At 44.2% G+C, this 144179-nt stretch overlaps 2 protein-coding genes and 1 pseudogene across 2 annotated transcripts; 1 reads left to right on the top strand and 2 right to left on the bottom strand.

Annotated features, from left to right (window-relative positions):
* Positions 1 to 23566: 23566 nt before the first annotated feature.
* Positions 23567 to 135471, bottom strand: FAM124A (family with sequence similarity 124 member A). Its single transcript, XM_043892353.1, has 4 exons — positions 135196 to 135471; positions 124160 to 124191; positions 95480 to 96213; positions 23567 to 27271 (listed from the first exon to the last, which is right to left on the bottom strand). Exons 1-4 carry the CDS (start codon positions 135258 to 135260, stop codon positions 26471 to 26473), a joined length of 1632 nt encoding a protein of 543 aa, XP_043748288.1. The 5' UTR covers positions 135261 to 135471; the 3' UTR covers positions 23567 to 26470.
* On the bottom strand, positions 39471 to 40230 carry LOC122686971 (annotated as a pseudogene).
* On the top strand, positions 73356 to 79742 carry LOC122686972 (thymosin beta-4-like). The gene is made up of 2 exons (XM_043892354.1): positions 73356 to 73842; positions 79731 to 79742. The coding sequence occupies exon 1, from the start codon at positions 73356 to 73358 to the stop codon at positions 73488 to 73490; it is 135 nt and encodes a 44-aa protein (XP_043748289.1). The 3' UTR covers positions 73491 to 73842; positions 79731 to 79742.
* Positions 135472 to 144179: the final 8708 nt, after the last annotated feature.

The raw sequence follows: 144179 nt of genomic DNA, 5'->3' as shown, positions 1-144179 counted from the left end.
ATGAAAGCTCTCTATGTGAAGGTAGCAGTAGTAAGGCCTAGAGATTGTGACTGGTCCCCTGCTTTCGTTCTCTCCTTTCTCCAAGTCATTCTCTAAATGACTGTCAAAGACAGGCAACTCTACTGCTAAAAATCCTAAAATCTTCTGCTGGCTCCCAAGGTACCTAAAACCCCAAACCCTTAGCATAGAGTAGAGATGACAGAATTTGGGTTGAAAAACATTCCTGAACAAAAATAATGTAAACATCAAAGCTTTGTTCTTCTAATAGAGAATCTGGAGGAGAGTGTTTCCAGGATTGGTTTAGAAGCTCAATAACGTCAGGTCTCTGCTTGAATCTGCTTCAGTTCTTATAGATTTTACCTCATAGTTTTATGATGGCTGCAGCAGCTCCAGGCTTCACATCCTCTTACGTATCTAAATGCAGGAAGGGAAAAGGAAGGAAACTATTTTCCAGAACCCCCTGGCAAACTTTTCCTCATCTCTCTTTGGCCAGACTGATTCATATGCCTATGCCTTAGCTGGAAGTTGGCTGGGAAAATGAGAGTCTCTTGTGGAAGGGAAATTCTATGTGTGATACACAGGGGAGCAGGCATGGCTGTAGGGTAGGTAGCTGAGCATGTACCCCAAGAGCCTCATGTACTTCCCTGAAGCAAAAACTATGACTGTAAGTTGAAATACAAAAAATGTATTTCCTGTAACCATAAGGCCCATCAGAAACATTTCTTTTGAATTGTTATTGTTATGATTTATTGGTCAGAACACAACTGACCAAAACAACATGAGGTGCACATTTTGGTAAATAATGAAACAAATCAGATTTTATTGGAAATATATTTCTTAATGCTACTAAAGCACATGTAAAGTGGAAGAATGTTATTGCTGAATGGGGATAGAGTCTCGCTTCAGCTGCATTCTAATTTCATGTGTGTGGATTGAGGTGTTGAGTAACCTCACTCACAAAAATAAGCTGATGGAAATGGAAGGCATTTTATAAACTGCAAAATTAATCGTGTCTTTGGACTCTGAGTTATATACTGAGACGCACATGGTGATCTATTGTTGTTCAGTCACTCAGTTCAGTTCAGTTGCTCAGTTGTGTCCAACTCTTTGTGACCCCATGGACTGCAGCACGCCAGGCCTCCCTGTCCGTCACCAACTCCCGGAGTTTACTCAGACTCATGTCCATCGAGTTGGTACTGCCATCCAACCATCTCATCCTCTGTCGTCCCCTTCTCTTCCCACCTTCAATCTTTCCCAGCATCAGGGTCTTTTCAAATAAGTCAGCTCTTCACATCAGGTGGCCAAAGTATTGGAGCCTCAGCTTCAGTCCTTTCAATGAATATTCAAGATTGATTTTCTTTAGGATTGACTGATTTGATCTCTTTGCAGTCCAGGAGACTCTGAAGAGTCTTTTCCAGTGCCACAGTTAAAAAGCATTAATACTTCAGTGTTCTGCCGCCTTTTATGGTCCAACTCTCACATCGGTACATGACTACTGGTCAAACCATAGCTTTGACTATACAGACCTTTGTTGGCAAAGTGATGTCTCTGCTGATTATTATGCTATGTTTGTCGAAGCTTTTCGTCCAAGGAGCAAGCGTCTTTTAATTTCATAGATAGTGATCTATAATAAAAACTAAATATAAGGTTTGGGATGAGTGAGAGGCATTTCTTTCTCTTGTAGAGGAGGAGGAGGAGGAGACATGGGAAAGGGGACCTGCATAATAGCTCTGTCAAAGGGTGTATTCAGCAGATCAGTTGTAGGGAGAGGGGAGAGGAAAGCTGAGAGCTGAAAATTGATTCCCTTAAACCCTTTCATGCTCAGTGTTCCTCTTGGAGACTCTGTGGAGACCCGCATTGATACCTGTACCCCAGTTTAAAGACCCTGGTTTTGAGGATCAAGTGAGATAATGTACATGAAAGCCTTTTGTGTGATGTGAAGAATGTTACAGGTGACGTTAATGATAACTTTATGTTTTGTTTTTCCAAAATTGTGACGACAGCCCACAAGGCTCTAAGGATTTCATATTATAAGTCCTGAAAGCTGTCCACTAACAGGCAAGGCAGGTCGTGCTCGGCTTGCTGAGAACATTCCCCCGGGATGAAGGAAGAAGACTGAAGGGAGAGAGTGAGAAGTGACCCTTTTTCTGGGGCTGGAGCAGGCGGGGATGGTTGGGGTGGGTGTGTCGGAGAGGGTGTCCTCCTGTTCCCTGGGTGGGTGTCTGCCCTTCCACAGTATGTGCTGAGCAGGTCTGGTCTGTGTGAACGAAGGGAGGAACCCTGGAGAGACACTTTTGAGGTCCCCAGTTTAGGACAAACAGAAGGTGTAATCCATCCAGGTGCTCAGGCCCAGGAGGCCAGACAGTTCTGGGGTCTGTAGGGACAGGCCTGATGGTATGAAGTCGCCAGCTTGGGGCAGCCAGGCCACAGGGTCACCCTCAGTGGTTGGAGAAGCTGCCTGGGAATGTGTTCTCTGCCAGCAGGGCTTGGGGACCACAGGTTAGATTGGTGATAATGACCAATAAAAGAGGGGAGCACCTTCTGGGTAGTTGCGTGTGCTTGTGTGTGTGCTAAGTAGTTTTAATTGTGTCCGACTCTTTGCGACCCCATGGACTGTAGCCTGCCAAGCTCCTCTGTCCATGGGGATTCTCCAGGCAAGAATACTGGAGTGGGTTGCTGTGCCCACCTCCAGGGCATCTTCCCAGCCCAGGGATGGAAGTACACAATGCCTCCTGCACTGTGTAGTTGCTGAAGGTGGAGAGGTCTCTTGGCTTTCTTATGTTTCTCTTGCTCTGATGCCAGAAGAGCAGGCCCAGGAGAGGGAAGGGAAAGTGGGCCAGGCTCACCCCTCCGTCCACTCCACGCAGTGCTGCTCGGGGCCTGATCAGCAGGCAAACACCTCCACGTTCACTGATGCCACCTTAGTCGCTTCAAGTCCACCTGGTGGGGCTATTGACAGCACAAGGGCCAGCAGACTGCAAATCCCTGCGTCCCCCTCCTTTCTGAGTTGAGAAGGGCCAGGGTGCTTCAGCTTTCCCAGCAGGCCCCTGACTCCTGGTCCCTGGAACCGGGAGCTGAGCACGTGGTGCTGGGGAAGGAATTGAGTCAAGTGTGAGACTGAGATTTCAGGACAAGTCTTACAGGTGACGATGTGAACAATTAAATGATTGAAAAGCTGTTAAATGGGATTAAAATATCTTTTATTTTTTATTTAAAAATTTTATTTATGTATTGTTGGCTGTGCTGGTCTTGGTTGCTATGTGGGCTTTTCTCTAGTTGCGGCGAGCGGAGGCTACTCCTCATTGTGGTGCACGGGCTTCTGATCGCGGTGGCCTCTCTTATTGAGGAGCTTGGGCTCTAGGCACGTGGGTGTCAGTAGCTGTGGTGCTTGGACTTTGTTGCCTTGTGATATGTGGGATCTTCCCAGCCCAGGGATCGTACCTGTGTTCCCTGCATTGGCAGGCGGATTCTTAACCACTGGACCCACCAGGGAAGTCCCAAAACGTTCTTTAAGGGAGCCTGTGACCCATCAGAAGAGTTGAATTTGGCAGAGCATAACAGTATGTGAGAAAAATAACCTGTCTTATGTCTATATTTTGTAAATGGAACCTCCCCAGTCAAACTGCCCACCTTCGCACAACTGAAGATATTGGAGAGGGGTCCATTTTAATCCAGAGTTGCTGAACATGATAAAAGTGTTGGGGTTTTTAAGAGTTGTTCCCTGACATGAGCCAGCTGGTCTCAAGCCTTTTCCTCCCCTTGGATTTCGCCCCTGGGACCCCTGGACCACAGAGTAGTGTTGATGGGGTTGGAGGTCTGGTCTTGCCTCCAGCGGGGGTGGACCCCTGCCTCAGCCAGGCTGGTTCTGGCTCCAGTAGCAGATTCTACAGAAGTGTCAGTTGCCCGCCCTCCAGAACTCCAGGCCGGTTCTAAGGATGAACAGCTGTGCAGAGTGGGTTCTTTTGCAAAACAGAATCCTCTAACGAGACTAATTGTTTGGTAATAGGACTTTCACAGGCAAAGAAAAAACCCTCTCACATAAAAGCAAATGGATTCTCTCCTCAGAATGCACATCCTCTGCCCAGCAGGTACTGAATTGCAGATGGTGTTGTTCCGCTCCCAGCTGGGTGTTTAATGAAGAAGGAAAGGGGGCCCACTCCCCTTGCCTCTCCCCACCCCCAACACTGATGATGCCCTTTTCTCTGTTCACTGAGATTTACTCTGAGTGGAGGGAAATCTATTTTAAACAAAGGTAGGAGATTTGAGGTTTCAGTTCAGTTCAGTTCAGTCGCTCAGTCATGTCCGACTCTTTGCCACCCCATGAACCGCAGCACGCCAGGCCTCCCTGTCCATCACCAACTCCCGGAGTCCACCCAAACTCATGTCCATTGAGTCGGTGATGCCATCCAACCATCTCATCCTCTGTTGTCCCCTTCTCCTCCTCCCTTCAATCTTTCCCAGCATCAGGGTCTTTTCAAATGAGTCAGTTCTTCACATCAGGTGACCAAATTATTGGAGTTTTAGCTTCAGCATCAGTCCGTCAGGTATGACCTAAATCAAAACCCTTAAGATTATACAGTGGAAGTGAGAAATAGATTCAGGGAATTAGATTTGAGATTTAGGTGGAATTTAAATCAAGGGGGAAAAAAGGGACCTGTACAGTTATTTCCGGGCTGATAATACTTTATGGACCAAGTCTGTTGTCCATCAACTTCCCATTCCAGGTGGTTTCAGGAACATGGAGAAGCCTTCTGTACCAATTCAGACTGTGTTTGGCTGAACAGTAGTTTCAGTAAAACAGGATCTTTAAAAAAAATTTTTTTTTTCTCTCATGTAACGAAAGAGTCATGTGGATTATCCAGGGCTGGTACGGCTACTCGATAGAGCTACTGTGGATCCTGGCCCCCTCTAGCTTCCAGATCCTTCCTTCGCCTGGGGCGCCTCTGTCCCTAGTGGCAGGATGGCCGCCCTTCCTCCCAGCAACGCCCCTCTGGTTCAGGCAGGAGGACGGGCGCTAGACACAAGTGCAGAGGTGATGGGCCATGAGATAGGGTTTCCGCTCCTTGCTTTTTACCCACATGAGTTGAAAACTTTTACCCACACAAAAACCTGCACACAGAATTTTATGGGAGCTGTATTCATAATTGCCAATCAGGCACAACCAAGATGCCCTTCCGTAAGTGAATGGATAAATAAACCGAAATATATCCAGTCAACAGAATATTATTTGGCTCTAAAAGGAAATGAACTATCATGCCATGAAATGGCAGGGAGGGAACGTATTGCTAAGTGAACGAAGCCAATCTGAAAAGGCTACATGCTGTATGATTCCAACTATAAGACATCCTGGAAAAGACAAAGCTATGAAGACAGTAGAAATGTCAGTGGTTTCCAGGAACAGAGGGAAGGATAGATGGAACACAGGGGATTTCTATGGCAGTGAAACTACTATGTATGAATCTCTAATGGTGGATCCATGTCGTTATATATTTGTCAAAACCCATAGGATGTACAATACCAAGAATGAACTCTGAACTGTAGACTTTGGGTGACAAGGATGTGTCAGTACATGTTCATCAGCTGTAACAAATGTACCCCTCTAGGGTGGAGTGTTGAAAAGTGGGAGCATGTCCATGTGTGGGTGGGGGGGAGGCTGTTCCTGTGTAGGGTCAGGAGGCTTCTGACAACTCTCTACTTTCTGCTCAACTTTGCTGTGAACCTCAAATTTCTCTTTCTCTCCAAAAATATTAAAAAAAATGATGGGCCAACTGAGTCTGTCCATTTTCAGCAACAAAATAGTAGCTTCCATAGAAGGTCCACACAGTAGACTTCTGCTTATACCTCATTGGCCAAAAGTGGGTCCTGACTACCCCAGGCTGCACAGGAGTGACTATTTTTATTTTTTATTTATTTTTTGGAGGTACTTTCCCTCAGTTTTGTTGAGATATAATTGATATATGTATAAGTTCAAGGTATACAGCATAATGACTTGACACATATATATTGTGAGATGATTAGCATGGTAGGTTTAGTTAACATCCATCTCTCACACAGTTACCAAAAAAAAAAAAAAATCAATTTTTTTCCCCTTGTGGTTAAGAACTTTAAGAATTTACTCTTGGTAACTTTTAAATGTACTGTTTTACATTGTTAACTATACTCATCATGTTGTACATTATATACTCTGTAGAGATTTGTCTTATAACTAGGAGTTTGTACCTTTGGACCAGCTTCATCCAATTTCTCCATCTTTCACTTCACACTTCTGGTAACCACAAATCCGATCTCTTTGTGATTAAAATTTTTTTACATTTCACATATGAGTGAGATCATACAGTATTTGTCTTTCTCTGTTTGACTTCCTTCACTTAGCACAATGTGCTCAAATTCCATTCATATTGTTATAAATGGCTGAATAGTTTTCCATTGTATATATTCAGACACCACATTTTCTTTCTTTTTTTTTTTTTTTTTGGCCACAGTACATAGGATGCAGGATCTTAGTTCCCTAATCAGGGATCAAACCCATGCCCCCTGCAGTATAACGGACCCCTTAGGTACTGGATTGCCAGAATTTTCCACATCACTTTTTTTTTTTCAAATCCATACATCTGTTGATGGACATTTAGGTTATTTCCATGTCTTAGCTGTTGTAAATAATGCTGCCGTGAACTTGGGGGTTTAGGTATCTCTGTGACATAGTGATTTCATTTCCTTTGGATATATGGGGTTTCCATGGTGGCTCAGATGGGAAAGAATCTGCCTGCAATGCAAGAGACCTGGGTTCGATCCCTGGGGTGGGAAGATCCCCTGGAGAAAGGAATGACTACCCGCTCCAGTATTCTTGCCTGGGAAATCCCGTGGACAGAGGAGCCTGGCAGGCTACAGTCTGTGGGGCTGCAGAGAGTCCGGTGTGACTGAGCAACTAACGCTTCACTTTGGGTGTATACCTAGAAGTGGGATTGCGGGATCAAGTGGCAGTTCTAGTTTTAGTTTTTTGAGGAACCTCCCTACTGTTTTATATAATGTCTGTATCAAGTTACATTCCTACCAACAGTGCACTAGGGTTCCCTTTTCTCTATGTCCTCACCAGCATTTATTAGTGCTTGTCTTTTTGCTAATGGCCATTCTGACAGTCACGCTGTGATAGCTCATTGTTTCGTTGTGTGTTTACCTAATGATTAGTGATACTGAACATCTTTTCGTATACCTGTTGGCCATTTATATATCCTTTTTGACAAAATGTCTGTTCAGCTCCTTTGGGCATTTTTAATGGAATTGTTTATTTTAATTGAGTTGCATGAATTCTTTATATATTTTGGATATTAATTGCTTAGCAGATATATTGGGTCTTCCCTGGTGGCTCATACAGTGAAGCATCCGCCTGCAATGCAGGAAACCCGCGTTGATATGGTTTGCAAATACTTTTTTGCGTTTTGTCGGTTGTCACTGGACATTGGCTCTGTCACTGGCTCTAATTAGGTTAATGCTACAGTGACCCTGAAAATAGTAATTTGATGGGACAGGGGTGGAAGAATAAAAAAATTAATATCAAGTGTGATTTTAGCAAGACTTTCTCCAGCGATATCACCTTTTCCCCATGCAATATAAAAATGGGCTCTACTTAATTCATCTCTCTTTGTTCTTTTATCATACATTTTTTCTTATGTTTAAATCTTTCACCCTGGCCTCCCACTCCATTTGGTCTAAATATCCTCTTCGGTTATTTCTGGTTCAACTGTTTAGAACATGCTGATTTATGGTGCTCTGCTAGCGATGTGTGGTGGGGGAGTGAGCTGCCAAATGCAGTGGAAGACATTTGCAGTTCAGCAAGATGGTCTTAACTATGGTGCCATCTCTGTGCTGTCTCGAGTTGATATGACACAGGAAGGAATCTCAGACAGTGTAATTAAGTGAACAGACAAAAATCCAGACAGGCAGGGTGCTTGTTTAAGAACCCATATTTGCTGTATAAAAATCAAACACATTCCCAAATTGATTGTACTTAGCTGGAAAGAAAAGCTGGACAAACTCTGATGACTCGAGGGACCTCTGTGACAAGCATTGATGATGCAAAGGCCCTCATCTGAGTGTGAAATCCACCCATGGGGCCCGGGGACCCATTTGCCTGCATGCTCCAGACACTTCATCCTTTTTGCTTCATTTGTTCTGATGACCCCTGGGCTCAACTACATCCTCCCAGCCTCTACCCCACTCCTTCTTTTCTAGAGGTAACATTATCTTTTCCCAAAGAGAGCAAATTAACTTTGTACATCTCATGACATTCTTTGATCTCATTGAAAATGTTACAATTCTAACTTTTGTCAGCTGTCTGATGTTCATACCTTATTATTCCTGCCTGTGCCTGGTTGTCCTTATTTTTATTAGAATTTTAAAACTCCTTGATGTCCTCCATGGGGAACTGTGGACACGTAAATCCTTCTTCTTAAACCAAAGAGGGTGCCGAGTGCTTTAATGATGCTGAAGGCACAGGATTGAGTCAGGGTCTCCCAGGAGCACTGGGTTCTCCACCAAGGCTTTCCCCCAGCTCTCTGGGGACCACAACAGCCAGGAGCTCTTGGGGGGGGGGTGGCACTTATGATTTCTTCCATCTTTCTTGCTGCTCTTCTTACCCTCTAGATATTTTCCTTTCTTTTCTTTTGCTCCAAACATCAAAGTGGTGGGAAGAATCTGGCTCTTGGTTGGAGGTGGAGGCAGAGGTTCATCCCCTTGCCCAGCTCTCTCTGGTTGCAGAGAGAAGAAGTTGCTCCCCCTGTCAAATTACAGGTGCAACAAGGATACTTCAAGTGGGCCTCATGGCCCTCGGTGTGCTGACTGGCCGTGGTTGGGCCTGCGGTTTTGTATGTTTGACTTTCAGACAACCAGGTCTTTCCCATGTCATCTATGGATACTCCCGACTGCCTTCCAAAGACAGAGTCAGACTCTTAACCAGGCAACCTCCTGCTTCCATCTGATGTAAGCAGGACCCTCCTGTTTTTAAAAAAATAATATTTGTTTATTTGACTGTGCTGGGTCTTAGTGGCAGCATGTGGGATCTTTGATCTTTAGTTGTGGCATGTGAACTCTTAATATTTGCAGCATGTGGAATCTAGCTCCCTGAAGGGGAATTGAATCTGGGCTCCTTGCATCGGGAGTGTGGAGTCTCAGCCACTGGACCACCAGGGAAGTCCTGGGACCTTCCTATTTAAAAGGAGACAGTTTTCACTATCGGTAGTCTTAATGAAGACCATAATTAAGTCATAGGGATAGAATTTTAATAGAATCTGCTGATAACTTCTGGAACCTGGATTTAATCTCAAACAGCTATGTGCTACGCCTACCAGATTTTGACGGTCAGATTTACTAGGGTGTTGTGTCTGAGAACAACAGTCTTGTGAATTGTGCTGACAATTACATATGCAAATAAGTAAATATACTACATTAACATTAACAAAACTATGAATGATAATAATGAAATGGATTGTACTGGATGTTGCTGGTTTAATTATTCCTGTTTTGGGGGAGCTCAACTTGAATGTTTCTGCTTAGAAGGACATTATCACATTTTATTCTTAAGACTTGACTGCTCTTCAGAGCCTAGCACATTTGTTACTTGCTTTCACAGGGCTGATTCCTCACTTCTCTGTAAGAAAACAGTGCTCACAACACTAGTCACACGCCTCACTCCTCCTTTTAGACATTTGTGTGTTGTTTTACCATACCCGCTGCATCAGAAACTCCTTAGGGAAATGTTACTGCAGGTACAACTTTACATGTTCTGATACAACTTATTAATACTCAGTATATTTATTTAAAGAAAGAACAAATGAATGATGAGCATCTACTCTTTCTAGTTGTGTGATCATGGCCATTTCTTATCATGTTTGTTTCCTCCTGTGTATAATGGTGATAACGACAACCTCATTCATTTAAGATGAAATGAGATCATGCATATAAAATACTTAACATAAGGCCGGGCACACTGAATTCTCAATAAATGTCAGCTCTTTATTTCTTCATTATTAACATGTGATGTCATTTTCAGTAGGTCCTTTGAAGCAGGGTGGTTTCTTTGCTGACCAAGGGCATAGTGGTAAATGAAGGGGTGATAGAAGCGATGGTATTTCATAAAAGCAAAGTAACAGCAATAAAGTGAGAGTGGTTTCAACTGGGAAAATGATGTTCAGCTCCATATGCAGTAATGGGCAGGTTTCCAGAAGGACCTGATGTACTCTCAAGCGTGCGTTCAGCACATAAAACTACAATCCTCATCATAAATTTGATCTACAGCCAAGGAATTATGTCCATTATCAAGTGAATGCATATTGTGCTGGTCTCCCTCCAATGCAGGTGGTACTTTGGGTAGCCTGCTCTTTTAAAAGGACTCTCCAAGGAGGGTTAAATTCATGCCTTATTTCTCTCTGCATTTATTTTCCTAGAGTTACAGAGGCCAAAGGTCAACAGCTTTGGTAGGTCTGGCCAGTATCTATTGACAGTGATGTTGAGGCAGTTGTTTTCACCAGAGATTCTTTTTTCTTCCTTTTTGTTTCATAAAGCAGTATTTATTTTTGGCTGTGCTGTGTCTTTATGGCTATGTGGGCTTTCTCTGGCTGTGGTGAGCTGGGGCCACTCTCTAGTTGCGGCGTGGGGGCTTCTCTTGTGAAGCTCAGGCTCCAGAGCACGTGGTCCTCGGCAGTCGCGATGCAGGGCAGAGCAGGGGCTCCGGGGCCAGGGCTCAGTGGCTGTGGCGCGTGGGTTTAGTTGCTCTGCGGCATGTGGAATCTTCCTGGACCAGGGATCGAAACCTGCCTACCCTGCATGGACAGGCAGATTCTTAACCACTGGACCACCGGGGAAGTCCTGGAGATTCTTTTCTTTAAAGTGAGAGCTGGGTCTAGCGTTTCTTCCCTTCGTGTTCTCCAACATCTCCAGTTTCACCAGAGCTGCTCTATGTCCCTTTTCTCTGGCATCACTCAGCTTCCCAGACCTGCAGAAGCACTTACCTCCTCCACGGTGCTTTTTCTGACTCCCCAGGAGAGTGCACTGTCTCTCTTCAGCCCTCCCTGCCTCTGGGTAACGCAGGATGGTTCTTATTTGTATCACTACCATGACCGGAAGTGTAGGGCAAATGTATATGTAAAGGCTTGTTTCTGTTGGTTGGTTATGAGCCACTCAAGGTTTGGATCTATTTTTGATCATTTTTATGTCTTGAGGTTGTAACAGGAAGGTTTGGGGGCAGCAGGGTGGGCGGCTATGAGGCCTTCTGTGAGCCTGCCTGGGACACAGTGCCTGTCACCCTGGGGGACCAGAGTGCAGCTCCCCGTCATGGAGCAGCCCCGAGGAGTGTGGTGGGGTGGAAGCATAGTGAGCAGGCGGGGAGATGAGGCTGGGTAGAGATGGAGGGCTGGATCACGTAGGGCTTTGTGACCGGGGGACCAGCAATTGGATTTTTAGTCCAAAGGCAAAGGGAAGCCGCTTTGAGCTTTAGGAGGGATGGTCCAGTGCACAGGTTCCATCTCCTGCACCTCTTCCTTTCCTTCCCTACTGGATTGTGAATGCACAGTTTGCCTTGTTGCAAGGAGCGTGTTCACTGCATGCTTTCTTGAATGGCCTCAAAGCCACGGATGTGTTGAGAAGAAACAGCAGAGCTTTCAGCAGACTTAGTGGCAGCAGCATCCTTGAAACGGGTGAGCTGCCTTTCCTACTCCCATTATCCTCGACCTCTGACCTGTGGATTATGGCCCCACATTTACTTGCCAACTGACATTGGAGAGTCTGCTGGTTTTCCATTTGATTTTAAAAATGAGTAAATAATTGCAGGCAACAGGCAGACGTGGCAAAAATGCAAAGGAAGCGACAGAATTTGGTCATCGCAGCTCCAGGGAGCGACTGCGACTCTGAGGGATTTTTGGAGGGCATGCCCCCATGTCTGAGGCCACACGTGGCTGTTTTATGTCATATGTGTGACTTTGGAGGTTCAGGAGGCCAACCCTGAGGGACATTTTGAAAAGTGGTGATGGAAATGATTTTCAGTCCAAGGGAAAGAAGCTGGTCAGGTACTTAAGCTCCCGGGCCTACCGTCAAAGGCTCTAATTCTGTCCTGACAAACAGTAAAGAGAGCAAGTAAGTCCACTCATGTCACTTCAGTGTTCTTTTCCAAACATGTGGATTAAAGCCAGTTGGGTTTGGAATCCATTCAGTTTGTGATTTTGCCAGGAGTTTCGTGGGTGTAAAGTTTAAAAATAGCTATGTACACATAGGATGTCTGTGGGGAAATGTGGGTAAATTCTAGGCTGGAAAAAGGTTCTGTGAGCAAGTGCCCTCAATGTTTAGCCCCAAATGTTTGCAAAGACAAACATTTTGGGGATCAGAGTAACAATTGTGTTTTACCCTTAGTCCAAACCAGAATGCCTCTGGATCCAAATGTGGGAGTGAATAGAGTGACTCAGAAATATGTGGTGGGGGTGGGGGAGCGAAATTAAAGGCCCAGAATAAAGAATTAAAATTTAAAAAGAGGTGCAGGGGGGAAACAGGGAGAAAAACTTCCATATAGATAGGCTAGAGAAGTTAGGATTTTTCAGTCTGGAAGCATGAAGGCAGATGGAATTAAAACTGAAAAGTGCAGTAAGTGGCTGAGGTTTGGGTAAATACGGTAAAGGCTGAGGTTCCAGTAAATACAGCCTTGCTCATCCAGGGCCTCGTGAATTTTCCTCCCTGTCCACAATTTCCCCCTCTCAGCCCCCCAGGACATTTGGATTGAATTAATTATGAAGTAAGCAGCCTGATCAGGGTCAGGGGCCTTGACTCGAGAATGTGAAGATGGGGATTTATCATGAGAGAAGCTCTGGCCAGGTCAGCCACACACAAATACATCACTCATATGTTCACTCCTTCCAATCTTATTTATTGCGGTACTGCTTGGACTAGTTTATACTTTGGACTAGTTTGTACTAGTTTTTACTTTGTGGATAAAACTTGTGTCTAAACAACTACAGGGTTGAATATCCTGTGATCTGTCCTGAGTCCGGGACAACCTAGCACCCGCACATGACGGCAGGGGGAAGGGCGCCCTGGCTTCCTGGAGGTGGTGTTTGCGCTGGGCTCTGGTGGGTGGTGGGGTTCTGAAGGGCGGGGAGTCGCAGAGGAATAAGTGGATGTTGGCACGTGGGTGGGAACTAGGTGTGTTTAGTGGAGAGTTAAGAGCCTATTCGTCTGGAGTGAAGAATGGTAAGTGCGAAGGTGGAGGAGGTGACGGGACGGTGGTGAAGCCCTTGAGAGTGTGTCTTAGGAGAGGGCTCTTTTGCATGGTTGGCAGGAGGGACCCACGGGAGCAGGAGGGTGAGCAGAGCCTGTTAAAGATGAGCAGTGTGTGTGGATGGACAGGAGTGGACAGATGTCGGGCCGTGGAGACCAGTGGGGAGTGTATGGCTATAGCCTGGGTGAGGCTTGCACAAAGACACCGGATAGTGGGCATGACTCTCAGGCAACCAAATCAGAGGTGCAAAAATGCTTCTTCATTTTCTTTTTCCTTTTTAAATATTTATTTATTTATTTGGCTGTGTTGGGTCTTAATTGTGGCACATGGGATATTTTAGTTGCAGAATGCGGGATCGTTTTTAGTCGCAGCAGGTGAACTCTTAGTTCCAGCATGTGGGATCTAGATCCCTGGCCAGGGATCAAACTTGGGCCCCCTGCATTGGGTGTGTGGAGTCTTAGCCACTGGACCACCAGGGAAGCTCCTTCATTTTTTTTTTTTTAATCAAACTAATTTTGACTCAAAAGCATCATCCTATGTGTCACAGGGAAATCCCACTGAGTGACAATTGAGGGCTGGAATAGGGACGCATCAGAGTCTTGGAGGACGACATGACAGGCGAAGGGGAAGGGGCCTTGGGTCTCTCGTGGTCCTGCTGCCATCCTCGCTCTTCAGTCCCACAGTGGTCCATGAATCCAGCTTCTGTACCATGAAGACAAACACCCCGAGGTGAGGTATTTGGATGCCCTCACTTTACAGATGGGCCTTCCCAGGTGGCTCAATGGTAAAGACTCCGCCTGGCAATGCAGGAGACCTTGGTTCGATCCCTGGGCTGGGAAGATCCCCTAGAGGAGGCCATGGCAACCCACTCCAGTATTCTTGCCTGGAGAACCCCATGGACAAAGGAGCCTGGTGGGCTACAGTCCATGGGGTCGCAAAGAGTCGGACACGACTGAGCAACTGAGCAGACGCACTTTGCAGATGAGGAACCTGAATCACAGAAGGTTATGGGGCTTGTTCAGTTTCACAGCTAGTAAGGAAGGGGCCAGGTTAGAAGACCTGTCTCTGTCGCTCGTCTGCAGCCCTTATGTAGTTTGGGCTGGAGGGAAAGGAAAGGGCAGAAGCACATAACACCTGGGCAGGATGAGTAAGCTGGAAGGGGGCAGTTAGATGTGCAGGTTGGGAATAATCAGAGGTGGTGTGTTTTCATAGTTTTAGTATCTCTATTTTTTTAATTATAAAATTAATAAATACCATAGAAAACATACCGTGTACAAAAAGGAAAATTAAAAAATATCACCCATGATTTTACCACTCAGAAACAAAAGCTATTATGCCTTGGCACACTTTATTTTTTGTTATATTCACTAGTTTATTTTTTAGATCCCACACATGAGTGATATCATACAGTATTTGTCTTGCTCTGTCTAACTTATCTTACTTAGCATAATACCCTCTATGGCTATCCACATTGTTGCAAATGGCAAAATTTCACTCTTTTTTTATGGTTGAGTAGTATTCTGTTGTGGGTATATACCACATCTTTTTTTTTTTTTTGTAACTTTAATAAACTTTTAATTTTGTATTGGGGTATAGCCAATTAATAATGTTGTGGTCATTTCAGGTGAACATGAACAGCAGAGGACCTCAGCCATACATGTATATATTCTCCCCAACCCTCCTCCCATCCAGGCTGTCACATAACACTGACTGAGTTCCATTATATAATAATAGGTCTTTGCTGGTTATACATTTTAAATATAGCAGCGTGTACACGACCTTCTGTACATGACCAGAGTCCCTAACTATTCCCTTCCTCTTTGGCAACCATAAGTTCATTTTCTGTCTGTGAGTCTCTGTTTTATAAATAAGTTAATCTGTATCATTTCTTTTTAGATTCCACATATAAGGGATGTCATGATATTTCTCCTTCTCTAGCTTATTTCACTCAGTATGACACTCCCTAGGTCCATGCATGTTGCTGCAATGGCATTATTTCATTCTTTTTAATGGATGAATAATATTCCATTGTATGTGTGTACCACATCGTCTTTGTCCATTCACCTGTTGATGGACACTTAGGTTGCTGCCATACCTTGGCAATTGTAAATAATGCTGTGATGAACATTGGAGTGCATGTATCTTGTCAAGTTAGTGTTTTTGTTTTCCTCAAATATATACCCAGGAGTGAAATTGCTGAGTCATGTGGAAGTTCTAGTTTTAGTTTTTTGAGAAAGCTCCACACTGTTTTCCACAGTGGCTGAACCAATTTACTTTTCCACCAGCAGTGTATTTTCTACTTTTCCACCAACGCCCTTTCTCTACATCCTGGCCAACATTTGTTATTTGTGGTCTTTCTGATGGTAGCTATTCTGACATGTGTGAGGTGATATCTTCTTGTGGTTTTGATTTGCATTTCTCTGATGATTAGCAACATTGAGCATCTTTTCTTTTTTTTTTAAATTAATTTTAATTGGAGGGTAATTACCTTACAATATTGTGATGGTTTTTGCTATAGATCAACTTGAATCAGCTACTTCATGTGCCTGCTGGCCACCTGCATTTCCTCTTTGGAAAAATGTTTGACATGCTTCTTTACAATCTGTTTTTCTCTATACTGTTTTACATGATCAAGAACAATGTATATATATCTATATATGTACTTATATTTATGTATTATATTTGTATATATGTGTGTGTATATAAATACACATTCAGGTTGTTCCCCAGTGGTTTGCTGTTACAAATTCTACATGATAAACAGATGCATGTTTTTACCTCTGTTTTAGATAATTTTCTTGAGTGAGTCCCGGAAAGTGAATTACAATCCTTGAGCATTTTTGCAGCTACTGACATATCTATTGCCATACTTCTTTCCAAAAATATTGTACCAATTACTGCTAAAAGCTATGTATAAACATAAGTTGTGTATTAATTTCAAAACTTTGGCTGATTTGAAAAATGACCTCTTGTTGTGCCAGGCTTTGCCTCTTGATTTCTCTGATTGCTCAGAATGACCCTAGACAAAGGCCTTTTAAAAAAAAATATTAAAAAAAAAAGTCCTGCTGGGTGAGTCTTTTGGCACCCTCTTAAATTTTGCCTCTCAGGTGAGTGGCTCCCTTGCCTACCCTGGACCAGCTCTGATTCACGCCACTTTGCAAAGGAGGAAACCAGGGGTGAGAAATGAAATTCCTTTGATTTGGGTCACACAGGCAGTAAGCATGTGTGCTAAGTCACCTCAGTCATGTCTGACTCTTTGCGACCCCATGCCAAGCTCCTCTGTCCATGGGATTCTCAGGCAAGAATACGAGAGTGAGTTGTTGCCATGCTCTCCTCCAGGAGATCTCCCCCACCCAGGGATGGAACCTGTGTCTCTTCTGTCTCCTGCATTGGCAGGTGAGTTCCTTACCACTTGCACCACCTGGGGTCCTCAGGCAGTAAGTGATGACATTCAGTAGGTTGATTCCAAAATCCCGTTTCTTTCTACTAATCTGTTTGGGTGCTTTGCTCTGGGGTTTTGAATGTGAATGACGAGGAGAGAGACGAAACCATTACACAGAGCTGAGGAGTCCTGGAGAAGAAGGAGCTGGTCCTTTCAGGCGTGTGAAGGTGTAGCAGTAGTTTAACGTGGGTCTTGTTGATTTGGGGCCATGGAGGAACCAGACACGTCCGCCAGAGGCTTAGACAGCAGGTAGCTGAAAGCTCAGGTCCGACCAGCAGGACGGGCTGTGCCCGAGTAGGTAGGGTCTAGCGCTTACCTAATCTGGTGCAAAGGCTGGGTTAGAGCTGGAACAGAGCTGTGACCAGGCGGAGTCCCTGGGATGGTCCCAGTTACACGTGGTTGGGTTACAGGCACCCGGAAGTACTTCCCCTACACAGTGGCAGCAGTTCAGGGCATCCCAATGGGGTATAGCCGTGCCTGGGGACACTCCTGGAAGCCTGGGCATGGCTGTGAGCTCTGACACCCACCAAAGGAGCAAAGAGGCCACTGTGGGTCTGCAGAACCAGCTTGGGGTGAACACAGGCCCAGACTGCCTTGAGCTTTCTGGCCAAGGAGAGTGGCAGAGCCGCTGGCTTGGGCTGGTTGACTTGCATTGGGCACGGGAGGCTCGTTTTGCAGGAACCAGGACTAACTCTTGGCATGGCCAGAGGACGCGTGGTCTCCTTGCTACGCACACCCGTTTTTCCTCCATTGCCCCCGTTGCATTTTCAGTCTTCAGACCACTTCCGAGGGCAGAGGACCAGGCGGTAGGTCTCTTCTACGCATCAGTCTCTTATTGCTTCTGACCTCGTTGGAGTCACTCCCATCTTATGGGGTCAGGTGGGGGCCTGCAGGGGTGATGGATGGTTCTGGGCCAAGGTTAGTCTGGGAGTCATGCAGGCAGAGTTTAGAGAGCATTCAGGAAGTTGGAACAGGTTGGAACAACTGAGGCCTGTGAGTGTGCAGTGAAAGTTGCCCAAGCAGCCGTGGGCGGGTGGACTGCCTGTGGTCTGGCAGTCTCGGAGTGGAAACACAGAGCAAAAGTGCAGGACGGCTAGACTTGGGGGCCCGGCAGGTGAGGCAAGAGGGTGGGGTGCGGGGTTGCAAATGCTGCGGAGGCCACAGTGAGCCAGTCAGCCGTGGGCTCCAGGAGGGGTGGGTGGGCCTGGACACCCCAAGAGAGCAGGGGAATGTAGAGATGGGGAACTGGCCAAGAGAAGGGAGCATGGGTTTTGTAGGCTTGGGGGATCGGGTGGGGAGCTGTGGGGAGAGAGTGTGTTTAGGGAAGGGCAGCTTGGAACTGGGGATCTGGGAGAAAAAACAGCTTTCTTACTGAGTGGTAACAAGCACCAGGGTCTGATTTTGCTGGCAGTGGCTTGAGATGCAGAAGAGAGACAAGCCAGGGAGGTGGATGGAGGGTGTGATGATGGAAAGATGACTTCTGATCCAGTGGAATCTGTCCAGAGAGATGGTGGAGAGGTGATGGTGGAATCACGGATTGTAAAGAGCATGTTGAAACCAAACCCTGTCTGTCCTCCTGGCACTGGGCAGTCTGTGAAGTAGGCAGGTGTCAGCTGAGCAGAGCGTGGGGCCACTAGGAAGCCGGAGGGAAGGGAAAGAGCATCTACCTTTACAAAATGCCCGCTGTGTTGCAGGCAGTACAGTGACTTCCTCACAAACTCTGCTTAGTCACTCAGTCATGTCCGACTGTTCGCAAACGCATGGACTGTAGCCCACCAGGCTCCTCTGTCCATGGGATTCTCCAGGCAAGAATACTGGAGTGGGTTGCCATGTCCTCCTCCAGGGGATCTTCCCAACCCAGGGATTGAACCCACGTCTCTGGCATTGCAGGCAGACTCTTTACCATCTGAGCCACCAAGGAAGCCCAAGAATACTGGAGTGGGTAGCCTCTCCCTTCTCCAGGGGAACTTCCCCACTGAAGAATAAACCAGGGTCTCCTGCATTGCAGGCAGATCCTTTATCAGCTGAGCTACCAGGGAAGCCCTCCACACAAATTACATAACTTAATTTTCATAGCGATCCTCCAGGGTAGGTGTTGTCATCCATATTTTACAAATGATAAAACTGAGGCTCAGAGAAGTTAATTAACTTTTGCCCTGGGTTTCCAAAGTGAGTGGTGGGGTCAGAATGGGAAGCCAGGTTAACCTGAAGGCAAAACCTGAGGCTCTGTATATGTAACTGTATTAGATCCTTTAGGAGGACTGTAAAATCTATGAAGTGAAGTGTTAGTCATTCAGTTGTGTCTGACTTTTTGCGACCCCATGGATTGTAGCCCACCAGGCTTCTCTGTCCTTGGAATTTTCCAGGCAAGAATACTGGAGTGGGTTGCCATTCCTTTCTCCAGGGAATTTTCCTGACCCATGGATTGAACCCGAGTGGATCTCCTGCATTGTAGGCTGATTCTCTACTGTCTAAGCCACCAGGGAAGTCCTATAAAATCTACAGGGAAGAATAACTAATAATGATGGGGTTAATAGGAGATGATGTCTCTCCCATTCAATCCCAGGTCCCCTGGGCTGATACAAAACTGTTCTGTGTGGTGTGTTTGTCCCCTGATTTGATTTAGTGATCAAACTGTGCAGTACCTTGTGCATCTTGGATCTTAAAAGGTTTTTTTTTTTGTTTTACTGACTTTACCAGCATATGAGTGGAAATTAAGAGTCTATGTAGTTTTTATATGTTGTAATATTTCTTCAAATAAATCTCTCCTAGAAATTATTGGATTGGCCAAAAGTTCATTTGGGTTTCATAAGCTCCTAAAGAAAAACCTGAACCAACTTTTTGGCCACTCCAATGTTTTAAAAAAAGGCACAAATAGTCCACTGCCTGACACATAGGGTGCCTGTGTGTGCGCTCAGTTGTGTCCAGTTCTTTCCGACCCAGTGGACTGTGGCCCACCAGGTCCTCTGTCCATGCAGTTTTCCAGGCAAGAATACTGGAGTTGGTTGCCATTTCCAACTCCAGGGGATCTTCTTGACCCAGGGATGGAACCCCCGTCTCTTGCATCTCCTGCATTGGCGGGCAGATTCTTTACCACTGCACCACCTGGGAAGCCTCAACACATAGTGGGACTTAGTAAATACTTGTTGAATGAATAAGTAAATCCACTCAGACCAATGAAGAAAGAGGTGCAGGGAACTGAATTCTTATCACTTTTCAGGAATCTCAGTGGAGGGTGGGTTGAGGGGATTTATGAAAGGGCTTCAAAGGGCTTCCCCAGGTGGCTCAGATGGTCAAGAATCTGCCTGCAATGCAGGAAACTCATTAGTCCCTGTATCAGGAAGATTCCCTGGAGAAGGGCATGGCAACCCACTCCAGTATTCTTGCCTCGAGAATTCCATGGCAGAGGAGACTGGCGGGCTACAGTCCACAGGGTCTCAAAGAGTCATAGAGGACTCAGCAACTCCCACTTTTTCAAAGTGCTAGAAGGCCTTTTAACCACGAGGGGGCGCAGTTAGAGCCTTGGTGGTGACTTTGGAAGGGCAGAATGTGGATGAGGGTGCAGGGGGCTGGACAAGGGCTCTTTAGCCACACAGACCAGACCCACGGGTAGAGCCTGCACTCTCCCAGGGGGATGTCAGTCTCACCAGTGGCTCTCCATTTGCCAAAGAGATCTGGTCTCAAGAGACCGGAGGAGGCCAGCTTCCAGGCTTCCTGCCCAGGGCCAGTGACTGGAGATGTCCAGGGAGGCTCACCCAAAGCATGAGGTTGTGTCCACTCCTCCAGCCTTTGTAAACTCCATCCTTCAGCCAAGGAAACCTCCCAACTTGGACCAAAGTCATCACCCTACAGAGAAAATCCCTCATGAAAACCCCCTTCTGAGAACGTGATTTTATTTTTATTTTATATTGGAGTATAGCTGATTGAAAATGTTGTATTCATTTCAGATGTACAGCAGAGTGATTCAGTTATGTATATACATGGTATCTGTTCTTTTTCAAATTCTTTTTTCATTTAGGTTATTACAGAATATTAAGCAGAGCTCACCTGTGCTAGGTCCTTGTTGTTCTTTTTTTTTCTTTAAAATATTCATTTATTTTTGGCTGTTGTGGGTCTTCGTTGCTGCAGGAGGGTTTTCTCTAGTTGCAGCAAGCAGGGGCTATTGTCTGGTTGTGCTGCACGAGCTTCTCCTTACAGCGGCTTCTCTTGTCACAGAGCGTGGAGTCTAGGGCTCACAGCCTCACAGACTTAAGCTCTAGAGCACCAGCTTAATAACTGTGGCACACAGGTTTAGTTGCTCTGAGGCATCTTCTGGGACCAGAGATCGAACCGATGTCCCTTGGGTTGCAAGCTGGATTCTTAACCCCTGGACCACCAGGGAAGCCCGGTTATTCATTTTACATACATCAGTGTGTACATGTCAACCCCCAAATCCCAATCTATCCCTCCACCCCACCCCTTCTGCCCTGGTAACCATAAATTCATTCTCAGTTTGTGAGGAGAAAGTGATAGCATACCTCTTTGCTAAGAAAAACTTGGTTTCTGTTGAGACATAGCATCGAGGCAACTTAAATTACAATGAAATAAGGCAGTGTCACTGGAGTTTCTAATTATATTAATAAACATGAACCACGTGCTCACGTTTCCCTTTTTGCTTTGGCTTCTAGGAAATTCATCTGCAGCAGTTTTCTTTACCGTTGGCATATTTCTACTCTTTTCTTTCCCTTAGCCCCGATTTCCTATTTCTCTTTTCATCGTCTTATGTCACTGTAATTTCAGTGGCTTCAGTACCTTGTGGAAACAAAATAATTAAATGCAGAATAATAAATGGAAGTGAAGCGCCTCCGGTGTTCATCAGGGCGGAGTCTTCTGCAAAGCAAAGGGCAGTCGCTGGCCCTCCTGGGCAAGGCGGCCACTAGGTGGCACCAAAGCTTTCCTGCAGCCATCCCTAGCCAGGCGATCTGGCCTACAAGTGTTTCTGTATAACGGGGTACTTCTTGGACTGTGCTAACCACGTTTCGAGTTGCTCCTCTCCACAATGCTCTGGGTGTAGTTCCAGGGCCTGGGCAAAGCTAACCTAAGGGAGCCTGGTTGGCTTCTTTCAGGTGTTCAACATATAAAATCAATGTTTCCAATAACGTGAGGCGAGTCTGAACCAGATCAGGTCAACTGGGGGCCATGTGTCCCCCATGGAAGCAGCTCCATTAGTGACACCATCCGGGAGAGCAGGAGGTGGGACCCTCCTCACAAATGGAGAGTTTAGGGGGTGTGTTATGGGGGCACGGGGAAGGGGCTTTTTCGGCTTCCCCGGTGCCTGGTGACTTTGAAATGAACATGCTGCCCTAATGTTGGGCACATAACTGGACAATAGTTATCACACTTGTGAAATAGAAACTGACTTTTAAAAGACCCAAGGGTGCCAGCATTAATTACAATGTTTGCTTCCATTATTCACTCAGAGAAATTATGTCATTCAAAGCCATTTTGTAAAAAAGCCTTCTGTGGAAGCTGGAAGAATGTAATTCTATAAAAAACCTTTAAATTCAGGTTCTTGACTCTTCTTGAATCCATGTGTTATAACTGTGACAAAAGATGTTTCCTTTGAGAAGCCATTTTTATTCATGTCAATTTCTTGTTTCTTCAAGCGTCTAATAGTATCTGATCAGTTGTGTTTCCAGAGAATTAAAGAGGAGTGGAATACTGCAGATCATTGAGGGGCGTATTTATGTCCAGACCAGGAATGTGGAGCAATGTGACCCTGGGCATGGGGGGGTCGGGAAGGTTGGGGGGTGCGGGGAGGCAGCCCGTCCAGCTTTCCACTGTTCTCCTGAAATTTGGACTTGGGATCACTGGCCAGAAGTGGCTCTGATTAGTGTTCTGAGGCCTTGTGAGGGAGAAGCTCTCAACGGTTTTATTTGCTGTAAAAAAAAAAAATCTCTTCTAGAAATTCTATGAGTCTACTCAGGTGCCTTTTACCTGGTGGACTGGAGAATTCATTCATCTACAGAAGGCCCAGTAGGGGAACAGGAAGTACTTGGATTTCTCCTGTTTGACGAGGGGCTAGAGAGATCAGCCATGGGCTCAAGGGCCTTCCCGATACAAGGAAACACTTGGCCTCACCCGGAAGGCGCTGGATGGTGCAGCTCAGCAGGCTTCCACATGACTGCACCCCTGTCCTTGGGTCTCAGGGATCAAGCAGTCCCCAGTGCTACCACCCCTCTGTTGACCACACATCAACCCCTCCACCATCGCAAAAGTCTCTTCAGGGGCTCACCACACTCCTCCATGGGAGACCCAACTGGGGTGACCCAGGGTGGTTTCTGTAGGGTTTGGGCTTGGTCCGTTAGGGACCCCCAAGAAACATTTGATCTTTAAAGCAGATACTAAGTAGTGATACTAGTGGATACTAGGTGGATCTTCCTGGTGGCTCAGATGGTAAAGAATCCGCCTGCAATGCAGGAGACCCGGGTTCAATCCCTGGGTTGGGAAGATCCCCTGGAGAAGGGAATGGCAGCCCACTCCAGTATTCTTGCCTGGAGAATTCCATGGACAGAGGAGCCTGGTCCATGGGGTCGCAGAGAATCGGACACGACTGAGCAACTAACACTACTACATTACATGTGGGAGACCACAGTGGAACCATGAGCAGCAGTGTGGGGAGCCTTATTTGGAAAAGGGGCAAGTAAGGGATGGCCTGTGAGCTAGACCGGGGCACTTATTAACATGACCCCTGGGGCAATGCTGGGGAGAGAAATGCAAGGTCGAGGAGACATGTTACCCATTAAACAACAAGAAACTACAGCTAAAATACAGATCTTCCATCGAGAATTGTCTTTTCCAGGAGAAAAATAATTTATGAGATGACCTCAGCTTTTAAAAATTGAACAAATTTATTGAGCACCTACTGTATGCCAGCCAGCATCTATCACAATAATAATCTGAAAGGGAGAGGATTCCCCAGGGAGTATCAGGAACCCTCCTGGATGAAGACAGCACTGGAGGTGGGTCAGCAAAGGGAGCTGAGCCCCAGGAGTGCCTCTGGAGCTCCTCCTCGCCAGAGAGACTGCTGTCTGCAGGGAGGGGCGCGTCTGAGTGAGGATGTGCTGGTCCTCTCTCCCTTCTCATGTTGTGGGGGCATCTTGCATTTCCTGTTATGGAAGAGGTTTGCTGACATCCTTTGCTGTCACTCAGTTCGGGAGACTGCACTGTTCTGCCGCGGGGGAGTCAGTGAGAAAGGGTGAAGGCAGACTGCATCTGAATTGGCTCTGAAGCATCCGAAGGGTGTGGGTGTGAATGTTCTGAGCTAAGGGTGCTGCTGAAGGGTGAAGCCTGGAGGAGCCATCACCTGGCTGACAGTCCACTCATGGATGCCCCGGTGACTTTACTGGCCTGAGCTTGCCTCCTGGTCCTTGGGGGCTACGTCAGCACCTGAATGGTTAGCATGTTGCTTTGCATCCTCAGCTACAGGCTGTGAGTAGCAGCAGGTAGAAAGCCAGTGACTTTCTAGGCATCATCTCTGCAGAAAGAAGCCTTGCACTGCTCTGAGCCCTGTGGTTCTATAGTCATCAGCGTGGTCCCAGGAGCGTGTTTTCTTGGTCTTGGGCATCACAGCTGCAAAGGGATGCAGACCTCCGTTCTTCATCGTTGACTGTGGCTGAGATCTCAAGTCTCAAGTCAACCTCAGTCGAACACAAGGGCTGGCCAACTATGACTCTCAGGCCAAATCTGACCCTCCACCTGTTCTTATAAAATAAATTTTCTTGGAACTCAGCCACTTCCATTCATTTACATATCCTTGGCTGCTTTCACACTATCATAACAGTTCAGTAGTTTCGACAGAGACTGTATGACTGGCAAAGACTAAAATATTTATTATTTAGCCCTTTATAAAAAGTTTGCTCACTCCTGGTGTAGAATTATAAAAGATCATAATTTTATGTACTTAAATCAGAGTACAGTACTGTCATCTGTAGTCCTGAAAGGGCTTCCCTGGTGGCTCAGTGGTAAAGAATCCACCTGCCAATGCAGAAGAGAGAAGACACAGGTTTGATCCCTGGATTGGGAAGATCCCCTGGAGGGGGCATGGCAGTCTGCTCCAGTATTCTTGCCTGGAGAATCCCATGGACAGAGGAACCTGGTGGGCTGTAGTCCATGGGGTCACACAACTTAGTGACTAAACAACAACAATCCTGGAGTGTCCGGGCTGTTTGGGGTAGGAGAGAAGTTTCTCATTACAGGGACGGCAAAGACTTTGGCTCGAGTGTGATGACTAGTGAGGGCTGCTGGGAGGATTGTGTTGAGGAGGATTCTGAAGGCCCATCTGGGCTGGTGTGGGCGCTTCCAGGGAGGTGTAAACTGGGCCATGAGTCATCCAGGCAGGAGCACCAGGGTGGGACGGGAACTCGGCAAGTCCACACTCTTCTTCTCCAAAGGTGCACGGCAACCAGGGACAGCTTGGTGTGGCTCCCGATGCCAGCACTTGGCACTGCTGAGGGTGGGATTGTAAACATTCCCTTGCTGGAGTGGGAGAGACGTGAGATTTGAATACCATTCACGCTGCGACAGAGGCAGGCGACCACAGGCAAGACCAAGGTCAGGTCAGAGCTCCAGCTTTAACTCAGGCTCCTCTGCACATGGGCAGCAGTGTTGGTTCAGGACGGCATCTTGTGTAAAGCTTCCCACTTGGAGAACAGGGGAGGGCATTTATTACTCAGTGCCTGATGAAAACGCCAGTTAAAATTGTTACAAATTGTTTAAAAATGAAAAAATGACAATGCCTGTTTACTGGAGAAAGCAGTATAAAAAGTGGCCCATTTACATATATCTGTCTAGATAGCCCTTAAATTGTGGATTTAAACATGGAAGCATCTTACGAATACCTACCCACTAAGTCTAATATCCTACTATCCCGTAACCCCCATGAAGGATTTTTCCTCAGTGGTCCAAATAAATCCAGGTAGTGGTCTTCTGTAGACTCCGACTTGTTAGAGTGTATGTGTTTGAAAAGTGCATTCAAATCTAGTTCTTGGAGCTCAGATCGTATTTTAAATGCACCAAGAGTCTGTTATTTGGGCTCAATCTGTATAAAGCTTATTAGCCACTTTTGCGTAAATGCTGATTTTTGGATGGTGCGTGGCATCACTGTAGTGATATGAGTGCTGAAGTGAGGTCTTACTGTAGTCTGATATATATCTACTGTTTTACTAAGGTGACTCTTTTCACTGCAGCAGTTCCTAGAAATCCTCAGGGCCACTGCTCCCTGGTAGGGTAAACGGAAACGGAGAATCCACTAAGTGGACATCACAAGCACTGACCTCTCCTCCAAGTTGCTTGCTATCTTTCTCACATTGAGCATTTTGGCTTTAGTTGTTTTTCCTTCATGTCATGAAAAATTGTGCAATCAGCTCCAGCTGACTAGGTTTTCTTTTCAAATAATTATAGGAAGCATTTAAATTATGTAAGTGCATTAAACCATATCCCAAATGGAATTGAGTATTTAAAAAATATATTTTATGACCTAAAAGTTCGTTGAGAATTTATTTGCATAAAAATCCCAGTATCTTTATTGACTCTTAAAATGCCACTGAGCGTCTAGAAATACACCTCACGGGTGAGAAAGGCTGGCCTGCAAGGGTGTTAGTGATCCATGAGACAGATCATCAGACTCCAGACGGGCCTGGGGGAGCTGGGCTGAGAACACGATGGCACCAGACCCCAGGAGGGCAAGGTGGGACCTGAGCCTGTGGCTCTGAAAGACACGAGTGGGGGGGTGCTCAGATGTAGAATTCCTCCGTGTCATTGTCCCCGCATCCGGCCAGCACCAAGGGTGCTGGGACGTCTCTGCCAGTCTGCCGGGCCTGGGTGGCATCGGAAGGGAGTTCTGGGGGTGACTCTGTGAGCGAGGAGGTGTCCGAAGCAGGGGGAGCAGCGACGGCTGTTGCCGAGGAGCCCGAAGGCCCTTTGAAGAGAGGGAGGGTGGCCCAGGGGGCCCCCGCGGTCTCGCCGCCCCCAGTGGGCAGGGGTCCTTCTCTGAAGCCCCTGCGCTCTGACCAGAGGCCGCTGCCTCGTTCCGGGGGGCGCGGCGCTTCCTCGGGACTGCAGAACCTGCTGGGTGCCGAGTAGGCAGAGACCACGGACAGGTCGGAGGAGGAGAGCCGCAGCCCGGTGTCCACGTCCGTCTCCTGGGCCCCCTCCAGGTCATCGATGGAGAGGAGGTGGCTATGCCCCCGCTCCGGCGCCCTCTGCCCCCCGCCGCCGGAGCTTGCAGACCGCTGCGCTTCCGCCGCGGAGGCCGGGGAGGGGTCTCCGGTGGGCAGACAAAACAAGGACTTGCTTCGCTGGAAAGACCAGGGGAGGCATGGAGGGCAGGTGGCTCGTCCGGCAACTTCCTGCGGGTGCCTGGTAGACGGACCTGCCTGGCCGAGCCCCGGGTGTGATGTGTCCAGTGGCGGCTGCGGGCGGCCTGGGGTCCGGCTCTGCGCGGTGGCGCGCGGGGAAGACGTGGAGCCAGGTTTCTGCTCTGAGGCCTGGTGAGCCCTGCCGGGTTTAGGGCGCTTCCTGTGCCCCTTCTGTGCCTGCAGGGGCAAGAGGGGACACCGTTATCAGTGTTGGCCTGGGGGTCCACCTGGCAACGGGGATTCATTGTTAAACAGAACAAGAAACGCACTTTCTGATGGTTGGAAACTTCCAGAACTGTCTCGGCAATAAAGCAACGCCAGAAATGTCACTGGGGCTTCCCAGTGCCCTGGTGGTAAAGAACCCGTCTGCCAGTGCAGGAGACATAAGAGACAGGGGTTCGATCCCTGCATGGGGAAGATCCCCTGGAAGAGGAAATGGCAGCCCACTCCAGTATTATTGCCTGGAGAATCCCATGGACAGAGGAGCCTGGTGGGGCCCAGTCTGTGGGGTCACAAAGAGTCGGACACGTCTGAGCACATACACATACATACAGAAATTTCATTCTCCAAATTCTGAAATGAAGACAGAGATTGCAGAGCTTGGGGGAAGACAGATGGGATTTCTTAGTCTGAGCAGATGTCCCCGAACCCAGGAGGAGAGGCAGTCCCTTGTCAGGACAGGGAATAGGACCTCTTCCAGCGCACACACAAGGATACTCCATGGATTAGCGACAAGCCTGAGGCCTGGCTGAGCGGGACAGAGGACACTGGGATTACCATTCCATGTACAGAGGATGCTCGAAGGGTCTGCTCCCCTCTGGCCGAAGCCCCAGCATTTGGACATGCTCCCAACCAACGACAGGGTGGAAACGTCAGGATGGGGCTTGATCCTAGTGCATGTGTGACCATCGGGACACATCCCAGGGGCGGCCCTTGGTTCAGGGCGGTAAACCTTCGTTGAGTGAGGGGCTATCAGGAAATCTGCATGTATTGACTTGCTTTAGGAAACACTGACTCCTCTGGGTCCCCTTTCAGAAACTGTAAGGGGAAGGGAACAGCTGACTACTGACCAATCCCGTGGATGCCGCCTAGGGGCAAAGGCAAGCCCCCAGGGGTCAGTCAGTTTCATCCTTGAGCAGCTCAGCCTTGACCTCCTGTTCTCTCCCCCACCTTCCCTGCAGCTCTGCAGGAGTTTCTGTTGCACAGAATTAATTGGGAACCTCTCTTCCAATGGATGTTCCCACCTGGGGCTGCTGCTCTCAGGCTCCCCCCACCCAGGTCTGCTCCCCAGGCCTCCGGGCCAAACTTACTATGCAAAATTTCAGTGAAATAATGGATGTGGGGACAGTGATTCTGGTTCTGTCTAGTACAGGATCATTTCATTTATTGTTCAGTTGCTCTTTTGTGTCTGACTCTTTGAAACCCCATGGACTACAGCAGGTCAGGCTCCCCTGCCCTTCACCATCTCCTGGAGCTTGCTCAAAATCATGTCCATCAAGTCGGTGATGCCATCCAACCATCTCGTCCTCTGTCACCCCCCTCTCCTCCTGCCCTCAATAAATTTCATTTATGAATTTCCAAATAAAGAATTTTTTTTTTTAAACACTCAAGTACAGTTTACTCCAAGGGATATTTCCCAGCTCTCTGCAAGATTCTGAGACCCTGGCCCTACCCTGGACAGCACACACCCCCGTCCCCCTGTTACACAGGAACCTGGTCTTCCCACAGCCACTTGGGAAGTTTGGTTCAACGTCCTGTACACCTGTTTGTACCTATTACAGGTAAAGGAGGGGAAACTAGAGTGAGGAGGACTGTTTTCAACCACAGGAAGTACATTTCATTGAAAGGACAGGAGACAAAGAGAACTCAGACAGGAGCCTGTGATGACAGGCACAGTGGTAGGGTGGAGGGGAGAGGCCGTGCCTGTCCGTGGGGCGGAGGAGTGTCTGTGGAGGCGGGCGTGGACGTGGGCAGCTGTCGTGCTAGTGGGAGGCACAGGTAGAGAGGAGGCTGGGCGGGAGAGAGAGGCCAAGACAGACAGAGGCTGACACTTGGCAGGTAAGCGAGGGAGCTGTGAAGGGCAGAGAGCCAGCAGTCTGAATGATTAGAGACCCGGTGCATGGAAGGTAGTGCTGTGGGTCAGCCTGGGGCTGGAGTCTAATAGTGGTCAAGGAGACCCTGACCACCTGGGTAAGAAATCCACAATCTTATCCTTTTGCTGGGGTCATATTCAGTCTTGATTATGTTTTTTTTCCCCCCCATAGGATCGTTCCTTTCATTCATGAGATCTTTGCTTAACTTCAGATATTTCTTAATCCTATAAATAGACTTATTGACTCTTTTTTTTTCCCCCAATCAATATTAAATGAGGGTCTTTCCTGCAGAGCTTCTCATCTAGACTGCTTAAACTTTGACTGGGTTATTAAAGGTGTGCCGACATATGGGTCTCTTTCAGTGGCAGCCTCTTGCCATGTAAATATTATCATTTTTTATGTGCTCTGATTTGGAAAAGGTCTGGAGGACCAGGCAGAGATAATTTTGAATAAGACAAGATATTGAACCCCCACAAGTAACAATGCAACATTGAAATGTATTGAAGTAAGGCACGATGATAAGTTCAGTTCAGTGGCTCAGTTGTGTCTGACTCTCTGCAACACCATGGACTGCAGCACGTCAGGCCTCCCTGTCCATCACCAGCTCCTGGAGTTTACTCAAACTCATGTCCTTCGAGTCAGTGATGCCATCCAACCATCTCATCCTCTGTTGTCCCCTTCTCCTCCTGCCCTCAATCTTTCCCAGCATCAGGGTCTTTTCACATGATTCAATTCTTCACATCAGGTGGCCAACGTATTGGAGTTTCAGCTTCAGCATCAGTCCTTCCAATGAATATTCAGGACTGATCTCCTTTAGGATGGACTGATTGGATCTCCTTGCAGTCCAAGAGACTCTCAAGAGTCTTCTCCAACACCACAGTTCAAAAGCATCAATTCTTCGGTGCTCAGCTTTCTTTATAGTCCAACTCTCACATCCATACATGACCACTGGAAAAACCATAGCTTTGTCTAGATGGATCTTTGTTGGTAAAGTAATGTCTCTGCTTTTTAATATGCTGTCTAGGTTGGTCATAGCTTTTCTTCCAAGGAGCAAGTGAGTTTTAATTTCATGGCTGCAATCACCATCTGCAGTGATTTTGGAGCCCAAGAAAATAAAATCTTTCATTGTTTCCGCTGTTTCCCCATCTATGTGCCATGAAGTGATGGGACTCGATGTCATGATCTTAGTTTTCTGAATGTTGAGTTTTAAGCCAACTTTTTCACTCTCCTCTTTCACTTTCATCAAGAGGCTCTCTAGTTCTTCTTCACTTTCTGCCATAAGGGTGGTGTCATCTGCATATCTGAGGTTATCGACATTTCTCCCAGCAATCTTGATTCCAGATTGTGCTTCATCCAGCCTGGTATTTTGCATGATGATAAAGAGTGGCAATGTGTGAGCTCTATTGGAATGCAAAGGAGGGGGGGTTGATTTTATAGAGGGGTGAGGCAGCATGGGGAGAGGGTAGAAAAAGCTTGCCTTAAGAAGTCACGCTTGGACAAAACCTTGGAAAGTGGAGGAGGGTTTTGCCAACTGGAAGGCAGCGGGCATGGCATGGAAGGGCACATAGGCACAGAAGCAGCCTGCGCGGAGGCTGGCTCACTGAAGCAGAGGTGAGCCCTGAGGACTGAGAGGAGCCTCGCCAGGGGATGCGTATATATATCCTTTTTCAGGTTCTTTTCCATTTTTGTTATTATAAGATAACTGAATATAATTCACCATGCTATACAGTAAACCTTTGTTATTTTATGGGGCTTCCCTGATGGCTCAGATGGTAAAGAATCTGCCTGCAATGCAGGAGACCCAGGTTTGATCCCTGGGTCAGGAGGATCCCCTGGAGAAGGAAATGGCAACCCACTCAAGTATTCTTGCCTGGAGAATTCCATGGACAGAGGATCTGGTGGGCTAAAGTCCATGGGTCACAAAGAGTTGGACATGACTGAGCGACTAACACTTTGTTATTTTATAGATGATAGGGTGCATCTGCTAGTCCCAGACTCCTAATTTATCCCTCTGTCATGCCTTCCCCTTTGATAACTGTTAAGTTTGTTTTCTATGTCAAGGAGTCTGTTTCTGTTTTATAAATAAGTTCATTTTTATATCATATTTTAGATTCCACATATAAGTGATATCATACAATAGTTCTCTTTCTCCGACTTACTTCACTTAGTATGATAATCTCTAGGTCAATACATGTTGCTGCAAATGGCATTATTTAAAAATTTCTTTTTTTGTGACTGATATTCCATTGTATGTATGTACCACATGTTCTTTATCCATTCATCTGTTGATGGACATTTACGTTGCTTCCATGACTTGGCTATTGTAAATAGTGCAGCAGTGAACACTGGGATAAATGTATCTTTTTGAATTAGAGTTTTCATCTTTTCCACATATAAGATTGCCCAGGAGAAAGATCGAGGGATCATAGGTAAGTTGATTTTTATTTTTGTAAGGAACCTCCATAATGTTTTCCATAGTAGCTGTACCAACTTACATTCCCACCAACATTGTAGGAGGGTTCCTTTTCCTCCATGCCCTCTCTAGCATTTGTTATTTGTAGACTTTTTGTTGATGGCTGTTCTGACTGGTGTGAGGTGATACCTCATTATAGTTTTGACTTGCATTTCTCTAATAACTAGCAATGTCGAGCATCTTTTCATGTGCTTTTTGGCCATCTGTATGTTGTCTTTGGAGAAATGTCTATGTACGTCTTTTGCCCATTTTTGATTGGATTGGTTTTGTAAACAATTTTATTTATTTATTTTTGGCTGTGCTGGGTCTTGCTGCATGGGTTTTTTTCTCTAGTTGCGGAGACCAGAGGCTACTCTCTAATTGCAGTGCCCAAGGTTCTTATTGGGGTGGCTTCTCTTGTGGATCATGGGCTTCCGTGGCTGCGGCTCCTGGGCTCTAGAACACAGGGTCAGTAGTTGTGGCACATGGGTTTAGTTGCGCCGTGGCATGTGGGATCTTCCCAGATCAGGGATTGAACTCGTGTCTCCTGCATTGGCAGGCAGATTCTTTTCCATGGAGCCACCAGGGAAGGCTTTGATTGTTTTTTATTTTTTTTATATTGAACTGTATGAGCTGTTTGTATATTTTGGAAATTAAGCACTTGTCGGTCACATTGTTTGCAAATATTTTCTCCCACTCTATAGGTTGTGTTTTCGTTTTGTTTATAGTTTCCTTTGCTCTGCAAAATCTTGTAAGTTTGATTAGGTCCTGTTTGTTTATCTTTATTTCTTCTGCCTTGGGAGACTGGCCTAAGAAAATATCACTTTGATTTATGGTAGAGAATGTTTTGCCTATGTTCTCTTCTAGGAGTTTTATGGTGTCATGTCTTATATTTATTGATAAGTCTTTAAGCCATTTTGGGGTTTCCCTGGTAGCTCAGTTGGTAAAGAATCCGCCTGCAATGCAGGAGACCCCAGTTTGATTCCTGGGTTGGAAAGATCCCCTGGAGAAGGGGTAGGCCACCCACTCCAGTATTCTTTGGCTTCCCTGGTGGCTCAGCTGGTCAACAATCTGCCTGCAGTGCGGGAGACCTGGGTTTGATCCCTGGGTTGGGAAGATCCCCTGGAGAAGGGAAAAACTACCCACTCCAGTATTCTGGCCCGGAGAATTCCATGGACTGTAGAGTCCATGGGGTTGCAAAGAGTGGGACACGACTGAGCGACTTTCACTTTAAGCCATTTTGAATTTGGGTTTTCTTTTTTTTTTTTGTATGATGTGAGTGAGTGTCCAAACTTCACTGGTTTACAAGCAACTGTCTAGCTTTCCCAGTACCACTTTCCTCCATTGTATATTCTTGCCTCCTATGTCGAAGATTAATTGACTCTAGGTGTGTGGGTTTAATCTGGGCTTTCTATTCTATTCCATCGATTATATATCTGTTTTTGTGCCAGTCCCGCGGTGTTTTGATTATTGTAGCTTTGTAGTATTGTCTGAAATCTGGGAGGGTTACTGAGCCTCTTCATCCTCAGTCTCTAATTCTGTGAGTGTGTTGGGGGGACAGGGTGTGTTTGAACCCATGAGCTGCTGGTTCTCTTCCTGCCCATCAGGCTCTGTATTGAAATTCTTAAGCTGTTCTGCTGAGGATGGCCTAGGGAGCTGAAGGTCAAGAGCAACAATTGTAGAGATTTCTGATGGTCCACATTACAGATTTTTAAAGAATACAATGCAAAACACTTTTAGTACAGGTTGTAAGGTATGGTTCTCCTAAAGATCACACTCCCCTAGACCATTCTATGTGTGTTTTTTCAAAAATAATTTTATTTATTTTTGGCCATGCTGGGTCTTCATTGCTGCATGGGCTTTTCTGTAGTTGTGGTGAGCAGGGGGCTGCGCCTCTAGTTGGGCTGAGTGGGCTTCTCATCGTGGTGGCTTCTCTCGCGGAGCACGGTCTGTAGGGCGCACAGGGGCTCGGCAGTGTAGCCCCCCTGGACTCTAGAGCACAGGCGCAATAGTTGCAGCGCAGGGGCTTCGCTGCTCCACAGCATGCAGGGTCTTCCCAGATCAGGGATCAAACCCGTGGCCCCTCTGCCCTGGCAGGAGGATTCTTCATCACTGAGCCACCGGGGATGCCCTCTATGTGCATTTTCTGTGCACGGGGACCTTGCTGAATTCGGTGAGGAAGGTGCTGAGCCGAGCTGGTTCCTCCTGGGGGTGTGATCCACTCCGCAGGGCTTGCTGCTCTGCGCTCAGCATCCCCGGGACCCCCAGCCCAGCCATTCTCTATGCTGGGCTGCTCTGGTTAGTGACCCATTTCTCTGCAATGCTCTGTGCCTCACGCGGGAGAGCCTGCTCAGCACACGCCCTACCCCAGTACCCGGCACGTAACAGGAGCTTAAGCGTGAGGGGAGAGTCCCAGCCTGGGGAGCGGGTAAGGAATGGCCCCCGAAGGCCCACTTGTATCAGAGGTGTCACAGCTGAGTAGCTGTTGAAGAGAGAAACCGATTTTCTCAATCATTTGAGTTTGGCTAAATAAGAGTGAAAATAAGTCGTGAGGTTCTTTAGACAAGGAAGTCCTCAGATATGGAGGCTGCTTTCAATGGAGAGACAGTGTTTATTAAGATGTTGAGGGATTTTCCTGGCTGTCCAGTGGTTAAAACTCCATGTTTCCAATGCAGGAGACAATGGGTTCAATCTCTGGTTGGGGAACTAAGGTTCCCACATGCTGTGTGGTGAGGCCAAAAATTTTCTTAAAAAATAAAAGTAAGGTTATTTATTTTAAAAAAGACATCTATCTTATTTTCCCCAAGGGCTGATTCCTCTAATAAGTACGTACTACCCTGTAACTTGCATCTTCAGGGTCTTATTCAAGGGGCATGTTCTGGGTGAGGCTGTCTGCAATCTAAATTTGCCTGAAAAAAGGAAGCCTCTGCGAACATTGCTATATGAGAAGCAAAAGGCCAAGGTTCCCATGTGAGGAACTGCTTGGGGACGTCTGAACTCTCCACTACCAGAGACAGAGTGGGGTTAAATTTGACTTTAAGTCAGGAGCAGCTGGCAGAGGGTGAAAGCTCGATGGGTTTTGCAGAGGTTTTCGTCACTGTGCTTATTGAATGGAAACCTGTGTGTGCTCTTATTTTCCCTGCATCAGGAAGGCTGGAGTCCAGATCAACCCTGATTTCTGCCTTGAGGAGAGGTGGCATCCAGTGTTTTCCACTGGAGGGGTGCTCACGTGCACCGTGGAGATGCCTGCTGGGTGGGTGGGATTCCAGTTGGCTGGGGGCCTGCAGGACCCTGGGGTGGGGAGCTGCAGGAGGGTGGCTGCAGGGCTCCCACCCCCCGGCTGGGTCCAGGAGATGTGGTGGTTTCCTCCAGCTCCGCCTGGGGGCAGAGACGGCAGCATCTAAGAGCAGGGTCTTGTCTGTCTAATGATAACTCACTCGTGCAAAGGATGCCTTTCTTTCTGTGTCCCTCCCCTGGCAAGGACTCTATTTCCGGCCGCTCTTGTCTGCCTGTCTGACTTGACCAGAAGCACTAGGAGCTGAGAATGAAGCATCACAGATGCTTCAAGAAGCTCTTCCCCAGTGGAATTTTCTTTCTATTTTAACTTATTTTCTTATTGAAGGATAATTGCTTTACAGAATTTTGCTGTTTTCTGTCAAACCTCAACATGAATCAGCCATAGGTATACATATATTCCCTCCTTTTTGAACCTCCCTCCCATCTCCCTCCCCACCCCTCCAGGTTGATCCAGAGCCCCTGTTTGAGCTTCCTGAGCCATTCAGCAGATTCCTGTTGGCTGTCTATTTTACATATGGTAATGTAAGTTTCCATGTTACTCTTTCCACACATCTCGCCCTCTCCCCCCACTCCCCCCATGTCCATAAGTCTGTTCTCTATGTCCCTTTCTCCCAGTGGACTTTCTCAAGGTGAAAGGAAACCCTGTGCCTTCTGTCCAGGGAAGCTTCCCCACTCCCCCGCACTCCCCAGCCCCCAGCTTTCAGCTCTGAGGGCTGCCCTCTGGAGCTTCTCCAAGAGACTGTAGAACGGTCCCTGCAGAATAGTTTCCTTTGCTTTTCTTTGAGGCAGTGCAGGCTCGCTGACTCACTGGGATCCAGCATTTCCCTCTTTGCTATTTATGGAACTTTCTCTAAGGTACTCAGTAGCATTACATCAATGACTGCCTGAGGCAACCAGCCAGGGAGATCTCTTGTGTCCCTGAAATCACCAAAAAGCTGACATGCGCTAAGTGACCCACGAGCTTTGCGTGGAACCTGGGCAGTTTGCAATGCAAGAAGTGTAAAGAGGTCTTCTTCAAGGGATCTTGTGTCAATAGACCCAAGGACAGAATCCCTAGGAAGGGTGATTCTGCCCCTGACCCAGTAAGCTTGGGTGGTGTCTCACGGATCCATCACAGTCAGGAAATTCTTTCTCACCCTCAAACCATCTCGTTCTGAGAAAGGTCCTTTCCTCTTGTTCTGTCCCTGCCAGGAGCACAATCAGTGTGGCACTGTCTGTTATGTAATAAGCCAAAGACCTTTTAACCTAGGGACTAATGAAAATTAGGGGCAGTCTCAAAAATATTGGGCAGTGGGTTCACATGAGAAATCAGATTTTGGATCTAAATAAAAACATCATATTTTGCTTCTCCTTTCACTGTCCTCTGGGTAGTGTTCATATATCCACTAAGAGTACTACTCCTGGAAAAGGCTATGTTGTCTTTAAAAATTATTTTAAATTTGATTAAAATTTTTATTGAAATTGACATATAACATATTAGTCTCAGGTGTGCAACGTATTGATTCATTATTTGTGTATGTTGTGAAATGATCACAGTAAGTCTAGTTAATCCACTACCACACACATTTGTTTTTTTCTCATAATGATAACTTTAAATCTACTTTTCTAGCAAGTTTCAATATACAATGCAGTATTGTTAACTAGTCACCAAACTGTACATTCCATCACCAGACTTACTAATTCTATAATTGGAAGTTTGTACCTTTTGGTCACCTACCTGTAACAACTACCAATCTGTATTTATGAGTTAAATACTCTGTATTTATGAGTTAGGTGTTTTTTTTTTAATTCCACATATAAGTGAGATCATATGGTATTTGTCTTCTCTGATTTATTTTGCTTAATGCCCTCAAGGTACATCCGTATTGTTACAAATAAACAGGATTTCATTCATTTTTTTTAATGACTGAATAATATTCTACTCTGTGTATGTATATATATGTGTACACACACACACACATTTTCTCCATTCATCCACTGATGGACACTCAGGCTGCTTCCATGGGTAGACTACTGTAAATAATGCTGTTGTCAATGTGTGTGTGCATGTGCTCAGTCGCATCCGACTCTTTGAGACCCACCAGGTTCTTCTGTCCATAGAATTTTCCAGGCAAGAATACTGCAGTGGGTTGCCATTTCCTACTTCAGGGCATCTTCTTGACCCAGGGATCGAACCCATGTCTCGTGTGTCTCCCACACTGACAGACGGATTCTTTACCACTGTGCCACCTGGAATACAAATACCTTTTTTTTTTTTAAGATTTTTTTTTTAATGTGGACTATTTTTACAGTCTTTATTGAATGTGTTACAATATTGTTTCTGTTTTACATTTTGGTTTTTTGGCCAGGAGACATGTGTGATCTTAGCTACCCACCTAATCAGGGATTGAACCCACACCTCCTGCATTGGTAGGTGAAGTCTTAACCATTAGTCTGCCAGTGTGTGTGTGCTCAGGAAAGTCCCCAAATATCTTTTCAAGTTAGTGTTTTCATTCCATTCAGATAAACACACAGAATTAAAACTGCTGGATCACAGGGTAGTTCTATTTGTATTTTCAGAGGAGCCTCCATACCATTTTCCATAGTGGCTACATCAATTTACGTTCCCACCAACAGCGAATGGGTTTCCCTGGTGGCTCAGATGGTAAAGAATCCACCTACAATGCGGGAGACCTGGATTTAATTTCTGGGTTGTGAAAATCCCTTGGAGGAGAGCATGGCAACCCACTCCAGTATCCTTGCCTGGAGAATCCCACGGACGGGGAGCCTGGCGGGCTACAGTCCACAGGGTCACAGAGTCTGACCGATATCTTGCCTGGAGAATCCCCCGGACGGGGAGCCTGGCGGGCTGCAGTCCCCGGGGTCGCGCAGAGTCGGGCACGACTGAGTGACGGCACAGCTACAGCAGTGCGGGAGGACCCCCTTTCTCCACATTCTCAACACTTCGCATTTCCTGTTTGCTAACAGCCATTCCAGTGGTTAGGAGGCGGTATCACTTTGTGGTTTAGGTTTGCATTTCCCTGATTATTGGTGATGTTGAATATCCTTTCATACCTGTTGGCTATCTGTATGTATTCCGTGGAAAAACATCTCTTCGGACTCTCAGCCCAATTTTTAATTGAACTGTTTGCTTTTTTACTTTGAGTTGTATGAATTCTTCATATTTTTTAAAGATATTAACCCCTTATCAGATATATGATTTGCAAATATTTTCTTCCATTTGGAAAGTGACCTTTTCATTTTGTTGATGGTTCCTATACAGAAGATTTTTAGCTTGATGTAACCCCATTTGTTTATTTTTTGCTTTTGTTGCCTTTCTTTTTGGCGTCAAATCCAAATTATCATCACCAAGATCAATCTGAAGGCGCTTACTGCCTATGTTTACTTCTAGGAGTTTTATGGTTTCAGGTCTTAGGTTCAATTCTTATATCCATTTTGAGTTCATTTTTGTGTATGGTGTAAGATAGTGGTCCAGTTAAATTAGTTTGCAAGTGGCTGTCCAATTTCCCCAGAATCTTTTATTGAAGAGACTGTCCTTTCCCCGTTGTATATGATTGGATCCTTTGTCATGAATTAATTGACCATATATGCATGGGTTTATTTCTGGGAACTCTAGGCTACTCCATTGATCGATATGTCTGTTTTTATGCCAATATCATGCTGTTTCAATTTGTGTAGTTTTGTAGTAATAGTTTGAAATCAGGAGGCATGATGTCTCCAGCTTTGTTCTTATTTATCAAGATTGCCTTGGCTATTCGAGGTCTTTCATGGTGCCATACAAATTTTAGGATTGTTTATTCTGTTTCTGTGAAAAATACCATTGAGATTTTGATAGGATTACATTGACTCTGTGGATTGCTTTGGGTAGTATGGACCTTTTTTTTTTTTTTTAACAATATTGATTCTTCCAATTTATGAGCATGCAATATACAGTATCTTTCCACTCATTTGTGTCTTTAATTTCCTTCATCAATATCTTATAGTTTCCTATTTTTTCTTTAATTTTTATTTTATACTGAAGTAGAGTTGATTTACAATGTTGTGTTAGTTTAAGATGTACAGCAAAGTGATTCAGTTATACATATATTCATTCTTTTTCAGATTCTGTTCCCACATAGGTTATTACAGAATATTAAGTAGAGTTCTCTGTGCTATACAGTAGGTCCTTGCTGGTTATGTTTTATAGTAATATATAGTAGTGTGTATATGTTAATCCCAAACTCCTATTTTATTCTTCCTCCCAACGTCCTCCTCTCAACCCTCCCCCTGGCAACCATGAGGCTGCTTTCAAAGTCTGTGCCTCTGTTTCTGTTTTATAGTTTCATTTGTATCTTTTTGTTTTTTAGATTCCATATATAAGTGTTATCATATGATATTTGTCTTTCTCTGACTTCATTTAGTATGATGCTGCACATGGAATTATGTCATTTTTTTCTTATGGCTGAATAATATTCCATTGTATGTATGTACCATAACTTTTTTTTCCAATTGCTTATTAACTGACCATATTACAAAAATGATCCTGGTAGATATCTTAGTTCATCCTTCTAATAAGCCTGTTGCTCTGGTCTTCCCTGTTGCCAGCATCTCCACCTTCTATAAAATGGATGGTCTTTTTCTTCATTCCACTTTGTGGAGAAGACAATTTAAAGGGCCACAGGAAGTTGTTTGCGTCTTTGAAACGCAAACAGTATAGACTTTCCAACAGTATAGATCTCATGAATCTGATCCTCCATGCAGATGATGCCATATTTCCCAAGAGATCAAGCAATCAATGCGTTATCTCTCAGGGCAATTCGCTTCTTGTTGATTTTGCCATAACCACGCTTGTAGATCAGTTCATTTACGGACTTCAGATTTGGGTACCCCCATGCAATGTGTGGCTCCACAATTCTCAGCATGTTAATTGAAGCCTTGTTGAGCTTCACAACGGTGCCACTGAAGATCTGCTGGAGGTGAAGGAGCCGTAGCACCTTTAGAACCTCCGGGCTCACACCTTTGATACCTCTGATCCTGATGACAAACGCCAGTTTGGGTTCTGCAGGTACATAAAAGTTGCCGGCTTTTCGTGCCATCCCAGCCATTTGAATTTCAGTTCTGGACACCTGCCTGTGTTCCTTGTGGTGATGCTTAGCTTTTTCATAGATAAGCTTCCTCCCTGCCTTTCAAAGCATCTTTCAGGCAAACTTCTTTCTCAGGCACTTGATCTTAAGCTCTGCAAAATTCTTTCACTTTTTCTTAAGGCTTTCTGGCATAGCAGGAACCTTCTTTTTCTTCTCTTTGGCACCCTTCATGGTTCCAGCCAGGGAAGAGGATACCATAACTTCTTTATTCATCTGTTGATGGACATTTAGGTTGCTTCCATGTCTTGGATATTGTAAATAGTGCTGCAATGAACATTAGGGTGTATGTATCTTTTTGAACTATGGTATTCTCTGGGTATATGCTCAAGAGTGGGTTTGCTGGATCAAACGGTAGTCCTATTTCAGTTTTTTTTTAAGGAAACTCCATACTGTTCTATAATGATTGGACCAACTGATTAATACATACTCACCAACAACGTAGAAGGGTTTCCTTTTCTCCCCACTTTCTCCAGCGTTTATTGTTTGCAGACATTTTGATGATGGCTATTCTGACCAGTGTCAAGTGATACCTCAGTGTAGTTTTGATTTGCATTTCTCTGAAAATTAGTGATATTGAGCATCTTTTCATGTGCTTTTTGGCCATCTGTATGTCTTCTTTGGAGAAATGTCTATTTAGACCTTCTGCCCATTGTTTTGTTTTTTGATATTGAGTTGCATGTGCTCCCTCTATATTGTGAAGACTAATCTCTTGTTGGTTGCTCATTAGCAGATATTTTTTCCCATTCTGAGGGTTGTCTTTTCATTTTGTTTATGGTTTCCTTTTCTGTGCAAGGTTTTTAAGTTTAATTAGGTCCCATTTGTTTATGTTTGCTTTTATTTTCATTGTTCTAGGATGTGGATAAAAAAAGATCTTGCTGCAATTTATGTCAAAGAGTGTTCTGCCTATGCTTTCCTCGAAGAGTTTAATAGTATCTGGCCTTACATTTAGGTCTTTAATCCATTCTGAGTTGAGTTTTGTGTGTGATATTAGGGAGTGTTCTAATTTAATTCTTTTACATAGAGTGGTCCAGTTTTTCCAGAAACACTTATTGAAGAGACTGTTTTCCTCCACTGTATAGTCTTCCCTTTTGTCCTAGTTGGGGGCATGGGTTTATTTCTGCACCTTCTATCCTGTCTCATTGATCTAGATTTCTGTTTTTGTGCCAGCACAAACCCATACTGGATTATTGTAGCTTTGTAATATAGGAAGTCAGGGAGCCTGATTCCTCCAGTTCCCTTTTTCTTTCTCGAGATAGCTTAGGCTATTCAGGGTCATTTGTGTTTCCATTTGTTGTTGCTGTTCAGTCACTCAGCTGTGTCAACTCCTTGTGACCCCATGGACTGCAGCATGCCAGGCTTCCCTGTCCTTCACTGTCTCCCAGAGTTTGTTCAAACCTATGTCCATGGAGTTGGTGATGCCATCCAACCACCTCATCCTCTGTTGCTCCCTTCTCCTCCTGCCTTCCATCTTTCCCAGCATCAGGGTCTTGTCTTTTCCAATGAGTCGAAGCACTGGAGCTTCAGCTTGTGTTTCCACACATATTGTACATTTTTTTGGTCCCAATTCTGTGAAAAAATGCCATTGATAATTTGATAGAATTTGCATCAGATCTCTGGATTGCTTTGGGTAGTATAGCCATTTTCACAATATTGCTTCTTCCAATCCAAGAACATGGGAATCTCTCTCTCCATCTATTTGTTTCACCTTCGATTTCTTTCATAGTATCTTATAGTTCTCTGAATGCAGGTCTCTTGCCTCCTTGAAAGTGAACGTGTTAGTAGCTCAATTGTGTCTTTTCGTGACCCCAGAGACTGTAGCCTGCCAGGCTCCTCTGTCCATGGGACTCTCTAGGCAAGAATACTGGCATGGTTGCCATTTCCTTCTCCAGGGGATCTTCCTGACCCAGGGAGGTTTATTCCTAGATATTTTATTCTTTTTGTTGCAATGGTAAATGGGATTGGTTCCTTAATTTCTTTTTCCAATCTTTTGTTGTTAGTGTATAGGAGTGTAAGAGATTTCTGGGTATTAATTTTTAATACTGCAGCTTTACTAAATTCACTGATGAGCTCTAGTATTTTTCAGGGCTTCCCTAGTGGCTCAGACGATAAAGAAACTGCCAAAAATGCAGAGACCCAGCTTCAGTCCCTGAATTGGAAAGATCCCCTGGAGAAGGGAATGGCTACCCACTCCAGTATTCTTGCCTGGAGAATTCCCTGGACAGAGGAGCCTTCTGAATAGTTTTTCTGTTGGCATCTTTAGGATTTTCTATGTATAGTATCATGTTATCTGTGAACAGTGACAGCTTTTATTTCTTTACCAATATAGAGTTCTTTTATTTCTTCTCTGAATGCCATGGCTCTGATTCCCAAAACTATGTTGAATAATCGTGGTGAGAGTGGACATCCTTGTCTTGTTCCTGGTCTTAGAGGAAACGCTTTCAGGTTTTTACCTTGAGAGTAATGTTTGCTATGAGTTTGTTGTATATGCCCTGTTTGGTTCCAAGCCCACTTTGTGAAGAATTTTTTAATCATAAATGGGTGTTGAATTTTGTCAGAAGCTTTTTATGAATCTAATGAGATGATCATGTGGTTTTTATTCTTCAATTTGTAATGTGGTGTGTCCCATTAATTGATTTTGCATATATTGAGGATTTCTTTCATCCCTGGGGTAAATCCCACTTGATCATGGTGTATGATCCTTTTAATGTGTTGCTGGATTCTGCTTACTAGTATTTTGTTAAAGATTTCTGTGTCTATAGTCATTATAATATTGGTCTGTAATTTTCTTTTATGGTTGTATCTTTGTCTGGTTTTGGCATCAGGGTGATGGTGGCCCTGTAGAATGAGCTTGGGAGTATTCCTCCCTCTGCAGTTTTTTGAAAGAGATTCAGAAAGATGGGTGTTAGTGCGTCTCTAAATGTTTGATAGGATTCACCTGTGAAGCCATCTGGTTTGGACTTGCATTTGTTGGAAGAATTTTTTAAAACCACAGTTTCAGTACTTGTGATTGGTATTCATATTTTCTATTTCTTCCTGGTGGCCCCCCTGTCCTGCCCGTCACAAACCTGTTGCTGGGCCCTCCTTTGAGCCCCTAAAGCTCCCCTTCTGTCCCAGCTTGTTTCCCTGCCTGGGATGGAGCTTCCCCAGATGTGAGAACCTCGCCTCACCTTCAGCTCCCTGCCAAGAATTCAGGTCCTATCCTGCTTTCTTTCCTTCTCCTGTTCCCTTCTTCTTTCTTTTGTCTTATCTGGGGGGATCTTTCTTGTCTTTTTAGGTGTCTGAGGTCCTCTGCTAGCATTCAGCAAGTGGTCCGTGAGAACTGTTGTAGGGAGAGATGATTCTACATCCTACTACTTCCTTGCCTCCTTCCTCTTTTTTCTTTTGCCCTGCCTGGTTATGTGGAGGTTATCTTGGCCTTCCAGAAGTCTGAGGTCTTCTACCAGTGTTCAGTACATATTCTGTGTGAATCGTTCCACTTGTAGATGTGTTTTTGATGAATCTGTGGAAAGAGATAAGCTCCATGTCCTCCGTCTCCATCATCTTGAATCTTCCCTCCAAAATCTTAGTTTTCAATGTACATATGTCATTGGCCTTCTTGTATAAATTTACTCTTAGTTATCTTATTTTTTGATGCAATTGTCGACTGCTTTTTAATTTCTTTGTCTGATAGTTTGCTATTAGTGTGTAAAAACAAAACAGCTATTTAATATTTTTGTATCCTGCAACTTTAGTGAAGTTTTTAGTTCAAATAGTTTTCTGGCGCAGGCTTTTGGATTTTTCTCTATAAAGTAGCATTGCATCTGCAAGTAGTGACAGTTTTGCTTCCTTTTCTTAAAAACACAACATGATTATATTTTAATACAAAATCACAATACAAAACACCATAGTAAATTGATGGCAACAAAATATGGTATTTCACTGACATTGCATGACAAATGTTAACATCCTTTGGCCATAAATGAGTTCCTGGAATATTTCCTTCTTTCTGAATTGGATGGCTTTTAAATCTTTTTCTTGCCTAATTGCCCTGTCTAGAACTTGCAATACTACATTGAATGAAAGTGATGAGAGCTGGAATCCTTATTTTGTTTCTGATCACAGAGGTAAAGCTTTCAGCTTTTCACCACTGAGTGTGATGTTAGCTGTTGGTTTGTCATGTGTGGCTTTTTTATGTGGAGATATGTTCCTTGTATACCCCATATGTTGAAAATTTTCCATAAATGTTGAATTTTATCAAATGCTTTTTCTGTATCTATTGAGATAAGATTATGGTTTTATCTTTCATTTTGATAATGTGGTATATCACACCAGTTGATTTGCATCAGATGTTAAACCACCCTTGCGCCTCTGGAATAAACTCCACTTGAATATGTTGTACAATTCCTTTAATGTATTGTTGAATTAGTTTTGTTGAAGATTCTTGCATCTCTGTTCATCAGGGATATTGACCTGTAATTTTCTTATGGTATTCTTATCTAGATTGGTATCAGGGTAATGATGGCCTTATAAAACGATTTTGGAAGTGTCTCCTCCTCTCTTTTTGGGGGGAAGAGCTTGGGAAGGACTGGCATTATTTATTTTGTTGAATTTACCAGTGAAACAGTCTGACCCTGGACTTCTTTTTGTTTGGAGATTTTTGGTTACCAATTCAATCTCCTTACTAGTAATCAGTTAAAGATTTTGTTTTGTGATTCAGTCTTGGTAGGTTGAATGTGCCTTGGAATATATCCATTTCTTCTAGGCTAATTGTTGGCATCTAATTATTCATAGCTGTCTTTCATGAAGCTTTGTATTTCTGTGTTATCAATTTTAACCTTTCTTCTTTCATTTCTGATTTGAGTCCTGTCCTTTTCTTGGTGAGTCTAGCAAAGGTTTGTCAGTTTTGTTATCTTTTCAATGAACTGGCTCTTAGATTTATTGATCTTTTCTATTTTTGTTTTTTTATTTATATCCATTGTGACCTCTCCTTCCTGCCATTAAATTTGAGCTTCTTTGTTCTTTTACTAATTACTTGAGGTATAAAGAGTTTTTTTTAAAGATCTTTTTTTGTTAGGACTTCTTTTACTATATCCCATAAGTCTGGCATGTTGTATTTCCATTTTTATTTATATTAAGGTATTTATTTCTCTTTTGCTTACTTCTTTGACCCATTGGTTGTTCAGCAGCATGTTGCTTAGTCTTCACATACTTGTGAATTTTCTGGTTTTCTTCTTAAAATTCTAGTTTCATAATATTGTGGATGGAAAAGATACATTTTAAATCATCTTAAATTTACGTCGACCTTTTTTTTGACCTAACATATGATCTATCTTGGAGAATAATTCCATGTGTGCTTGAGAAGAATGTATGTTCTGTTTTCTGTCTGATCTGCCCATTGATGAATGTGGAGTATTAAAGTCCCCTATTAATACTGTAATGTTACTCATTTCTTTATGTTTGTTAATGTTTGCTTTATATATTTAGGTGCTCCTATGTTGGGTTGTGGGCTTCCCTGGCGGCTCAGTGGTAAAGATCCAGCCTGCTAATGTCGGAGGCGCGAGTTCAATCCCTGGGTCATGAAGATCCCCTGGAGGAAATGGCAACCCACTCCAGTATTCTTGCCTGGAGAATCCCACGGACAGAGGAGCCTGGTGGGCTATAGTCCACGGGATAGCAAAGACATGACTTAGTGACTAAACAATGTTGGGTTTGTCTGTCTCATCAAATGTTATATCCTTTGTTGGATTAATCCCTTTATCATCATAAAATAACCTTGTCTCTAATGAGTCTATCTTTTACCATCCCTTCACTTTCAATCTGTGTGTATCCTTACATCTGAAGTAAGTATCTTATAGGCAACATATAGGTGTATCTTGTCTTTTTATATCTATTCTGCTACTCTGTCTTTTGATTGGAGCATTCAGTCCATTTATATTTAAAGTGATTATCGATAGGTATGTCTTACTGTCATTCTGGTCATTGTTTTCTGGCTGTTTTGTAACTCCTCTTCTTTTCTTGCTCCTCCTTTGAAATTTGATGATATCTTGCATTAGCATGCTTAGATTTTCTTCTCTTTACATTTTGTGTATGTACTATGGGTTTTTGCATTAAGGTACCATGAGGCTTACAAAAAACAACTTATCAATTTAAAATAGACTTAAGTTTGAAAGCATTCTAAAGTTCGTGTTGTTTAGTTGCTTCAGTTGTGTCTGACTCTGTCACACGATGGACTGTAGACCACCAGGCTCCTCTGTCCAGGGGTTTCTCCAGGCAATAATACTGGAATGGATTGCTGTGCCCTCCTCCAGGGGATCTTCCCAACCCAGGGATTGAACCTGCATCTCTTACGTCTCCTGCATTGGCAGGCAGGCTCTGTACCACTAGCACCTTGCTAAACCCCTCTAGTATATTTTTCTCATCAGTTATTATATTTTTCAGCTCTATGACTTTTATTGCTTCTTTCTTATATTTTCTTTCTTTTGTTGCAGGTCTCACTTTGTGCATGTTCCCATGTTCTCTTGAACTCATGAGCATCTTTATGACCGTTGTTTTGAACTCATCATGAGGTAAATAACTTCTTCCATTTGGAGCATATTTTTCTGTTTATTTTCTTTGACTTTCTGTGTTGGTGTGTATGCACTAGAGAAAACAGCCACTGCTCCCAGTCTGAAGTAGCAACCTCATGTAATAGATGAAATTATTGTTCAACCCTGCCGTAGTTGGTTGTGTTTAAGGAGCCTATTTTATTCTTAATGGTTCCAGGAAGGGAGGGTGTTCCTAGACCTGTCAGTGTCCCAGAGGGGAGAATCTGTCTGCTCCCTCTGTGTACTGAGCCTTGGGGTGATAGCTAGTTAAGTCCTTATTGACCAGGGGATATTTGCAGAAACTAATGCCTCTGGCCAGCAATTTTTATTCTGGCCTCCTTAAAACTAATTCTGTTACTTAACTAACACTTCGGGGGTTATTACATTCACTAGTTACACCTGACATACCTGTAAATTCTTCTAATTTTTGTGAAATGTAGTCTTCAACGCAGTCTTCTGTAGAAGCAAATGAATATTCTCCAGCATGGGGAGTTTCATTTTCACTTTCCATATCAGAATCAGTCACTAAGGTTTTTTTCGTCTTTTTGTGGGTCTAGTATTCATATAGTTAGAACTATATTCTGTAGAACTACCATCTTCTAGGACACTAGTATATGTGTTCCTCGGACAATTAGAGAAAGTATCTGCCTGAAACTCACTGATTAAATTCATGTTTATAACATACACATGGTTGGAACAATGACCTAACAGAGCACAATGTGAATAATAACAGCAGTCGTAAGTTGTAAATGAACTGGACCCTTGATCAGTTTTAAGCTCCAGAAACTTTACATGGTGACATTAATTGTATCACCCTCTGAAAATGTATTGCTACATCTCCATTTGATGATGTTTGGGTAACAAAAGACATATGTGTCAATAATGTGTTAGGAACTATTTGTCTGCTACTGTCCCATTGAATCTGTTAACACAAGCCTCACTGACCACAACAGCCAGGCTATCAAAGGATGTATCCTCAGGGTGGTAGCCACAAAAGCTGGGTCACCAGATGTCTATAAGAGCTCCTTTCTCAGAGACTGTGGCGATTTGGAGCTGGGAAGACAGAAAGCATGAAGATGACAGTTACCAGCTTCCCCGGTCTTTGCAGAGGACTTCAGTCATCCTCTATGTGTGTGTGAGTGAGAGAGAAGCCTGGCTTATAGGCCACAGCCATGAAAGTAAGTTAAGAGGCTTCCTGTATAGGAGGATTGGGGCTTTTGATTCTCTTGCTTCTTTGCTGTTCCCTGAGGTTAGATAATTAAGAAGTCTTTGCTTGTTACAGTCCTGTGGGACCTGTAGGTGTAAGCTCTGCTGTCCACCACAGCCAGGCAACCAAGGGATTCCTCTGGATGGCAACTGCAAAGAGCAGGGCATAAGATGAGGGCTCAAGCTCTTTTCTAGGAGTTACCAGTGACTTGGAGTGAGGGACAGTGTAAAGATAGCACCTTCCCGCCTCTCTTTTGGAGAGTAAGCCCCTGCACATGTGTTAAATTAGATGCCTGCCTCTTGGGCTGAAGCTTTAAGATAAACAAATTGACGTGTTTCACAGAAAGCGTTGGTGTGTTTTAGTTGGCTGCCTCTGCTCTGGGCCCTAGAATGGGTGATTCTGCCTAAGGCCTTTAAGAATTCCAGCACTTCTGGTTTCTTGGACACAAGCCCCAGTGGCTTTCAAAGCTAGATGTTCTCAGCGTTAGGGATAACTTGTCTCTCAGGTGGGAGCCTTAAAAGCTGGGCCTCAAACCCTTTGCTCCTCGGGGACAGGCTGGGAGCCGTACGAGCCCCTCTGATTGTGGGTCCTGGTGATGTTGTGTCTCAGCCTCCTACCTGCTTTGCAGGAGTTGATCTGCTAGTTTTAAAAGTTGTCCCACCTGTAGCTGGAGGTTTGCTGTGTCCATGGCGGGAGGTTAGTTGAGGCTCCTTCTGTGTCACCATCTTGAACCAGAACCCTGGGCTGTCTTTTCTGAATGGTTAGTAGAAGGAGAGGGGGAGGACTCAGGCAAGGTTCACTCTCAAAGTAACCTGTGTAGGTTAGTCGCTGAGTCGTGTCCAACTCTTGTGACCCCATGGACTGTAGCCCTCCAGGCTCCTCTGACCATGGGATTGCCCAAACAAGAATACTAGAGTGTTTTGCCATTTTCTTCCCCAGGGATCAAACCCGGGTCTCCAGCATTGCAGGCAGACTCTCTACCAACTGAGCCACCAGGGAAGCCTAATCTGTGTACATTTTGTCAAATCAGCGACGTTTCTAGGTTTGAAGTTTGAAAATGTTCAAAGAGATTCTAGGCCTATAGGACGGTGGTTTAACCAAGTCTTTGCTGGACAATTACTTGTCTGTTCTTTTCCTTTTTGTTATTATGGAACTGTAAGGCTTTCAGACTGTCAGGGTAACATACTAATTCTTTTCTTTTTAAAATGAAAGATAAGGCAATGTATACCATTTTGCTGATTTGGCAAAATGGCAGCAAAGCGATAACTATCCACCTGGACAGGCTTCCTGTCAATGGTTACATAGCCTCCCCAGCTTCACCTCACACACCTCTCCGAATGACCTTTCTAAATAACAAACCTGACCACGTTTCTCGGCAGAAGAGACTCACTGGCAAGCACTACAAGAACTTGTCTGCTCCATCGAGCCTTGGGTCTTCCGAGAACTGACTAGAGCAGACAGATTGCGTTTGGAACTAACGTCATTCCCAAACAAGCCATGCTACTCCTGATGCCTGTCAGCCTAGAGGACATCTTTAGAGACCAAGCCTAAGGTGATGCTGTGAAGCCTTATCTGACCAGCTCCCTTCTTTTGTGAACAAAATGCACTCATTTCTCTTGGCCTTATAAGTAGGAGTAGCATTGCTGGGGCCAAGGTGAGCAGCTGTTAGTTTCAGCAGGTACTTCCAAACAAATCTACATCAAACTGATTGTACCAATGTATAATTCTACCAGGAATTTACAAGTATTCCAACTGCTTTATATCCTCGCCAACCTCTATGGTTAGCATTCTTTTTCATTTCAGTCATTTCGGTAGGTGATGGTGTTTCATCATGCTGTTAACTGGCATTTCCCAGATGACTAATAATATTATCTTTTTATGTTTATTGGCCATTTGAATATCCTCTTTAGTGAAGCACCTGCTCTTTGTATACAGTATGTTCTAGATTCAATTCCTTTCTTGTATGTATGCATTCTAGATAACATTTTCCAGTCTGTGGCTTGTCATCTTACTCTCTTTCTGGTGTCTCTTGATGGGCAGGAGTTCTTATTTTTTTTGTAAAGTTATTACTAGTCTTAAAAAAAAAAATTTGCTATTCCACCCAGCAGCCAAACAGAGGGTGAAAGACATAATGAAAAGAAGCTTGGATCTCTGAGGATTGTCAAAAATAGAGAGAAGCAAGCATCCATTGTTATTAAGCTTCTGTTTTTTTAAGCCTCTTTCTCAGTTGAACCTAAGCACAAATCATCACAACAAACATTTTGCACATAAGTATATTTATGTATTTAAAGGAACTGGGTTTAATTATAAAATTTTTAGTGCAGTAAGGCATTTAGGAGCTTGGTTGATTGACCTCTAACACCTATCCTTTATATAAGTATTAAAAAAATTAACATATTCATATTTGTACAAAACAGGCACTCAAATTACTACTGAATAAATCCAGATACTCATATATGTATTTTTATCTCATGTTTCTTGGTGTTCACAGTCCCTCTATTTAGTATCTTCTGTAACACTTACCACACTTTCCCAAGATCTGATAATGATATTAAACAAAGGTGAAAAAAAAAATATCTGAGGCAGCCCCTCAGATATTTCTTGACTTAAAATTTTTCCATCATTAGATACTGCTACTGCTATCTAATAATATTACAGTCCTCATTTTTTTCCATCAAAACCAAATACGAACTGTTGGTATTTATGATTTATAATATATATATGTATGTATGTATAAAAGCACCTTAAAATTCCCTTGATCATAAGCATATGTGGTAAGCATTAAAGAAATACTCCTTGCCACAGTTTAATGAGGAGATCCTAAGGGTAGCCGAAATGATTAACAACTTAAGCAAGAATCCCATTTTTTAAATTAGAATGAAAGAGAGTGAAGAACTATGTGGGACATGATCCAAAGAATATCTTCACTTTGGAGTCCCAGAAAGAACAGAGAAGCGATAAAGGGACTGAAATCTTATTTAAAGAAATACTGGCTGAAAAAGTCCCAAATCTAGGGGGAGAGATGGCCATCTAGGTAAGGGAAGCTCAGAGATAATACCCAAAGAGATCCTCACTAAGACACATTATAACCAATCTCTCAAAAATCAAAGTCAGAGAGGATAGTGAAAGCAGCGAGAGAAAATCACATACAGGGAATTCTGATCGAACTGTAAAGCTTTCAGCAGAAATCTTGCAGGCCTAGAGACTGTGGGATGATATATTCAAAGCACTTAAACAAGCCAAATCTGTCACCTGGAAATGAAGGTGAGATAAAGACTTGAGCAAACCCAAGCATGAGGGAATGTAATCACCACTAGACCTGCTTCCCAGGTGGCTCACAGGTAAAGAACCTGCCTGCCAGTGCAGGAGACATAAGAGACGTGGGTTTGATCCCTGGGTCAGGAAGATCCCCTGGAGGAAGAAACGGCAACCCACACGAGTGTTCTTGCCTGGGAGATCCCATGGACAGAGAAGCCGCTACAGTCCATGGGGTTGCAAAGAGTCAGACAGGACTGAGTATCTGAGAACATAGACCTGCCCTACAAGAAATGCTAAAGAAAGTTCTTCAAACTGAAACAAATTAACATGAAAACATACTGAAATATAATACTGGTAAAGGTGAATACATATAGTCATATTCAAAATACTGTTAATACTACAGCAGTGGTGTATAAATCACTTTGATATCTAGCATATAGGTTAAAGAAAACAGTGTTGAATAAAAGTAACTATAGCTGCAACATTACGTTAATATAACATTTATAAATATTACAATATAAATGTTTAATATATGGGATGGTGCCAGTGGTAAAGAACCTGCCTACTAATGCAGGAGATGTGAGAGACACAGGTTCGATTCCTGGGTCAGGAAGATCCCCTGGAGAACGGAATGGCAACCCATCCAATATTATGTTAATATAACATTTATAAGTATAACAATATAAATGTATAATATATAAATAACATAAAACATAAATTGGGACATCAACATAATCTGAGGGGGGCAGTAAATGGGTGGACCTTTCTTAAGAAATGGAAGGTGTCATAATCATCTATTTTTAGCTGATAACTATAAAATGTATTATGACAGCCTCATGTAACCACAGACCAAAACCAGATAATAGACACAAAATGATGAGTAAAGAATCAAAGCAAACTACTACAAAAAGATAATCAATTCACAAAGAAAAACAGCAAAAGGAACCAAGGAATGACAAAACAATCAGAAATCAATTAACATTGGTGACAGTAAGTCTCTAGCTATCAATAATTAATGTAAATGGGCTAAAAACTGGTTGAATGGATTAAAAATAAGACCCATCTGTATCTGCCTACAAGAATTTCACTTAAGCAGTATAGATACTCACAAGCAGAATGTGAAGGGATGGAAAAAGATATTTGAAGCAAACAGAAACCTAAAGAAAGCAGAGGTGGTTATATTTATATCAGACAAAATAGATATTAAGTCAAAAACTTAACAGGAGATGAGGTCATTATATAATGATGAAGGTGCAATTCATCAGATACATAAATTGTAAAGATATGCACACCCAGTATTATAGTGTCTAAAAAACAATTATTTTAAAATATTATTAAAAGATCTGAAGGGAGAAACAGACAACAATATAATACCACTTTAAACAGTGGGCAGACCATCCAGGTAGAAAGTCAAGGAGGAAATAATGGACGTAAATGATGCTCTAGAACACATGGACCTACAGACATATACAGAATAGACTATCCAATAGCACCAGAACACACTTCTTGCACGCAAAACATTCTCCAGAATAAATCACAGTGTCTTAGCAAATTTAAGAAAGTTGAAATTATACCAAGTATCTTTCCCAAACACAATGGTATAAAACTAGAAATCAATACCAGGGGGAGAGCTGAAAAGTTCCCAAGTATATGGGGATTAACAAACATACTCATGAAAAACAAATGGGTCAAAAGGAGCAATCAAAAGTAAAATAAAAAATATCCTAAAACAAATGAAAATAATAGCACAACATATAAAAACCCATGGGGTGCTGCAAAGGCAGTTCTAAGAGGAAGTTTATAGTGATAAACATCTCAAATAAACAATCTTGCTTTACATCTCAAGGAACTAGAAAAAAGAAGAAACTAAGCCCAAATTTAGCAGAAAGAAGGCAATAACGAAGATCAGAGCAGTAATAAATGACATAGAGACTGAAAAGAAAATAGAAGAGATTTACTGAATAATAAACTCAGTAAAGTTGCAGGATACAAAATCAATATACAAAAACCTATTGCATTTCTGTATGTTAATAATGAACTATCACAAAGAAAAGAAAACAATCCAACTTAAAATTGTATCAAAAAAAAAAAAAGAAAAACAACCGAGGAATAAATTTAACCAAGGAGATCAAAGGCCTGTACACTGAAAGCTGTAAGACACAGAGGAAAAAAATTCCAATGACATTTATCACAGAAATAGAACAATCCTAAAATTTGTTATGGAACCACAAAAGACCTTGAATATCCAAAGCAATCCTGGATATACAAAAGAATCTTGAGAAATAAGAACACAGAAGCATTTCAAACTGATATTACAAAATAGTAATGGTAATCAACTGTGGTGTTGGAGAAGACTCTTGATAGTTCCTTGAACATCAAGGAGATCAAACCAGTCAATCCTAAAGGAAATCAACCCTGAATATTCATTGGAAGGAAATGATGCTGAAACTCCAATACTTCGCCCACTTGATGTGAAGAGCCGACTCGTTGGAAAATATCCTGATGCTGGGAAAGATTGAGGGCAAGAGACGGGGGTGGCAGAGCATGAGATGGTTGGATGCATCACTGACTCAATGGACATGAGTTTGAGTAAACTCCGAGAGATGGTGATGGACAGGGACGCCTGGCGTGCTGCAGTCCATGGGTCGCAAAGGGCTGGACACGATTTAGTGACTGAACAACAACAGCAAAGTGTTTTTGGAACCATAAAACACTTCAGATAGCAAAAGTCATCCCGAGAAAGAATAACAAAGCTGGAGACACCACAATATCTGATTTCAAAGGGATAGTGATCAAAACTGTATGTTTTTATGGGATGGCATAAAAACACACACACAGACCAGTGGGACAAAATTCAGATCCCAGAAATAAATGTATGCATACATGGTCAACTAGTATTTGACAAAGAAGTCAAGAATACTCTAGAGAAAAGACCATCTGTTTAATAAATGGTGGTTGGAAAACTGAATATTCACACTTGGAAAAGAACGAAACTAGGCCCCTATTTTATACCACTCACAAATATTAACTTGAAGTGGATTAAAGACTTAAACCTGAAACTATAAAACTCCTAGGAGAAACATAGGAAAAAAGCTCCTTGATATGGGTCTTGGTAATAATTTTTTGAATATGACATTTAAAGCATAAACAGCAATTATACAAGTGGGACTAGATCGAATAAAAAGCTTCTACATAGCAAAAGAAAGGATCAACAAAGTGAAAAGACAACCTATGGAATGGAAGAGGATATTTGTAAATCACATATTGATAAGGGGTTAACATAAAGAGCTCACACAACCTAATAGCAAAAGCAAAAAATGACCCAAACAAAATGGGCAAAGGACCTGAACAGACAATTTTTATGAGACTGACGCGCTGCCTACTGCACTAAGGAGGCAGATGTTGAACAGACAATTTTTAAAAGAAAATATATGAATGGCCAACAGGTACATGAAAAGGTTTTCAACATCACTAATCGTTGGGAAATGCAAATTGAAACCACAATGAGATATTACCTCTTATTTGTTACAAAGGCTGTCATCAAAGAGACAAGAGATAATGAATGCTGATGAGGGTGTGGAGAAAAGAGAATCCTTGTGCATTGTTGGTGAGAATATGAATTGATGCTGCTGCTGCTGCTAAGTCACTTCAGTTGTGTCCGACTCTGTGCGACCCCATAGATGGCAGCCTTCCAGGCTCCGCCATCCTGGGATTCTCCAGGCAAGAATACTGGAGTGGGTTGCCATTTCCTTCTCCATTGTATGAAAGTGAAAAGTGAGAGTGAAGTTGTTCAGTCATGTCCGACTCTTCACGACCCTATGGACTGCAGCCTACCAGGCTCCTCTGTCCATGGGATTTTCTAGGCAAGAGTACTGTAGTGGGTTGCTATTGCCTTCTCTGATGAACTGATGCAGCCACTAGGAAAAACAACATGAAGGTTCCTCTAAATACTGAAAATAGAACTACCATATGATCTAGCAATTCTACTGCTGGGAATATATCCAAAGGAAATGAATTCACTATGTCATAGAAGTATCTGGACTCTCATGATCATGGTGGAAGTGAAAGTGAAGTTGCTCAGTCATGTACGACTCTGCAACCCCATGGACTGTAGCCTACCATGCTCTTCTGTCCATGGGGTTTTCCAGGCAAGGGTACTGGAGTGGGTTGCCATTTCCTTCTCCAAGGGATCTTCCCGACCCAGGGATCAAACCCAGGTCTCCTGCATTGTAGGCAGATGCTTTACCACCTGAGCCACCAGGGAAGTCCTAAAAACAATAAATGGTAGCTCTATTTGTAATACCCAAGACATGGAAGCAACCTAAGTGTCCATCAACAGATAAAGAAAATATGTTATATATCCCCATAGAATACTATTCAGCCTCAAGAAAGAAGGAAATCTTGCCATTTGTGACAACAGGTGCGTGCATGCATGCCAAGTCGCTTCAGTCGTGTCTGACTCTTTGTGACCCTATGACTGTAGCCCACCAATATAAGTATAAATGGACCCGTGCAGTTCAAACCCATATTGTTTAAGGGTCAGCTGTACTTTGGACTGTAGCCTGCCAGGCTCCTCTGTCCACGGAGATTCTCCTGGCAAGAATACTGGAGTGGGTTGCCATGCCCCCCTGCAGGGGATCTTCCCAATCTGACATACTTTACTACCTTAATGTCTTTGTCAGATAAAGACAAACACAACTTATATATGGAATCTAAAAACACTGAACTTGTAAAAACAATGGTGGTTATCAGGAGCTAGGGTAGGGGAATCAGAGAGTTGTTATTTCAAGGTACAAACTTATAACTAGTAGATAAGTTCTGAAGATCTAACGCACAACAGCATTTCTAGTCATCAATACTATATTATGAACTTCAAAGTCGCTAAGAGCTTAGATCTTAATCATTCTCTGTACAGTGTACGCAAAAAAATAATACAAGACATGATAAAGCTTCTAGCTAACTACTGGGCAGCCGAGGATGAGATGGCTAATTAGCATCACTGACTCAATGGACATGAGTTTGAGCAAACTCCAGGAGATAGTGAAGGGAAGCCTGGCATGCTGCAGTCCATGTGGTTGCAAAGAGTCGGACACGACTTGGCAACTGAACAACAACAAACTTTAACTACTGAAGTAACTGTATTTGCAATATATAAATGTTATCAAAGCAATACATTGTGTGCCTGAAAATTACACAATGTTATCTATCAATTATATCTCAGTAAAAATAATTTTTTAAAATCCCATTTTTATTTTGAGCATTAATCAAGAGAATCTAGTTTTGAATTATCCATATAATTGTTTCTGAGGGTATAATGCTAGCCTGCGGGACTGAACTTTAACCCATTACTATACTGTAGGTGAAAGGATTATTCATTTAAGTTAACACACACATTTGGAAGGATTATTCATTTAAGTCAACACACACACACACTTGGAAGCCTAACTGGAATCCTAGACATTTAGTTTAACTCAAGGCTTCTCAATTCAGCACAACTGATTTTTGGCTGGATAGTTCTTGCTGTGTGTGGGGGGGTGTCTCATGCATTAGATGCTGCCTGGCAGATGTCTGCAGAACCCCTGTTCTTCCCACCACATGGAGACAGCCACAAATGTCTCCGGACATTGCCCAATGTTCTCAGACACAAAGGGCTACAAAAATGCCCCCAGTTGAGAACCACTGCTTTTGTATTACGGAAACATAATGCTTTCCAATAAATTCAGCAGTCAAAATTTTAGGAATGCCTCATTTTTAAATTAAATTTTTGTTCTTATAAACTGATGGACAGTTTTAAAAACAAAGTACAGCTGACCCTTAAACAATATGGGGTTGAACTGCGTGGGTCCACTTATACATGGATATTTTTCCACAGTGAGAACTACAGTACTATATGCACAAATGGACACAGAGGTCCAGCTCTTAAGCTATGTTTAGATGAATCACCACATTGTTCAAGGGTCAACTCTGTAGTTCTACAAAGCTTATGGGAGAAAAAAAGAAGGTTCTGTAAAACTTTCTGCAATGGCACAGTCTGGTATGTAAGCCATCAGTCCGTCAGTTCCCTCCAATCTCCTACCTAGACAAGTGCTAGAAACCCAGCAGCCTGTGTTCTTAAGGCCAGTCAGGGGTGTGCTGGGCTGAAGGGATTGTTGAGAATACAGAACTGGATCTCTTCTTCCTCGGTTCACTCTAGCACTCTCACCCTCAACTAGGCTTGCCATCCTCCAGTCTAAGTCACTGGCCACTTTTTTCAGAGAATAAAATGATGCAATGAGGAAGAGGTGGCTGATTTGGGGTTCAATTGCTATGTGTGGGTTCCAATACAACTTGATGTACAAAAATAGCAGGCCACCTTTGGCTTGTGGTCTTTGGTTTGTTGCTGCCTGTCAAACTGCCTTTTAAATTAATTTTAAACCAATTTTCCAATTTTACCACCCACTCACCAAGGCACAGACACCATGCATGAATTCCGCCTCATCTCTTTTAGCTTGACCATCTCTCTCCTGCCTTTCCTCCAGGCTCCAACAACAAAAGACCCGGGGCATCAAGTCTTGGGCATTCAGTGGATCGGCATGATAAAGACAAGAGATAGTCACTGGTCCTCTAGTTCATGAATGCGGAGAGGGAGTACGGTTTGGGGACACTCAATCTTACAGTAAGCTGAGGGACTGTGTCCTCCCAAAGATAACCTGTTGACTTGACATGACCCCAGTCTTCTTTTATGGAGATGGGGTGGAAGAAGTTGCAGTTCTGCTGAACTGGGTGACCCAGCGTGCCTCGGAGAGGGAAACGACGGGTGTCACAATTGGAGCGTCTCATAATTTCCAGTGTAGGGTACTTAACACCTTTTTCTGCCTGGCCTACAATCACTAGTCTAAGGATAACTGGGCACCCCTTACCTACTGTCTGTGCTTCCCTGGCGGCACAGTGGTAAAGAATCTGCCTGCCGGTGCAAGAGATGTGGGTTCAATCCCTAGGTCAGGAAGATCCCCTGGAGAAGGAAATAGCAACCCACTCCAGTATTCTTGCCTGGAAAATCCCATGGACAGAGGAGCCTGATGGGCTACATGGTTCATAAGATTGCAAGAGTTGGACACGACTTAGTGACTAAACACCACCACCACCTCCACTGTCTGGCATAAATAAAAACGAATTTTTTAAAACTCAAAGGCAATGCTGTTGCAAATCTGAGATAGCTGCTCATATCAGAAAAGGACCCACACTTAAAACGAGGCAACACCAACAAGCTGTGTCTAATGAACAGCTTCAGAACCTTCCAGGGGCCCTAGCCAAGGCTGCATTACTGCCAGACTACTGGTCCACCTCCCGGCCCCTCTCAACTTCAGCCCCCCACACCATCCTCAGGGCAGTGAACACACACAGGTGCCAGGAGAGAGACTGGCAAAGCCTCGGGACCGAGGCTGTCATGAAGTCATGCCAAGAGAAGTGAGAGTGAATGGACTGAATTAGGCAGGCCAGCAGTTTGCCATCTGGCTGTACCAGGGAAGCTTGAAGACCTACCCGACCCTCGAGGAACTGAAACTACATCTCTGGGGTGGGTCCCGGGCATCAGTTGAAAAACTTTCCAGGTGATTTTTAACGTCCAGCTAGAATGGGAACTGCTAGAACTGGAACTGCCAATTTCCTGATTTTCCCTTGTGCCTACCTTTATTTCTCATTCCCTGCATCATGTAACTATTAGGGTTGGCCAAAAAAGTTTGGGATTTTCTGTAAGATGTTATGGAAAAACCTGAATGAACATTTTTGTCAAACCAATATTCTGAAAGCCTTGGTAGTATATATTTTCGTGACTGTATACACTTCAGATTGGAAAAACCCTCTTTTTTACTTTCTGTGAAGTAAACTTTTATCACCATTCAGCTCCAAAAATCTGTGATTCTGAAAACTGAGACCCAGAAAACTGTGCCTTGCTTAATGTTCATGACGAAAGCTGGTGGGAGAGGCAGCGTGAGCACACGGGAATATTCTTTTCTCTTTGTCTTACCCCCGCTGTGTTAATTAGATTAGCATTCACTTTCCCCCTCATTTTATACAATTATTTTGGCTAAAGTACCCTGAACTTGTCCTCTCAATTAACCTTTGTCTGGAAAATGATACGGATAATGGAAATTCCGAAGAATGCGTTTTCCACTGCTGCATTCCCCTCTCAATAATTTTCTACTTTGTTCTTATCTGCCAATCTGTTTTAAAAACAAAACTTGCTTTTCAAGCCTTGAAACCTCATCAGTTCCAGCCATTGCTGTGGCTCACCTAGGCTTCCTCTTGCAGTATTATCTGTTAGCTCACTTAAAACAGACAGAGAACTATTGAATATAGTTGTAATGCTTAGGCCAGGAACACAAGGCTGCCCATATCAGACGCAATCAGCTAACTGTCCCACAGAACAAAGACCCGGGCTGAACAAAAGCTCCATCAAGCCTCCCCCTGGAACACACAGACGTCACTGTCATTGTAGATTCGAAAGAGCAAAGATGGATCTAATCTTTTCCATAAATCTGCCTCACTGGGGAAAAATGTTGATTGTTGAGATTAGTCCTGTAATAACAATGCCTCTACTCAGCAAACAGAATTTAGGACAGTGTCTCCAAGTTTCGCGAGTTAATAAGAAGCATGCCAGGAATATGTCAGGAACTCACTGTGACTGCTATTCACAGAGCAGTAGTACTCATTATGTCCTCAGGAGCTTTCCCAACCAGAATTTTATGTGGGCTTTCTTGGGTGGTGAAAGTAAAAATACTGAATTAAAAAATAATCCGGTCTTTGAAGTGCTTACTATTCAAAACACAGATGTAGAAACATAAGGATCTAAAGATGGGACAACTTGATAGATGGGCAATGAATATGTCAATTAAATAAGCATTTTCACTCAAGACAAGATAGGATGCAGCAAGTATCTTCATATGTTGAAAAGGATGACTCATTTCTGGCTTGAATATTCAGATACGTCAACAACCGGACACAAAGTCATTGGCTATTTGCCTGTTAGAAGCACCAGCCATTCCAACCCGCTGGGATATCAGGGCTGCAGGATGAATGTGGGGGCCTGGGCCCACCCTAAATGCAGCGGACCATTAAGAGAATGGGCCAGATTTCCATGGGATCTGGTAGTGAAAGTGAAAGTCACTTAGCTGTGTCCAACTCTTTGCGATCCCACGGACCATACAGTCCATGGAACTCGCCAGGCCAGAATGTTGGAGTGGGCAGCCTTTCCCTTCGCCAGCCCTTCCCTTCTTCCCAACCCAGGGATTAAACCCAGGACTCCCACATTGCAAGCGATTCTTTACCAGCTGAGCCACAAGGGAAGCCCTCTAAGAATACTGGAGTGGGTAGCCTATCCCTTCTCCAGCAGATCTTCCCGACCCAGGAATCGAACCGGGGTCTCCTGCATTAAAGGTGGATGAGGGAGCTATGTGGGAAGTCCCAGTAAAACCCAGTGTAAACAGGACCTCTCCCAGAATTGGACTTTCCTGGTGACTCAGATGGTAAAGAATCTGCCCGCAATGCGGGAGACCTGGGTTTGATCCCTGGGTCTGGAAGATCCCCTGGAGAAGGGAATGGCAACCCACTCCAGTATTCTTGCCTGGAGAATCCCATGGACAGAGGAGCCTGGCGGGCTACAGTCCATGGGGTTGCAAAGAGCTGGACACAACGTGACTAAGCACAGCACTCCCAGAATGCCATGAGTGAGAGTGGCCCCCAGCACCGTCTCACTGGTGCCATGCTGACCTCGTTCAGGAGCTGGATCCTTGCATCTTCCTGCTTTCTTGGGGACCAGCCCTGGCTGTACTTGAACTAGTTCTGGCTGGGATTAAACTAACGTTCCATTGGTCACTCAGTTAAAATTGTGGACTATCAATGTAGGCTTTCTGATCTGTTTTTGTGCATAGAGAAATATCTAAAATCTACTTTTGAAAAATTAATATCCAATTAATTACAGTTATCTATGTCAAGCCCAAATTTCACTTAAATTTACTAATTTGAGTTCAATTCCCAAATCTTATTATTCCACTAACAAGTCTAGCAAATGTTAATAATAAACACTTATTTTTAAAAGAGCTCTTGCAGCTTAAGTAACTAATTTCCTTTAACATTTTAAACTGCATTTATACATTTAATGTCTTCTTCTTTTTATACATTTAATGTCTTCTTTTTAGTTTAGTGGTCTGATTAATAAACAAAACTTTTTAAGTCTTTAAATAACTCTAATGAATCTAATCAATTAGACATAGAACTGTTGACTATTAAATCCTCTTAAATGTTTCAGTGTTACAAATTTGCTACCTTTATTCTTATATCCCTTAACTTAAAACAGCAAATATAAATCAATTCTAAGTTATATTTTAAATTGGAGTCATAATGTTGGTTTCTTGTTCTAATAGACCAAATTCTTGAAAACACAACAAATGCTTAAAATACCAGACATGAACAAATTATTTCTAAACCTAATACAAAGTTTTTAACATATAGGTTTTTAAGAATTTCATTATTTCTGTGTTTAATCCTATTTTTTTCTGGGATTAAAATACAATATCTACTAAAAAGAAACTATGTCATCCCAAACAATCTGCCGTTGCTTTTCTAGCTGATGGAGGTTACATGCAGACAGCTATTTTGGCCAAGAGGTGTCCCAACAAGGAGGGACAAACAGGGCCCTCTTTTATGGTTGGTTGCATGCATGCATGCTCCGTTGTGTCTGACTCTTTGCGACCCCATGGACTGTAGACCACCAAACTCCTATGTCCATGGGATTTTCCAGGCAAGAGTACTGGAGTGGGTTGCCATTTCCTTTTATAGTTGCTAAACAGAGGTTCCAGGACTTAAAGAGGTTATTCACATGGTCCATGTCACTGGATTTAAGTCAAATCATTATCTGATTTCTCTCTATGAACAGACTTCTGCCTCCTCCCCTCAGACTGTGACAGCTTCCATCACTGCTTCATTAGCTCTGCAAGTCTCTGCTTCCCTTAAAATACTGACATGTTACCCCACTGGACTCTCTCTCTCAAGGCTTTGCTGCCTCTGCAGTCTGCTGATAACCAGGTGTTCTTGGTGTCAGGGAAGAGATGAACCAGTTGAATTAGGGAAGCCCAGCTGTTTGAAATGTCCCACATGATGGGATGTTAAAGAAGTGACCCCCAAAGTAGCTGGGCAACTGAAGAAAGAGGTAGGTTTGGGAAAGAAAGGTGATGCTCGTAACTCAACTATCAACATCATTAGATTTAAGAGATGGGAAAACAAATCACGTCCTGGCTCCCAGGGCCCTTCAACATGGCACCCTCTTGTGGCCACTCATGGGCTCACAGGCCTTCAGAGTCTACCTCCTCCGAGGTTCCATGCCACATGCATGATCCTGCTCCCGCTACCTGAGGGACTGAGCCAGGAGCAGACACTTGACCAAAGGGAAACAAGCAAAACACTGAGCTGCACAACTGGATTCTCTCCTGAATAAAGACACACAGCCAAGGGTGGCCATGCCAGTGGCACGCCAGGAGCGTGGAGTTTTGTGTAACAGAGAACGTATTAGTTCTGACCAAACCCCATTTTCTCTAGTGAAAGGAGGTTAAAGACCTTCTTTTTGTAGCATTAGGAAAAGGTTTTTAAAAATTGTTTCTTTATTCAACAATACCCAAGCCCTGGAAGTTTCTTCCTTGATCCTGTTTACCATTTCTTCAACTGTTCCCATGGATCCTTTCTGTAGCCCTTCAAAAGATGGCAATCAAAGCTGAATTTTGTCCTCTAAGACTGAATGTATAACTCTTTCAGATGTCAAGGACAGAAATTCGTCTCCTACTATTTAAAAGGGAAATTTAATGTAAGAATACTGAGGAGACACTCATCAAGACAGAAGTGCAGCAAGCCATGGACACAAGAGTGGAGGATTCCTAAGGCCCTTTCTTTCTCTTCTCAGGACTTTTCTTGTAGGTCAGCCACCATTCATGGCCAGGTGGCTTTCTCAGTGCGCTAGAAAACACAGCTGTTGACCATCCCCGGGCTTCATGTCAGAGCTTCAATCATCTGGGCAGAGATTCACTTACTCATCAGTCAGCACCAGTTCTCCAGGGCCAAAATGACAGGGCAGAGACAGCTGACGTACAGCTACAGACGGAAGGCAGCGGTAGGTCAGGCTAACCTGGCGCTCTGGCTGTGCCTGGGTGAGGCGGGGAAGGGGGCTTTCAACAGAGGACCACCGGGAAGGGAACACCTTACACGGCAACGGTATGGAGATGACTGGGCTAGACATTAACAGAGAGGCCTCCTCACCTTACACTTCAGATCACTGCTGAGATGGTCTAACGTTAGGCTTTCTCTTACACAAATTATATTTCTTCTTTGCACTGTTTCAATGTCTTTTGTATCAAAAAAGGAGGACATTAAAAATATCTTATTTATATGAAACCTAGATGACAAGTAAGATTGCAAAGATTTATTTCCTGAAATTTTGTAGGAACTAGGCCAATAGCCTAATGATTTAGGTGTGATTTCAGCCAAACAGTTTTAAGTATTTTCTTTGCTTCTCATTTTCAGGAAGATATCCTTCTCTTTTGAGGTCCAAGGAAGAAAAATCTATTTGCAATTTCTAACAGTATTTTAGTTCAGTCATACACTGATTTCAAACTAAAATGACATTCATTTTATAATTTTAAAAATCATATACATATATTGTTATGTGTAGATGGAACATTGTCCGGGGTAAATCATATATTAGGGCACAAAAAAAGTCTTAATAAATTTAAGGAGACAGAAATCACATCAGCCATCTTTTCCAACCACAACGGTATGAAACTAAATATCAATTACAAGCAGAAAGCAGGATAATTCACAAATATGTGGAGATTAAGCATCATGCTATTCAATAACCAATGGGTCAAAAAAGAAATCAGAAGAAAAATTAAAGTTACTTGGGACAGATAAAAATACAACATACCAAAACTTATGGAATACAGTAAAAAAGCTCTCAGAGGGAAGTTCAAGTGGTAAATGCCTAATTGAGAAACAAGAAAAATCTCAAACACATTCACTTACACTTACAGGAAGTAGAAAAACAAGAACAAGTGAAGCCCAAAGTTAGCAGAAAGAGGAAATAACAAAGGTCAGAACAGAAATAAATAGACTAAAAAGACAATAAAGAAAAGATCAATGAAACTAAGACCTGGTTTTTTGAAGATAAACAAAAAGATGATGCTGTTAAAGTGCTGCACTCAATATGCCAACAAATTTGGAAAACTAAGCAGTGACCACAGGACTGGAAAAAGTCAGTTTTCATTCCAATCCCAAAGAAAGGCAATGACAAAGAATGTTCAAACTATAGACAATTGAGCTCATTTCACATGCTAGCAGGGTAATGTTCAAAATCCTTCAAGCTAGGCTTCCACAGTATGTGAACCCACAACTTCCAGATGTACAAGCTGGGTTTTAAAAAGGCAGAGGAACCAAAGATCAAATTGCCAACATACACTAGATCATAGAGAAAGCAAGGGAATTCCAGAAAAACATCTGCTTCATTGACTATACTAAAGCCTTTGGACTTCCCTCATAGCTCAGTCAGTAAAGAATCTGCCTGCAATGCAGGAGGCCCAGGTTCGATTCCTGGGTCAGGAAGATCCCTTGGAGAAGGAAATGGCAATGCACTCCAGTATTCTTGCCTGGAGAATCCGTATGGACAGAGGAGCCTGGCAGACTACGGTCCATGGGGTCACAAGAGTTGGACGCGACTTAGTGACTAAACCACAAAGGCTTTGATTATGTGCAATATAACAAACTGTGGAAAATTCTTCAAGAGATGGGAATGCCAGACATCCTTACCTTTCTCCTGAGAAATCTGTATGCAGGTCAAGAAGCAACAGTTAGAACCAGACATGGAACAATGGACTGGTTCCAAATTGGGAAAGGAGTACGTCAAGGCTGTATATTGTCACCCTGCTTATTTAATTTATATGCAGAGTACATCATGCGAAATACCAGACTGGATGAGCACAAGCTGGAATGAAGATTGCTGTGAGAAATATCGACAACCTCAGATATGGAGATGATACCACTCTAATGGCAGAAAGCAAAGAGGAACTAAAGAGCCTCTTGATGAGGGTGAAAGAGGAGAGTGAAAAAGCTGGCTTAAAACTCAACATTCAAAAAACTGAGATCATAAGTGCTCAGGCCTGGTGCACTGGGAAGACCCAGAGGAATCGGGTGGAGAGGGAGGTGGGAGGGGGGATCGGGATTGGGAATACATGTAAATCCATGGCTGATTCATATCAATGTATGACAAAACCCACTGGAAAAAAAAAAAAAAACTGAGATCATGGCATCCTGGCCCATCACTTCACAGCAAATAGAAGGGGGAAGAGTGAAGCAGTGACAGATTTTAATTTATTGGGCTCCAAAATCACCACAGATGGCAACTGCAGCCATGAAATTAAAAGACACTTGCTCCTTGGAAGAAAACCTATGACAAACCTAGACAGCATATTAAAAAGCAGAGACATCACTTTGCCAACAAAGGTCCACGTAGTCAAAGCTCTGGTTTTTCCAATAGTCATGTACAATGTGAGAGCTGGACCATTAAGAAGGCTGAAAACTGAAGAATTGATGCTTTTGAACTGTGGTCTTAGAGAAGACTCTCCAGAATCCTTTGGACTGCAAGGAGAGCAAACCAGTCAATCCTAAAGGAAATCAACCCTGAATATTCACTGGAAGGACTAGTGCTAAAACTGTGATATGTGTGAAGCTCCAATTCTTTGGGCACCTGATGAGAAGAGCCGACTCACTGGAAAAGACCCTGATGCTGGGAAAGACTGAAGGCAAAAGCAGAAGGGGGAGGCAGAGGATGAGATGGTTAGATGGCATCACTGACTCAATGGACTAAGCAAACTTCAAGAGATGGTGAAGGACAGGGAAGCCTGGCATGCTGCAGTCCATGGGGTCCCAGAGTTGGACACAACTTAGTGACTGAACAGCAACAACATAAACTTACAGTATTGCAAATGATGAATACACATTCACTCATAATGGGCCTCCTCACAAAGTTTAATTGCCAAGTTCTGCCATAAACAAACAACTGCATGTATTTCCTCACAGCATTACTGAGCCCTGCTAGTTCAGTTGGCTTTGTGGTCGAATGGGAAGCTTCCTGGTCACACTGCTGCATATTGAAATACAGATTTAGCTATCCAATTTAGAAGTCGAGAAGCACTGTGTTTATTTGATGTTTTACCTATCATACTATAGCTTGTATACATTTTAAATAAAAATGTGACAATGTTCATGTAGTGGGCTGTACACATGAAAGACCCCCAAAACTATACCTTAACAATGGTGAAAAATTATGTGTACTTTTCAACAATGTTTATTATGAAGCTTTTCAAATATATAAAAAATATTGAACAGTAGAAGATACAATGATTTTGTCTTGCTTCCTTTATCTCCATTGTACAGATTCATTTTGTGTGTATGTTTTATCATTTATCTATATGTATACATATATGTATGAGAATACGTATATATAGTAAAATCTATACACAGCTCTTTGCTGAACCACTTGAAAGCAGTTTGTGGCTTTTTAAACAGTTTATCCATAAATATCTCAGCCTGCTAGGACTAATTTATGTAAATCCCATGTATGGTGGCTGAGATGTTCACACATATCAAGCAAGCATCTTGCATTCTTGACTAAGGCAGGAAGGTGCTTTGTTGTGGTCTGCAGAGAGACCCCTGAAGTTGGGAAGCCCTTTGAATTCTTGCTGGGCCACTTATTAGCTCTGTGGCCTGAGGCAAGTGTCCTACTAGCTCTGATGATGATGGCAGTGGTGGTGATAATGAAAATGATTCTGCAGCTTAGCAATTACTTAATAGACCTCCCTGTGCACCAGGGTTTACTATCTTAGGTTCTTTCCTAGGGGTGACATCACCAAGATGGCAACACAGGTCATGCCTGATTTTACCCCCCTCCTAAGAAGGAGAGAGTCCCTTGGACAGCAAGGGAGATCAAACCAGTCAATCCTAAAGGAAATCAACCCTGAATACTCCTTGGAAGGACTGACGCTGAAGCTCCAATACTTTGGCCACCTGAATCGAAGAGCTGACTCATTGGAAAAGACCCTGATGCTGGGAAAGATTGAAGGCAAAAGGAGAAGGGGACGACAGAGGATGAGATGGTTGGATGGCATCACTGACTCAATGGACATGAGTTTGCGCAAACTCAGGGAGATAGTGATGGACAGGGAAGCCTGCCATGCTATAGTCCACATGGTCGCAAAGAGTCAGACATGACTTAGTGACTGAACAAGAAGAAGGACAGTTAATATTCATGAACAAAGCAGCACTGAGGGAATTCTAGGACATACCCGGGGTGCTTCAGCTTCACCCCACTGCCAGAGACTAAGACAGGCTGCGTTGGAAGGCTAAGAAAAGCAACTACATGCTGTCAGCCTTGCCTCTCCCCCAGGTCAGCCCACCACCCCACGGGCCCCAAATTCCCCCAGTGGGAAACGAGAGCCAGCTGGACATCCCCCCCATCCCAGCATGGTGGGTCACTTTGTGGGGGCCCCCACTCTGATCGTGCCTCATGAGGATCGCAGAGGGAATCCGTGGGGTTTGAATCTGGGAATCTGACTGTGATGGAAAAGGTGGGAGGGGCTTGCAACAACCAGCGCTGGCCCCTTGGCAGCCTGAGTTCCTACCTGTCGCCCCCAAGCAGTGATCCCAACCAGCGGCGCAGTCTGAGCAGGGAAGTCAGCGGGGCGCAGGTCTGCCTGACTCAGGACCTCAAGTGAAGAGCCTTCGCAGCTCTGTAACCAGGTGTGTCTCTTCCCCTCCACCCTGAGTCTTAACCCACCTACTGCTGAGCGTTAGCTCCTGGCCCTGCCGACCAGAGAGCCAGGTGGGAACACTTCGAAGCCGCGAAGCCCAGCATCGCTGAGCAAAGAGGCCAGCAGGCAGAGCTGATCATCGGGTGCAGCAGAGCCAGCAGCACGGCTCAGCCCAGGAACTTGGGGGTTGGGGGGGGGGGGTGGAGGGCTGAGTCAAGACCGCTAACAAAGAGCCTTGCCAGACTGGGAAGTGGTTCTCTGCTCCTCCCAGGCAGGAGAGATGGTTCATAGCACGGATTACTGCTGGCCCTGCCCAACCAGAAACCTTCCGGAACACCTGGAAAGCTGTTTGCAGAGAGCTCTCCTGCTCTGTCCAGGAAAGTGTTATTCGCTCAGTCCTGTCTGACTCTTTGCAACCTCATGAGCTGTACCCCACCAGGCTCCTCTGTCCATGTGGATTCTGCAGCCAAGAATACTGGAGTGGGTTGCCATTTCCTTCTCCAGGGGGCCTTCCCGACCCAGAGATTGAACCCAGATCCCCTGCATTGCAGGCAGATTCTTGACTGTCTGAGCCACGGGGAAGTGCAGCTAATTCATAGCTCTGCCTACTGCTGAGGGAGCTTTGGGTTCTTCCTGACCAAGGAGCCAGGCCTGAGCACCTGGGAGACAGCGAGGACCAGCATCACTCGAGCAGAGGGCCTCGCCAGAAGCTCCACAGGTCTGCAGAGACAAGCTAGTGACCCCGTCGGAGCAGTCTGGTGCATAAATCAGCCTGGTTAGCTCCCTAAACCAGCAGTCTTCAACCTTTTTGGCACCTGGGACAGGTTTTGTGGAAGACAATTTTGCCATGGACTGGTTGGGGGTGGGGGATGGTTTCAGGATGATTTAAGCACATCACATTTATTATCTACTTCATTTCTGTTATAACATCAGCTCCACCTGAGATGATCAGGCATTAGACCCTGGAGGTTGGGGACCCCTGTCCTAAACAAGAGTCTTCTCAGCTTTGAGGTGTGCTCTGCATCCTGACTCCGCACCCCTTACCCCCCGAGCAGAGAAGCTAACCTGTAGCCCTGCCCGGTGCCAAATGCCGCCTCCAGCTCTGCTAACTGGGAAACCTAAACAGAGCTCCCAGGAATCTCAGTAGTTCACGCTGGCAGCCCTGGTTCCAGCAGCATCTGAGTGGAGAACCCAACCAGCAGCTCTGCACCTGAAGGGAGCCCCAGCTGCCCAGGGAGCTTAGTGAAGAAGTCTGTCTGGTTTGATTCCCAGAGAGCCTCACTGTCCCTGGAGACTGCTCTGTATGCAGCCTCAACCATGCAGGGAAGGTAATTTATTGCCATACCCAGAGCTGAATCCAGCCTCCAGCCTGTGAACCTAACCAGAGCTCCTGAGAATCTGTGTAGCCCATCTTGTAACTCCAATTACAGCAGCACTGAGTGGAGAACCTGGCCAGTGGCCCAGCCCATCAGGAGAGCTAGGATGCTGGCCCATCAGGCCAGGGAAGCTGCCCGATTTGATCTGCAAACAAGAGCCTTGCCAGACCTGGGGCCTGTGTGGGGCCCTGCCTGGTCAGCGACAATAACTCATAGCTCCACCCACGGCTGAATCTAGCTATCAGCCTACCTGCCCAGGGGACCTAATCAGAACACAAGAAGCTATGTACAGTCCTGGTTTAAGTACCGCATGAACAGATTCCCTGTCTGCAGAGAAAAACCAATGGCCCAGTCTGGTCAGGATATTCAGTGCACAGTCTAGCTTGATTTGGGTCCCCAAACAATGAGCAGTGCAGTCCCTTGGGCCCTGCTCTGCTGCCTCCCCTGAGCAGGGAAGCCAATTTATAGCCCAGCTGACTACAGAATATAATACCTAGTCCCCACCATCTGGAGAGGCCAGGTAACCGCAAAGCCCATTCTATAGTCTTTCTGGGCAGGGAACCATCAGTCCCATGCAATATTTTCAGCCACTGGTATGCCTCCCTCTCCATGACCTCAGAGCCTGGGCAGGAGCCTTGTCCAAAACAGACACTGATAGCAAGCCCTACCTGCCCAAGTATCTTACCAGCAAGCATGTCCAGAACACTAAGCTGAGCAAACTAGTAAAGAACTGCCCCTTCCAAAGAGAACCTGCAATGGCCTAGGAAAGAAAACACTCAAATGCATAGATAGCAATGTAAGGAATCAAGGGTAAAAAAAAAAAAAAAGAAAAATCAAGTAAATATGAATCACTAAAGGAAACTAATAAAACTCTAATAATTCACCCCAGAAATGGAGATCTATAAAGAGCTGGACAAAAACTCAGAATAACCCTCTTGAAGAAGTTTAATGAACTACAGGAACACACAGAGAACTATGTGAAATTAGGAAAACAATGCACGAAAAACAAGAAGTTCGACAAAGAAACAGTAGGCATAAAACAAATAGAAATCCTAGATCTGAAATATATGATGACTGAAGAATTCATAGAGAGCTTCAAAAATGGTCTCAACACCAGAAACTATAAGACTCCTAGAGGAGAACATAGGCAAAACACTCTCCGACATGAATCACAGCAGGATCCTCTATGACTCACCTCCCGGAATATTGGAAATAAAAGCAAAAATAAACAAATAGGACCTAATTAAACTTAAAAGCTTTTGCACAACAAAGGAAACTATAAGGTGAAAAGACAGCCTTCAGAATGGGAGAGAATAATAGCAAACGAAGCAACAGACAAAGGATTAATCTCAAAAATATACAAGCAACTCCTGCAGCTCAATTCCAGAAAAATAAATGACCCAATCAAAAAATGGGCCAAAAAACTAAACAGACATTTCTCCAAAGAAGACATACAGATGGCTAACAAACACATGAAAAGATGCTCAACATCACTCATTATCAGAGAAGTGCAAATCAAAACCACAATGAGGTACCATTACGCGCCAGTCAGGATGGCTGCTATCCAAAAGTCTACAAGCAATAAATGCTGGAGAGGGTGTGGAGAAAAGGAAACCCTCTTACACTGTTGGTGGGAATGCAAACTAGTACAGCCACTATGGAGAACAGTGTGGAGATTCCTTAAAAAACTGGAAATAGAACTGCCATATGACCCAGCAATCCCACTCCTGGGCATACACACTGAGGAAACCAGATCTGAAAGAGACATGTGAACCCCAATGTTCATCGCAGCACTGTTTATAATAGTCAGGACATGGAAGCAACCTAGATGCCCATCAGCAGATGAATAGATAAGAAAGCTGTGGTACATATACACAATGGAATATTACTCAGCCATTAAAAAGAATACATTTGAATCAGTTCTAATGAGATGGATGAAACTGGAGCCCATTATACGGTGAAGTAAGCCAGAAAGATAAACACCAATACAGTATGTAGTAACACATATATACGGAATTTAGAAAGATGGAAACGATAACCCTATATGCAAGACAGAAAAAGAGATACAGATGTATGGAACAGACTTTTGGACTCTATGGGAGAAGGCAAGGGTGGGATGATCTGAGAGAACAGCATCGAAACATGTATATTATCAAGTGTGAAACAGATCACCAGCCCAGGTTGGATGCATGAGACAAGTGCTCAGGGCTGGTGCACTGGGAAGACCCAGAGGGATGGGATGGGGAGGAAGGTGGGAGGGGGGTTCAGGATGGGGAACACATGTAAATCCATGGCTGATTCATGTCAATGTATGGCAAAAACCACTACAATATTGTAAAGTAATTAGCCTCCAACTAATGAAAAAAAAAAAAAAGGTCTCAACAATGCAGGAAAAAAAAAACAAAACATTGAACTAGCAGACTGGATATCTGAAATTATCCAGTGAAAGGAGCAAAAACAAAAACAAATGAAAAATAGTGAAGAAAGCCTATTGGACTAATGGAACACAATAAAAGAAAATGGTACGTACATTATGAGAATTCCTGAAGGACAGTAAGATAGGGACAGAAAGTATATTTAAAATGTAATGGCTGAAAACTTCCCAAACCTATGAAGATAAATGGACATGCTGATCCATGAATCCTAAAGGACCCCAGATAGGTTGAAGCCAAATAGACAGCACTAAGAGACATTATAATTAAAATATCCAAAGACAAAGAATTATGGAAGCAACAATAGAGAAGAAACAAGTTACATACAAAGTTACTCCCACAGACTACCGGTGGGTTTCTCAACAGAAAAAAATTTTTTTAAATTTATTTTATCTATTTATTTATTTTTCCTTTTTTGTTTCTTAGTTTCAGACCATTTTGTTGAGGACTGACTTTCAATAGTCCACAGTGAGGGAGCTGCTCTGCTAGGTATGAAACCCCGACCCAGAAGCAGGTTGTCTACGAATGGTTTAGCACCAGGTTCCCCAAGAATGTGCGGTGCATGACGGGTGAGGGGGCAGCCACCTTTCCAGCAGCACCCCATGTCCCAGGAGGAAGGGCTTTCCACACTGGACTCCGGTCTCGACATGTGGCTGGGTGCAACACACCGCTACCCGAGGGATGTGGGCCTCAACAGAAAAGTTTTAAGGCAAGGAGAAAATGGGATAATACATTCAAAATATTTTAAGAAAAAGTGTCAACCAATAATTATGTACCCAGCACAACTTTCCTTCAAAATGAAGTAGAGACATGTACACCCATGGCTGATTCATGTCAATGTATGGTAAAAACCACTAGAGTATTGTAAAGCAATTAGCCTCCAATTAAAATAAATAAATTTTTAAAAGAATGAAGTAGAGATAAAGACTTTGCCAAACAAACAAATGCTTGTATAAGGAAAATCAACTACTAACCCCACTTTACAAGAAATGCTAAAGGGAGTTATTTGAGTGGAAGTGAAAGGATGCCATTTAACATTATTAAAGCACAGTAAAAAACTAAGCTTCCCTGGTGGCTCAGACGGTAAAGTGTCTGCCTGCAATGAGGGGACCTGGGTTCAATCCCAGGATCGGGAAAATTCCCTGGAGAAGGCAATGGCAACCCACTCCCGTACTCTTGCCTGGAAAATCCCATGGACAGAGGAGTCTGGTAGGCTACAGTCCGTGGGGTCGCAAAGAGTCGGTCACGACTGAGTGACTTCACTTCTTCACTTCAAAGCATAGTAAGGTAGTGTGAAACTCACTGGTAATGGTGAATATATAGTCAAACTCAGTAATATGGTAATGGTGGTGTGTAATTCATTTACACCTCTAATTTAAAAGTTAAAAGATGTGAGTAAAAATTATGACTACAATGATCTTTTATGAGATACATGAGATAAAAATATATAATGTGTAACATCAAAACCTAGAATGTAAGGAGAGAAGTAAAAGTGTAAAATTTTAGGAATGCTATTAAAGTTAACTTGGTATCAGTTTAAAATAGGGTGTTAATTCAGGCACTCAGCATTCGGCAGCAGCCACAGCGCAGATCAGACTTCACCGGCTCGCAGCTAGAGCTCCGCGCCCTCCACAACAATGTCTGACAAGCCCGATATGGCTGAGATTGAGAAGTTCGATAAATTGAAATTGAAGAAAAAGGAAACGCAAGAGAAAAATCCACTGCCTTCGAAAGAAACGATTGAACAGGAGAAGCAAGCAGGCGAGTCGTAATGAAGCATGCGCCGCCAGCATGCACTGTACATTCCACAAGCATTGCCTTCTTATTTTACTTCTTTTCCCTGTTTAACTTTGTAAGATGCAAAGAGGTTGGATCGAGTTTAAATGACTGTGCTACCCCTTTTTACATCAAAGAATGGAGAACTACTGACAAAGTAGGCCGCGCCTGCCTCTCCCATCTGCCTATGTGGCTGGCAGGGAAGGAAAAGAACTTGCATGTTGGTGAAGGAGGAAGCTGGGTGGGACAACAGTGAAATCTAGAGTAAAAAGCTGGTCCAAGGTGTCCTGCGGGCTGTAAAATGCAGTTTAATCAGAGTGCCATTTTTTTTTTTGTTGTTGTTCAAATGTTTTAATTATTGGAATGCACAATTTTTAAAATATGCAAATAAAAAGTTTTAAAACCTGAAAAAAATAATAAAATAGGGTGTTAATTCTAAGATAGTTTATGTAAGCTTCATGGTAGCCACAAGGGAAAAACTTATAGTAATTACACAAAAGAATATGATAAAGAAGGCATACTGATACCAAAAAACATCAAAACACAAAAAAGACTGCAGAATAAGAAGGAACAATGGATCTAAAAATCAGCCAGAAAACAATGAACAAAATGGCACTATTAAGTTCTTAAGTATCAATAATTACTTTAAACATAAATGGATTGCATTTTCTGATCAAAAGACAAAGAATTAAAGGATTAAAACAAAAACACAAGATCCAATGATATACTACCTACTAGAGACTGACTTTAGCTTTAAAAACAGATACAAACTTTAAGAAAAGGATAAAGATATTTAAAGCAAATGGTAACAAAAAAAAGAAAAGAAACCAGGACTAGCTATACTTGTATTAGACAAAATAGAACTTTAAAAGAAAATACAAAGCAGGTCATTATATGGTAACAAAGTTGTCAATCCTTCAAAAAGATACAGCAGTTTTAAAATTTATGCTCCTAGTACTGGAGCACATCAATATGTAAAGCAAAACTAATACAGCAAAAGAAGAAATAAACAATAAAAAATAGTTGAATTTTTTGGTGGAACACTCTCAACAATGGATGGATCATTCAGACAGAGAATCAATAAGTAAACAGCAAGTTTGAACAACACAAGCAGACCTCACAGATGTGTATGGAACATTCTAACCAACAACAGAGCACACATTCTTCTTAAATGCACATGGAACATTATCTAAGACAGACCGTATGTTAGGCCATAAAATAAGTCTTAGCAAATTCAAGAAAACTGAAATCATACCAAGTATCTTCTCTGACCACAATGTCATGAAATTAGAAATCAGTAACAGGAGGAAAACTGGAAAAACCACAAACACATAGAAATTAAACAACACTCTTCTGAAATATCATTGGGTCAAATAATCAAGAAGAAACTGAAAAGTACCTTTTGGTGAATGAAAATGAAAACAACATATTAAAACTTATGGGATACAGAAAAAGCAGTTGTAAGAGGAAAGTTCATAACAATAAAAAAAAAAAATCAACCTAAGCAACAAGAAACATGTCAAATAAACAACTTAAATCTAATGCCTCAAATTAGAAAAAAGACTAACCCCAGTTTAGGCAAAGGAAGGTAATAATAAAGATCAGAACAGAAATAAATAGAGAACAAGAAAACAACAGAAAACAGTAACCAAATTAAGTGTTGGTCCTTTGAAAATATAAACAAAATGGACAAAACTTTAGCTAAACAAACCAAGGAAAAAAATAGAGAACCCAAATTTAAAAGTTATAAATGAAAGAGGAGACATTATAACTAATATCACAGAAACACAAAGAGTTATAAGAAGATTCTATAAAAAATTAAGTGCCATACAGTTTAGAAGAAATGGAAAAATTGTTAGAAACATACAACCTATCAAGAATGAATCATAAAGAAATAGAAAATCTGAACAGACTAATTACTGGTAGGCAGATTAACTCAGTAATAAAAAATCCCCCACAAAGAAAACCCCAGAATCAGATGGCTTCACTGATGTATTTTAACAAACATTTAAAGAATTAAATCTTTCTCAACCTGTTCCCAAAAAAGTGAAGAAAAGGGAACACTCTTAAATTCATTTTATAAGGACAGTATTACCCTGACACCAAAGCCAGAAAAAGACACTACAAGAAAACTACAAGCCATATCCTTAATGAATACTGACGTAGACATCTCAATAAAACACTAGCAAACCAAATTCAATAGTATATTAAAAGTTGTGAGTAACTTGATCACAATGATCAAGTAAGATTGTCCCACGATACAAGGATGGTTCAATACTTGTAAGTCAATCAATATGATATATCACATTAATAGAATCAAAGAAAAAAATCAAATGATAATCTCAATAGATGCAGAAAAAGCATTTGACAAAATTCAACATCTATTCATGTTAAAAATTCTTAACAAATTAGATACAGAGGGAACATAGCTCATGATACTAAAGGCCTTATATATCATGCCACAGTTAACATCATACCCATTGGTGAAAGGCTGAAAACTTTTCCTCTAAGATTGGAAACAAGACAATGGTGTCCACTCGCACCACTCCTATTCCACACAGCATGGACTCTTAGAACAATCAGGCAAGAAAAAGATAAAAGGCATCAACACCGGAAAGCAAGAAGTAAAATGGTCTCTATTTGCAAATATATAAAAAGTTGTGAAAACTTCACCAAAAAATGTTAAAGCTAACCAATAAATTCAGAAAAGCTGCAGGATTCAAAATTAACATATAAAAATCAGTGGTTTTTCTATAAACTACTACTAATTTATCTGAGTAGGAAATAAAATGATCTCATTCACAATAGCATCAAAAACAATACAGTACTTAGTAATAAATTTAACCAAAGAAGTGTGAGTTCTTGGCACTGAAAACTGCAAGACACTGATAAAAGAAACTGAAGATTCAAGGCACAAATGAATGGAAAGGTATCCTATATGTTCACGGATTAGAAAAACTGTTATTGTTAAACTATTCATAACCCAAAGACAGATTCAATCCAATCCCTATTAAGATCCCAATGGCATTTTTTTTTTCACAGAAATAGAAGAAACCATTCTAACATCTATCAGTTCAGTTGCTCAATCGTGTCCGACTCTTTGCGACCCCATGAATCACAGCACGCCAGGCCTTCCTGTCCATCACCAACTCCCAGCATTTACTCAAACTCATGTCCATTGAGTCGCTGATGCCATCAAGCCATCTCATCCTCTGTCGTCCCCTTCTCCTCCTGCCCACAATCCCTCCCAGCATCAGGATCTTTTCCAATGAGTCAACTCTTCGCATGAGGTGGCCAAAGTATTGGAGCTTCAGCTTCAGTATCAGTCCTTCCAATGAACACCCAGGACTGATCTCCTTTAGGATGGACTGGTTGGATCTCCTTGCAGTCCAAGGGACTCTCAAGAGTCTTCTCCAACACCACAGTTCAAAAGCATCAATTCTTTGGCGCTCAGCTTTCTTCACAGTCCAACTCTCACATCCATACATGACCACTGGAAAAATCATAGCCTTGACTAGACAGACCTTTGTTGGCAAAGTAATGTCTCTGCTTTTTAATATGCTATCTAGGTTGGTCATAACTTTCCTTTCAAGGAGTAAGTGTCTTTTAATTTCATGGCTGCAATCACCATCTGCAGTGTTTTGGAGCCCCCCAAAATAAATAACATCTATATGGGACCACAAAAGGCCCAGAATACCCAGGGAAATCCTGAGAAAGAATAACAGATCTGGGGACATCACATTTCTTGATTTCAAGCTATATTATAAAGCTATAGTAATCAAAATAGTATGGTACTGGCATAAAAATACATGCATAGACTAGTGGGACACACTTGACAGCCCAGAAATAAGTCCATGCATATATGTAGTCAGGCTTCCTTGGTGGCTCAGTGGTAAAGAATCTGCCTGCAATGCAGAAGATGAGAGTGTGATTCCTGGGTTGGGAAGATCCCCTGGAGGAGGGCATGGCAAACCCCTCCAGTATTCCTGTCTGGAGAATCCCAAGGACAGAGTAGCCTGGTGGGCTACAGTCCATGGGGTCGCAAAGACTCGGAAATTACTGAAGCAACTGAGCACACATGCGTGCACATATACGCAGTCAAGTAATAACTGACGGGAGAGGAATACTGTGTGTGTGTGTGCATATATATATATATATATATATGTACTTAGCACATATACACAGTCGACTATAACTGATGAGAGAGGAATACTCTGTGTGTGTGTGTGTGTGTGTGTGTATACTTATGATACTTTAGAAGTCATATATAATTTACAAATGCCGTATATAAACATTAAGAAGTATTGGAGAAAAATAGCATTATATAATATTCTCAATAAGTAGATGTGAAATGAGGGATACCGTTGACTTGCTTCCACCCCAAGGTGGACTGGAGATATCTGTGTGTCCAGGTGGAATTTATTCCTGTTTTAACCACATTTCCCCTGCTTATAGGTCATTGGGTCTGAAGTCCATTAGAAAAGGCTCACTTGACCAAGGGAGATCCCCTCTGTGCGACACTGTGGAGATGTGGCCCCATCACTTGTTAACTACGGTAACCGTGCACCAGGGTGCGCACCCTCATGTTTGTCTAGGCAAGGACTCAGCGAACAGGCATCTTCAGGGATGCAGTGAGGTCCAGGGGGCAGGAAACCATTCAGGCCCCTTGTGGGCAGAGCAGGATGGCCAAACCCAGCCGTTTCCTTCCTGTGCACACAGAGAAAGTGCTCTCTGCTTGATCTAGAGTCCCAGCTAGTCTCCTGGGAGCAGGGGCAGCTTGGTGGCACACAGCTTTCTGCAGCAGATGGACAGAGTGCCCTGCAGGCCTGGCCTGGAGGTTGTCCAGGCTCTGCCTCCCATCACTGAGGCCCTTCAGTCCTTCCTTTATTCCTTCCTGCCTCCCTTCATGGCCCACTGTTTACCGCTCCCCACCCTGGGTCCAGATAGCAGAGACAGAGAGAGAGGTCATAGGTCGAGGTCGCTCACTGGGAAGGGGCAGGTTCCCGCTGAGGGCCTGCAGACTTCGCCGCCACCACTGACTGCAGCAGGGGCGACAGTGGGTCCCTCGCCCCTCTCACATGGCCTGCTGAGTGGTTCTCAAACTCTGAGGCCAGTTGTGCTTGACATGCGGGTTGTTGTTTTTTTTTTCCAGAAGCAGGTGTTTACTGGGCACCTGCTGTGGGCAGACGCTGTGACAGCCACACTAATGCATATTATGTGGATCCTCACACACACCCCCTTCCAGACTACCCCAGGAAGAAGGTAACTCCCTCGAGGTGACAAAATCCTGACTCATGGAACCTAGACTTCCTGTATCTGAGTACAAAGAGGGAGACAGAAATTCTCTGAGCATAAAATTCTGGAGGATCCCGGAGCTCATTCTCCCAGCATAAAGCCAAGAATCCAGTGGAAAGTTCCTTAAAGTCTAAACAATGTTTGACCTTCCATCTGGGTGGCTGGAAGGTCAGTGGTGGGAGAGAGAAGTCCAAGTCTGAGGCCCTTTAGCAAGAGGTTCTTTTCCTATCTTTCTTGGGGACAAGTGAGAAATACAGAGTTTCCCTTTGTATGTGTATGTGTATATTTCCCTTCATATTTGTCAGAAAGTTGACATAAGATATACAGATTACATGACCAAAAAAACCTGGCAGAAAATATATCATAATGCTCTGTTATGGTGGTAGTAATTTTTTTTTAAATCTCTAATTCCCCAAAATATTTTGGGTAATGTGGTTTGATTATTTTCTAATAAAAATGTAATAGAAACTTCCCTGGTAGTCCACTGGTTAAGACTTTGCCTTCTAGTGCAGAGTGTATGGGTTTGATCCCTGGTCAGGGAGCTGGGATCCCACATGCCTCACGACCAGAAAAGCAAAACATAAAATTGAAACAATATTGTAACAAATTTATTAAAGATGTTAAAAATGATCCACATTAAAAAAATCCTTAAAAAATCTAATAAAATTTTTAATGAAAATATCAAACTGAAAAACTAAAAACAAAACTACCATGTGACCCAGCAGTTCCACTCCTGGGTATATGTTTGAAAAAAACACAAAGACACTAATTCAAAAAGATACGCACCCCCCAAAATTTAAAAAGATATGCACCCCAATGTCCATAGCAGCAAAATTCACAATTGCCAAGATATAAAAGCAATGTAAGTGTCCATCAACAGATGAATGGATAAAGAAGATGTAGTATAAATACAGAGTGGAATACTAATCAGCCATAAAAAGAATGAAAATTTGCCATTTGCAGCAACATGGATGGAGTTGGAGGGCATTCTGCTAAGTGAACGAAGTCAGACAGAGGAAGACAAACACTGTACGATGTCACGTACCTGTGGAACCTAAAAAACAAACTAGAGAATATAACAAAAAAGCAGCAGACTCACAGATACAGAGAACTGGTGGTTACTGATGGGGAGGGAAGTGGGGAGGGGTCATATGGGGTAGGGGGTTAAGAGGTACAAACTATTAAGTATAAAATGGGCTACAAGGTATATTGTACACCATGGGAAATACAGACAATATTTTATAATAAGTATAAATGAGTATAAAACTGTGAATCACTATATCATACACCTGTGACTTATATAATATTGTGTTATCAACTATACTTCAATAAAAAGGATACCTAATTGGGAGCTAACAAAGAATACATTAACACAGAAGGAAAATTAAAGTAGGTCTTTCAGCCCGGTGTTTGAAGGTTCAGCCAAACAGGACCTAGTCTGGATCGGTGGGATCGAGACCCCCCAACTCCTAACTGCTGGCTCCCAGAAGCCTTCTGCTATGGTCTTCCTGTTTTCCCTGCCCTGGAAGGAGATGCTCCCCTGGAGCAAACCCACTGCACCCCACTTTCCTATACCACAGCTCGCACACGTCACACTCCATGGGATGGTCTGGACCAGCCGTGAACTTGGAGCACGGGACCCTCTTGTTCATCTTGGTCCATCTCCAGCCCCACATCTGACCGAATGGGGACACAGTGTCTGCCGACCTGAACAGCTCCCAGCCTTGGCGCTGGACCGTCCCCTTCCCCTGCAGTTAGTCACTCAGAGGCACGATGTGGCCTTCAGTGGATCGGCCCTACCTACCGGGAGCCACCTGCCATGGGCAGAATCAGCGGCCCTTTCTTCCAGGTCCACCGCCAAACCAAACCCCTTTGGAAGCAGAGCCATGGACAGACCAAACTAAATAAGCCAAGGGAGGCAGGCAGGCCATGGGGGAAAGCTGCTATAAGGACTGAGAGCAGAAAACACTGCTTAGAATCCCTCATTTTCCTTCCTCTCCCTCAAAGATCTGATTCCAAGTCCTGCAAAAGCCTGTAAGTCCAGTTCACTTTTTTTTTTTTTAAACCTGATAGAAAATTACTCTTCCTTCCAGGCCTGAAAGAGCTCCCATGTCACTTACATATTCTGCAGGAATATCAAACTCGGAAGATGCTCTAGGAAATGATATTCTGGGGGCGACTTTCAGCCACCCTGGGCAATGTGCAGTGATAAACTAACCCAGTACAGGCAACGTGGTTGGCTGGAAACAGCAATTTTCTTTAGAGTCTGGACTGGGAGCCAGAAACCCTGACCAAGTGTTCCGAGCTCAGTGGCCTCCCATTCATCCACACCCCTCCCTGCTCCATGTGAGGCTGCTCTGCTCCTTGGGCCACTGCAGGCCTGCCCAGGGACCAAGGGGGCAGAGGGACAAGCTAAGACGTACTGAGTAGTCTCTGTGCACTGCACTTCAGGCTTGGGGCTAGGAACAGGATACGATCAGTCTTATAACTGACACACAGCTCTGTGTTAGGTTTTCAGATGTACAGCGATTCAATACATGCAATTATACTGCGAGTGATCATCACAATATTATGACTTGTACTCTCAATGGTCTGTCATGAGCCTGCTACTAAGCACAGTTAAAATAACCTTTTTAGAGGGAATGTGTCCCAGGCAGTGCTAATCAAACATGCAGTGACAACTGGTAGTCCTGCTGAGACTATCCTGAGCGAGTGACCATGGAGAGAGGGTGCTATGGTCCTCAGCACCCGGGAGGTGTGCTAGAAATGCAGGATCTCAGGCCCTTCTCCCGACACCTCCTGGATCCGAGTTTCTGGAGGGGGGCACCCAGGGAATCTGTGATTTTCAGGGCTGCTGAAGCTGGAGGGGTGCTGGCAGATGCAGTGCTGGGTTCCTTGGAAAAGAACAGGGAGCAAGACAGCCGGTGTGGGCTCCTGAGTCCCCACGTGCACGCCCAGTCTCCTCTGCTGTTGGTGAGTCTGGGCATGGCAGGTATTGACCTAAATGTCTGGGGTGTGTCTGCAGGGGTGTGAGTGGTCCCCCCGCTGGTAGACACGCTGAGAGGGTGCAGTAAGGAAGGTATTAGAGTGCACTAAGCCATGTGGCAACTCCTGAGCAACCAACTGATATTCACCATCACACCATTATTATTGGGTTGGCCAAAAAAATGGGGGTTTTCCATAAAAATGTACAAAAGCTCGAGTGAACTTTTTGGCCAACCCAGTATCTCTTGGGGAAACTCTTCCCTGAATAGGTGCCTCCCCAGGCAAGAAGCTGACCAACTGGAGACGGTCTGTGCCCATCTCTGGCAGCTGGAAGCAGAGGCACCGGTCTGTAGGGTGGACAGTGTTACGTCGTTGCGTGTGTCGTCTGGCCCCGCGCCTGACTCTCCCACCTCCCCTGGGAGCAGAGGGACTCTAGGGAAGAGGGGCTTCTATTGGCATGGCCACTGTTCTCACCAGATGTGAGGGGCGGGGGGGGGGGGGGCGGGAATCCACTCGTGCCCTTTGCCCCCTACCCTGCATTCAGTGCTGGAGGCCCGCTCGCCATCAGCCAGCAGACACCATGGCCCCAGGGCTCCTCCGCGGGCGCCTCCTGTCCCGGCCTCCCCTCTGGTCACTCCCCTCCCTGTTTCTAACCACCAGCCAGGGTTCTCCCCACTCAGCCTGCCTCCAGGGGGCCTGCCCAGCACAGCCCCAAGTTCCCACCTCTCTCCCCTTCTGTCTCCTTTTCTTTGTTCATTCATTCAACAGTGAGTGTCTGATATGTGCCAGGCACTGTCAGAGGCACTAGGGAGCCAGCAGTGGGCAAAACAGAGAAAGTCCCTGCCTCCGGGTGCCCAGGTTCTGGTGGGGGAGACAGACAAGCCTCTATTGGATCACGGCACCTCTGTTACAGGGGATGGTGCTATGGGGAAAGGCTGGCAGGGCAGGGGCATGTGTGTGAGAAAGGGAGAGAGGGATGCCCTTCACACCGTGGCCAGGGAAGGTCTCGCTGGTGGGGACACGGAGCAGAACCCTGATTGGGGGGGCGGAGAGGGAACAGCCGCGTGGCCAGCTGGGCAGCGGGGGTCCAGGCAGAGGGACAGAACGGACACAGGGTGTTCCGAAGGGTCAAGAGTGACATCAGGGTGGCTGGGGCACAGTAAGGGGAGGAGGGCAGAGCAGGAAGGGCCACTGGGAGGAAACCGGCTCCACGAGGGAGGGGTCAGGCAGCGGTTCCGAGCACACGAGTCACCTGATCTGGCTTATGCTCTAAAGGGACCTGCTCACTGTCCAGTGGGCAAGCAAGGGCAGAGGTAAGGTGACTGGTCAGGAGGCTGTGTGGGTGAGACTCTCTGAAACCTGAATCATGAGAAGGAACCCACCGTGTGATGTTCTTGGAGGAGACCATCCCAGGCGGTAGGTGCAAAGGTCCTGAGGCAGGAAAGAGTTTGTTGCCTCTGAGGAAGAGAAAGCAGGCTGATGTGGAAGGCAGAGAGGAAGTAAGAAGTGAGAGATAAAGGCTGAGAGATGAGCAGCTCACAAAAGGGCCTCAGTGAACATCTGGAAAGGCTATCAGGGCCATGGGAAGCTTTGGAGAGTCTTCATTTTGAGAGAGATGATATGATGCATCTTTTATGATCATGCACATAGACACACACACACACACACACACACACACACACACACACACGTTGTGCTTGGGATCCAAGGATGGCGCTGTAAGAATTTCTACTGTAGAATCTACATCTGGAGGGTGTTGGGTGAAGCACCACTGTCTTACCTCAATGTTTGCTCACTTCTTTCCAACAACCACCCTCTTTACCCTACAGTGCAGAATACAATGTATTGGACACCACTCTGGGCTTCCTACGTGGTGCCAATGGTGAAGAACCTGCCTGCCAGTGCAGGAGACGTAAGCAACTGTGGGTTTGATACCTGGGTTGGGAAGATCCCCTAGAAGAGAGCATGGCAACCCACTCCAGTATTCTTGCCTGGAGAATCCTATGGACAGGGGAGCCTGACGGGCTATAGTTCATGGAGTCGCAAAGAGTCAGACGTGACTGAAGTGACTTAACACGGACACCACTGTACCCCACAAACAAAAAGCAAAGTCTTTCTCTGCTTTTTTTTTTTTCTTAAGATTTTTTTTTAATGTGGACCATTTTTTAAAGTCTTCATTGAATTTGTTACAATATTGCTTCCATTTTATGCTTTGCTTTTTGGGCTGCAAGGCCATGTGGGCTTTTAGCTCCCTGACCAGGGATTGAACCCGCACCCCTTGCATTGGAAGGCGAAGTCTTAACCACTGGACTGCCAGAGAAATCCCTCTCTACTTTCTTAAAAAACAAGTCTCACCCTCATGTGTTGCTGGTGGAAACGTAAAATGGCACAGCCAGTACAGAAAACAGTATGAAAGCTACTTTTTTCTAAAAATTAAACATAGACTCACCATGTGACTCAGCAATTACACATCTGGGTATAAACCCCAAAGAAGTAAAAGCAGGGACCCAAAGAGATATTTGCACACACACGTTCACAGCAGCATTATTCACAATAGTCCAAAGGTGGACGCATTTCACGTGTCCATCAATGGATGAATGGATAAACTAAATGTGGCATGTTCATGACAGAATAGTATTCAGATTTAAAAAGGAAGGGAATCTGACACAGGCTACAGTTTGGATGAACCTCAAGGACATTATGCGAAGTGAAATAAGCCCGTCACAAAAAGATAAAACACAGTACGATCCCACTTATATAAGATTCCTAGAGCAGTCAAGCGCATAGAGACAGGAAGTAGAACAGTAGTTGGCAGGAGCCAGAGGGAGGTGGGGAATGCGGGGTTACTGTTTAACTAGGACAGAGCTTCAGCTCTGCAGGATGAAAAGACTTCTGGAGATGGGCCATGGTGATGGCTGTACAACAATGTGGGTGCAGTAACACTACTGGACTGTACATTTAAAAATGACTAAGACAGTCAACTTCACTGTTGTGTGTATTGTTATGTGTATTTTACTACAATTATAAAATTGTTTTAGAAAGTCTCTGGAGGCCACTTTGTCTCTTATTTGCATCCTCATCAGCACCCATTTCCCTGTCCTCATGGCAGCGATGACCCCAGTATTTAGGGACTGACTGTCTAGACAGTCTCCTCGCTGTATGAAGATGACAGATAAATGAACTGGCATGGATGAAATCTTAAAAGCTCTCCAGTGAAGACAATCCCCAAGACTGAACCTGGCTGCTCTTTCAAAGGGTAATGATTCTTGTCAGGATTTCTTGCCTTTTAAACGTTACTTCCCGGTAGCTCAGCTGGTAAAGAATCCACCTGCAATGCAGGAGACCTAGGTTCGATCCCTGAGTTGGGAAGATCCCCTGGAGGAAGGCATGGCAACCCACTACAGTATTCTTGCTTGGAGAATTCCATGGACAGAGAAGCCTGGCAGGCTACTATGGGTTTGCGAAGAGTGGGATACGACTGAGAGACTTTCACTCACTCACTCAAATGTTACTTAAATCTTGGTGGCTCAGTGGTAAAGAACCTGCCTGCCAATGCAGGAGACATAAGAGATGCAGGTTCAATCCCTGGGTTGGGAAGATCCCCTGGAGGAGGGCATGGCAACCCACTCTAGTATTCTTGCCTGGAGAATCCTGTGGACAGAGGAGCCTGGTGGGCTACAGTCCACAGGGTCGCACAGAGTCAGACATGACAAAAGTGACTTAGCACACACAAAACCTTCCGTTTAAGCCAGTTCCCTCCTCTGCCTTCTGAGAATGCAAATAACAGCCAGTGACCATCTATGGGAGAAGTCCTCCAAAGGCTTAGATGCCATTGTTAAGTTCCCTTGCCTCTCCAAAGAGATGGAGTGACCTGCTTTCCACATTTTCCAGCCTAAAACTGCAGCCACATTCTCTTGGTGAAACCGATCTTTGAGTCCTCAACTGTGTCTCTATGTGTCTGGATGGACCCCAAATTGCTTCTTAAGGTGTGGACCAGCCCATGGCACTCCCATGGTAGACCTCTAAGGGAGGTGGTAGGCTACTATTCAGGCCTGTGTCCTTTGCAGGCTCCTCAGAGCATCTCAAGAAGACGTCAACACACAACCCAACTGTGTCCTTTGCAGGCTCCTCAGAGCATCTCAAGAAGACGTCAACACACAACCCAACTCAGGTTGAGTTGCAGGATAAACGACTCCATCCTTTACCAGCTACATGGGAACAGGTGTGCTCCAGGGACTGGGCCGGGAATAAACAAGCCAAATTCACTGTCACTTATAATCTACCAAAAAGTTGGCTGTGAGAAACAACTTTGGGAAGACTGAAGGTATATCCCTCCCTTTGGGGTTAAGTCCCCAGGAGCTGCAGGTGGGGGCCACCTGGTTTTGCCCAGCCTCCCTCTGCGGGGTGTCTTTGTTGCACTACATTGACTGGGCACCCTGCCCAGTCATGCCCGCCCTGCAGATGCCATGTAAGGAAGCCTTGGGAGGCCTCCGTGCAGTTGTTCTAGATGCACTATTGAAGGCAGGCTACTGACCCCTTGCTGGACATGAGAAGGTGCGGGCAGCGCTGCTCCCAGGGCTCAGAGTCAGCAATCTGAAGTGCAATCTATTTCTGCCTTGTGGACTCTAAATTGCATTGCTGATGATGTTCCATTCTGGTTTTGCTGCTGGGGAACTCAAAATCAAATTGGGGTCCTATTTCTGGAAGAATGCTGTACAACAGAACTGTCTGCAATGATGGCAGTGTTCTGTATGTGTGCGGCCGAACATGGTAACCACCAGCCACATGTGCCTACTGAGTACTTGAAATGAGTGAGACTGCGGAACTGAATTTTTTATTTTAATTAACTTCAATGTTAAATTTAAATGGCCACGTGTGGCTAGTGGCTACAGATTCCACGGCAGAGTTCTCAAATAGGGAATGACATGAATCTTGGGTCTCACAGATGGTTTACCTTACTTTCCTAACATTATCCAAATTTCTCCTCCATTTCAAGTTTCTTTGGTATTTAGTTATTATTATTTAATTATTTTTATTAATCTTCTGATGTGGCCTATATCTTTGTCAATCGACCTAAGTCTTTTAAAAAAAAATATGGGATTTCCTTATAAAGACAAAAAACCCAGATAACATGGCCATATTCCCCCCTTTTTGATCACGTATGCCCCCACTCCTTCGTGTAATATGGAGTAATTAATATGTTCATTTAAGGGAAGGGAGTCCCAAGAGTGGGGAAAGAGAAGCGTCCTCTTCTGTTTCTACGCATTGTTTCTTCATCTGGGTGTTGCTCAGGCAAAGGTTTAATTTGTGAAAATTCACCGAGCATGTATTTATGATATGTACTTTTCCTTGTATATATTATTTATATGATTCTTCAAGAAAAAGTAAGGAAAATGTATAAAGAGAACCTCCTATGTTCAAAGTACCACATTAGTTCTAGTGTGTGTAACACAGGTCTTGGCTCCAGAAAGCTGTAGTTTCAATCATCAAACATTAATGCAAATTTCTGAGATATATTTTATAGAGAGATATCTTCGGCAACCTCAGAGGCTGGCAACTCCCCACCCACCTATCTTTCTGCCTCTCCCCCCTAAATCAGGCAATGCCAAGAAAGGAGAGGTGAGCTTCAGGAGGTGGAAGGCTTTCTTTCCATCTAATCAGACACTAAAATCCTCAACAAAACACTAGCAAACCAAATCTAACAACAAATTAAAAGGATTGTACACCCTGATCAAGTGGGATTTATTCCAGATATTCAATGACTCTTCAGTATATTCAAATCAACCAGTGTGATACACCACATCAACAAACTGAAGAACAAAAACCATATGATCATCTCAATAAATGAAAAAAAAACTTTATGACAAAGTTCAATACCCACTTATGATAAAAACTCTCTAGAAGTGGGATAAGAGGGAACCTGCCTCAACATAATAAAGGTCATATACATCAGATCTACAGCTAACATCATACTCCATGGTGAAAGCTGAAAGCATTTTCTATAAAATCAGGAACAAGACAAGGATGTCCACTCTTGCCACTTTTATTCAATATCATTTTGGAAGTCCTAGTCATGGCTCTCAGAGAAGAAAAAGAAACAAAAGGAATCCAAATTGTAAAAGGATAAGTAAAACTGTCACTGTTTGCAGATGACATGATACTATAAATAGAAAATCCTAAAGATGCCATCAGAAAATTATTGGTTCATCAATGAGTTTAGTAAAGTTGTGGGATACAAAATTAATACATAGAAATGTCTTGCATTTCTATACACGAACAACCAAAGATCAGAAAGACATATTAAGGAAACGATCCTATTTACTAGCACATAAAATAGATGACAATACCTAGGAAGAAACCTACCTAAGGAGGCATGAAATTAAGATGCTTGCTCCTTGGAAGAAAAGCTATGACCAACCTAGACAGCATATTCAAAAGCAGAGACATTACTTTGCCAACAAAGGTCCATCTAGTCAAAGCTACGGTTTTTCCAGTAGTCATGTACGGATGTGAGAGTTGGACTATAAAGAAAGCTGAGCCCCGAGGAATCGATGCTTTTGAACTGTGGTATTGGAGAAAATTGATGCTTTTGAACTGTGGTATTGGAAAAAATTGATGCTTTTGAACCGTGTTGTTGGAGAAGACTCTTGAGAGTCCCTTGGACTGCAAGGAGATCAAACCAGTCCATCCTAAAGGAAATCAGTCCTGAATATTCACTGGAATAGTCATTGGAAGGACTGGTGCTGAAGCTGAAACTCCCAATACTTTGGTCACCTGATGTGAAGAACTGACTCATTGGAAAAGACCCTGATGCTGGGAAAGATTGAAGGTAGGAGGAGAAAGGGATGGCAGAGGATGAGATGGTTGAATGGCATCACCGACTTGATGGGCATGAGTTTGAGCAAGCTCTGGGAGTTGGTGATGGACAGGGAAGCCTGGCGTGCTGCAGTCCATGGGGTAGCAAAAAGACATGACTGAGCAACTGAACTGAACTGACTGAAGGAGGTAAAAGACTTGAAGTCAGAAAACTATCATGGAAAGAAATCAAAGATATACCATATCCTTGGATTAGAAGAATCAATATTGTGAAAATGACTATAATATTGAAAGCAATCTACAGATTCAGTGCAATCCCTATCAAATTACCAGTGGTGTTTTTCACAGAATTAGAACAAAAAAATCACACAATTTGTACAAAAACACAAAAGATTCCGAATAATCAAAGCAATCTTGAGAAAGAAGAACATAGCTAGAGGAATCAGGCTCCCTGACTTCAGACTATACTACAAAGCTACAGTAATGAAGACAGTTTGGTCCTGGCTCAAAAGCAGAAATACAGATCAATGGAACAGGGCAAAGTCCAGAGATAAACCCACATACCCATGGCCACCTAATGTGTGACAAAGAAGGCAAGAATATACAATGCAGGAAAGACAGGCTCTTCAACAAGTGATGCTGGGAAAACTAGGCAGCTACATGTTAAGGAATGAAATTAGAACACTTCCTAACACTATACACAAAAATAAACACAAAATGGATTAAAGACCTAAATGTAAGACCTAAATATAAAACTTAGAGGAAAACAGAGACAGAACACTCTTTGACAGGAATTGCAGCAAGATCTTCTGGGATTCACTTCCTAGATGGACCTAGAGATTGTCATACAGAGGGAAGGCAGAAAGAGAAGGTCAAATATCATATAATATACTTATATGTGGAATCTAGAAAAACGGTACAGGTGAACTTATCTGCAAACCAGAAACAGAGTCAGAAATGCAGAAAACAAACTTACAGGTCACCAGAGTGAGGGAGGGGGTGGAATGAATTGGGAGATTGGGACTGACATATATACACTACTATATATAAAATAGATAACTAACGAGAGCCTACTGTATAGGACAGGGAACTCAACGCTCTGCGTGCATGCTAAGTTGCTTTGGTCATGTCCGACTCTTTGCAACCCCATGGACTGTAGCCCACCAGGTTCCTCAGTCCATGGGATTTTCCAGGCAAGAATGCTGGAGTGGGTTACCATACCCTCCTCCACGGGATCTTCCCAACCCAGGGGCTGAACGCATGTCTCTTTTGTCTCCTGCATTGGCAGGCACATTCTTTATCACTAGCACCACCTGGGAAACCCACTCAATGCTCTGTGGTGACCTAAATGAAAAGGAAATCCAAAAGCAACGTGGACATATGTATATGAATAACTGATTCACTTTGCTGTTCAGCAGAAACTAATGCACCAGTGTAAAGGAACTATTAAAAAAATAAAAGAGTGAATTTTACAAAAAATAATTCCAAATTCTTAAAAGAGGTTGAGTAGCTCCCAGAAACAAACCTCTCAGCTTTTCTCTTTCAGAGGAATTAAACGCTGAAGGAGGTCTCTGAAATATGGATTTTCAAGTCAATGGGGCAGGATGAAGAAATGACATGCAACCTATATTTTAAGAAAGCAACTAAAAACTACCCAACCAAGATTGTCTTCAATGTATAACTGCACCCAAGTGAACAAAAGCATGTGTATTGAAAATGAAACTTGGGAAACACACTGCTAAGGAGAATGTGGGGGGAAAAAAAAAAAGGTGCTCTCTCCACTGGGTCCCTCCTCCCACAACCAAAACATCTTAATTTGCTAAAGACTGAAGCATATAAATTTTTACTTTTAAAAGGAACTTAAAGAGTTGGACCGACTTCTCTGGTGGCTCAGACAGTAAAGAATCTGCCTGCAATGTGGGAGACCTGGGTTCGATCCCTGGGTTGGGAAGACCCCCTGGAGAAGGGAACGGCAATCCACTTCATTATTTTTGTCTGGAGAATTCCATGTACAGAGGAGCCTGATGGTCTATAGTCCACTGAAGTCACAAAGAGTTGGACACAATGGAGCCACACACACACACACTCACAAAGAGGTGGGCAGGTGTGTCAAGCTAGAGCAGAGAGCTTCTTTCTCCAGTGATGCAGTAACAGTAACCTATTCAAACGGCCATAATCAAGAACTGTGAGAGGGGACCATTATTCATTTCTTCCCACATTAATTTAACTCTTTGACATATTGCCATTTTGGACAAAAGCCCAAATTCCTGAAACCCCCATGATACAAATCTTTTCATACTTGGATGCTCTAAATTCAAAAGCCTGTACCCATACAGATTGCATAGCTATTTAAATCTGTGACTTTTCTTTGAAATATTCTTTCAATAGTTCCTTCGAGTGGGTTTCAGGCCAAGCTTTCTTACTTTACTCTTTCATTTATATTATTACAGGGATTGAGGAGGGGGAAGTATTCTAAATAACGCAAAAAAGAAAACTTCCCTCAGAAACAATCACATTCATTTTGGACTTTTAGTATAAACAAAGTCCTTTCATTAATTTTTACTTATGCAAATGCATTATGTTTTGCATAAAGAATTGGCAGTCTTCAAATACAGAAGAAAACTTTTCTCACATTTCAAGAGATTATAAAACTGATACAGAAATACAAAGGATCGTAAAAGACTAGTATAAGCCACTATATGCCAATAAAATGGACAACCTAGAGTAAGTGGACAAATTCTTAGCAAATTTCCTGAAACTGAACAGGAAAAAATAAAAAATATGAACAAATCAACCACAAGTACTGAAATTGAAACTGTGATGAAAAAACTCCCAGCAAATAAAAGTCCAGGACCAGATGGCTTCACAGGCAGATTCTATCAAACATTTAGAGAAGAGTTAACACCCATCCTATTCTGAAAAATTGCAGAGGAAGGAACACTCCCAAACTTATTCTGTGAGGCCACCATCACCCAGATACCAAAACCAAACATAGATACCACAAAAAAGAAAATTATAGGCCAATATTACTGATGAACATGGACACAAAAATCCTCAATAAGATAACTAGCAAAATGAATCCAACAATATATTAAAAGGGTAACACACCATGAAAAACTGGGATTTATCCCAGGGATGCAAGGAGTTTTCAATATTCACAAATCAGTATGATACACCACATTAACAAACTGAAGAATAAAAACATATGATCATCTCAACAGATGCAGAAAAAGCTCCTGACAAAATTCAACACCCATTTATGTTAAAATCTCTCCAGAAAGTGGGCATAGAGGAAAACTATCTCAACATAATAAAGACAAAATATGACAAACCCATAGCTAACATCACACTCAAACATGAAAAACTGAAAGCATTTCCACTAAGTTCAGGAACAAGACAAAGATGTCCACTCTCACCACTTTTTTTTAACGTAGTTTTGGCAGTCAGAGAAGAAAAAGAAATAAAAGGAATCCAAATTGGAAAAAAGAAGTAAAACTGTCACTGTTTGCAGATGACATGATAGTACACACAGAAAATCCTAAAAATGCTATTAGAAAACCACTGGAGTTCATACATGAATCTGGTAGAGTTGTAGGATACAAAATTAATACACAGAAATCTCTTGCATTCCTATACACCACCAACAAAAGATCAGGAAGAGAAATTAAGGAAACAATCCCGATTTACCACTGCATCAAAAAGAATAAAACACCCTGGAATAAACCTACCGACAGAGGCAAAAGACCTGTACTCCAGAAACTATAAGATGCTGATGAAAGAAATGGAAGATGACACAGACAGACAGAAAGCTATACTGTGTTCTTACATTGGAAGAGTCAATATTGTCAAAATGACTATACTGCCCAAGGTAGTCTACAGATTCAACGTAATCCCTATCAAATTACCAAAGGCAGTTTTTTACAGCTCTAGAATAATAAAATCTTAAAATTTGCATGGAAACACAAAAGACCCTGAGGAGCCAAAGCAATCTTGAGAAAGAAAACCAGAGCTGGAAGAATCAGGCTCCTTGACTTCAGACTATACTACCAAGCTACAGACAGTATGGTACAGTGCAAGACAGACTTACAGATCAATAGAACAGAATAAAAAGCCTGGAATTAAATCCCTGCACCTTTGGTCAATTAATCCGTGGCAAAGAAGTCAAGAACGTACAATGGAGAAAAGGCAGTCTTCAATAAGTGGTGCTGGGAGAACAGACAGCCACATGTAAAAGAATAAAATTAGAACACTAGCACCATACACAAAAAAAGTCTCAAAATGGATTAAAGACCTAAATGTAAGACCAGATTCTACAAAACCTTTAGAGAAAAACATAGGCAGAATATCCTTTGACATAAATCACAGCAAGATCTTCTTCTATCCATAGTCTACAGAAATGAAAATATATAAAAACAAAAGTAAACAAATGGGACCTAATTAAACTTAAACGCTTTTGCACAGCAAAGGAAACCATAAACAAAACAAAAAGACAACCCAAAGAATGGGAGAAACTATTTGCAAGTGGTGCAACCAACAAAAGATTAACCTTTAAAATATACAAACAGGTCATGTAGTTCAATATCAAAAACACAAACAACCCAATCAAAAAACAGGCACAAGATCTAAATAGACATTTCTCCAAAGACAACATAGAGATAGCCAAAAAAAAAGAAAAAAAGACAACCAACAACAAAAACCCATGAAAAGATGTTCAGCATCACTAATTATTAGAGAAATGCAAATCAAAACTACAATGAAGTATCACTTCATACTGGTCATAATGGCCAGCATCAAAAAATCTACAAACAATAAATGCTGGAGAGGGTGTGGAGAAAAAGGAACTCTTCTACACTCTTGGTAGGTATGTAAATTGGTACAACCACTATGGAGAACTGCATTGAGGTTCCTTAAAAAACAAACAGAAATACCATGTGATCCAGCAATCCCATTCGTAAGCATATATCTGGAGAAAATCATAATTCAAAAAGAATACATATACCCCAGGGTTCATTGCAGCACTACTTACAATAGCCAAGACATGGAAGCAACCTAAGTGTCCACTGACAAATAAATGGATAAAGAAGATATGGCACATATATATAATGGAATATCACTCATCCATAAAAAAGATTAAAACAATGCCACTTGCAGCAACATGGACGGACCTAAGTATGGACATACTAAGTGAAGTAAGTCAGACAAAGACAAATACAATATCACTTCTATGTGGAATCTAAAAAATTATAGAAATAAACTTATTTACAAAACAGAAGCAGATGTACAGACTTCAAAAATAAACATGGTTATCAAAGTGGGGGGTGGAGGGCAGAGGATAAACTAGAAGGTTGGGATTAACATATATATAAACTACATATAACATAGACAATCAACAAGGACCTGTTGTATAGCACAAGGAACTCCACTTAATACTCCATAATAACCTTATGAAAAAAGAACGTGAAAAAGAATAGATATATGTATACCTGAAACACTTTAATGTATACCTGAAATGAACACAACATTGTAAATCAACTAGCCTCCAATACAAAATAAAAACAAATAGCGTTCAGTTCAGTGACTAATAAAGCAATGTTATATCTTATTTGCATAATTCAAAGAGAAATCTGAAAATTACCTATTTCTTTTAAATCGTAAATATTTCAAGGTGACTTTTTTGACTTGAGCAATGTGGCCTAGCTATAGTTTGAACCAGGTATCTGACATGTGCCAAATTCTCACTTCATTTTGCAATATGTGGATTATACTTCTGATGTTTAATGCTAAAACCAACAGAAACTATGCAACTTTACCTGTGATTCAAGTAAATACAATCAGCCAGCACCTTTCAAGACAACGTCGCCTAACTTGCTATCAGCTTTCTCCTCTCAGGTAGCCATTTGTGAAAACCGAGATGCCAAAGGCAGAGGCATTTCAGAAAGACAAAATTGTATATGCCTGCAACTGATTTACCTGTTGTTAGTAATTCTAGAAAGCATTCTAGACCCTAGAATTCCTAGGGGAATCCATTCCCCTAGAAAGCATGGGTCTTGAAAGCATGTATCAGTTAGGGCATATATAGGACATTCTTAAATCTATATGCTCAATTTTGAATTCAGAGTGTAACTTAATGACTTCTAAAGAGTTGGGATAATTGCTGGAAGGATGGGAGGAGGAAGAGGTCCAGTAATTGAACCAAGATATTAACCACAGAAGCAACAGAAGAGCCTACTGCATCCATTTCCTTCTATGTACTTACTCCCCTCTTCCCATGCGTAATGAAAACAGAAGCCCCAAAGACATCGTAGTACTCCTTAAAACTCTTAGAAGTCATTTCCCAGTAATCACTGAATTTTAACAACGTAATGCCGAGTAGCAGAAGGGTGAAGGGTAGAAAGCAGGGAAGGCACCAGAGCAAAGAAGAAAACATATCTTCTCTATTGAATGTCAACCTATTTTACAGTTGTCACGGATGGCTTTTCCTGAAGTTCCTTTGTGGAAATGAAGAATTCATTGGTAAAAACCTCCTACTTGTGAGGGAGAAGACAAAACAATCTTTAATAGCAAATTGCCTGGGATATCAGCTCATTCAAGATCCCCTGGAACCACAAGTATTTAGCAGATGGATGCTTGTCACAGGTAGGTGACACCAGAGGATCAGCTATTGTTGGCCTGGGGCACATGACCTTGGCAGTAAAGTGAAAATCATTTAATTACAGTATGGACACCTTGACTTCGTCTTTAAGCCAGAAAGAGGGTCACTGATCCCTCCTTTTTCTTAACTCCTTGTTTTGTAACAGGCTAGGGCTTCAGGAAAAGTCATTTCACTTGTTTCTCTGTTATCATCAAAGGGAGACAGACACAGACAGACAGACGGACATTCCCCAGGTACCTGCAGAAGGATCTTGTTGCCGTCATGGTCCTCCGTCTGCCAGCGCCCCTCACTGATGGGGCTGCAAGGGTTGGGCAAGAGCGGCACCAGCTCGCCGATGTCCCTGACCCGAAACTCCAGCACGGAGGAGTCGGTGGGGACCGGGGTCTGGTCACAGGGCAGTCTCTTGAGGGAGAACTGGATGTCCACGTCCAGATTGGAGAAAATGGGGAAGATGCAGAAGTCCGCTTTCTTCTGGCTGGGGCTCCGCCTGAGGATCAGCTCGTAGAACTTGAGGATGTCAGCGTAGTTGTCGTGGCGACAGTAGATGGTGAAGCGCACGATCTCCCTGCCGTAGTGCACCGGCCGGATGGCCCAGAGCGGCGTCCCCGGGGCCAGCGTGAAGAAGTCCTGGCTGCAGGGCAGGTAGGGCAGGAACCTGCTGGGCACGCGCTCCGTGTGGTGGTGGCGCCAGGGCGGCCGCTGCAGCGTGCGGTGCAGCTGCAGGATCGGCTCCTCGCCGTATTCCTCCTGCAGGAAGAGCACCACCGCCAGCGCCGGCTGTGCCGCCTTGGGGGCCCTCCTCCGCCGGCGGCACGCCCGCCTTTCCGAGACCCTGAACAGCGGGAGGTCCGGGTGGATCCATGCCAAGACCTTGTCGATGGCCTCCTGCAGGGGGCGGGATTCCCCTGGGTCCGCGATGATGTGGATGCTGACCAGGAAAGGGTCCTGCGCCTCCTCCGTGGAGTATTCACCTAGCGACACACAAAAAGAAACCCCGAAGAACACACGGTGACTACTTCATGAAGGCGGCCCGCGATGACATGCAAGGCCTTGGCAGGAACAGAAGTCCATTTGAACCGACTCCTTGATGATTATGAAATTCTGATCCCAAGTTCACGTGCAAATACGACTGTTGCAGTACCCAGCAGCCTGCCAACGCAGGAGACATAAGACACTCGGGTTCCACCCCTGGGTCGGGAAGACCCCTGGAGGAGGGAATGGCAACCCACTCCAGTATTCTTGCCTGGAGACTCCCATGGACAGAGGAGCCTGGTGGGCTACAGTCCATATAGTGGCAAAGAGTCGGACACATGACTGAAGGGATGTAGCCCCGCACGGTACAACAGCAGCCCCAAACTCAAGAACTATTACCCTGGTTCCCAAGCCACGTGGTATTTTAGGGCGACCTTGGTGTGGTACTGCAGCAGATTGAGCATATCTTCCATTGAATAACACAGTCAAGTCTCCATGGATTTGGAAAGGCTACCAGGGCCCTTAGGGAAGAGCTGTACATTAAGCATCAGGTGTGCAACATTTGCTTCCCAGGTGGTGCTAGCAGTAAAGAACCTGCCTGCTAATGCAGGAGACATTAAGAGACATGGGTTTGATGCCTGGGAAGATCCATTTACACCATTTAGAATTTCCCAGAGTAACTATAGTGCCTCCCCCACAAATGTTCCCTACACTGCTATACTCCCTTGGTTTGCTTATTTCCTTGGCTTATTCATCACTTTGTTCATTCATTTAACATTTATGGAACCCTTTCTTCACCAGGTACTTCCTCTAAAGGACACATCAAGCCCTGGCTGGTGCATCCTGCTAACTGTCACGATGGTGGGGTGGCCAGTTGGTGATCGTCTTGCTGCTGGAGACAAAGGGAAGAACAATCCGGGGGGAGGGGGTGAACCCCATGTTCTGTCAGAGCTTCCTGGGCCTGTGGTTGGGGGTGGGGTGAGGCATAGTTGGACCATCACAGCCCGTGCCATGCTGCCTTTTGGACCCCTCCTTGGGCCACATCCACCCAGAGGCCCACACATCCCGAGCAGGTCAGTTCCCCTCCCTGTGTTCTCTGGCAGAACATCGGATTCCAAGTGCGAAGTTGACTGTTTACCTTGGCTACCTTCTCCCATGGGGTGAAAAGTTTGCTGGCCACACTACTTAAGAAGTGTTCAGCATATTTTATCAGATAACCTGATAAAAGCCTTGTTCTTATTCATAATGGCTCTCTTTTCATTTAAGTTGTATGACCATCCAAGGGAAATCAAGGAAAATTTAAGTCTACTGTGACTTGGAGGGCAAGATTCATCTAGCATCTAGACCTGTCTCCACATACATGCCTCACAATGTCCACTAGGGTCTTAGGCACAGGGCCATCATGCCGTCGGTAACGTTTGAGAAGAATGATGTCCTTGTAGGAACCATCGTTTCAATCGGTTCACATGATGAAAGGTGATTTTTTGGTAGTTAAACAAGACATTTCAAGTGCATTGACAGGTATATTTCATCACAGGCACCTATAATAACATGGTCTTAATTTTGCTGGAGCAAAACCTGTCTGAATTTTCACTGGAACCTGACTCTTAAATCTCTCACTTGGGAACATTCGTGTGTGTGAGCTCAGTCGTGTCCAACTCTTTGTGACCCCATGGGCTGTAGCCCGCCAGGTCCCTCTGTCCATGGAATTTTCCAGGCAAGAATACTGGAGTGGGTTGCCATTTCCTTCTCCAGGGAATCTTGCCAACCCAGGGATTAAACCCGCATCTCCTGCATTGGCAGGTGGATTCTTTACCACTAAGCCACCAAGTGGTGGTGGTGATTTATTCACTTAGTCATGTCAGACTCTTGCAACCCCATGGACTGCAGCCCACCAGGCTCCTCTGTCCATGGAATTTTCCAGGCAAGAATACTGGAGTGGGTTGCCATTTCCTTCTTCAGGGGATCTTCCCAGCCCAGGGATTGAACCTGCTTCTTCTGCACTGGCAGGTGGATTCTTTACCACTGCACCACTTGGGAAGCCCATTTTGGGAACATTTAGCTCAGTCTGTTGTTGCCTGTTTCTCCTTCGATCATTCATCCACATGTTTCTTGAGCAATCGATATGTACCAGGCACTGGGGGACAAGGAAGCTGGCACCTTGACTACTACACAGTCCATTAATACAGGCTCTGGTATGACTAGTGCCCCCTTAGAGTATATGACCTGCACAGCCACAGGCAGCAGCCATAAAGAACCATGAGCCACAAATGAGACCCTCATAACTTAGCTGGGAAACACCAACATAAAAGATTAAAATTCAATCTGACATAAATCTATAGGAAATACAGTACAGGAGCATGTTTGACATGGGAAGAGTCTAAAGTCACAATGACATAAACATTTACTATAGATTATCTACCACTGAAAGTCCCTTGAATTTCCAAGATGGAACTGGAAGGTCCTGACTTGAAACAAGACCACACAGCCCAGATATATGTTCCTTTGGTTGACTAGTAAATGAAATAAAGGCTTGTGGCATGGCTGTTAAAAGAGTCTTGTATCATTAAAACACTAGGCCCCTCTCAGTAGGCTGTGTCTTTCATCTACAAGAGGCTTCTGGAACTAATGTAATGATGACTAACATAACAGCAAAGTGAAGTATTGATACTCCCACAATCATGGAGTTGAATGGTGGGTGGAATTATTTAAGTTCTCTCTCTCTGGTTGAGCATGTATTCCCAAACTGATACAAGTTAAGTATGAGCATGATGCAATTTCAATTTACTATTATATCACAAAGGAAAGAGCAATTTTTTCCCACAGGGCCTCTGAGAAGGCTTTCTGGAAGACAGTCCAGGTGAATTGGGTTTTGATGGGTCAATGACGTCTCACAATAACCCCAAATGCAGGGGAGATCACTGCAGGAAGAGGGAAGACTGTTTATGAAGGCACAGATCGGTATGAAAAACAAGCGCATTTGGAAGTGGGTGGTGAGTAACTCTGAAACACAGCAACAGATGCAGAAGGAAAAATGAATTGGAGCCAAGTTGTACAGAGCTTCAGCTCAATTTGGGAGTGATAAGGGGGCAGTGGAAAGTTTTAATAAAGGGATGTTGGGATCAAGTCAGGGGAGGCTGGCTGCAGGCAAAGTAAGAAGTTAGAAAATGAGTGATGAGTCTAGTAAGAGATAACAAGGATGTGGGAAATTACATTATTGGCCCTAGTTCTTTATTCTCTTGTCACCGTTCTCTCTGCCATGTGGCTTTGTACTTCCTTCCACTAAATGGTTAAAGTGCATTTCTCTACCCTTTGACTTTGAATGAGACTATATGGCTAGCTTTGGCCAATAGAAACACACAACAGTGGCATGTGTTTTGGCTTGCCTTCCTGTGCTTCTGACATTTCCACAAGAAGAACATGCTTGGGTCAGCCCACTGGAGCCAGAAAGAAGGATGAGAGCCATGTGGAGCAGACCCAGCCTACCCGAGCCTGGCCTTCATCGGCCAGATGCCCAAAGACATGTGGAAAGAGCCACCCAACTGAGCTTGGTCTGGATCAGCTGACCCAAGCCACTGTTTGGGATTGTTGTTACACAGTGATACTCTGCTGCAGGCAGAGTCAGTGGGTGTACAGAAAAGGCATAGTCTTAGGCTACTTAGAAAGCATAGGGAGTCTAGAGCCTGGGGATGGGGGCAGGAAAAGGAGAGGAGTTGACCTTGATGTTTCTGGCATAAGCAACTTGTTTGATATTGATGTTTAACTTGAGATAGAAAAAAGATGTTTAACTGCGATAGAAAAAACCTGCCATTTTTCTGTGGGGAGGTTTGTGGGGAAAGATGAGCTCTTCTTTGGCCAGGCTGGCTTGAGATGCCTGAATGACTTCCAGGAGGGATGTGTTTTTGGCAGTGGGCCTGCGTGTTGCTGAGGTGATGGGCTGAGCTCAGGGATGGACCAGTTACCTTTAGGCCACATTCACGTTCATGCAGTTATCTCTTAAGTGTGTGCCCACATTGAAAGAGTTGGATGCGATTTAGCGACTGAACACCAACATGTTGATTTGAACCAGTGAAAATTCACCTGGATGGCTTAAAAAACAATCAGAATTCATGGGTGATTCTGGTCTTTTTCTTTGCATGCTCTTTCTGCTCACCTGGCTACTTTCTGTTTCACTGAACATGAGCACCACTACCAACAGAAGTGCAGTTGATGCAAAAGTAGTGAACACACAGAGCAATGACATTTCCCACTGGTCAGGAGCTTCAGTGGTGGCGGTAGGAGACACCACAGTCACCAGCAATGCCTATTGCACTTTTCCATGGTGTCCTCATCACCCACCAGTGGAGATACATGATTCACTAAATAGTGATGGATGCTCACTATGAATGGAAAAGAAGGGCTTTGAATAATTTGGGGATGAAGACACACACTTGAGAAGATTACTAATGGTTTCTATGAGGGAAAGACAGACACTTGCGGTAGTAAGAGTGTTGGGGAAAGAAGTCGTCAGAGCATCAGACAGTCCCAATAAGATCCTGACGCCACCACACTCGGGGTGTGCATGCAGCCAGGGATGTGGGGTGAAGCTGTTGGCTCACACACAAATGACATTGGCTGTGGGCTGGCACCTTCTTGGCGTTCTATATGTATGAACTCAGGAAATCCTCATAAACAACCCCAAAAGGAGGAGGTGTGACTCTCATCCTCATTTTATTATTATTTTTAAAATTTATTTAATGGGAGGCTAATTACTTTACAATATTGTGATAGTTTTGCCATACATTGATATGAATCAGCCATGGGTGTACAGGTGTCCCCCCATCCTGAATCCCCCTCCCACCTCCCTCCCCACCCCATTGCTTTGGGTTGTCCCAGAGCACCAGATTTGAGTGCCCTGCTTCATGCATTTAACTTGCCCTGGTCATCTGTTTTACATATGGTAATATACATGCTTCAGTGCTACTCTCATATCGTCCCACCCTCACCTTCTCCCACATAGTCCAAAAGTCTGTTCTTTACATCTGTGTCTCTTTTGCTGTCTTGCATATAGGGTCATTGTTACCGTCTTTCTAAATTCCATATATATGCATTAATATACTATATTAGTGTTTCTCTTTCTGAGTCACTTCACTCTGTATAATAGGCTCCAGTTTATCCACCTCATTAGAACTGACTCAAATGCATTTTTTTTTAGTTGAGAAATATTCCATTGTGTATATATACCTAGACTGTGTGGATCACAACAAACTGTGGAAAATTCTGAAAGAGATGGGAATATCAGACCACCTGACCTACCTCTTGAGAAATCTGTATGCAGGTCAGGAAGCAACAGTTAGAACTGGACATGGAACAACAGACTGGTTCCAAATAGGGAAAGGAGTATGTCAAGGCTGTATATTGTCACCCTGCTTATTTAACTTATATGCAGAGTACATCATGAGAAATGCTGGGCTGGAGCACAAGCTGGATTCAAGATTGCTGGGAGAAATATCAATAACCTCAGAAATGCAGATGACACCGCCCTTATGGCAGAAAGCAAAGAAGAACTAAGGAGCCTCTTGATGAAAGTGAAAGGAGTGAAAAAGTTGGCTTAAAGCTCAACATTCAGAAAACTAAGATCATGGCATCGGGTCCTGTCACTTCATGGCAAATAGATGGGGAAACAGTGAAAACAGTGACAGACTTTATTTCTTTGGGCTCCAAAATCACTGCAGATGGTGACTGCAGCCATGAAATTAAAAGATGCATACTCCTTAGAAGAAAAGTTATGACCAATCTAGACAGCATATTAAAAAGCAGAGACATTAAAAGGTCTGTCTAGCCAAGGCTATGGTTTTTCCAGTAGTCATGTATGGATGTGAGCATTGGACTATAAAGAAAGCTGAGCGCTGAAGAATTGATGCTTTTGAACAGTGGTGTTGGAGAAGACTCTTGAGAGTCCCTTGGACTGCAAGGAGATCCAACCAGTCCATCCTAAAGGAAATCAGTCCTGAATATTCATTGGAAGGACTGATGTTGAAGCTGAAACTCCAATACTTTGGCTACCTGATGTGAAGAACTGACTCATTGGAAAAGACCCTGATGCTGAGAAAGATTGAAAGCAGGAAGAGAAGGGGACAACAGAGGATGAGATCATTGGATGGCATCACCGACTCAACGGACATGAGTATGAACAAGCCCTGGGAGTTGGTGATGGACAGGGTGGCCTGGCGTGCTGCAGCCCATGGGGTGGCAAAGAGTCGGACAAGACTGAGCGACTAAACTGAACTGAACTGATATGTACCATAACTTCCTTATCCGTTCATCTTCCCATGGACATCTAGCTTGCTTCCATGTCCTAGCTATTGTAAACAGTGCTGCAATGAACACTGGGGTTTATGTGTCTCTTTCAATCCTGGTTTCCTCAGTGTGTATGCCCAGCAGTGGGATTGCTGGGTCATATGGCAATTCTATGTCCAGCTTTTTAAGGAATCTCCACACTGTTCTCCACAGTGGCTGTGGAGTATGTACTAGTTTGCATTCCTACCAACAGTGTAGTTCTCTCTTCTCCACACCATCTCCAGCATATATTGTTTGTAGACCTTTTGATGGCAGCCATTCTGACTGGCATGAGATGGTACATCATTGTGGTTTTGATTTGCATTTCTCTGATAATGAGTGATGTTGAGCACCTTTTCATGTGTTTGTTAGCCATCTATATGTCTTCTTTGGAGAAATGTCTTTAGTCATTTATTTTTCTGGTATTAAGCTGCATGAGCTGCTTGTATATTTTGGAGATTAACTCTTTGTCAGTTGTTTTGTTTGCTATTATTTTCTCCCATTCTGAAGGCTGTCTTTTCACCTTACTTATAGTTTCCTTCATTGTGCAACAGCTTTTAAGTTTAATTAGGTCCCATTTGTTTATTTTTATTTCCATTACTCTGGGAGGTGGGTCATAGAGGATCTTGATGTGATTTACATCAGAGAGTGTTCTGCCTATGTTTTCCTCTAAGAGCTTCATAGTTTCTGGTCTTACATTTAGATATTTAATTCACTTTGAGGTTACTTTTGGGTATGGTGTTAGAAAGTTAGATCTAGTTTCATTCTTTTACAGGTGGTTGACCAGTTTTCCCAGCACCACTTGTTAAAGAGATTGTCTTTTCTCCACTGTATATTTTTTGCCTCCTTTGTCGAAGATAAGATGTCCATAGGTGCATGGATTTATCTCTTGGCTTTATATTTGGTTCCACTGATCTATATTTCTGTCTTTGTGCCAGTACTATACTGTCTTGATGACTGTGGCTTTGTAGTATAGCCTGAAGTCAGTCAGGTTGATTCCTCCAGTTCCATTCTTCTTTCCTCTCCTTTTGCTTTGGCTCTTCAAGGTTTTTTGTGTCTCTACACAAATTGTTAAATTATTTGTGTAGTTCTAGAAATTATTTGTTCTAGTTCTATGAAAAATACTGTTGGGAGCTTGATAGGGATTGCATTGGGTCTATAGATTGCTTTGGGCAGTATACTCATTTTCACTATATTGATTCTTCCAATCCACAAACATGGTCTATTTCTCCATCTATTTGTGTCATCTTTGATTTCTTTCATCAGTGTTTTATAGTTTTCTATATATAGGTCTTTTGTTTAGGTAAATTTATTCCTAAGTATCTTATTCTTTTTGTTGCAATGATGAATGGGATTGTTTCCTTAATTTCTCTGTTTTCTCATTGTTAGTGTATAGGAATGCAAGGGACTTCTGTGTGTTAATTTTATATCCTGCAACTTTTCTATATTCATTGATTTGCTCTAGTAATTTTCTGGGGTTTTCTATGTAGAGGATCATGTCATCTGCAAACAGTGAGACTTTTACTTCTTTTCCAATCTTGATTCCTTTTATTTCTTTTTCTTCTCTGATTGCTGTGGCTAGGACTTCCAAAACTATGTTGAATAGTAGCAGTGAGAGAGGGCATTTTAAAATTTAATATTATTTTTTAAAATTTATTTTTAATTGAAGGATAATTGCATTACTATATTGTGTTGGTTTCTGCCATACATCAACATGAATCAACCATAGGTATACATATGTCCCCTCCCTCTTAAGGCTTCATTCCCACTTACCAATCCATCCCACCCCTCTAGGTTGTCACAGAGCACTGGTTTGAGCTGAGTCATACAGCAAATTCCCACTGGCTATCTATTTTACATATGCTAGTTTATATGTTCCCATGCTACTCTCTCAATTCATTCCACCCACCCTTTTCCTCACTGGGTGCACAAGTCTGTTCTTTATGTCTGCATCTCCATTGCTGCCCTACAAATAGGTTCATAAGTAACATCTTTCTAGATTCTATTTATATGCATTAAAACTCCAGTACTTTGGCCACCTGATGTGGAGAGCTGACTCATTTGAAAAGACCCTGATGCTGGGAAAGATTGAGGGCAGGAGGAGAAGGGGATGACAGAGGATGAGATGGTTGGATGGCATCACCAACTCAATGGACATGGGATTGGGTGGACTCTGGGCATTGGTAACGGACAGGGAGGCCTGGCATGCTGCGGTTCATGGGGTCACAAAGAGTCGGACATGACTGAGCGACTGAACTGAACTGAACTGATGATATTTGCCTTTTTCCTTCTGATGTACGTCACTCTGTATATGGGCTCTAGGTCCATCCACCTCATTAGAACCAACTTAAATGTGGTCCTTTTTATTATTCCATTGTGTATGTTTAACCACAACTTCTTTATCTATTCATCTGTTGATGGTCATCTAGGTGGTTTCCATGTCCTGTGTGTGTGTGCGCACATGTGCATTCAGTCATGTCTGACTCTTTGCAACCCCATGGACAACAGCCCACCAGGCTCCTCTGTCCATGGAATTTCCCAGGCAAGAATACTGGAGTAGGTTGTTGTTTCCTTCTCTAGGGGATCTTCCCAACCCAGGGATTGAACCTGTGTCTCCTGTATCCCCTGCATTGGCAGGTGGATTCTTTACCACTGTGCCACCTGGGAAGCCCTTCCATAACCTAGCTATTGTAAATAGTGCTGCAATGAACATTGGGGTATGTGTGTCTTTTTCAGTTATGGTTTCCTCAGGGTATATGCCCAGTAGTGGGATTGCTGGGTCATATGGTAGTTTTATTCCAATTTTTTTTTTTTTTTTTTAAGGAATCTCCATACTGTTTTCCATAGTGGCTGTTATCAATTTGAATTCCCACAAGCAGTCCTAGAGCAGGAAGCCTCGAGGCACAAAGAGGTGGAGGAACCAGCCAAGGGCACAGAGGCAGGGAGTGAGCAGGCAGGCACTTGGCCGTGGCGTCTGAGGTCTGTGGGTGCTGTCCCCTCGAAGTTCTGCAAAAGGACTCGTTTCCCAGCTGTAGGGGCAGCGGTTACTCTCCAGCCCTTTCTGGCCAAGCTGCTGCCACTTCCCTCTCATGCTCTCCTGCCTGCTCCTCGGTCCCTGTCCTAGCTTTATTTTGTGGCCACACATTTACATCTCTTCCTTCTGGCCCTGGGTCTCTGAGGGAGAATGCCCCAGAAACCACCTCCCTGAGGGCGCATGCCCGGGTCTCTACATCTGAGCACTGTCTTCAAGGGGAACTGGATCAAGCCAGCACTGCAGGTGGGTGTGACAGGCGCAGAAGAGCAACACTGGGAAGGCAGCCAGTATGAGAGGGGGAAGGTAACTTCTGAGTCTCCAAGACAGAGTTGTCAGGGTGCCCGGCGCCAGGCCACCTCTACCAGCAACACAAAGGTTTCCCGGGGAGCAGTAACAAAGGCCAGGCTGCAGCCTGCACGCCTGACTGACTGTTTACAGCTCTGCAGAAAGGGCAAGATGCTGGGCCTCAGAGCAGGGAACAGGGCTGAAAAGCATTCCACCAAGCCTGGCTCGCCCAGGCGGCGCAGGATGCAACCCCGATCAACCAAGCAGCGAGGCTGGAGACCTGACCCCTGTGCCCCCGTGAACCACAGAGACATCAGCAGCCAGTATCCTGTCCCCAAGAAGAGTCGGGGGGATGAGTGCTGACATTAGGACACTCTGGCTGTCACCAGCCTGTGCCCACTACATGTGACCCTGAAATAAACAGGCTCCAAGGGGGACAGAACACAGCTCCAAACCACCATCGGGCACTGGGGTTACACACGCCCCAGAGAAAACCTGCCTCCATGGAGCTAGATAGAAAACCAAGTCCTGGAGGGGCAGGAGAGAAAATGTGAATAATTAATTGCCATGAAAGGCCTCTCCGCCTCCCTGGAGAAGCAGGGACAGCGTCACTGTAGGATATGCCTTTATCATATCTATTACACGGCCTCTCAAAGGCCCTCAGAAAGCACCTGTTCAGTGAGGGAAGGACGCAGACCCAAGAGGCCAATGGGCAGACCCCCCGCCCCCCGCCAGGGGTAGAGAGAGATCGGAGCTGTTCACCAAGCTTTCCAGCTGGCCTGTGCTTCCCAAGAGGATGAGGAAGGTTCCTTCCCATGGGATTATATACAGTTAGATTTTCCTTGGAGAATGTATAACACTGTAAGCAACTGTAAGTAAAGCACTGCACCAGGTCAGGCCTTTTATGAGACAGAAAGAGTTACCCCCATATTTCACTCTCTTGTATACTCCCCTGTTTTTGTCTTGTTAAGTGTAACAGAAAATAACTTACATGGTAACAATCATGTATTATGTTCTTATTGTTTGTCAGACACTATCTTAAAAGCCTAAAATATCTCATTTAAGCTTTACTTGGGTTTGATCCCTGGGTCAGGAAGATTCCCTGGAGAAGGAACCCACTCCAGTTTTCTTGCCTGGGAAATCCCATGGACAGAGGAGCCTGGCGGGCTACAGTCCATGGGGTTGCAAGAGTGGGACACAACTTAGCAACTAAACCAACCAACCAATTTTTAAAACACCACCATGATAAAGGTGAGGCAGGAGGTAGAGGCTCCCCAACCCCCACCTCCCAGCCCTGGGGTAAAGCAATTGGAGATTCATTCCCTGTGGATCAAAACTCAAAGACAAGAAGAGCAGGACCTTTAAGGGAGGAGGCTGGGCCCTGCCCGGACCACATGTTTCTCTTCTCGAAGTCAGGAGACCTCCCTGATCATGCATGAGCAGAAGAGGCTCCCTGGAGGCCAAAGGGGATTGATGCCAAGGGATGTTCTCCACCCATACGCCTCTTCAGTAAAATCCATCTTGGCTAAGAGATGTGTGTGCACACACAGGAGGATCCTGAGATATACCAAATATGAACTGTGAACCAGGCAAATCAGAATGACCGGCCAAAGGAAACCCAGAAGAAATACCCCATAAAAGTAATTCAAACTGCCAGGAGTTCAGAGACTCCCTCTCCCTGAGTCTGCCTGTGTGTCTATTCACATGTACTGTACTCTTTTCCCTCTTAACACTTTACTAGCTTCACTACTTTCTGTCTTTGTGAGAATTCTTTCCTGCAAAGCCAAAGGGCCAGGGCCCTTGTCACTGACCACTGGTCTAGTGGCTAGGATATCATGCTGTCACCACTGTGAACTGGCCTCAATCTCTGGCTGGGAACCCAAGCCCCAAGATCAAAGGTATATCCTTTCTCTACATCTTGCAGGTGAAATGTTAACTGACTTGCCAAAGGCCATTAGGCTGAGGAAGAACTGGGTCTCTATGTTCCTCAACATGTGCTTTTTCTTGCCCCTTTTAATTTAAAAAAAATTTTTTTTGGGGGAGGGGTGCCTACCATATGACTTGTGGGATCTTAGTTCCCCGTCCAGGGATCAAACCCACAGCTCCTGCCATGGAAGAGTGGAGTCTTAACTGGACTGCTAGGGAAGTCACCTTGCCACTTTTATTTTTAAATAAATTTACTTATTTTCCCACACCACACAGCTTGTGGGACCTTGGCTCCCTGACCAGGGATTGGACCTGTGCCCCCTGCAGTAGAAGCATGGAGTCCTAACCACTGGACTGCCAGGGAAGTCCCACTTTTTCTTGCCTCTTGAGCCCACCAACCTTATGATCATCCTGCCCTGAACCTCAGCCTGCCTGGTTAGGCTCCATCAGGAAATGTGGTTGGGTAATTTTGCTGTGAATGGACTGACCAGTGTGTCTGGGCAGCTTCTGGCAATCTCTGACCTGTGTGGATGTCCCGAGTCTGGTGGAGGAACAGGGAGGGGACCAAGTCCTGCTGCTTGTTGACAGATGACCTGATGCTGGTCCTCCCACTGGGTTATCTCAATGCTGCCTGTGCCAGGACCCCTCACTGCCACACTCTGCATCCCAAGGCTTCACACCAGCCTTGCTTGCACAGTCCCCCACTGTCTGGTGTCCGCCAGACTGGCCCTCCTTGCAGAATTGACAAACTGGTGTGTCCTCAAGACACTGACTTCCTAATAGCAGGTATGTCAAATTGAAGGTCCAGATCGCCTGTTCCAAAGGGAATGAATGCCTGGCCAAGTCTCAGGACATGACAAGGTCAGACACCCCTTTCTAGAATTTCTGGGCAATAATTAATGTCTCTTGTCACTTTATCCACCATTTATCGTTGACAGTCTGCAATTCTGTGACAAGGACTTGGGCTTCAGTGGTAAAGAATCAATCTGCGATGCATGAGCCACAGGAGACACAGGTTCAATCTCTGGGTTGGGAAGATCCCCTGGAGGAAGGCATGACAACCTTCTCCAGTATTGTTGCCCGGAGAATCCCCATGGACAGAGGAGCTTGGTGAGCTACAGTTCATAGAGTCACAATCAGTCAGACATGACTGAAGCGACTAAGCATTCATACATGCACGCACGGCAATGACTTATTTAATCAAGGAATGTTTATCGAGCATCTACTATCTGCCAGAAGTGTCGGATGCAGTGGTGAATAAAACAGTCTCTGCTTTCATAGAACTCATCATCTAGTTAGTGGGGGAGATAGACAATAAACAAACAAATAAGATGAAGTCAGGTACCTAAATGCAATAGACACTTCACTGCACAAACTCATGTTCAATGTGGGTACTGCAGGGGTTTCCAAGGCAATAGCCATAACCACTACCATCACGTAAATAAACTGTCCTGGACCATTTCAGGGCCCTAAGACCCACAGGGCCCCCAAACAGCTCAGGAGGCCAACAGAGTCTGAACAAGGGCCCCTCCAGCTGCTGCAGGTTGCTTGCTTCAGGGAACCTGGCTCCGGGAGTTTAGCTAGAGTCCCTCCAACCTCAAATGCAGGAGGTTGAATAAACTTATTTGCATTTCTAAAGCCCCACTCTGAGGCACTCAACCGTTCAGGGGCTTGGATACCTAATCTATTGACCAGACACACATGATCATGTGGCAGAAAACGGTGGATCAGGTATGTAGGATCCACACACCCAGGGCATAGACTGACATGTGAAGTAAGATTAGGTCAGAAAGCAGGAGGGAAAGAGACCCCAGAATGACAAGGAACACAAAACCCGCTGCGTTAAAGTGCCACAGGGGGCCAACCTCTCACCATTAAGCTGCCTGGTCTTTCCTGAATGCCAGAAATAAAAGCTGCCAGAAAAGGGCTTCCAGATTCCTTCCCGGGAGAATCTATTCATCCGAAATGTAATGAATAACCTGCCTTCAGCTCTTTTTTTTTTTCTTTTACAGTTTTTCTTAAAGCCAGTTCTTCAAACCTCTAAATTAATTAAAAATTGAAGCAAACCCCTTTGTCTCTGACAACGCTTAAAGTCCCAGATATTCTCAATTCTTAGTACTTTTATGATTTTGACAAGGCCTTTGGTTGGCCTGTAGCTTTGAGCAGTGAAGGGAACAAGACTGGTCCCAGTGCCAGCCCCAAAATATAGTCAAAACGAGACACAGGGTTGGCAATAGTGGCAATCTGGTGGCAGTGAGGTACATATGGAATATTTAACATAGGGGATCCAAAATGCATTCATAATATAGACAAAATGCTTCTCCTCTCTCAGCCTGAATTCACAGAGCATGCATGCTAAGTCACTTCAGTGGTGTCCAACTCTTTGAGATCCTATGGATTATAGCCCACTAGTCTCCTCTGTCCATGAGATTCTCTAGGCACGAATACTGGAGTGGGTTGCCCTGTCCTCGCCCAAGGGATCTCCCAGACCCAGGGATAGAACCTGCATCTCTTAAGTCTCCTGCATTGGCAGGCAGATTCTATACCACTAGCACCACCAACTTTCCTGTAATTGAAGAATGGAATACAGGCTAGAATACCTAGTCTTTTGACGAGACACACATGACCAAGTGGCAGAAAACCCATGGAGAATGGTACATCAGGTGTGTAGGATGTACACACCCACGGCATAGACTGACAGGTGAAGTAAGATTAAGTCAGAAAGCTGGAGGATCATACAGTGGTAAAGAATCCACCTACCAATACAGGAGACGCAAGTTCGATCTCTGGGTTAGGAAGATCCCCTGGAGAAGGAGATGGCAACCCACTCCAGTATTCTTGCCTGGAAAATTCAACGGACAGAGGAGCCTGACTACTGTCCATAGGGTTGCAAACAGTCGAACATGACTCAGCACGCATGCATACAGGCTGAAGAAAACAAAACCTCTGTTTTCCTTTGACAGAGGAAAACACTAGGGCATCTTTCTGGTTGTTGGGCTCTTGTAAGAGGTACAGCTTTGCTGTTACTGTATTTGACCACTCTCTGAATTTTCATCATCTGTTGCAGAAACAATGTCAGGAATCTGAACATGTGATTCATATTCTTAAGCTCATTCTAAAACTATTAAGAGAGAAATAATATAGAAAGCAAGGCAGACGCTTTAGACACACTGCATGTTTTTTCATGTGGAAATGTGATGTCCACTTGACTCTAAAGGTATTTCTAAGCTTTGCTGTGAGACAAACCTCCAGATGGGAAAGGAGGGGGAATCAAAGGCCAGACACCAACCAGCCAGGAAGGACCAGGTCACTTTAAATTCCGATACTGCTTGACAGCAATTCTGGAAGAGGGCCAGGAAGTTGATACGTGATTAGTCTGAGAAGCTTTAATTCAGTTAAAAACACTTAAGCATATCTGGCATAGTTATCCAAGTCCTGAGGACTTAATGATTTTGCAAGTTTATGAGACGGTAAGACAGGTCTGATGCACACTGACATCCACTGCTTGTACTCAGGGGGCTTCCCTGGTGGTCCAGGAACTAAGACTCTGCGCTTCCAATGCAGGGGGCCTGGGTTCTATCCCTTGCAGGGGACTAAATTCCACATCCCACAATGAAGACCCAGTGCAGCCAAATAAATATTAAAAAACAAACCAAAAAAACAAAGGGGTGTTCAAGCAACTCCAACAACAAATTTTTTTTTAAATGTACTAGACCCTTTATGTATAAAAATTGTACTGTTCAGAACGACCACAGAGTCTCTAGTATTCTACACACAATCACTCTACTCAGTAACTGCCATTTTTTCTAAAACACGTTGTATCTTGTCATTTCCATCAGTGGCACAGTCCCCCTGAGAGTGCCAGGACCTCAATAAAATTCTGAAGATTTGGAGGTGAGGCAGCAGGGCTTGCCAACAACATGATTGGAGGGCTAATCTTGTTTTAAGAAGTAAGGTGTATCCATCAAAGTCAAACAGACAAAAGAGGAGGATGTTAACCAAACCTATCCCCAGGATTTGTTCACCAAGACCGCTCAGCCTTCCAATGGAGCTAGCAGGAGGAACCCTCACAATTACAGTAATTAAGATTTATATTTAAAAGGGATTTGTCTGGCAGGATGTTGAGAAATGAGACGGGCCATGATTAGTCATTACAAGTCTAGGGAAAAAAAAATACTACGGACATGCATATAAAAGACATTGTGGATGGTCTTAGGAAAATCAGCAATTAAATCCGGTTTTGCTCGTGATCAAACTAGCAATATGGGAAATGGAGCCTGTGGACTCTTTTATTTATTTATTTTTTGCCCTAAAATTCAGTGAAACATTCAAAAACTCTGCCAACTTGAATTGGATATTGATGCATCCCGGGTCCTTGTTTCCAAGTTTCCTTAGAAAAATATGTATGTTACAGCCTATTGGAAGAACAAGCTTCCTGAGGGCAACTCAAAAATTAAAGATGGGGGAGGGACATCCTTGGTGGTCCAGTTGTTAAGACTCCATGTTCCCAAGCATAGGGGGCGGGTTAGCCTATGATCCCACAGGCCATGTGGAGTGGCCAAAAAAATAGATGGGGGAGGCATTTCAGTCTGCTCCCCGCCCCCCGCCTCGACATGTTTCAGATGATGTCAGACAATTTGCTCAAGTTGACCAGCTAGTCAATGGCAGGTCAAGAAAGAGAACAAACATGTCCCAACTCCCAGTCTGTGGCTCTACCCAGTTCTGAAGTTCCCTCTCCTATTGATGGGCCCAAGGACTGCAAAGCAGGCAGAGACAGAGTCCCTTCACGAGCTCACAACCTAATTAAGGAAGCAAGACACTCACATGTGAGCAATATAAGAAAAACACAAAACGGGAGGTGGTAGGTTCAGGATGCTCTAGAAGATGAATTGCAGAGATAATAACCGCAGTTTCCCTCTCCCTCCGTTTTCTTATTGCCTGTCTCCCTCCACCTGCAGAGTCCGGGCTGTTCCTTGCTTCAGGGACTGTGGGGGCTGACGGACTCATTCATCAAGCTTCTGAGTTTAGGTTGTTTTCCAATCATAGCAGAGGAAACAGCCTGGAAGCGCAAAGCTCTCTACTGTGAGGACTGGGGGGTTGGAGACAGAAGAGGCTTTCTGAGCCAAAAAGGGCTAAAAACCTAGAGCAGGGGGTTCACCTTGTTTATTAAAAGTCAAGAAGAACATGTGGTGCTGTGGGGGTGGCTTTTCCCACTCAGAAGATGTCACGTTTCGGCTCCTGGTGAGAGGGAGAAGACCACCTGGTGGGAGGGAGAAGACCGGAAGGGACGGGACCAAAACCTGGATGCCGGAAGGTTTCCCAGGATGGATCACGTACTGAACTCTCAGGCTGAGCCCTGCGGGTGTGCGGCCCCCACTGCAGACCTGTGCCTTCCCTTGCCCGGGTGTGAGGGCAGAGGCTCAGGAATGAAGTTCAGCTCTATTACAGAGACATATGGCAAGTTCCACTTTTATACCTGAGCAGGTGACTGTGAAAAATTCCTACTCGCTGTAACAGGAGGTTCATAGAGAGTTCTCAACAGACAGCAGAAAGTGTTATGATCCAACTGATAGGGACACCCTCTAAACATGCCAGCCTATAGAAAGACCTCCAGCTTCTAAGTCTGGGTTATCTATGACCCACACATTTTAGTCTCACTATGTTCAAGCCTGAGGCAATGGAATATTAAAGATGGAATCACAGAGGAAGTCCATTGTCCCAGCAACAGACAAAAGAAAGACGTCTCACAATTATTCTTGTTATACAGAAGGAAAGAGGAGTCCTTCAAGCATTGGTTGCACAGCTCAGCTTCACTCCCTTTTGATATCAATAATAATGTCAGATGTCAGAGTGAGATAAAAAAGGGGGAGTGAGAGCAGGTAAAATGTTTCTTCTTTTCCATTACCAGTGTACTGTACAAAATTTGAAAGTTTAACAAATGTGGGGGGCTTCCCTGGTGGCTCAAACTGTAAAGAATCTGTCCATAATGCAGGAGTGCCAGGTTCGATCCCTGGGTCAGGCAGATGCCCTGGAGAAGGGAATGCAACCCGCTCCAGTATTTTTGCCTGGAGAATCCCATGGACAGAGGACCCTGGTGGGCTACAGTCCACAGGGTTACAAACAGTTGGACATACCTGAGCAACTAATGCTTTCACAACAAATCTGGAGGAAGGAGAGAAGGTTTACAAAGAAGAAAGAAAGAAGGACTAATGGGATCCTCTTTGCTTTCCTGGTCAATTCTGATTATAACCTTTAGTGGCTATGACCTGGCTTTTTACATACCATTCCCCAAATATTCCCAGCCTGTTATCCCCTCAAAGGTTAATGGCAACAATTTTGATGTTGAATAAAGATAGAAATTGGCTACTGGAGGGAAATTACTTTTCATGAAGCCTCTTCAGGGTACTGATGGCGTTTGGGTATTGTTAATGATGCCTGGGGTTGGAGCAGGTGTGTAATCAATAAAGTGAAGTGAAGTGAAGTCGCTCAGTCATGTCCGACTCTTTGCGACTCCATGGACTGTAGCCTACCAGGATCCTCAGTCCATGGGATTTTCCAGGCAAGAATACTGGAGTGGGTTGCCATTTACCATACATTTAATGAGAACCACAGAACAGGCTCCAACTTGTGGGCCTCCAAAAGCCGAATCTCCCTGTTTACAATCTACTCTTTAGAGCACTTTTGCCCATTCTTATTGTGTACATGTATGTATATTGTGTGTGAGTAGCTATCTATACAGTTTTTTGTGCATAAAATCTCAATTTTTATAAGACCCTGGCACTCAAATCCATGCCCACAGGACAGTGAAATAGTTCTTTTGGAGAGTAACAGGGCAAGGGAGATCAGAAGCTTTAAAAAGTAAATATTTGACAATTTCACTTGTAGGAATTTATCCTAAGGAAATAATGAAGGATATGCATAAACTTGTGGTATAAAAATATTCCTGCCAATGCTGACTATAATAGTGAAAAAGAGAAGAGGACCAACAATAGGGTACCAGTGAATGACGTTTGGAGCAGAAAGAAATACAATGGACTACTGTACAGTTAAACTATTACAGAAGTAAGTTTGGTATATAAAGAAAGTTCACAATATGCTTAGTGAGAAAATCAGACTATAAAACTCTCCAATACTACTGTTGGTAATAATATACACATATATAGGAATATAGATGCCCAAAAAAAATTTGTAAAGGCAGACACCAAATTATGACTTGTTTCTGGATGGTAGCATTCTGAGTTTTCTTCTTTTGGTGAGAAAAGCACCTGGCATGCTAGAGGAATGTGTAATGGCAGCTATTCACTTTTGTTCCCTCCCTTGGAATGGGGGTTGGGGTGGGGGGGTGGTTTCTGACAACCGTGGTAGACCAGATGTCCCTGAAGTGTCACTTCAGCCTCTCAGGGAAAATCTGATCATGAGAACCCTGCCTCCACTTTCCTTTCACACCCTTTATGTAGTTGAAATCACACAATTAAAACTTATCTTTGACGCCAGAAGGACTATACAACATTTTTTTGGAAACGGATGTCCGTGTAACAGACCATCAGAGGAGTTGTCCATATGGGATATTGAACTCAGACTCTGATTTCCTGATGAATATCTTTGGTTATTGCTTTTCTCTTATCAACTGTCAAACAATAATACTGTCTAGTTTTTCAGGTCCCCACTCAGAGGACTCTGAATATATAGATTCCACACCATCAACTAACTAACGTTCAAAGTGCACTCACAATTTCAGCTCCAACAGGTTCATTCATCTCAGGTTTCATTTGCTAATTCCATGATCATATAGATAAAGCTGCTACTTGCTTCTCAAAAGAACCGCAAACAAATACCTCTAGCTAGCCTGATAAAGAACAGGTCCTATGTTTTAAAATAAACTACTCTTAGAACTTCCCTTGGTGGTCCAGCGGTTAAGAATCTGCCTGCCAATGCAGGGGACATGGTTTTGATCCCTAGTTTGGAAAGATCCCACATGCCACGGGGCAACTAAACCCATGTGCCAAAACTACAAAAACCTGCACTTTGGAGTTGGTGCTCCAAACAAGAGAACAGCCACTGTTCACCGCAACTAGAGAAAGCCCACACACAGCAATGAAAGCCCAGCATAGCCAAAAAATAAAACACATTAATTTAAAAAAAGACTATTCTTGGAGGAGGAATACAATTCTCTTCTTTTAAATTATCCATAAAATAACTTAAATATTAAGTGGATAATTTTATTTAGATGTTATACAAATCCTAGAGCCCACAGAGTATACCATTAAAAGTTAGCCTCTGAAAGTAAGAAACTTGGATCAACCACCTCAATCAGGGATGATTAAGAGCAATCTTATTTATTGGGGGGATGGGCTAGATCAGTGCTCTGCAAAAGGTAAGTACAAACAACTCACTTAGCTTAGGAGTTCAGGGGTGGGGCCTGGGATTCTACATTTCTAACCGAGTGATGCTGGTGCAGGGGTCTGTGGACCACACTCTGAGTAGCAAGTTTTCCTGTTTGGTGATTTAATGTGCTCTGCCAAGCCAAGAATACCTTGTCTGGGCAGCTGACAAAATGTGGAACGAGCAAGTACCCACAGCAGCTGCATTTTTTAGCTCTCAGCCTCTGCTCAGCTCCACCTGTGTGGCAGCAAGGCCCAGGCCTGTCAAAAATGACCCTTGCAGGGCTTCGGCCTCTGTATTAGTGTTCCCTACAAGCTACACGCTAAATGGCTCCGACCCTCAGAGGACGGTCCAGGAGCACAGCAGGTGTCTCAAACACGAAGCCACAGTTGCCCCAGGGAAAGCCTCAGTGTCGGGGGGCCTGGGAAGAGCCACAAGCACCAGGGCCCTTCTCCACAGGCAGGAGAGCCAGTTCCTAACTGGAGTGAGACCAGTGCATCCCCAGGAGGAGAGAAGACGCCTTGAGGGCTCTTTCCCACACGGCTGTAGGAGCTGGCAGTGGGTGGCCCAGATGCCCCATGCTAGGGAATGCAATAGGTATTTCTGAGTAAAAGCAGTAATCCCACAGTCTCTTTGGAAGGCAGAGCCACAAGGCAGGACAGATTGGACAAGAAAATCAGACTGATCTGTCTACATGCACAACATCTTAATGGTTTCTGATTGGTCTCTGACCATGACCACAGGTGGGGAAGGGCTGGGTCATCAGTGATAACATCACAGGGCCTGTCTAGGGCTGAGGCCTCGCTCCAGTTGTGCAGTAGCTCACCGGAACCTCCATGGAGCAGCTCCGCATGTGAACCTAACTGTTACGCCAGAACAGGTTCATTTGCTGGAAGCTGCACACTCAAGCCTTCCTGGCACACAAAACCCTGACTGTCCTGCACTGAAATATATACACATGTCCCCAGTGCATTCATTTTTTTTTTCATTCATTTTATGTCAACTGTGTATCAACTGTATGTATACAACAGTATGTCAGAGAGCATCACTAGTATCAACATTAATAAGCCCTTGGGGATCCGAGGAAGTAGAAAATGAATGAAAGTAGTGATGGACGTGAACTGAGATACTTAAGATACCTGTCAGGTTATTTTTTAAAGACTGTATTATGGTCTTTAACCATAACTAACTTTGTCTGAAAGGCAATATTCTAAATTAGAGAAAATTGGTAACTTTTCTTTTGGTGCTTTTACTGCAATAGGAATGTGAAGCTGGGGATGAAATAGGTGGATTTTTTAATCTTTTGGCAAGCCTGTATATATTACCAATTCCACACTGACCACAGAATTAAGCAACTTCAATGGCTGAAATTGTTCTTCATAAGGATTAATACATAGGTTTGAGTTCTGCTTAGATCTTATGGAATAAGATTCTGGAAGATATTTGTTCTGAAAATCATAATGGGGAAAGTACTGTACACAGAAAAAAAAATTATGACATTTACAAATGGATCAAAGTGAAACTGACTCCCGTCACCTCTTCCAAAACACTGATCTTCCTGTTTCTGGATGTGTGTGATAAAAACTGGCTGTAAAATGAGCAAACTCTGTCAATAAGTTATCTGCTCTTCTAATAAAAACAGAAAGAAAATAATGAATATTTCATATCCCAAGTCTGAATTTAGCTCTGGATATAGGGACACAGATCATATATGCAAATATTCTCCATCATTGGTGAGTCCTACAGGACAAAACCATACATTTTCAAGGTACTGCTGCTTTAAAAGCTCCTTACGTTCTTTCATTAATTAAATCACAATGGGCTTATCTTCCCCCTCCATGCTGAGGGGAGGCACAGATGTAGCCAGAGACAAAATCAAAACGTATTATGCTTCCGTATCCTGAAATAGCATGGAAATGATGACACCACTGAGAAATGAAAAGAAAAAGATAGCATTTAGAAAGATGCGCCTGTGAACAAAGGCAGCCTTGGGATATCCTCCCATCAGAACAGCGAGGAGGACTTGACAAGCCCCAAGGTGGCTCTCGACCAGCTACAGTGCCTTGCAATTAATCAAGATATCCTGATTTTTTCCATTTAAAAAGCACCTGTGGGGGCAGGGCACAGCCTTTGAAAGAATGACAGAGCTCAAGGACATGACATAAACTGATTAGAAGCAAATGGGTCCAAGATGGCGGGCAAGTTGACTTCCACTAGACCTTGAGCCTCAGTAAATGCTCATCGTAACACACCAGCAAGCTAAGTGACACACTCAAGCACCATGACGGTTTCAAGGCTGATCATCAAAGACCAAAAAGCGGGCAGCGGCCCAATTCCTGGAAATCCCACCCCTTCTCCCAAATAGTTGGAATAATCCCCCCCACTCATTAGCCTATGAAAATTACCCAGCTCATAATAGCTTAGGGGATTCCCTGGTAGCTCAGCTGGTAAAGAATTCACCTGTAAAGCAGGAGACTGCCTGCAGCATAGAAGACCCAGGTTTGATCCCTGGGTCTGCCAGATCCCTTGGAGAAGGACATAGAAACCCACTCCAGTATTCTTGCCTGGAAATCCCATGGACAGAAGAGCCTAGTGGGCTACAGTCCATAGGGTCACAAGAGTAAGACACAGCTTAAAGATTAAACCACAACATAAAAGCTAACTACACCATGGTTTGAGGTCTCTCTTGCCTTCTGAGATGGCCCACACTCTGTTTGTGGAGTGTGTTTCTCTCTAAATTCACTTCTTACCTATCAAAACAAAACCCCAAGCAAACAAACACTGCAATCTACTGACCATTTTACCTTGAGACGAGAATGTGTCCAGGGGCCCACAGCAGCAGCTGGGCCTCTTTGAGGCTGCCCTCAAGGGCCAATCACAGACACGGTGGCCCCAGGAAAACTGAGGGGACAGAAGTCCATTGGACCTACAGCTTGTAGAAGCCCGGGACCATTAGGGAGAGCGTGGGTGGGAAACAGGGAAGCTACCTGACTCACTAGAAGGGCAGAGCAGGAAGCAAGGGAAAGAAAGCTGGGAGAGAAACTGGCGGGCAGGAATCTGAGGCATAGGCAGGGGCCAGGGAAGATGGGGGAGAAATGGGTGAAAACAGATTCAGTGACTCCCGCCCACCCATAACACGGGCCTTTTTTGCACAGCTTACTCCATGCTCCTGGGCTCGGGTGAGCAGAATGCACTGCTCAGGGCCACTTCTCCATAATTTCAGACACAGAGGGTTCCTCAGGGCACTACCAAGCACCTTCTTGATCACTTCAACTGATCTTTTGCCATGTGTGCTTTGAAAAGTCTGAAAAGAGCACAGAACTGCCAGGCATTCCTGCTGTCATGGGCAGTTGATAAGAACCAGGTGAAGAGTTAATGACTCTACTTGAGTTTCAAGAAAAAACAGTCTCAGGCACAATTAGGAGAAGAGTCTTAAAGGCACAATTTGAAGAAGAGTCTTAAACACATAAACAAATTCTTTGACTACCTCCTACCGGCATTATCCTGTGGCTAGAAGTCCCCAAGAAATGTTATACTGTCCTGAAAATATCATTTTCCAACTCCCAGCATTTTCTAAGAGAAATTCTCCAAGTATGATTATAATCTTTATTGGAATGGAAATATTCAATCACACATCATGGGAAATGCAGTTGATTTATTTTCTCCTTGGCATAATGATTGTTTTTATCTTAGCCTGTTTATAAAATTTCCTCTTTTTATTTAAATCGCTTAAGAATGCAAACTGTACACAGTAGCTTGATGATCTTCTAGCAAGGCTGCTGGAAAAAAAAACAACCCAAAATTCTGAGAAAGTGAAAGTGTTAGTTGCTCAGTCATGTCCCACTCTGGGACCCCATGGACTGTAGCCCACCAGGCTCTTCTGTCCATGGGATTCTCCAGGCAAGAATACTGGAGTGGGTTGTCATTCCCATCTCCAGGATATCTTCCCAACCCACGTTCCCTGCATTGCAAGCAGATTCTTTACCTCCTGAGTCACCAGGGAAGCCCAAAATTCTGAGAGTATAAATTAAACTCAACTTCCTAAGGAAGCATCATGCTTTACTGAGATCTCCTGAATGCTCAGCGTGTGTACAGTTTTTGCAGAAACAAATGAAAAGCCTTTTTGGCCATCAATCTAAAAAAGTCGAATGGACCAGTTGCAATGAGGACAAAATTTTATCTACACAAAACCAAAACATCCACTAAAGAAGCCCCTGAGCCACTCTCCTGAGTTGAAAGTGTGACTGGACACAGTCAATGGAAATGCAATTCTTTAGTCCCAGACGTGGCAGAAAAACAAGACGACCAGTCTGGAGAAGGGAATGGCAACCCACTCCAGTATTCTTGCCAGGAGAACCCCATGGACAGAGGAGCCTGGCGGACTACAGTCCATGGGGTCACAAAAGAGTCAGACATGACTTAGCGGCTAAACAATAACAACTCTATAGCACAGGGAACTATATTCAATATTCTGTGACAAACCATAATGGAAAAGAATATTAAAAAAGAATAATGTATACATGTATGTATCTGAATCACTTTATTGTACAGCAGAAATTAACACAACACTATAAATCAACTATATTTCAATGACATTTTAAAAAAGATTAAAAAAAGAAGATGCCCAATGGTATGTTACCCTCCTTCTCTCCCCTCCCCTATCCACTTATTTGAGTGCCCTCACCACAATGTCTCTACTGACTTAGAGGAAGCTCGCAGAAGCTCAAACTGACCTGAACAGCCCTCATTTCAGGGTTAGTGATACTGTCCGCCAGAGAGGATGCCCACCCTCTGGACTCTTATTCCAGGACAAAGAAAAAAGGTACAGAGTCCTTGAGTCTTCATGCTGTCTTTCCTCCCTCCCTTCTCTCTTTTTAGTGGAGTTTCTAAGACAGTCACATCCAAGCATCCCAGAGCACCTGGAGAGGTCCTCAGGGGTTCATTCTACAGAAGGGGAAACTGAGGCTCAGAGAGGGTAGATGACTTTCCTGAGAGCACACAGCTAATTCATGGCAAAACCAGGACTAGGACACCTGGACCCCACACCACCGCTTTGGTCCTTTCTCTTGGGGCTGATCTTTCTTCTGCCGTCATCAGGGCAGGCAGGGTGAGGAAGCAGCCTCTGCTTTCTTTCTAAGAAGAAAACTGGCGGCCCAACAGAGTGGTATTCTTGGTGGAAGCTCTCCTGACCACCCCAGGAATGACAAAACCCAACCCTGGACAGACACAGTCCAACCCCAGCTCATCCCAAGGAAGCATTTACGCCTCTGTGAATTCAGGATCAAACAGTTAAAGGCACATCATGTGGATATTCGGTTAAGAACCACCTGCAGACACAGATAAGTCCATTACCTAAGTGACCAGTTAGTACCAGTGCTCAAACCCTGATCGGGAATCAGGAATCATTTAGAAACAAGTGGTCCAGTGGACAGGGGCTGACGAACAGCAGAAGAATGACCGACAGGCAAGAGGTGCTTCCACGACCAACATGTGGGAACCGGGACTGACTGGTGAGCCCTCTGGATCGCACGGAGGATGAGGCCACCAAGCTGGCTGTGAGAGGGGGAGTGACCCTGCAACTGCGCCTTTCAGGAGGAAGAGGAAAATCATTAACCTTCTTTCTGCTCAGTCCTCTGACTGTGATTATCCAGTTTGTGAGGAAACGCTATTTTTAACATCAATTTGAAAAATACTTTTTACAATTGCAGCACAACTGAACCTATGTTTTAAAGGATAGACTTAAGACTCTGATTTAACATAAGTTTTTACTTTTCAGAAAGGGTCCACTGTGTTACCTTTGGCTTGATGCGTAAGGGGCCTTCTGTGTATAGGTGTGGCCAGGACTGATGGTCCTAGCTGGGAGGAAAGGCCCGTTCAGGCAACATACAGGACAAAGACATCCAGGGGCCCACCAGTATCCCCTCACCTCTTCTTGCTGCCCAGAACAACGATGTGATGGCTGTGGCAGAGGCAGCTATTTTGTAACTTTGAGGCAACTCTGAGGAGGGAAGCCAAAATCCAAGGACTGCACAACAGACCTGCATTGCTTCCTCCAGACTTTTTTTTAATTAGAGGAAAACACTTTGCTGACAAAAGGTCCATGTAGTCAAAGCTGTGGTTTTCCAATAGTCATGTATGAATATAAGAGTTGGACCATAAGGAAGGTCCAAAGAATCGATGCTTTCAAATTGTGGTGCTGGAGAAGACTCTTGAGAGTAGCTTGGAGGAGATCAATCCAGTCAATTCTAAAGGAAATCAACCCTGAATATTCATTGGAAGGACTGATGCTGAAGCTGAATTTCCAATACTTTGGCCACCTGATGCGAAGAGCTGACTCATTGGAAAAGACCCTGATGCTGGGAAAGATTGAGGGCAAGAGGAAAAGGGGGCGACAGAGGATGAGATGGTTAGATGGCATCACTGACTCAGTGGACATGAGTGTGAGCAAGCTCCAGGAGACAGTGAAGGGCAGGGAAGCTTGGTGTGCTGCAGTCTGTGGGGTCACAGAGTCAAACATGACTTAGCAACTGATCAACAACAGAGGAAAGGAAAACCATACTTAAGTCATTATTTTTCTCTATTACTGGTGGTCAAATACATTTCCAATTGAAATACAAAACGCATGTATACACCCTCACTCACCAAGAGGCCCCAACACTGAAGGAGGAGGCAGGAATCGCCAAATATTTAAAGAGAAAGGGAACAACAATAAAAGGTTATTGATCCCAATTGCACCAAGAAAAATTCTAACTCAGAGATCGCAATTAAAATAATGGAGAGAAAAACATCCCAAACCAAATTACCGGTTTCACTGACAAGAGAGGTGCTTTGTTGTGACCCAGAGGACTGATTTGAGAGCTACAAATTGAACAAAGGCTTCAGGCAAGTATTTTAGAAAAATCATTCTTAAAGAAATGTAGCCTCTGGGCAAAACTGAAAATGGCAGCAGAGAGAGAACACATTCTCTGGTTTTCGGAATGCAGAAGCTTCCGGGAGGGAATGCAGATCACTAGAGCATTAATCTCATTATTACTAATGGTTCTTAATAACTAAGGGGCAATGCTGGGTCTCCAGTTGGCTGAAATGATCAGAAACTGCTCACTGAGGTTATACGAATAACTAAATATAATTTGACACTAAATTACCATCCCAGACATAGAGCTTTCTGCACAGTCTCTTATTGCAAAGAAAAAACTAAGCCAGAACATCAATAAATAGAATAATCCAATTAAGTATCTTTCCATTTGGGAACTATTTAGAATTGAGAGCTTAACAATGAGCTAGGACAGAACAATTCAAATAAAAAAAAAAACAGGGCTTTTATTGTAAGACAATTTTTGTGTTATTTTGTTTATAAAATAAGTGTTTAATTAATCTGAATGGCTTTGTAGTGATCTTCATCTTTGCACATTGCTCCTAGATGTAAGGCCTAATTTCCCATAAATAGATTTGTAAGTTATTAATAATATTTAATACAGGCACCTTTTTCTATGCTCAGAGTATGCTTATAAACATACTCCCCTTTTTTTTTTTGTTTGGCTTTTACTATATGTAATAGTCACCTATGACATCTGCCTGCAGATACAGACAGACATGGGAGGAAGTTTGCCCAGCAGAGGAGTTGGGGCCACCTCATGGATCCAATGAAAGCACTCGGAGCTGTGAGCTCCAGACAGTAGGTACATGACACATTTGTTGAATGAATGAATGACCTCAGCTTTACCAGAGAAGGTATTTTCCAAGCATGCAGGTAAATAAAGCCTGGGCTAGTTCCTCCAGGCTGAATTTCCATAGGGAAAATAGTGGCATGTCTAGCCCTCAAGTCAAGGTGCAATCAAATTCTGCTTCCCAGATTTACAGGATCCTGTGACACGTTCTTTGGTAAACCTGTGATTCTTACTATTAAAGCATGGACAGCCTTCTCTAACATACAGGAATGGGACTGACTGCCCACCCCGGGTGCTCAAGACAAAGAGGAAGGACAGTTAAGCCATACTTACTGCTGGTGGAGGACACGTGGCTGTAGTCGGACCTGAAACACAAAACCTCAGCGTTAGGAGGAGTAGACGTGACTGCTCTCTATCCAAGTGATCGCTCCAAGCTAGAATCTTAAAACAGTCAGTCGTAGCATTTAACTGGTAAAGAAATGCCACAAATTCAAAAGTGTCATGCTGTGGACTGTTTTGTACAGAATCAAGTTATGTCTGAATTTGAAAGCACAACTAGAAAGACATTCTAGAAACCCAGGGTCCCTCATATGGGCTCTGTGAGTCTCCCACATGGGAGACCAGATGGGTTCCGAACCATCTACATTTACTGGCAAAGTTTTGAATGGAAGCTTATGTGTCTGGGGAGAAGGCTAGTGTTTTCAACAGATTCTCAAAGGGCTTCACAGCTCCCCACCCACACCCTGCCCCCTGAAGGTTAAACCGCTGCAAAAGGTTAAACCCTTCAAAGATCAGTTCCTCCCCTTGGGGAAATGCTTCTTTGCTGATGTAAGCAGAGGCGAAGTGGACCCCCGGTGAGTGAGAGGGGACCCTGGCTGGGAGGGCCCCCATATTCAAGGTCTGGCTGACTATCAGGAAACAGTCAGGCACAATGGTGGTTGATTTCAGTTCCATCTGGGAAGAAATCCTGCTGATACTAGAGTAACAGGATGTGGGCTACGATCGGCAAAGGGAAAAGGCAGGGTTAGGGCCAGGGTGAAATAACCCATCAGCTTCTACACAGAGAATCAGCTGCTGGCATCAGGCCTCTGTGAGAACGGGAATCTGGCCAAGAACTTGCCTGCTTAATCTCTACTAAGTTTCTGCTCTATTTGTGTGGCTCTTAAGCCGTCCCTCTCGGGCAACTTCCATGGTATAGAAGCTATTGGTTTTCTCCCCGCAGGGTCCCCAAGTCATTCTCAGTAGGCAACTAATCTCTCAGGCACTGAGGGGCTTATTCTGCCAAGGTGGTAGTTAGGGGACATAGTTATGCAAATAGAGCAGTTAATTATGTTTAATTTTATAGGTACACACTCCCTGTATTTACTAAGCCTCATGTGGCCTTTCTTGAATCATCTTTTATTCCATTGACTTTCTTACCACATTAAAAAGGCATATACAAAAAAAATTTTTTAAGAGCATAAAAAGCATACTGTCTCATTAGTTAAAACAACCTATATCTCTCACACAAAATGATGGGCTGACTTACTGGTAGAGGGACAAAATGGAAGCAAGACAGCGAGTGATTTTCTCTTTTCAAATGAAATATTGTGTGCGTGCTAAATTGTGTCCAACTCTTTGTGACCCTATGGACTGTAGCCCACCAGGCTCCTCTGTCCATGGGATTCTCCAGGTAAGAATACTGGAGTGGGTTGCCATGCCCTTCTCCAGGGTATCTTCCCAACCCAGGAATTGAACTCATGTCTCTTATGTTTCCTGCATTGGCAGGCAGGTTCTTTACCACTAGCGCCAATTGGGCTGGCCAAAACATTTGTTCGGGTTTTTTCAGAACGCTATCATGGAAAAACTCGAATGAATTCTTGGGCCAACTTGTACTTTAACTGTCACAGAATCAATGAATTTTAAAACTGGAAAGAATAACAACTACTAACACCTGCATATCCCTCGATAGATTACAAACTGCATCCACCGAAATCTCATCCAATTTTTCATACCACAGATTTGGAAACTAAGGTGATAACATATGTAAGGTGACCAGGAAGTGAGGAATGATATGATAAAGGCTTGAACTAGGGTGGTGGCAAGGAAGGAGTTAGAAGGCAGAATGGAGTGGAGAGTCCGGAGACACACGCTAGCTCAAGGAACAGTGAGAGGAGAAGGGGAGAAAGAGGAGTCAGGGATCAGGAACATTATGAAATGCAGGATTTGTAAGTCAGTGCATTAAATTTCTTCTGGAACCAGGCAGGGCATAAATAAACTTTAGGATGATACTTAGAAATGTAACTACATGTAAATGCAATGAATACTCAACCAGCATCCACTTGGTAGATGCAATAGCAAAACAATTCCATGACAATGTGATCATCTTAAGATGGCCAGGCTTCAGAGAAACTGCATGACAAGTCCAATAAAACATTCTATAAGAATGTGCAATCGTATTGATTTTTACCATTAAAATTTTGTCACTATTTTCAGCTAGGGTTTTCCAAATGCTCTCGAAGCATATGGGTTTCACATATGCATTTTAAAAGATTTGCATATGGATGGATACGTATGTAGAATAAAATTTACATTTGAAGCATTTTCCAAGAATCTTAAAGTGCAGAGGGGGAATTTTAGGGCAGGTGCTAGCAGAATGGATGCCTCTGCCTTGAATCTCTCCATATTTCTTGTGATGAAAAGCACTGCCCCAATCAAGCGTGCCAAATGGTCAGTCTTCGGTCACTCTTGCTCTGCTCAAACTCCTCCCTCATCCAGCGGCCAATCTTTGCAAAGCACAAATCTGATGAAGTTCAAGCTGGACATAAGCCCCTCTTTCTATGACTGATGGCCTCTGCTCAGCTCTGCAGTCTCATCCATCACTCCAATTTCTACCCCTGTCCACCATCAAAACAGAAATCAAACAGAAAGAAAAGTCACTTACAACCTCACATTGCTTTCCAGCCTCTGGTCCTGGTGATGTCATTTGTACCCAGTTGCCATAATGACAGAGATACAATTTTAAACTACTCTTTTCACTAACTCTATCATAAAATGCTGCCACATAGTTCCTGTAATTATATAGATACAGTGATATTCTATAATTTAGTCAACCATGTCCCTTTTGTTGGCTATATGACTGTTTCTGATTGTTCACTTTTGCAAAGCACACGGAGATGAGATATTTATCAATATATTTAATTTCCTTAGAAAAATTATCATGATGGGGAATAGGAACTGAGTTGAGGTATGAAGACTTTTATAGTTCTTAAAAGACATTCCAAATAACCCTGGAAGGTTATTTACTAGAAATATGGACAGTGGAAGACAAACTTTAAGCTTGAAACAATTTTATGCATAAATATGGTCAAACAATTTTGGATACTGACTCTGGTTCTCTGGAGGGGTGTGTACTCCCAGGTGTTTTAGGTAAGAGGAAGCAAGTGGTAGGGTACCTGTCTTGGGGATCTTATTTATTGGTCTCACATCTTAAGATGGGAGAAGAATTTATAAGAATTTATCTAGCTGGCTCTGCATAAGATATTCAGCTCTCCCAGAATGAAGCATGCCAGGTGAATCCACAAATTTTAGGATGAAAAATTTATGGACACATGATACAGATAAGCAGGATAATACAAAGATTATATATATTCACATACCTGGCACATATAGTAGACACATTTTCAAACATTACATTTATTTAGTAATGTAATACTAAACAGAAAGTGATATGTGGTCCCTTGACTGGACTTTAATCACAATTATACATAGAGGTGTTAAATAGAAAGAGGTCGGCACTTAAGATGGTTTGTCAATAGCCTACTGGCCAATTTTTATATTCATTTAAAATGGATACCTTCCTAAATTCTCTTTTCCAGAGAAATCTTGGGGTAAGAATTGATCTCGACATTTCAGTGAAATTGATCTTGACATTTTGGTAAATCAGCTCAATGCCCCATGGACCTCAACTGTGAACTCTCGGTCTACTGAATTAGATGCCAGAGTAATTTAGAGCTATCGAGCTCCACCTTGAACACAAAGATAATAGAGTATCTAATAGATCGTCTTTTCTTCTATGCAAGATTTCCCCCCTACTGTTCTTTAAACGTCTTGTTTAAAAATCTACTCTACCTATTTTTTCCCACCCACCGGTTTATAAACGCTAGACCTGTGAATTGTTGGTTATCTCTGAAATCACAGTGATGCATCTGTTGGAGGTCACCCAAAGATAAAGGACATAATATGACCCTATGTTTTCAGAAGCTCAGTGACAGCTGACATTACTGCCATTAACGCCAGGTCAAACTTCTGAATGAAAATAATCCATCAGCTATTGTCATATTTGAAAGAGTGGCTTAAAGGCCAAGTCTGGGAGACAGCGCTAAAGAAACACCCATTGGAAAACATTCATCTTAGTCTTTTGTTTTGGTTTACAAAACTCTGCTTGTCTCTCTGTTCAAGAGATTCTGTTTCTTATGATAGTGGATTACAGTCAGTAGCTGACTTGCCAATCTTTTTCTAACAGAAAGTACATGGAAGCACAAAGCAGGTTTTCAAGTGGATCTAGAGAATGCAAGTTTCAAAATGACGTCAAATTACCCAAGAATGCTAGTTTGCTTTTAGTCTTAGCCCATGTTGAGGGGTCAGACTGCAAAGGTATTGATAGCAATCCAAGCAAAAGAAAGTATTTGAACAGAAAATAAGAATCAATTACAGACCAGTTGCTCCTTGAAAGACACCTTTACCAGGTGGAAAGTGTGCTGGAGGCCTGGGTTTCAATATAACCCATTAACTAGTCATGCACCTCCAAACTTTCATTTCTTCATCTTTAAAATAAAAATAATTATCATATTGAGGCATGTGCCATAGGCTTTCAGACGTTCTGAACAATGACCAAATTTTTAAGGCATTTAAAAGCATCAGAACCTCTACTGTGGACACAGAACATATGGTTTTGAGGGCACCAGGAGATGTACCTTTTTATTATATGAAACTCTAAGTACTTCCTTGGTGGCACAGTGGATAAGAGTCTGTCTGCCAATGCAGGGGACACAGGTTTGATCCCTGGTCCGGGAAGATTCCACATACCATGGAGCAACTAAGCACGTGTGCCACAACTGAGTCTGTGCCCTAGAGTCTGAGAGCTGGAACTACCGAAGCCCACTCACCCTAGAGCCTGTGCAACAAGAGAAGCCACCACAATGAGAAGCCCACGTATTGCAATGAACAGTAACCCCCACTTGCTGTGACTAGAGAAAGCCTGTGCAAAAACAATGAAGACCCAGCACAGCCAAAAATAAAAATAAATAAAATAAACTTAAAAAAAAAAAAGCATTAAAAAAAAACTCTAAGGGGCTTCCCTCATGGTCCAGTGGTTAAGAATCAGCCTTGCAATGCCAGGGACACCGGTTCAATTCCTGGTCCGGGAAGATTCCACATGCCCGGAGGGCCACAGCTACTGAGCCTGAGTACTGCAACTACTAAAGTCCATGCACCTTAGAGCCTGTGCTATGCAATAAGAGAAGCCACTGCAATGAGAAACCTGAGCACCACAACTAGGCCTGCAGCAACTAGAGAAAGCCTGGACACAGCAATGAAGACCCAGCGCAGCCTATATATATGTTTGTGTGTTTTTTTTAACCCTCAAGTTTACCATTTGGAGTATTTTTCATACTGGGGGTTTACTTATGCCAGGCACCATTCTAGGGACATTAAATGTATAGTGTTAATTGCTCAGTCATGTCCGACTCTCTGCAACCCCATGGACTGTAGCCCGCCAGGTTCCTCTGTCCATGGAATTTAAGTGTATAGCCTCATTTAATCCTCATAACCATCCTATGAGGGGAGTACTATTATGTCACCCACAGTTTACAGACGGGAAAGCTGAGGGCAGAGAGAGCTTAAGCAACTGGTTCAAGGTTCCACAATTCCTAAGTGGAGGAACCAGCATTTAAACCGCAGCTGGTCTTTATCTTTCTGGCTTACTTCACTCTGTATAATGGGCTCCAGTTTCATCCATCTCATTAGAACTGATTCAAATGAATTCTTTTTAATGGCTGAGTAATATTCCATGGTGTATATGTACCACAGCTTCCTTATCCATTCGTCTGCTGATGGGCATCTAGGTTGCTTCCATGTCCTGGCTATTATAAACAGTGCTGTGATGAACACTGGGGTGCACGTGTCTCTTTCAGATCTGGTTTCCTCGGTGTGTATGCCCAGAAGTGGGATTGCTGGGTCATATCGCAGTTCTATTTCCAGTTTTTTAAGAAATCTCCACACTGTTCTCCATAGCGGCTGTACTAGTTTGCATTCCCACCAACAGTGTAAGAGGGTTCCCTTTTCTCCACACCCTCTCCAGCATTTATTAGAAAGATGGTAACAATAACCCTATATGCAAAACAGAAAGAGAGACACAGATGTACAGAACAGACTTTTGGACTCTGTGGGAGAAGGCGAGGGTGGGATCTTTCGAGAGAACAGCATCAAAACATGTATATTATCAAGGGTGAAACAGATCACCAGCCCAGGCTGGATGCATGAGACAAGTGCTCGGGGCTGGTGCACTGGCAAGACCCAGAGGGATCGGGTGGAGAGGGAGGTGGGAGGGGGGATCGGGATGGGGAATACATGTAAATCCATGGCTGATTCATGTCAATGTATGGCAAAAACCACTACAATATTGTAAAGTAATTAGCCTCCAACTAATAAAAATAAATGGAAAAAAAAAAAAAGAAACAAAAAACCCCGCAGCTGGCTGGCTCTTTTGACTGTAATGCTCAAAGGGATGAGCACAGTCCACCCCCTGGCAGTGGGACCCACAGAGGTTCTTAGCGGCATTTCAGATGCGCTGCTGAAAGGATCAGTCATCAGCTCAAGCAATAGCCCCAGAATGCCTTGCTCCTCTGTTCTGCTCACACCAGCCTAGCAACAGTCCCCCCACCAACCTTGATGATCCCAGCTACCCACTATCTCTCTCTGCCTGCCCCTAGGCAGGTGGACCCTGCGCAGGAGAGACAGACTGGTACTTTCCGATATAATCACTAATCTCAGCTGGCTTCCCACTCATCTTTGCCTGAACAACCATGTCAGGTCTCCATTCTCCTGGGGGCTGCATCTGGACTCAGTGGAAACCCATGTTCCCTTCTCTCCCACTGATTGCAACAGGGATGTGCCCCCTCTGTCCATAAGCCAATCTGTCCAGCTGGTCCAAGGTCCATCTGCCCCCCTCCACCTTTTTAGAAAGCTGACATTACAGATATACATCTTTCTCCTACACAGTTAGCCTCCCTCATTTACAGAATCCTTTCTATGAGCATTTACTGCCCGATTATTGCTTATGTTGAAGACTCCTTCCCTCATCCCATTACCCGCTCCCAGATACTGCCTCTCCTCACTCCTCCCATTCCCAGCTACCTCCTCTCCCTCACGCCGACCTGGCTTTTGCACCCACTTCTCCTCCATCAACTACTACTCCTCCTTCTCTTCATCATCTCTGTTTACAAAGAAGAGATTTCCAGACTTCTCTCGTGGTTAAGAATCCATCTGCCAATGCAGGGGATATAGGTTTGATCCCTGGTCCGGGAAGATTCCACATGGAGCAGAGCAACTAAGCTCATGGGCTGCAACTACTGAAACCCGAGGCCAGGAGCCTGTGCTCCATAGCAAGAGAAGCCACCACGGGGAGAAGCCTGCATACGGTAACTAGAGAGCAGCCCCCGACTCGTGGCAACTAGAGAAAGCCCACGTGGAGCAATGACAACCCAGCACAGCCAAAAATGTGAAAAAAGAAGACACTTCACCTTCCTCCTGATTCATTCCTCATAGCATAACTTGCCTCTTTCCTTTTTTTTTCCCTTGGCTGCCAGGATACCACCTTCTTTTTTTCACTCTATGCCTCCTTTTTCTCAGACTCCTTTATCAGCTCATCCTCCTTTACCTGACATTTAAATATTGTAGTTTTGCAAGGTTGGCCTTCAATAGCACCTGCTTCCCAGAGCTGTTGCATGATTAAATGAGTCAATGAAATAGGGATGCTGGGAAAGATTGAGGGCAGAAGGAGAAGAGGGCATCAGAAGATGAGAGGACTGGATGGCATCACCAATGCAATGGACATGAACTTGGGCAAACTCTGGGAGATGGTGAGGGACAAGGAGGCCTGGCATGCTGCAGTCCACAGGATCGCCAAGAGTCAGACATAATGGGTGACTGTGGGCGACTGAACAACAACAATGAAACTTCCCAGGTAGCCCTAGTGGTAAAGAACCTACCTGCAATGCAGGAGACATAAGAGACATGGGTTCAATCCCTGGGTCGGGAAGATCCCCTGAAGAAGGAAGTGGCAACCCACACCAGTATTCTTCTCTGGAGAATCCCACGGACAAGAGAAGCCTGGTGGGCTACAGCCCATGTAGTCACAGAGAGTCGGACACACTTGAAGCGACTTAGCACGCAGCACAAGCCTTAGAATGGTACCTGGCACATAGGAAATGCCAGGCATGTGTCTGCTATGACCTTTAGTTGATTTAATCCACTCTGAAGGCTTTAATTGCCGTTTTCAGGCTGGCAGTTCCCAAATGCAATGCCATCCTGCAGTCCTCCTCTCTAGGTAGATTACCTGACTGCTGACTCACTATCTTTCCTTGGATGTCTCCCAATACTTCAAACACAGCATGTTGAAGAGGAAACTTCTCATACCCTGCCCAAACTTGGTTTGGAGGGGATCAAGGGCTACTCTGAGACTCTGATGAAAAATAGTGTCTTCTCATAAAACCACACAAAGCCCATCATTTTGCTTACAGCTCAAAGCAATTCACGCATCCCAAATTAAGACTCCTTGCCTTAGAAGATGTGTCACTTAAGCTGACTCCTAAGAGTAGAGTTTCACCTGGCGGACAGGCGTGCCAGGTGGAGAAGGGCCCAGCAGGCAAAGAGGGCAGCTTGACACAGGCGGGGGAACTGGAGAAAATCCAGCTGATGTGGTCGGATGCAGGGTGCAAGGATGGGCCTTCCAAGTGACAAGGCCAGAGAGCGGGGGTTGGGGGGTACTGCACAACACTGGGGCTTGTGGGCCATGCTAAAGTCTTTGTACTTTGTAGACAACAGAACCACTAAAAGCTTGCAAGGCAGAGAGACATGATCAGATTTGCGTTTTAAAAATATGCTGCACTAAGTCGCTTCAGTCGTGTCCGACCCTTTGCAACCGCGTGGACTGTAGCCCACCAGGCTCCTCTGTCCACAGGATTCTCCAGGCAAGAACACTGGAGTGGATTGCCATGCCCTCCTCCAGGGGATCTTCTTGACCCAGGGATCAAACCCGGTCTCTTACGTCTCCTGCATTGGCAAGTGGGTTCTTTACCATAGCGCCACCTGGGAAGCAAACACATACTGAATGCTTTCTACATATTTTCCACACAGTCTCCACAGGCAGCTATATGAAGCTGGATAGGGTAAGAGGGGGCAAGCGCTAGAAAAGCAGGGAAACTATGGACAGTTTTTTAAATAAGTAAACTCAACTTTAAAGGATATATGAGTAAGTGGCAAATACTAGATTAATAGAAATAGCCTAAACTATTTCATTTAAATGTATGCCACTTTAGCTTTAAGAATGCTACGGAAGTAATAAGAATTCTTCAAACAATTCTGTCCGATTAACGTACACATTATGACAGAGGCAGAGTGGTGGCAGAATGCTCAGCGAACCCCTCCCAGGAGCCCTGACAGCTGTCATGCTGTCCCTTGGGATGGGGGGGTGGGGTTGAGGGGGGTATGTGTGACACACAGGTCAGGGCTTCCTCTGCACTTCTTCAAGACAGCCCTTGCAAAAAAGACCTGTTTTACGTGAGTTCCGCAAATTGAAAACCAATGGACCAGCTTATGCTTTATTTAACCCAGCTGAAAATGAGCTGGTTAATTTTGCTTTGTTCTTCTACTCATGGTCTAGCTAACTAAAGACAGGGAAGCGGGAAGCCAAGAATCTCTGATTAAAGGGCTAAATGTCACATATACAGAGTGTGGGAGGAAGCACAGGAGTTCAGTATTTGGAATCAGGTTGCAACGCTGGAAGGTAATTGGGTTCTGTAGTGAACCCTCAGTGATCACAAGTGAGGGTAACAAGGTAAGCACATTGCACAGTAAATGCTTTGGGGCAGTGAAGTCCCAGAGGCGGGCTAGAGTGGGTGGAGGCTGCAAGGAAGGGTTGGGTGGGCGGGCAGGAGGGGCTGCCTAGGGAGACTCTCCCGGGGTCAGGTCAGACCCTGGGTCCATTCTGGACCTGGACTCTCTGTCCTCCCAGGGTTGCCAAATCCTGAGATTATTCTGAATTGCCCCCCTCCCCCTCAACCTTCCAGGAACGAGGCTTTCTGTGCCCTGGGCAGCTCCTGTCCTCCCCCCCCCCCCCACCCCGCTCCCCCCGGGGTTACCGCTGATAGGAAAAGACACCCTTTCCTTCTGGGTCGGTACGCGCATCCGGGATGTACCGCTGACTCTGCACCGGGAAGTCCTCTAGAGATAGGGACTGGGCGGGAGCCTTTACAATGACCTCCGTCCCCTAAAAGACATTCAGTCTTTTGTCCCGCTCAGGAAAACAGTGTTGGTGGGAGAGGGTTAATTACATGAGTCTCCAAAGGTTTGGGCTAATTGAGTCAGCTGAAGCGAAGAGGATATTAAAAAAATAATGATGATAAACAGGGTTAGATCTTAGCACTATCCTCACCCCACCTGTGCTCAAGGCTAGTGCTTCCAGCTGGCACAGGTGCGCACAGAGGCGAGGAAGTTTCGGCTGGGCAGCGGAGGGGTTGGGGAGACAGGGCGTCTCGCCAAGCACAATCAAGCCATAAAATGAGAAACGCCATCCTCTTAGACGACTTCTGAAAGACTTCTAGGTCTCACGTGTCCTACCCTCTTTACTTCTCATCCCCAAGCCCCCGTCCCGGACTCCAGGGGGCTCCGGAGTTACAGGAAGAAAGTCCTCGCGGAAGGTAGAAACAAGTGCAAGAGCATCCCTAGTCTGAGGAGGATACAGGGGGACTCTGCATTTGCCGTGCACGCTGCATCATCTCAGTGATAGCGAAGGGCAGGAGAGGCTGGGGCGGTGTGGGGTTACTCTGAACCTAGACTCCTTCCACTTTCCTGCCCCTCAGGGAGGGGACCGCCCTGACCCGGGCAGCCACGAAGCACGCCGTTCTATTCTCAAGGCCGGCCCAGATGGGCTCACCACAGCCCCTCCGGCTTCCCCGAGGGACCCGGCGGCAGGAGCAGCCCCAGTGGCCCGAGGCCAGCCCAAGCGGCTCCGGCGCGCGGTCCAGGAAGGTCCCCGGCCGGGAAGAGCCACCGCGCAACTCGAAGAGTGCCCTCCTCGCCCACTGCCCGGCCCGGTCCGCGCGGCTCACCCTCCAGTCTCGGCGCCCGAGTCCACACAGTCATCCTCCTCGCCGCCACCCGCCTTGGGGTCCATGGTGCGCTCCCCGCCGCGCTCCGCTCGCTAGCGCCGGCGTGACCCGGGCGGCTCAGTTCAACCCGGCCCGGCGCGAGCTGGCGGGGCTCCCTCGGAGAGTCTGGCGGCCGGGGCTCCGGCAAACAACTCCGGCACCGCCCCGCGCCGCGCCCTCTTCTGGCCGCGCCCAGACGGGCCCCCGGGGGCTGCTCGCGTTCCGCCCTTCGCCTATCTGCCGAGAGAGCGTGTGCGCGCGCCAGAGGGTGTGTGCACGGAGCGTGTGCGCGCGGGTGTGTGCACGCGAGTCGGGGGTACGTGCGTACGCAAGAGGGCGTGTGCACGTGGTGTGAGCGCGCGCGCGGGTCTGTGCGCACGCGAGAAAGTATGTGCTTGTGAGCGAGCGTAGGTGCGCGCGCGAGAGGGTGTGTGCAGCGGGTGTGAGCATGTGCGCGAGCTCGCATGAGCCCGCATGTTGCGTGCCCGTGTGTGGTGTGAGGGCAGGAGTGGGTGAGGTCTGTGCGGTCTCGTGCACTTGTGGTTTGCTGTGGGTGGGTGGGTGAGGCATGCAGTACTGGTCGTTGTACACTTTTGGGTGTTTGCTGGGCGCGTGTTCCCGTCTGTGCTTTGTGACCGCTTATCAAGACCAGTGCCACATATTCTTACGTATAATCTCATTAAATTCACGACAAGCTATAGGGCAGATATCACCAGTCCAGTCTTACAGATAAGTAAATCAAAGCTCAAAGAGGTTAAATAACTTGTCTTTAAAAAGAAGAAAGTAGAAATGAGTGCCTCGCGAGTGAGCCGGGTGAGTGGGTGAGCCGGGTGAGTGGGCTCCCCTGGGCCCACAGTCCCGGAATTCAGACTCCTAGGGATCGCCGGGAGGTTCCTGAGCCGCGGCGGCGTTGCAATTCCCACGGAGAAACACCAGGGCGCACGGTGGAAGCGAGGAGGAACCTGTTTTACTTCTAGAGCATCTAGGTGTTTTCTCACAGTTCCCTCAGAATTGCCAACACTGAATTCATTATCACCCTTTTTAGCACAGGTCTGAGTGGCTTCCCACCGCCAACTTGCCAGTTTACCACTGGTGTCACGTCATTCTTTTGTGTGTTAGTCGCTCAGTCGTGTCCAACTCTTTGCAAACCCATGGACTGTAGCCCACCAGCCTCCTCTGTCCGTGGAATCCTCCAGGCAAGAATACTGGGTTGCCATTCCCTTCTCCAGGGTATCTTTCCAATCGAGGGATTGAACAGCGTTTCCTGCATTGCAGGCAGATGCTTTACCATCTGAGTTACCTTTTGCTAGTTAAAAAAAAGCCTTTAAAAATAACTTGAAGACAATTGCAGGCACCTGCATTCAGGGGTTGCTGCTGTAGGGAGATAATGGATGTTTGTAAAATACCCTGCTCAGCCCCTGGGGTGAGTTAATGATCACTCTGGCATGGGATCCCTTCCCATTAGGGTGAGGCTGGATAGAGTTTGGGGTCAGGAAGGAGCAAAACTATTTGGATTTAATTCTGACAGCCCTGCCCAAGCCATAGGAAGGCACTCGTTTCTAGTTTCTTCTTTTTTGAGACAAATTATTTAGCCTCTTTGAGCTTTGATTTACTTTTTGTAAGATTGGACTGTTGATATCTACCCTATAGCCTGTTGTGAATTTAATGAGATCGTTTGTAAGAAAATGTAGTGTTGGTCCTGATAAGCACTAGTCCTAGGCAGCCATCATTACTTCTAAAGCATGAGCTAGCTACAGTCCCAGTCTTGGTTTGCAAAGCTGTGACAAGTGGTTTCAAGAAGGGGAATCTCTTTTCTTTCCTCTCTCCCTCTCCTCTCCGTTCTGTTCTTCCTTCCTACTTACTTAAATGTCACTCCCTTTGATTCTTAATTAAATTACACAAAACAGAGATCTAACTAAACAAAAGAATAGACATGCAATCTCAGCAAGAAAAAACATAGGTAAATATACCAACCCCAAATCTTAACTGAATTGTCCTTACTGAGCATAAAATTCCCTGAATACAAAATAGAGATGGAAATATTATACTCAATTTGTGCTCATTAGCTGAAAGAATAAGCATGTCAATTCTTCAAAGGAGATCCCCCTCACTGCCACCCCACCCCCACCCTATATACTGATGTCTAAAAGGAAATTCTCAGACAAGACAAAAGAATTGTTGTAAGAGATTTACAGCACAATGCCATTAATGACCAGCTTAAATTTATTGGTATAGTCAATAAATACCAGATAGAAGGCTGAGTTCTGGATATATAAATGAAGGAAAACAGTAATGGATAGTATGCTTGCCCTCATGGAACTTATAATCCCTCTCCTTATAAGGAGAGGGAGACTAATGAAATAAGTATATGTTAAAATATATATATAACATAAATGAAGTGGATGCTGTGAAGAAAAAGAACAGTGAGTCCTGAGAGAGAATGTAATTCAAGTTGGAATGTCAGGGAATGCTCTCTCAGGAAGGGATATTCAGTCCTCTTCTGCCTCAGGGTCTTTGCACTTACTGTTTCTGCTCCCTGGAATAATTGCTCCCAGATTTTCTGCAAGGCTCTTGCCACATTATCTTTCAGGATTCTGTTCAGAGAGCAGATTTACAGGCACAGCAGGGGCAGGAGAGGGTGGGATGAATTGAGAGACAAGCACTGAGATATATACATAACCACATGCCAAACAGATAGCTAATGGGAAGTTGCTGAATAACACAGGGAGCTCAGCCCGGGGCTCTGTGACAACCCTGAGGGGCGGGTTGGGGTGGGGGGTGGGAGGGAGCTTCCAGAGCACAGGTATGCACGCCCGCATGCTCAGTCGCTGCAGTCGAGTCCAACTCTTTGCGACCCTATGGACTGGAGCCTGCCAGGCTCCTCTGTCCATGGGATTCTCCAGGCAAGAATACTGGAGTGGGTTGCCATGCCCTCCTCCAGGGGATCTTCTCGACCCAGGGATCGAACCTGGGTCTCCTGCATTGAAGGCAGATTCTTTACCATTGAGCCACCTGGGAAGCCCTGAACATATGTATGCTTACGGCTGATTCATGTTGATGTATGGCAGAAAGACAAACACAACATTGTAAAGTAATTATCTGCCAATTAAAAATAAATAAATTTTAAGAAAATATTGAACTTAAAATAAAGGGCTCTGAAAAAATAAAAAAACAAATAAAGGACTCCGTTCAAATGGCCCCTGATCAGAGAGCCCTTCCCGATTAAACTTGCCTCACAGTGTTCCCTTAGCTTGCTCTGTTCTTTCTTAGAACTCTGCCAACACTTGACATCTAATAGGTTTATTGACTAACGACCTCTTCTTCGCTCCCTAATCCTACCCATGGAATGCCGGCTCCAGGAGAGCAGGGGCTCTGTTTTGTTTACTGCTGTATCCCCAGTACCTGGAATAGTCCTTGGAGCAATAGATACCTGCTGAGTGAAAGAAGGGAAAGCAGCCACAGCCTGGGGTAGGGGAAGTAGTAAGGAGAGCTTTCCTGGTGCAGAGACCAGCAAGAGCGCGGCAGGACAGAGCACTGAGCACTTGATTAGAGACAGAGGGAAGCGGGGGGACCAGAAGGACCCCAAATGGGAAAGATGATAGGCATTTCTATATAAATATGACATCTCCCAGAAATCAAAAGACCGTTATAGCCTATTTGAAAAGTTGTAGGACAAAGCCTGTCCATAAACCAAATTAAAGGGCTGATAAAAGGGGCCAAATAAGTAAGTATAATGGAAGTCAACCCTGAATATTCACTGGAAGGACTGATGATGAAGCTGAAGCTCCAGTACTTTGGCCACATGATGAGAAGAACTGACTCATTGGAAAAGACCCTGATGCTGGGAAAGATCGAAGCAGGAGGAGAGGGGGACGACAGAGGACGAGATGGTTGAATGGCATCACTGACTCGATGGACATGAGTTTGAGAAAACTCCAGAGGATAGTGAAGGACAGGGAAGCCTGGCGTTCTATGGTCCATGGGGTCTCAAAGAGTCGGACACAACTGAGCAACTGAACAACAGGCATAAGATAATGAACATTCTGCCGTCTTGTTCTCCTTAACAGCCTCAAGGGCACCTACCTTCACCTATTCTGTGTAGAGGCAATTCATATTTGTCACGTCATTTAATCCTGGGCAAAGTTCTCTGAAGTAGGTTTATTTTTTCACTTGGCAGTTGAGGAAACTAAATCTCAGTGAGTTCAAGGGCCTTGCCCCAGGCCACCCAGTGAATGAGCAGAGGAGGCAGGTGACCCATTGAATGTAGATGGAGTCCTTGTCATCTGCCAGGAAGGCCAAAGGGCCAGCCATCACACCCTCAGGAGGAGGACACTAAGAAAAAGAGCAGAGAAGAAACAGTGAAATTAGCATGATCCTTAGAAAATGAGATGCTGCTTAAATTATTTTCATGCGTCTCTTTGGTTGTGTCCGACTCTTTGCGACCCCACAAACTGTAGCCCGCCAGGCTCCTCTGTCCATGGGATTCTCCAGGCAAGAGTACTGGAGTGGGTTGCCATGCCCTCCTGCAGGGGATCTTCTCAACCTAGAGATTGAACCCTTGTCTCCTGCATCTCCTGCAGTCTTTCTCAAATATCCAGAGAAAGGTCAAATTAGATAAAAACCTGGACCACGTCTCAAATGATGGATTGATCCAGCTCCCCTTGATTGCAGAGGACACAAGTGTTATTTTTCATTGGCACAGCCCCCGATGGTGACTCAGTAATGAGGTATTTATTATCAGGAAGAGAAAAATTGTGAGCAGTACTCACTGTCCCTCTGAGCACGAACATCCAGCTGGGCTCTCCCTTAAGTCTTCGGGTCCCAGGAATCTCACTTTGTTATTTTTTTGGTAAGAGGACCTTGTAGTGGTCACCAGAGTATATCGTGCCCATAACCTTTACATGATTCCCAGGCTCTCCTTGCAGCTATTTAACATTGATCACTTTAATTGTGGGGGTGCAACACCCTCCCCCTCCCCCCTGTAAGATATGGGCAGAGAAGTGTCCCTGGTCTGCTTAGAATGTCCTGTCCAAACCCCTTAAAGATGTTCCCATTGGAGTCTGAGGCCAGTGTGGGAGGAACCCTGAGGTAGGGTGTCATAGGCCAGGAAACATGAAAGCTGATTTCTAACCAGAATTCATCAAGTCCCTAGAGCAACAGTGTAGATCATCGGCTGTTTTAGAAGCACTCACTACACATCAGGCATTGAAGTAGAGGCCTTCCGTGTACAACCTCACACAAAACTGTGGGCTTCCATTGTCCTTCAAATGAGGTTGTTGTGTAGTGATGCATATATATGGAATCTAGAAAGATAGTTCCGAATCTAGAAAGATAGCACATGCCGGGCAGCAAAGGAGACACAAACATAGAGAACAGACTTTTGGACACAGTGGGAGAAGGAGAGGGTGGGATGGTTTGAGAGAATGGCATTGAAACATATACATTACTGTATGTAAGATAGACAGTAAGTGGGAGTTTGATGCATGATGCAGGGCACCCAAAGCCGGTGCTCTGTGACAACCTGGAGGGGTGGGGAGAGGGAGGTGGGAGGGGGGTTCAGGAGGGAGGGGGTCACACGTATGCCTGTGGCCGATTCATGTTGATGTATGGCAGAGTCCATCACAATGTTGTAATTATCCTCCAATTAAAATAAATGAACTACGTTTCAAAAACTTCTAAAAACTGGGCTTGTTGTTATAAATCTCACAAGAGATGTGAAGCCCTCTAGAAACTGTGAAGCATATGATTACAAGGTGTCACTGTTTTTTTTTAAATCACTTTTTCTCAGAGAGATCTGAACACAATATCTTGTTGGATTTCACCCAGGATCCTCTTTTCAGCCTCTGTGGATGCTGCTGCATACGGTGGTGCATTAGAAAAAGACTGTCCATCCTTTTATTTGTGGAGCACTTTTGTGTCAGGCAGTGGCCGGGTGCCAGGGACACACTGGTGAACAGGTCAGAGGCCATAGCTGGCCTCATGGAGCTTTTGAGGTCGGGAGAGGACAGTGCATCTCCTTCCAGACCCACCAGCAGGGCTGGCCTTTCCACCAAGCCAAGCTTTCTTAGAGGAAACCTGCCTCCCCCCTCGCCCCTCCACACACCTGAAAGATGCCTTTGTCTATTAGAGTAGGACTGGAATATCAATGCACATTACTGAAGGAAGAAACTCAAAATAATCTGATAGGAAAGAGCATCAATTCTGTCAGTGAAAGAGATAGACTAGTAATCAAAAAAGTACCAGGGAGGGTGCCAAAGGAGTTAGTAAAAGATAAGTAGCTTTAAGATGGAACTTGCCTGGTGACTCAGTGGTAAGGAATCCATCTACCAAGAAGGAGACACGGATTTGATCCCTGGGTCAGGGAGATCCCCTGGAGAAGGAAATGGCAACTTATTCCAGTATTCTTGCCTGGAGAATTCCATGGACTTAGGAGCCTGGCAGGCTACCCGTGAGGTTGCAAGAAGAGTTAGACATGACTTAGTGGCTAAATGACAACAACAAAGCTTTAAGATAAGAAATCTGAGGGTTAGAGGTTGAAACATTAAAAAAAAAATTAAAATCTCCTAGGCATGGGATTTGCTTGGGTTTGAGTTTCAGTTCAGAGGGAAGTTAGGCCATCTCATTGTATGAGTCTAAATCTTCTGGATCATTTGTTGTATGGCCACCCTGACCTAAGATAGTTCTTTAAGTAAAATTCTGGCTTATGGTATATAGTACCAAATTGAACTGGGAGAGATGTTGGTTTGAGAAGTTTTGCTCATTCATTTTTATTTAATTCTTTATTTTAAAAAAATAGATTTTCAGGACTTTCCTGGGAGTCCAGTGGTTAAGACCCTGGGGTTCCACTGCAGAGGGTGCAGATTCAATCCGTGGTCAGGATCCCACATGCTGTGTGATGTGGAAAAAAAAAAACCAAACATTTCCCAGAAATAAAAATTCAGGTTAAAGAGAGACATGGAGAAAAAATTCTCTTTCTTCCAAGACTCCAGAAGAGTTTGTCTGATGTGAAAAATAAATATTATGATCATGACAAGAAAAATTATAAACTATTGACAAATCTACTTAGACAAAGAAAGCCACTAGCCTTACAGGCAAGCATAAGGGGACCAGATGGCAAAGGGATAAATGAAACTAAAGATAAACTGTTGCGTTGGAAAATAATCTTATTAAAATATAAATGACTCCGCATGGATAGGGAGGAACAGAGAGAGTGGTCCTGCCTTGGAGCCTCCAAAGAAGCCTTTGCTTTATGGGGTAGACCCGGAGTCCAAGGCCAGACACTCCACATTGTGCCCACGGTTACCCCTCCAACTGCCAGGTGGTGAGCGAAAAGTGAGATGGGAACACGAAAGACTTCTGGAGAAGTGCCGTGGAGATTTATAAATATAGGAAAACATTAGACTCAGGACACTGCTCTCCAGGCCCCTAAGAGGAGGGCTGTGCCTCTGGGAACTGTGGCCCGGTCACCTGTTTATCGTGGGATGTTAGCGCTCTGTCTTCTTATCCTCACACTTTCCTTCAGTGACCCAATCTTCCACCATTCTGCCTGCCTGCATTCATTTCTTAGGGTGGCCATAACAATATACCACACACTGGGGCCTTCCACAGCAGAAGTTTACTTTCTCACAGCTCTGGAAGAAGCTGCAAGTCCAAGATCCAGGTGTTGGCAGGTGTGGTTTCTCCTGAGGTCCCTGGCTTGTTAACGGCTGCCTTCTCTCTGCATCCTCATGTGGTCATTCCTCGGTGTGCACATCTCTGGTGTCTTTGTGTGTGTCCAAATTTCCTCTCTTTATAAAGGCACCAGCGAGATTGAATTAGTCACTTAGTCATATCTGATTCTTTGGAACCCCATGGACTGTAGTCCACCGGGCTCCTCTGTCCATGGAATTCTCCAGGCAAGAATACTGGAGTGGGTTGCCATTCCCTTCCTCAGGGGATCTTCCCAACCCAGGGATTGAACCCGGGTCTCCTGCATTGCAGGCAGATTCTTTACCATCTGAGCAACTAGGGCCCACCCTAAATGGCCTCACTTTAATTTATTTCCCTAAGGACCTTAACTCCAAATCTGGTCACATTCTGAGGTACTGAGGGTTAGGGCGCCAATATGTGAATTTGCAGGTGCAAAATTTAGTCCGTAACACTGCTTTCAAAGACATCTTATGTAGGAGGCGGGATGGTAGGTGTAGTGGGTAGATTTGAGTTTTGATCCCTGCCAGACTGTTGAGTTCAAACTCAACAGTCTATGACTTAACTAGGTTTATAATCTGGGGCAAGTTTTGTAACCTCTCTGAGCATCAGTTTCTTTGTTTGTATCGCAGGTACTCTAAGGGCTTATGAGGACAGAGGAGTTATTACAGAGGTAGCGTCTGGCACGTGGGAAGTGTTGGGTATTAACATTAATCATCATTTTGCTCAATAGTCAGCTTCCAAGTCTATCTCCATGAGCTCTCTCACCTTCTGTCCAAATGCACCTTCCCCCTTCCACACGAATGCCGCACACTCACTCTCTCCTCCAAAGACACTGACTTGGTTATCCTGATGGATCTGGTTCAAATAGGACAGAGCCCCTATCCTTGAAACCTGATGTCATGACTGGGAGATTCAGGCAAGTAAACCCCAAAACTCAACATGACGTAATTAGTATGTGTGTAACTCAGTTTTAAAACATGTACAAGATGCCATTAGAGTCCGTGGAAGGGAGGAGACAATACATCCTGAGAGAGAGAGCAGCAGGAGGGGGATGATGAGGAAGGGATAGGAAAAAGTTTCACAGAAAGTGTAAGTTGAGACTTAAGGAGTGAATAGAACTCACCAACCAGACAGAAAGGGGAAGGGCAGAGACCTGTCTTCTTTGAGGTCTAGGCTGTTCTGCCTTTCCTTCCTCCCCCTTCCCACCCCTTCCCGGTCCCCTTGCTTCTGGTGGGCTGATATTAAAGTCTTGCTGG

Source organism: Cervus elaphus, chromosome 30 (assembly GCF_910594005.1).
Source record: "Cervus elaphus chromosome 30, mCerEla1.1, whole genome shotgun sequence".
Lineage (NCBI taxonomy): Eukaryota > Metazoa > Chordata > Mammalia > Artiodactyla > Cervidae > Cervus > Cervus elaphus.
This window is presented reverse-complemented; position numbering and strand designations above follow the sequence as displayed.

Excerpts from the sequence above, each read along its gene's own strand:
- LOC122686972 (XM_043892354.1), top strand. The coding sequence starts at position 73,356 with ATGTCTGACAAGCCCGATATGGCTGAGATTGAGAAGTTCGATAAATTG.
- FAM124A (XM_043892353.1), bottom strand. The coding sequence starts at position 135,260 with ATGGACCCCAAGGCGGGTGGCGGCGAGGAGGATGACTGTGTGGACTCG. Across the intron at positions 96,214-124,159 it reads CCACGTGTCCTCCACCAGCA|GTGAATACTCCACGGAGGAG; the intron begins GTAAGTATGGCT and ends GTGTGTCGCTAG. Across the intron at positions 27,272-95,479 it reads GCAACAAGATCCTTCTGCAG|GCACAGAAGGGGCACAGGAA; the intron begins GTACCTGGGGAA and ends TTGCCCCTGCAG.